This window comes from Agelaius phoeniceus, chromosome 5, assembly GCF_051311805.1.
Source record: "Agelaius phoeniceus isolate bAgePho1 chromosome 5, bAgePho1.hap1, whole genome shotgun sequence".
NCBI classification, from domain to species: Eukaryota; Metazoa; Chordata; class Aves; order Passeriformes; family Icteridae; genus Agelaius; species Agelaius phoeniceus.
This window is the reverse complement of record NC_135269.1, coordinates 299,870-444,048: the sequence shown is the minus strand read 5'-3', so window position 1 is coordinate 444,048 and position 144,179 is coordinate 299,870. Positions and strand designations below refer to the sequence as shown.

The window sequence follows — 144,179 nt, the reverse complement described above, 5'->3', positions numbered from 1 at the left end:
GGAACGAGAACAACTCACACAGGGGATGAGCACGGGGATGTGCCCTGGCTGCTCCAGCCCAAAGCTGCATCTCTCTGAAATGAGATCAACACTCCCAGCACTCCTCAGAGACTCTCAACCTGCCTGTTTGTGGGGTTTGTTTGTTCTGCTGACCTGGGTGAGATGGCTGAGGGTTTCGGGTGCTGTTGGTTCAGTTTGCAGATGTTAAATGGGGAGGGTCAGCTGTGATTTCTCTCAGGGATTTCAGAGAGGGTTTGCACAGTCCCACCCTCACATACAAACCCTGGAAGTGCTGGCAGAGCACCCAGTGTCAGTGCAAACCCCTCCTTTCCCCAGAACAGCACAGCATCTCCTGGGGCCCTGGCCCTGCAGCCCTTCCAGTGCCAAGAGCTGCCTGCCAGGGCTGGGATCCCTCCAGGAAAAGGCAAAGAGCACTCAAAACAGCCCTCACCACCTTCAGTTTCCATACACACCTACCCAAACCTCCCATGGACTGAAAACATACAGAAATGTGTACTGGCAAATCTTTTCCCCCCACTTCTGCAGCTTTGCAGAACTAAAATCTAAATACACTTTGAATCCATCCAATTAAAAGCTTTTTAAGTGTGTCAACATCTGTCCATACCTACAAGCCACACTGTACTCAAACATTTGTGTTTGTCTGTAACTTGCAATAAAAAGCATTAATAAAATAACAAGTGTACACAGATTATAGGCTGCATTTTGAAATGTTAGTAAACACAGTGCTTATATGTCAGACCATAATGTTTCCAGACAAGCTGTCGGTAGGAGCCAGCTTTACAAAAACTTTCTAATTGTTTCTTTATTTCTGTTCCTAACTTTCCATTATACATTCTTTTAAAAAAAAAAAAAAGTACACATTGCTCACACTGTGGCAGCCCCTTGGACAAAATATATTCAAATTTAAGGCTGATGTACCATATCTGGAAATGACAGTTCCACAAATAAGTAAAACCCAGAAAATTCCTTGTTCAGTTATGCTTTTGCAAAAAGCAAAAATATCAGGCAAGAACTTTTGCTTCTTCTGATTTTACACACATGAACTGAAATCTTGCCAAGATTTTAGAAAATGGGGATCTGTACACACCAAAGTTTTAGGGTATCATTTCTTTAATCAAGCATAGCAGTTGTGCACACATGCAGCTCCAGTGAAAGGACAGAACATACTTATCTCCCCGTGTTCAGCTACTGTAAAATCACTTTTTCTCCCCAAACTTTGAGCTAAATCAATTTATATAATCTGTGGATCTGTCCCTGCCTCTCCAACAGGGTGCTGCAAACTTTACCAAGCTTACATGTAAGATTTCTAGCACCTCCACTTTCTATTTTTGGTCAACAGTATCATACAAGCAACCTGATTCTTGTTTTCAAGCTAGTCTTTCAGTCCTTCCACGGCCAAACTCCTTCAGCACTTTGCTACCTGTTTAAATTGCTAAGGGGATTTGGTCTCACTTCAGATCTAGAAAAAGGGCAAAGGTTTGGAAATGTGCTTGTTTGCAATTTGTTGGTTTGGGTTATTTCCCTCTCAAAGGTAATTATGTGTGGTTGTCAGGTTTAACAAAGGACACTACACGAGAAAAAAACAAATTTTCCACAGCTTTGGCTCTACAGATAACGCTATCAAAAACATATAAATTTGAGTTTAAAATTAATTGCAACTATTATAACCATTTTGTAAGTTTTCAAGAAAACACAAGAGTTAGTAGTTAATTTTTAGAAAGGAAAATTACCTTGTCTTTACAATAACTATGTCCAGAGGGTGTGAAATATATTCTCATAGTGCCACATCTCCTATGCTGGGAAATCAAATAGTTTCAGGGGGAGGCAAAAGTGCTGCTCAGCAATCCTGGGGCAGCCCCAGCCATGTGTTATTCAAGAGGAGGCACCAGGCAAAGGCAGCCTGCATTACCTGCGCCCCTCCCTCTCTGCTCAGTGGAGTATTTTTAAAAAAAACAGCTCTAATAAATGCATTCCATAATTGTTGGAATTGCTGCTCCGCGATCTGTCATAGATGGTTTATGGACAACCATCAATTCATCCTGCTCATCACTCTAACAAGTTCAATGTACTGCTCAGAGCAAAGGATGACTATTTATTTAACAGCTTTTGGCAGGAAAATTTGTTGCGTGCCACAACTTTACAAAGAACATTAAAATCAATGACAATTTATAAACCAAAGACTTGGAATTGTGCTTTGGATTCCCATAATTCATCAGAATAAAGCTGTCAGATACCTTTTATTATAAATTAATAGCATGCTGTCTGGCAGCCTGGCAGCCGCAGCCGGTTTGCCAGGTTAGCAGTGACATCTTGTGGTGTTTTCACCCATTGCTGCTGCTTTCAGCTCCCTGGAAACGCTGGGTTATCTCCTCGTAGCACGGAGAGAGTGCAGAAAAGAAATGTATCTCACCGTGCACACATCAACATTAATAAGGTAATAACAAAAAAAATTATCTTGGCAAGTGTGCTACTACTAATGTAATCCTGAAATTTGGAATAGAGGAAGACATTTTTATATATTCCTTTTGCCAGTCATGTTGGATATTTATTGGTCTGACGTTACAGTTACTGACAAATTTACTCATCTCCTAATGCACACCTTGGTACCTTTATAATCAACATTTATTCAGTGTGAAGATGGGCTTTCATGTTATACTGGTTTGGGAAAATCACGTTTTAGAGGTCTGAGATCTAACCTTCCTAAACTCTTCCATTGTAAAGTATTCTTTTACCTTTTTCAGATGCTCCCACAAAACCCACACCTCTTAAATTCCTCTTTTCAGGATCCACTAAAATCATGTACAGAGGAGTAAAAAAGCACTATTGGATGCTGCAGGATGGAAGGTCTCTGTTGTTTCCATGTTCTGCAGGGCAGCTACTCTTGCTTTCATGCCAGTAAAAATGAAGGAGCAGTTCTTTATAAACTCCTGGTTTTCAATTATTTTTCTATTTCCTGTGACTACAAAATGATACCTGTAAATTTTAAAGGAACTGAGAGCAGACATTCCCACAGAGCAGAGCCAGCCACGGGAATATCCTCCCACTCCTGCTGGGAGCTGCTGCTCCTGGCCTCCCAGCCCACTTCTGGAAACAGCCAAGCCTCGCTGGCATGACAAGGCAGGGTGTTAGAGGAGCTGCTTCCCTAGCTGCACACTCTGATTCAAACCCACCTTGGATAAGCAGCAAACATCCTGCCTGACTTCAGGCACCTCAAGACAGGCATCTAGGCCCAGCTGCCTCTCCAGGATCTTCTGCTGGCAACAGGAATGGATACACATCTCCAAAAGCAGATTTATCTCACCTTCCTGAGATAAGGCACTGGCTGGAGGTGCTTATCTCTTTCCATTAACTACAGAGGGAATCCTGATGACTCCTTCAACTGGATGCTAGAAAGCTGAAGTTAAGTAAATCTTATCCATATATAGGGAGTTGTATGAAAAATAAAAGGTAAAAAGAGTGGGATTTCCAAGGGGCCTGAAATAGGCAGCTGCCTGACAGTCACTTGACTGCCAGCCCCCAAATTCACATTTAAATTCCAGCACAACACTTTTACAGCAGACTTACAATGACCTCTAAAAATATCAGCATTCTACTAACCAAAAACACCCCATCAAAGATTAAAACATAATGCATATTCCAGTATAGAGGCATATCCCAGTGTTCTTAGCAGGAATCTACACAAGATAAGAACTTTTAATATTTAAATCTCAGAGCACTTTGAAATATTGCCTGTTCCTGCAACTTTATAACAAATCTTATACAGGGATGTTCATTGTAAACCCCAGGTCTTTTAGCATCCAACAGGGCAAAGTTTTTTTGGGAGGGAATGGGGGGTGGGGGGGCTACTGGAAGGAAAAAAAGCCCAAACAATCCCCCCTCACATTCCACTGAGAGAATTTTACAATAGGAAGACACTAAATGCACTATGGAACTATGGATACCAATGTTTCAGGTTCAAAGGGCAAGAGAGGAAACGTGCATGCTCTCATCTGTAATACAGTGTTTTTGCACCAACACTGCTGATTTATGATTTTTCTCATACAGCATTCAGAAAATAGTCATAGAGATCCTAGAAGATTCCTTGCCTGGCAGAGGTATGGATTATAATTTCTGACATGGATTAAGATTTCTAGTGCACCCCTCGTGGTTACATTGCTCTCAAAGAGCATCCATCTGCTCTAACTTCCAAGGTTTGTTTACAGCTGCTCACACAGTGCTGGAAGTTATTCCCAAGAATGACAACCCCTCCTTGCCATGTTTTCATGAATTATTTTTACAATAGGCTCAAAACTTGAGCCCATACTCATCATAAGAACTTTTTTTTCCTCTCTGCTCCCTTAATTGATCCTTCACAATCCATCCTGTTTGCCACTCCAGCACCAGCACCTAAAAGCTGGGTTTGGCCTGGTGCCCAAGGTCACTCCCTGGCTGTCCCTGGGAACCTCTGCCACTGCTCTGGCAGGGCTCATGGGGAATAATCTGTGTTCAGAAGGCTTGGGAGCAGGTCCCTGCCTTTGCTGGGCTTTCTGAGTGAAAGTACAGGCTGTTTTAGGACAGTCCCAGCCCAATAACACAACACTAAAGTCATAAAGCAAGCTAATATAGATTAAAATGGGATGGAATGGCAATAGCCTGACACAGAGAGGTTCCAACACCGTGTCCTCAGTGTGCTCACAAGCCTGGGAAGGGCTGTCACGGCACATTTTAACAATTGATGTGGCATGGGTGGTGAAAGGCATTGCCCACATTCTCTGTTTGAGCCACCACGAGGCACAGAGCTCTGTCACACCCCACGTGCCATGCTGGAGGACAGGGAGCAGCCATCCCACAGACCACAGGGTCCAAGGGGCCACGTTCAGCAGCAGTGAAGGGTCAAGTGGAACATGCCAGGCCCCTTTGAGCTGTCCATGACCTCTGATTGCAGGCACACGAAGCCCAGGGTCCCTGCAGTGGCAGGAGGGATGGCACAGGAGGGAGCTGGGAGGGACTCAGTGCCATGGCCCCTTCCTGCCCTGGCAGTGCTCACCTACACACACCCAGCCCCTCTGGCCCACCACACTGCTGGGCAGCGTCCTCTTTTTAAACCACTTTCAGGACCCATGCATCAGGTCCAGCTGTCACTGGGGCTTGGCAGGTCAGCTGTGTTATATATTCAGAGATGGCACAAAGGGAATAACCTGGGATCAGCTGGAGCACAGCTGCAGAACCTGTTCTACACTCACTGCAGCTCGTGATACCTTTGGCTTCATTCTCCGCCTAGGATGATCTGGCTGTTTCCACACCCTAATTTCAGCCTGGGAGTTGGTCACACTTGTCCTAGAAAGCTTTAAATAGTTTATTTTCTCTGGCCTTGTGAACAATGCGTGCAGCCTCACAACTCACCTCTGGTTCACCACAGCTGGAGGCACCTCAGGCAGTCACATCAGCAAAGTCTCACATGCTGGGGCTGGTGTGGCACAGCACCCAGAGAGCAAAGCAAGGAGAAGCCAACACCTGGTTACTCTGCAGAAGGCACTGCCACAGGAGCTACAGAGACACAGCTGTGAAACCAGGGTGAGCAGGCAGAGCCCTGTGGTTTCTGCATCCATCACTCACAAGCCAGCAAGAAGAAATGTGGTCTGTGATGGGCAGGACTGCCGAACAACTGGCTCTTTGGGAGCTCCTGCAAATGCCACTGAGATTCCTAAATACCTGAAAAGAAGTGCCTGAAATTAAATGGAGAGTTTGCTACCACCATCAGTACTTAATGCAAGACTTAGGCAGTGACAAACTCTGTAAAGCAAATCAATTGTTGAAATTCAGGCAAACTAAGCAGAAAAAAAATATGTAAAGCCCATTCCCTAAAACCTGGTTTACATCCACTTTTGCTTCCAAGTCCCTGTGTATTAAGCAGGTCATAAAAGCATGCTGGGAAGTTGTTTGAATTCCTCTGGTGAGGAGTGCCAAAAGCTTTCTCCAAGCTCAGAACTAGAGCTAGTTAGAAAACAGGAAATGTTTTGCATAACATTTTTGCAAGCCAGGGAGCTGAACATTATCCATGATTAAGACAAACATGAAACAAGGGGGTTTTACCTATAAGACCAGAAAATGTTATGTACAGGACTTCACCTTTAGAGTCAGGCCAAGAAGAAAAAGCTCACTACTGGCTACACCTAGTTCCAGCTAAAATAATTTTTTTTTTTCATCTACTCCAGTCCTGTCCCGTGCTAATGGATTTTTTCCCTGGGTCCCCAAGCAGTCAGAATGCACAAGATTTGCTCTCTGTTGTCACCTAAAGAAAGCTGAAAGGGCAAAACTCCAGGGCTTGCTCTGCTGGTTGGCTCTGAGCAGCAGCTCTGCCATCTCCATTACTCCCCAGTTCCCCCCATTTCCTGATATAATTTCACATTACAAATCTGCTACGGAAGGAATAATGACATGGATAACACACCAAAGACTTTATTAAACTAAACACAGCATATGGTGCTCGTTTGCTGGCAACCAGTCACACCAAGGAAAGGCAGAAATCCCAGCCCCACAAGAGTCCTGTCAGCAGGCACTGTGACAAGGGAGTATTGCAAATACCTGGCTGGAAACAGCAGCCTCACTCAGCTCACAGCAGCCCCACCACTGCTCCAGAGCTGTTCTAAACACAGGGAGAAAAGCAGTGTTGGTGTGAAAGCAAAAATGGATCAACTTCAGCAAATAAAGCTACAAAGTGCTGAGGAGAGGCATCCAGTCAGGTTTTCAGCCTTGTAATTTGGAGTCCTCTTTGCACAACTGGCACAGAACTGTGCTGAGGTGCATCCTGAGCTAGCTGAAAATCTAGAACAGGTCCAAAATGCCTGCTCCCAAGACTCTCTGTGCTGAGAAATATTAGCAATCCAGTCTTAAAAAGGGCTTTTGGTTTGTACTGGAATCCTTTAGCTGGAGTCTGAAGGTGCAACATGCAAAACAAAAAGTGAGTGGGGAAAAAAATGCTATCAGCTGAAATTAACTACCCAACGGGCTAGGCTTAACTCTACAGGAAAAGGTCTGAGCACTGGCTATGTGAATAAGTGCTGAGTAAGTAAAAAACCAGGTCTCCAAATAACCTAGGTGTAAAATTATTTAAAAAACCATAGGGAAAAAATGCTTTTATCCTGCAGCAATGAAGTTCAGTGACAATATGCATTGGTTTTAAATGTAAGGAAAGTACAGAAGGTGATAAAACTTTGAGTGGTGCATGCTGTCTCTACACACTGAAATGTTTGTATAAATAAGTATACAAATCAGTATTCATAAGACCCTGAGCAGTTCATAAGTCTGAAGCCTTTCTACCAAATGTGAAGTCATGATAAAAACAATTAAACTGCCTAAGATGCAATAGTCCCTCAGCATGGAAACAGGAAAAAAGGCTCCAATTCACATGTTCAGAACCTGTGCTTGTCCTCTATACTTTGTGTTGCTTCTCATATTTTTTTTTTTAAATAATCACACTTGAGCACAGAGTGTGCTTTGAGCATAGTTTGCAGAAAGATGACAGGGATGGCCTTATCTTGTAAAGAAAAATAGGGGAAAAAAGGAAGAGCTAGCACATATTTATTACCATATGGGCTTGGGAGATATTAGTTACAAGACAAGAATTCAACCCTGTAAACAGAGAAAAATAACTGTGGCAAGAGGAGCTGAACTGCTTCAGTAAGGAACAAAAAAGAAATATTGCTGGTGCAAATTAGAATCATAAGTCCACAGTGAGATTTTACCAAAAGGTAAAATCTTTCTTTAGATAGAGAATGCAAATACTAAAACCCAAAGTGATGGAAGTTTCAGGCACAAGCAAATGTCTTTTTTTCTTGTTCCTGGATGCCTCTCACTGGGACAAGCCCACAGGGTAGGTAGGGGATGCTTTAGCTGGTAAATGGCTTTGGTGTTCTTTCACCTCTTAGATGCAAGTGTCCATTGGTCACAACAGTAAAGCAGGGAAAAATGCAGCCCATCCAAGGTATAATAAAGGAGGAAGAACACCTTCAGCAAAGAAGTTCAAATTTCCAATATCTAGATTTCAATGACTACAAATTGAGAAAAGTTAAAGTATTTAGCATTGTACAAGCTATATATTCAGACTTGGAACTGCAGCTATATTTGTCCCACAGAAAATATTGTCTGACAAGCACATAGAAAGGAGAAAAAAAGTAGACCAAAAAAACAGGCAAAATTCCCATTGACTTCACCTAGTCAAGACTAGGATTATAGTACATTTTGCTGCTCTCTGTTTCAGGAAGAATAATTTTTTAAAAAGACTTGTTCAACCCTACTGTTCTCCCTGGCCACAGTCACCCAGCCTCTGTGCTCCTCCTCAGTCCCATCCCTTTTCTGAGCCTGAGCTGCCCAGTCCTTCCCAGGCTGCTGCAGGAGGCACTCAGGAATCCAGGACACACCATGGAATTGTTTGTGGGCTCTGCCTTGCAAGAGTGAGGGAGCCAGACCAAACCAGAGACAGATCCCATGCAATATCCTCCTGCATTCAGTCAGGCAAAACCATTTTATTTTAACTAAAGAGCACAACAGCTCACACAGAATATGTATACACTAATTGAGGTTAGCTCTCCTAAGCTTTCCTGAGATGTATCTAAAAACACAACTTCAGCTTTTCAAGTTTTAAAGTGTTTAGATGTAACTGAAGGAGGCAAATCACATTCTGCACTCTTAAAATGTGGAGAAGATGCTTGATTATCTGCATAACTCTGGCATACTTTGCTGGAGCTATGAAAGGATAAATCTTTCCCTCTTTGAAGTCTTTTTTTTTTTTTTAATGGCATCTTAAAGATTTTGCATGTCCCTTCCTCCCCCTGCTTTGTAAAAGAATATAAGTATCCTAGGATTGCTGAGTTTAGAACATGTGAATTATAGAGATCTTTAAGTCTTCACAGCAGCTGTTTTTCAAGCACTGTTCTTAAATCATAAATGATAGAATAAAATGAAAAAAAACCAAACGAGGCTCTGGGAAGAAAGCATATTTGATCCTGCAAGACATTTCAGGAAAGCACTTAAGAATCCTCTTAATTAACAGGGATTATTGATTTCTGCAAAAGGAATGCCTAAACACTTAGCTGGGCTGGAAGCCTGGAGTTCTGTGATCATGACATCTCCCATTCCTGAATGTCCACATCTTGGAGGAAATGCTGCAACACTCTATCAGAGCACAGCACAGACAGGTTGGGGCTTTTAATCAGAAAAACTGAAATAGAACAGTTTTCAATTCCTCACACACAGGAACAGCAGCGTGGGCAGTGCCAGGGAATCCAGCCAGGCCCGGGCCAAGCACTGCTCATGCCCAGCTATTGAGCCCATCCCATTGTGGTGCCAGGGGGACAAGGGACACCAGGAGCTCCTTGTGCCTCCAGGCTCTTCTCTGGGGGGGGGGGCAGGGTCTGTGCAGCTTTCTGGGGCAGAAAGCCATCAGCACCTCCATCCCACCCCACCTCTGCAGGCCCTCAGGGCTTGTGCCCAGCTGAGAGTCCTGGGACACAAGGAGGGGCCTCCATGGGCTGCTGCTCTGCCCGTCACCAACACATGGGCTCAAGGAGCCTTTCCTGGTGTGCCTCCCTCCTGGGAACGTGGCCACCCCAGCCTGGGAACAAATGGGGGGCCATCCCGCCCTGGGAACAACCAAACAAACATGGCCACCCCAACCTGGGAACTCCAATAACTTGGAGAAGACTCCAAAGACATTTTTGCTCCTCTGCTACTGGGAAAAAGTAATTTGCAACTCTCTCAGAAGCTGTGAGTCCCAGCAGGTGCCTTGGGCACTGCAGCCTGGCCTCTGCAGTGGCCTCAGAGCACCCAAATCCTCACTGCACAGCCACAGCACCACCCCTGACACCGCCACTGGAGCTGCTCTTCCTCTCACCTCAAAGAGGTCACCACAAGGCAAAATTCTGGTCTTATTCACCTCCAAAAAATATTCTAAAGATTGACTCTCAGTTTACTCTTCTGGCCTAAAACAAGAGCCAGATCTTTAGCTCAAAATCGGTTCTTAGACATCAGTATGATGACTTGATAAAAAGCACCATTTTCACCATTGGAAACAATCGTGGGGCCATCCCCACCTGGGAACAAACATGGCCCATCCCAGCCTGAGCCTTCCCCCTGCCCTGCCCTGCCTCAGGCTCAGCCTTCTGATGCAGTGAGGAGCAAACACAAACATCTCACAGCAATCAGCTCTTCACCCAGGGGTGGCAGAGCACTGCAGAGCAGGGGAAGGGTGAGGGACAGAGAGAAAAGGGAGGGAGGGTACCCAGCCCGACCCCAATATGCAGCTGCAGAGCTGAGCACACCTGAGTGGCAGTACCTGAAGGGTGGAAGATGCTGGAGCTGGCAGTAAACTCCTGCTCCTTTGCCAGAAGGGTGCTGGAGACATCTTGCCCCCCTGCACAGCTACAGCAATAGGGGGAACCCACTCCAACCTACAGAAAAACCTCACTTCCCTCAATCATGTTTCTTCACCTGACACTTCTGCCTTAGGAATAAGACACTGTTTTTCTTATCAAATTGAAGGAAGAAGCTTATCTCCCATAAGAACACATTGAAAAGCCTGAATGCCCTGAATTTGCTCAAGAGAAAAAAATTCAAAGCATACAAATATGACCAAAAGCAATAGCAAGGGTAGTCTTGCAGCATCAAAGATTTATATCTCACTGTGTTGGACCTCAGCCTCCCTCCTTCCTGTTTTCCTGAGTGCCAAGATTTTAGCTTTAGCACTTCATTTCTAGCTTGTGAGGGAGGATATGTGGAATGGGCTTCACCCCCCTTACAACAAACACAGAAGGAAAGAAAGGTTTTTACTGCTTGCTTTTCCTTTGTCCCATAAATGCAGCATGGCATTTGTGTTGCTGCCACCAAGAACCCAGAGCCCAGGGCTCTGGGGTACCCTGGGGGACAGGGGCACAGGAACAGGGCACAGGGATGCTGGAGCCCACATTTAGCCTTTGTGCTCTCACATTCTGGGGTACCCTGAGGGGTTCCCTGGGGGACAGGAGCACAGGAACAGGGCACAGGGATCCTGGAGCCCACATTTAGCCTTTGTGCTCTCACATTCTGGGGTACCCTGAGGGACAGGGGCACAGGAACAGGGCACAGGGATCCTGGAGCCCACATTTAGCCTTTGTGCTCTCACATTCTGGGAGCCAGTACATCACAAACCAAAGCAGCTGGAGAAAGCGCTTCCTGGACCATGCCCAAGTGGAGCAGTTGCATGAAGGATTTCAGCAGCTTCCAAGGAAGAAATTCAAAGACATCAAGGCATGTGACAACCCTGGCAAACTGCTATAGTCTCCTTGGTGGAAAATTATGCTGAATATTGTTGGAAAAAGTGTCTCTTTCTCTTACCTACAGAAGATGAAACAATTTATACCATTGAGTTTAATCACACAATTCCCTCAAGAAGCCTACTTAAAATACCTCAAGTTATCCCATTTCTAGTAAAAAAAACCCTAATAATTTATTTTTATAAAACAATATCAAGAATCCTAGCACAAATTTAGTGCAAATGAGTGCAAACAGGCACAGCTCCCCACTGTAGTCAAGGTTACTAAACTGATGTGGAAATGCTCACTGGATAGAAAGCAAAAATATTTGCAGAAGCACACCCTGGAAACCCTACAGACAAACAGGATCAAATTCTTTTCAGCTGTACAGCTGGACAACAGATAAAATTCACTGACAGCAACGCAAGGGCTGTGATTTGCAGTGAGGTAACAAAGAACTTGGCTCCTGTATTTTTGTGGATAGCATTAAGAAAACAAGTTCTTTGGCTCGGTGATAAAAACAACAGAATCTTTAACAGGCATCATCCAAAGGAAGCTGGGAGCATCACTGAGTCAAGGAAGCCAGACCTTCTGCAGATGCACATTAAAAGTGGCCTCACTGGAGAGCATTAGCTGTGCTAATTTACAGCACTTGGAGGCTGAGTGGCCATCTCAGAAACGCTCCTGGGGAGGAAACACACTGGATTTATGAAGGAATTTTCATCTTCATGGTGGGGTAATAACTAATTCCTTCTGTTGCCTTTTCCAGCCCAGAAATGAAACTCAAGATAATTTCAGTATGGGAGGTAAAATGAAAGTGGACCTTCATTGAGGGCTTTCAGGGGCAGTTATGGAAAGATGCCCATAAAATCTCACCCACACAGGGTGAATACAGTTTTTATACATTTAGCAGGATGAGTGGGGATGGAATTCCCCCCAGTCAAGCCCCTTCTCTGGAGCCCCCTTGGCATGGCTGTACTTTGTCCATGAGAATCTCCAAGAGCAGCTCCCAGCCCTGGTAGCCAGGGACAACAAAGGGGCCTTGGAGCTCTGGAATTTGTTTGGTCTTTCTGCCTAGGGAAAGGGCATGGAAAATTACTGGGGAAATTAGCCACTAATTCAATAGGCCAAAGAGCAACAAATCTATGTGTGAAGAGCACAGGGAACACCTTAAAGAATAAAGGCTAAAACCAAAATGGCACCACTTCAGCCAATATCCCTAAGGTAACCAAACCCCTGGTTGCATTTCCAGTGTATCTCAGCTTCACACATGACAAGAAGTTGCTGCCAGCCCTGGCAAAAATTAAAATATATGAAAGCATGTATGAATGCACATTAATTCCTCCCTATTCACCAGAAGCAGTACTTCCTGGGATGCACATCCATCATCTGTCCTCCACTGAAACTACCTGCTCTTTCTTTCCTAGAGTTCCAAACCCAATGCCGTGTACCTGCCACACGGTGTTCTTACAGGAACTGTGTGTGGGACAGAAACACCACCACACCCAGAAATTATCAACAAGCTCTTAAAATGCAAATCCAAAAGCCCCTTTTGTATTACCTGCAGAGCAAACAAAACACAATTCAACCTTCAACTGTCCATAACCAAAAAATACAAATGTACTTTATTATTGTACAATGCTGGATTAATGGTCCAGTTAGGCAATAATATTCTACATGTGTCTCAGCTCCCAGTGATGCAACCATACAAACCCATTAAAAGGCTATTTCTATTGAGTAAGCAATCCCATAATTAGGCTGACTTCTCCAATTTCTGGGCACTTAAGAGGATGTTTTAATAACTTGGGGCTAAGACTGCACATATCTAGCCTGGCCATGTCCCCATGCCCAGAAAATCACCCTAACCAGCAGTACTGGGCTCTTTTCCTAAAGGTGCTCACACACTGTTTAGGTGCCCTAAGTAGCTCCTGAATAAACTCCAAGTGGCAGCAAGTTATCTGCTATATCTCTGCACAATCAGCTCCCTCCACCAGCAAGCTTCACACTGAGTTTTAAAGAAAACCCACAGGCAGAACCTGGCTACTCTCTTGTGGGGTTTTTGGTTTGGTTTTTTCTTTCCCACATCCAGAGAAAATTCTGTCAATAGGAAAGTTTGCAACAGCGTTGCTTGCTTTGATGCAAAAAGAATTCAAGGGGCTGAAGAGCTCAAATACCTTTACTTTGTGCTTGGAAGCTGTGAAGGGTTCTTTCAGAAAGTGCCACCAATGCCATGAGAACTATGAACCAGGTTTTACATTTGGGATGGCAGGAGGCCTTCTACCCCCTTTTAAGCAGATTTTGCTTTTGAAACATACCAGTCAGGTGGAGCATTGCAATATTTTGCCCCAGACTTTACAATGTCAGTTCAGAACTTACAAGTGTGAGTAATCAGCAGTGAACTTGCTGTTTTTAGAAGGGAGAAAATAAAAGTGAAGAGTGCTTCTCCTCTCACAGAAATAATGTGCACAAGTTCCCAAGAGCTCAGAATAACTTGGAGAAGACTCCAAAGACATTTTTCCTCATTTTTACTGGGAAAAAGGTAATTTGTAACTCTCTCAGAAGCTGTGAGTCCCAGCAGGTGCCTTGGGCACTGCAGCCTGGCCTCTGCAGGGACCTCAGTGCACCCAAATCCTCACTGCACAGCCACAGCACCACCCTGACACTGACACAAAATCTGCTTCTCCTCCCACCTCAAAGAGGTCACCACAAGGCAGAACCCCAGTTTTATTTACTTCCAAAAATTATTCTAAAGTTTGACTCTCAGTTTACTCTTCTGGCCTAAAACAAGAGCCAGATCTTTAGCTCAAAATTGGTTCTTAGACATCAGTATGATGACTTGATAAAAAGCACAATTTTCACAGAGAAAGAAGGAATACAATAAGCACATTATTTTAAGTATCTTATGCTGGATTACAGTTTATGGGTATGTCCATCACCTGGCAGCACAATTTTTTGTGGCTATGAAGGCCAGTTTGTTTGGAAGAGAAATTCAATATAATACATCCTTTTCTGAAAAACTGCGTGCCATAAGCATTATTTTGTAGTAGTTTATCCACTAAAGTAAGAATTTATGGCAGTTTAATTCCCTGAGTTAAAGGGGAGAGAAATGTAAATGATGCTGCAAAGGTAACTAGGCTACCAAGAAGCAGATGGCTTTAATTACCTATTTACAGGATTGTTTATACTGGGAATTTGAAAGAGACACACAGTTTAGAAACAATACCATTGTGGGAATACTCTGTACATTTTAATTAAGCTGGATTTTAAATGGGAATAAAATGAGATTATTGAATGCCACTGAAACTCAAAGTGAAACCCAAAAATCAGGAGTGCCTCGCACACAAGCATTGTGTGGTATCAGATGTGCACCAGGACGCACAAACCCGTGCCTGCCAGGACTCATTTCTGCTCCTGCTGCAGCAGCCCTGCCTCCAGGCCAGGCTGGGAGAGGCAGCACCAAGCACAGAGCCAGGCTCACCGGTGTTTCTGAGCTCAGCAGAGCTGGCTGAGGTTAATTTGAACCCTTGTGCAGGACCTCAGTGACCTGAGCCTCCTCTGGCAGCGCCAGAGCCCAAAGCACCTCCAGCCTGGGCAGGTGAGACCCGCTGGCCTGGCCCAGCCCTGATCTGGGGTGAAGGTGCCTGGAGCTCACGCCGGTGCTGGAGGAGAAGGTTCCACCCAGAAGGGTTCCTGGCCTCTCTCACCTGCCCCCAGACATTTTCCATCTCCCCTCAGGAGTGTGAGCCACCAACCGGACACAAAAGTAACTCAGCCAGAAGGAAAGGTTTTTCCAGAGGCAGCAGCAGCAGGAGCGGGCAGGAGCAGCCAGCCCTCCCTGCAGCAGCAGAAAGCAGAGCTGCTGGCATGAAACCCCAAAATCATATAAATATATTGCACAACAGCTGGAACATCAAGGCCCCCTAGGGCTGCCCAGGGTCTTGGTTAAAGGGTGCTTTCCTTCAGATCTCCTGTCCCACCCACTCCTCACCCAGTGCTTTCATGGTGCAAACGTGGGCACAGGCAACAAAACCAAAAACAGCCAAACCAAACAGCTTGAGGGTGCCCAACCTCTGCACATCCCCGGCACACCAAATCCCAGGGAAAAGCGTTCACTACAGCACTCCAACCCACCTCTCATACCTCGTAACACATCAGTCTAAAATTACTCTTTAAATTAAGCTGCTTAATCAATGCCAGGCATTACCAACAATCCAGGCCCACAATGAGCACTTTTTTATAATCAAGATCAAACACAAGGAGCATAAACACACTAATAATTTAAGTGCGCAAATTATGTCTGCACAGAAAATACACTTAAGGAAGGGCCCCTCAGCTTCAGTGACTCAGCACAAACACACCCCTGGGGCAAAGAATGATTACAGTACATTGTCTAAAATTCAAATGTATGGCAGAGGCTCTGAGGTGCTCCCAGGTCAGAACAAGAGAAGACATATTGAGAATTTTGCATCTGAGACAGAACAAGAGCAGCAGAAGCCCTACCTCTTCGCATTTCCTGGAAAAACTGAGAATACTCGTGACTCCACAGAGAAAAAGCTGAGCCAAGACATATTATTAGAGAGAGAAAAGGTCACCAGAAATCTCCCTGCCAGTTTTTGGTACAACAACATGCCCTCCACATATCCTGCCTGACACCGAGCAGTTCCCTCAGTCCCAGAACAGAGGTGCACCACCAGAAAGGGACGGCAATTGTTCTTTGGGACTGCACAAATCTGAACTGAAAAATTCCTCTCTTCAAGCTGCTGTTTGTTCTGGAGGGCATCGAGTTAAAATTCAGTTACTTCTGGCTGTGGTCTCAGCAGGATAAACCCACACCCAGCATCCATGAGATTTTCTGCCCTTCCAGACCCTCTGGGCACACCTGCATCTCTGTTAAAGCCCATGGCAATGGGACCAGAGCCAGTCCCTAAAGGGCACACTGAGTGAGGGTCCACTCCAGACCAGGCTGTCACAACAGCATGGACCAGAGATCACCTGCAAATTCCTCACAAACTGGGAGACTTTAATCTCACATGTAAGCAATCTAACAAAACTGAAAGGGAAAAATAAGTCTAGCAGGCATTTGAAGCTTAGACTGGTATTTTTTCCACTGCCAGTAAAAGTGATTATAGCAACAAGAGGATTGAATTATTTCCTTTGTCCTGTAAAGTCTGAATGATCCAACTTGCTCATACTGATATGAAGGAGTGCACAAGGTGCAAAGCCTCACACTGGGCCCATCCCACATTGTTAAAGCTCCATGGAACTCCAGAGCTGCAGCAGCCTGTGCCAGCTGGGGGCCCACTCCACATGCAAAGCTCCTGGCCAAGAGATGGAAGTGGCAGAATTTCCACCACATACAGCAGGGCTGGAGGCTGTCACTGACAGCCTCTGCTGTTTTTTATCAGTGACCAGTTTCCAAGGCTGATCTTTATCACACTTACAGGTTTCAGGTACAGGTTTACTGTCCCATTTTATTTATAAACATTGGCTTTCTACAATTTTTTTAATATTTTATTCCCCCTGCCAAAACCACTTTTTGGCATACTGACTGCAGCCTTCTGGACTATCCTAATCCCTGAGAAGACTGAGACACAGAACTAACTAAAATTGTCTAGTACAGCCAACACTGTGCTTAAAATAGTTTCCCATGCTTTTAATCTATTTTTACTGGCTAGGGCAGGATTTAATCCTTCAGTTACAGGGTTGTGCCTTAGATTTTATTTTTAAATGTGTTAGAAACTTTTAAATATCTGTTTTACTACATGTATTTTCTGATGAGTGTTAGATAACTTCAAACCAATATAAAATTAGGAGACACGAGTTAGTCCTCAGCAAGCAGAAATACCACAGAACTTGTCTTTTCCAGAAGGGTGCCTTACACTGAAAGCCTGATTATCTTCATGTCAGTGCATGGCTATCCCTGGGGGACATCCATGTTTGCAATGCATGGTCACCATGGTGGTCTATTCTTTTCTTTTTCCCCACAAACCAGTTGCCCACAGTGCCATTTGTATCCACCTCATGCTACTAGAAAAACCAAAATAATTGTAGTTATTTATATATATATATAAATATATATATAATTGCTCAGAAGTTTGCTCTGGTTTCTGTTCAGCTATGGCCATGGGTGAGAGCAAAGACCTGCAGGAATATCTCAGTGGCAGTGTAATCAATTTTAGGATTATCTGGAGGATGGAGCTATCAGAAGGTATTGACAGAGACAGAAGTTATGCCACTCAAGTGCCTTACTTGTATTTAAAAGTGCAGGCTCATTCTGTCTTTCTCAATCTTCAGAAACTGTTTTTGGTATTTTAGTTACCAAGCAGTAACAATTTGGAATAATTTTGTGAAGTTTGCAATTGAATTTTAGTGTTTAACATTTTTCCCCTTTCAAGGCAGACACAGGGTGAAACCCCGGCAGTCCTTGAGAGCAGGATCTCACGTTTTAAATGCAGTAACAGGACTGCACAGACACAAGGCTTGTAATGTCTGACCCAACACCCCTAAACCAGCCCCTGCACCCTGTGACTGGCACATCTCTGGTGGGTGGGAGTGTTTTGTACAGCAGGCCCTGCAGGAGAGAACCTGGACTTCAACTGCAGGAAACTGAGATAAGAATCTGGAGACTGCTCCAGGGCTTCCTACAGCCCTGCAGCAGCAAGGGGCCAACAGGAGGGGTCAGACCCACCAAGCAGCGTTATCCTATCCCACCTGCTCTACCCCACCCCTCCAGGGCTGGGCCCTTCCCACAGCCCCCACAAAGCACAGAAATTCAACTTTGCAGGCTGCAGAGAGCAAAAGGGCATTTCCTGAGGCACAGAGCACCCAATTGCTGGACAGAGCAAAGCCCTGGCCATCCTTCCTTCCCTGTGAAAGGCACCCAGCAGGCTCAGCTCCCTTCACTGGGAGGGTCAGGATGAGAAATTCTCTTCCATTTGGTGCCACGTCAGCCTGAGCCTTGCACTGAAGGGTCTCTGGTTAAATTTCTGCTGTACAGAGGGCAAGAGTAAAGTCTGAGTCTGCTTCTGAAGGCTGGAAAACCAGCCCTGATAACAAGAACCTTGGTCCCCTGCTCTTGGCTCAGGTTTAAGGTGTATACTGACATTTCACCTGCAGCAAGTGACAAGTTTGGCTATTCAGAGCCCTACACACATGAACAGCATTTGTTTGAGAGAGTTATCCTTAAATAACTTAGCTGTCAGTTCCTCCTCAAAGCTGGGCAGGTAATGCCAGCCTCTATCAGAAGTGCAAAAGTGGCTTAATTAATTTTTTATAAATTCATTTGAGATGTCAGAAGTACTACTTAAATATCAAAAGCTTAGTATGAGCTTCTTCCAGCCTATTAGAAGTGGAAAAGTAATTTGCTCCAGATTTGAGGAATCCTCTAGAAGTGATCCATGACTGAAATGATGAGACATCAGTGATATCTACACAACTAATAGGCAAGCAAACAAGCCTACAACTTCCATTAAATATTTATTAAGGTTTTATTAATTTACAAGTACATACTCATTAGGAAAACTCCTACATTTCTACCACTTGACAAGCAGTGCCTCTAGCATAACACTGTAACTGGGACCTGTGATCAAAGATAGCTGCCTCAAACATATTGGATCCTAATAATAAAGTTAACCATCAGAAACAATTCCAGTTATTGAAACAGACTTGTAAATTAGTCACTTGGATATCCAAAAGTCACTTACACGTAGCATATGCATGAGTCAAACATGCCCTTTTGCTGCAGCTCCTTCTCATGTAGAAAAAAGCAGGGCTGCTCTGCCAGGCAAGTTAAGCAGCTTTCTGCTTTATCACTGTGTGGACCCGACTGTAATCTGACATCTTTTTGGAATTAGAATTGTCTCTTACATCAAATTCTTTCCTGTGAAAAAATGTCTTTTTTCAAGGTCAAGGCATGGAGGGAGAGGTGTTTGCTCAATTTTAGGGACACTTGATTTTCTCCTCATGTGTTTTCCATTTTCTTTTTGTAATTGAAAGAGAGGAAAGAGGACTTCGAGAAAACTTTTTAAAAACGCAATTGCATAAAAATGCAGAGCACTTACTTTAATTATTAAAATGAGAATAATTTAATAATTTCCCAAAAACTAACAAGAATACTTGCTGTCTTATTTGCAGGGTCCAAAAGGGCCCAATGGCTGCTGGGTTACAGCTTAATCTGTGGGGCAGTTATAGCTAAATATTCTTGCAGGAAGCACTCAAAAATAGCTACTAGTTTCCATTTGTAGTAATGTAAATTTACCTGATTATGGAAAAGGAAAGCTACTCCCAGAACACAGATCAACTCCTAAAATACAGTTAATCACTCACTAAAAGCAAATAAAAAGCTGATGCTAACATTTGTGCGCCTTGGAAATGTAAAGCATTGCATACAACTAATGCCAAGTATAAACCTGACAATATTTGTTAGTTAAAAGTAAAATAATAACTTTTATTTTTCCTATGTTTCTTGGTGAATCTTCTTTCACTGTTTCAGGTTAACATGCTGCTTTGCTAAAAAAGATAGAATGTAGGTAAGGAAAAAAAAGCCTTAAAAATACATATAAAACATGGCCTCATGCAGGAGAACTTTCTTCACAGCAGACCAGTAATAGGGACACACTTGGCATATACACAAAGATGCATTTATTTTACTACCTCTAAAACACTGATGGTCCCAGACTAAAGCACCCACACAGCATCCTCCCTAGAAAATGAGGCTCTAATAGTTTTATTGGTAAACTGAATCTGAAACTGTGGCTTCCAGGCTCTCTCTCTTTCCCAGTCCTTAAAGTTCAGAAAAATAATCATGGTTTCTAAAATTAAGAAGATTTTTAAAGCAACTTTTCAAAAGCCAACCTCCCACACACAAAAAAAAAAAAAATTGAAAAAAGTGCTTGCTTCCTCATTGGTTTTAATAAACGCAACACCAAGTTTCTAACAACACACATTTTTAAACCATGTAACAATCAATACTGCAGAAGTGACTGGCAGCTCAGGTGCACTGACTTCAAGGTGCCCACATGGAGACATCCCCAGCAACTTGGCTGTAATCATGAGGAAGTATTTAATCATTTTTCCCATTGAAAATCTTGGCCCAGGCTTCTCCTGAGTGTCAGTGCAATAGAAGCTGTGCCCTGATTTCTGCCTGAGACAGGATGCCTTTCTCCCCCTGTGCAAGCAGGGACTCCATCTCCCTGCTGCTGGAGCACACCTTCATCTCCTTCCCCCCATAATTAAGGCTGACTTATCTCATGTGGGCCATTCACCTCTTATTTAACAGGAGCAGCCTGCTAAAAGAGCTGAGAGGTTTACAGGAAGGAAGCAGTTAAATGATAAAAATGTGAAATGTTATGCAGCAAGCTGTGTACAATTAACTGGAATTCAAATATACACCTTGTTCCAATCCAAGCCATTTATGAGATAAAAATAGTCTACTAGAAGAATGTCATGATTAATGAGGTGAGACTCCAGCTAATTACTGTTTCCTCCAGAAGTAATTAGGTTGGCATTGCTAATCAAGATGAATGAACACTCTGACCCGCTTTTTTAAATGTAAAACTATGAGCTGCAGCAGCAATAACATCATTTAGTTCAGGCAATGTAGTCTTTATTAGGCTTGTAGTTTGATTAAATTCTTTTGTTATACCAGGCTTTCCACACATGAACAGATGAATGCTGTGATGTTCAAAGAGTTTGTCACCCTTAATTAAAGGCTGAAAAGGCTTGTTCAATTCACGGGGCAGTACACAGGACAGCTCTAAATTGATAGCTTTTAAGTGGGGGATAACTGAGGGAGTCAGAGGGTTTCCCATCTGCAAGAGGATCCCTCCCTCCTCACACAGTTTCCTGTCATAGTAGCTGGAAAATCAGATATTTTTGTATTGATTCCATTAGCCAACTCTCATTTCATCCGAGCACCTTTTCATACACAGCTCCACTTTTACAGAGTGAATCCACTGTGAGTTCATTTACTGCTGTGTCTGACTGTGGCCCTTTTGTACCCAACCCCAGAGCAGCCTCATGTCCCACCATCCCCATCACAACTACACAATTTCACCTGGGAAGGAGGTTGGGAAAGTGACACCTGAATGATGTTATAGTGCAGTTAACACCTGGTACTTTCCCTTTTTTACCTCTTACTAGCAGATAAAGCACTCCCTTTTAACCCAGGTTTATCGCAGCCAAACATCAGGTCCAAATTTTCACCTAGGACTTTTAGTTTAAAGCATAAATGAGTGGGTAAGGAAGTGCCCCCTCAGCCTGGTGGACGTGTTTGCTGCTTGACCAAGCCATGGGCACAGGGAGGGACGGGGCTGGCGGCACAGGAGCCCTGGCATGTTCCAGCAGCAGGGGCAGGTCCCTCCCTCACCACACGGTAAATCACTGTAAATGTGGAGCACAAAGACCTACCTGAGCCCCCTGCCACGCACATTCCTCTGGGAACAGGCCATGGGATGAGCGGGTGCCAAGGCTTCCAGCCCAGCCTTGCCCCACGGCGCTGCAGCCCCTCAGCCCCAGCACACCGTGCCTCAGGTGAGGGCAGAGCTCCCACCCGGGCACCATTGCCCCCATGGAGCTGCAGCCCCTCAGCCCCAGCACACTGTGCCTCAGCTGAGGGCAGAGCTCCCACCCGGGCACCATTGCCCCCATGGCGCTGCAGCCCCTCAGTCCCAGCACACTGTGCCTCAGCTGAGGGCAGAGCTCCCACCCAGCCGCCATTGCCCCCATGGAGCTGCAGCCCCTCAGCCCCAGCAGACTGTGCCTCAGCTGAGGGCAGAGCTCCCACCCGGGCACCATTGCCCCCACGGCACTGCAGCCCCTCAGCCCCAGCAGACTGTGCCTCAGGTGAGGGCAGAGCTCCCACCCGGGCACCATTGCCCCCATAGCACTGCAGCCCCTCAGCCCTAGCACACTGTGCCTCAGCTGAGGGCAGAGCTCCCACCCAGCCGCCATTGCCCCCATGGAGCTGCAGCCCCTCAGCCCCAGCACACTGTGCCTCAGCTGAGGGCAGAGCTCCCACCCAGCCGCCATTGCCCCCATGGAGCTGCAGCCCCTCAGCCCCAGCGCACTGTGCCTCAGCTGAGGGCAGAGCTCCCACCCAGCCGCCATTGCCCCCATGGAGCTGCAGCCCCTCAGTCCTAGCACACTGTACCTCAGCTGAGGGCAGAGCTCCCACCCGGGCACCATTGCCCCCATGGAGCTGCAGCCCCTCAGCCCCAGCGCACTGTGCCTCAGGTGAGGGCAGAGCTCCCACCCGGGCACCATTGCCCCCATAGCACTGCAGCCCCTCAGCCCCAGCACACTGTGCCTCAGCTGAGGGCAGAGCTCCCACCCGGGCACCATTGCCCCCATGGAGCTGCAGCCCCTCAGTCCCAGCACACTGTGCCTCAGCTGAGGGCAGAGCTCCCACCCGGGCACCATTGCCCCCATAGCACTGCAGCCCCTCAGCCCCAGCGCACTGTGCCTCAGCTGAGGGCAGAGCTCCCACCCGGCCGCCATCGCCCTGCCTCAGGCCCGGCACACACGCAGCCGCCATCGCCCTGCCTCAGTGAGGCTTTGCTCATCCCTCAGCAGACACAAGAGCCACCCCCAGCAGGCAGCAGCTGCTCACAGCTCCCCACACCTTCAGCACGGGGCTTGTTGGACTGGGGTGGCCCCCACTAGCCACAGCACTATGGACGGACAGACAGAGAGCAGCTCTTTCAGGGAGCTTTGAGTCATTTTTGTTTTACTTAGAGAATCAGCTTGCTGGTTACAGGTTGTTGCAATGACAAACTCGCTAGGAAAGCAGAAAGAGACACATCCACCATTCCTCCAGAGCGCCATTTCCCCTCCCTGCAGCGCCCCTTCATGGCTGTGGGCAGGATAGTGCACAGTCACCCTCTGCCTCCTTTCAGTGCTTGAACAAGAAAGTATACGGTGTAGAAAGTTACTTTAAAATACAAAACCAATGAAAGACAGTTCCTATACCTGCACACTTTGTTTCTCAGGCAGGCTGAGCTCACAAATGACAGAGTCACTTATGTTGGAAAGGCCTCTAAGGTCACCAACCAACCTTTAACCCAGCACCACCACACCACAATCCTAAGTGCCACATCCAAATACCTTCTAAAAACTCCCCTGGACAGCTGGTTTCAGTGATTTACCAAAATTTCAGTGTAGAAGTTTTTTCTTGTGTCCAATCTAAAACTCCCCTGGTGCAATTTGAGGCCATTATCTCTCATCACTTCCACCTGTTACTTGGCAGAAGAGACTGATTTCCTTCCCATGCTCTCCTTTTTATAGCATCATTTCAAGGAGTTGAAGAGAATCATAAGGGCCCCTTCTGAGGCACCTTTTCTCCAGACTAAATTCAAATTCTCCTCCTAAAACCCATGCTCCAGATCTGTCCCCATCTCTGGACATGCTCCAGTACCTTGATGCCTTCCTTGCAAGTGAGGCACCCAAACTAAACACAGGATTCAAGGTGCAGCTGTGTCACAGCAAATGGCACAGCACATGTCATAGTTGAGACAGCCACCATACTCAGAATATCCCCACACGATTTCTGAAAGCTTCACCCCAAACACAGGAACACCAAACCTCTTCAGAAAGCTTCAGGCATCTGCCCACAGAGTAACACCATTCCAACTCCAGAAAGCTTCACGCCAACCCCAGTAACACCATATTTCTTCAGAATACAATAACACCTTACCTCTTTAGAGGGCTTCAGTCATATGCACATGCAGAGTAACACCTTTCTACTCCAACAGGCTGCAGGATCTGCCCTCCTTGTCCCTCAGCCCAGCCTTTTGTGCCCTCCTGCTGCTGCCGCTGCAGTGCCCCTGTATGCCCTGTGCCCTCCATGGCTCGTTCCTGCTAATGCTGCTCACCTGTGCTGCACAGCTGGGGCCAATTGGGGATGGTTGGGCACAGCCCCAGCCCAGTCTCCACCGACTGGGTGCACCTGTGCTCTGGTTTCCTCCCAGCCCAGGGACAGTGTGAGGGGCCAGGCTTCAGGCACTGTGCTGACCCCAGTAAGCAAGGCTGAGTGTTTCTTCATTAACACAGTCGGTTCATGTGTTCCTGGCTATCGGTTACACAGGTACATGGTTATCTTACACTAGGTATCATGTACACAGCTTATCAATTGCCTGTGCAGCCCCTCAAAGCGAAGCATGTCACTTCTGAGCTGCTACATGCTACTGAAGCCACTCTAGTGATTTACTGATGGAAGTTTCCCAAGCTGCTCATTCACTCTTACTGTCACATCCCCTTAATTCCTGATTGAGAGCATTGGTTAACTGACTCCAATTTAAACAGGTGACCCCATAAAGCAAGAGATTTCTACATCTCCTTTCCCTGGTCATAGCTGTGCCACAAAGATATTTCCCTTTCTCTCCACACATTTATTTCCATGCATTCCTGCTGGGTGTGTTCCAGGGCTCTCCAAAAGGTCCTGTTGCACAGAGCATGGGCAGCATCTCTTCTGCTGCTTCAGTGAAATCATTTCCATCTCCCAGCCTGCTGCTGCCATAGTGCAGGCATGGCATCAGTGCTTTCCTTGGGCTCCTTCAGATGCATCACTCTGGGCTGCTTCTTTCCCTGAGAAAGTGTAGTGTATAGGAACTGTTGGATATTCTTTGGCTCTTCCCTTCCCTATATGCCCTCTAAATATGTCACAGTGAGGTGTGGTGTCCCCTCAAAGATCTGCCAGGAAACAAACCTGGATAGACAGGGGATGTAGAGGATGAACTCTCATTTTGTGAGATCTGATTGGTTGCTTTTTTTTTTAAGTAATTTTTTATTAGTAGAACTACAAACATCTTTGCTGCCAAAGACTGATCTCTACCCTAGCTGTGCAAGCAAAATTATTCTTAGTTCCCCCCCTTTTTTTTTTCCTGATAATAAGACCCAAGGGTAGCCTAAGAAATACTGAGAGAATTAAAATTTTGGATGGCTAAATGAAAACTTCAAGCAGAAAAAGGCAAATGAAGTAAGAAGAATGAATAAGCCCATGAGGTCACTGCTGGTGTTCGTGTCAGGGGCAGGGACCTTGCAGTCATGCACATGGCAGCTGTCCCCCAGCATGCAGAAAGGAGGGTGGAGCCCACATCCCACATCCCAGTGAGCTCATCTCCGTGCTGATCCTACGCTCCCCAGACTCTGGAGCACAACTGCTGCTGTTTGAGCAGGAGCTGAGCTCAGCCCTGCCGGCCAAGGGGCCGAGAGGGTCAGGAATTTCCAGGCTGCTCCTCAGGCCAGTCCGCCCCCACCAGCTGATGATGTTTGTAAGTCCCTGTACCCTCTCTGCTTGAAGAGAATCTGGATCCACCTACTCTGCACTTCCTGAGCTGCTGATGCACCACAGAGCTGCACTTGGCCAGCCTGGGGATCTGTCCCACAAACACTGGTGCATGCACCAGTAAAATCTGGTTTGCACAGGTTAGGTGTCTGTGGGTGCCTAAACCACAGGGCAAATAAAGAGATCAGTCACATTTCTCAGATCCAAAGTGTATTAACCTGAAATGCAGAAATATTTATGGAGTATTCAGGGAGGCTCCCAGTTCCCTCCCCTACTACCAGCCAGAGCATCACATACAATGTTTAACTCGTGTTTAACATGCACTGCCCTCAGTCTGGTGTGGACAGCAGATAGCAGAGGGAGCTGGTTTTCTCACCTGCACAAGCAGCTGGAAGAGCTTGTCCCCATGCACAAGTGAGGAAGAGCAGCTTTTTAATATCAGCAGCAGAGCTGGGTGTACAAAAGTGGGCACAAGGACCATGTAGTTCCCTCTTCCCATGTCGTTTTCGGGCTGGCTCTTTTGAACGGGAGGAGGTAGAGCTGGATTTTTGGTGGGTTTTTTTGCTCCTTCCAGCAGTTTTCCAGCCTTCAGAGCTTGTCAGGTTTGTAAAAAGAACAGCTGGGATCTGAACAAAATTGTTTTTGTGCTTTTTCAGAGCCCCCTGCTCTTTGTGCTGCTGCAGTGATGGGTGAGAGAACATGGGCACACAACTGGGCTTGTCTGCTGTAGCTTTCCTTCAGCTAATTCAGGTTCTTCAAGTCTTGATGTGAGTTTTTTCTCCCTGAAAGAGTAAAATTGAAAAAGTCACTGATGATTTGTTCTTTGGCTCTATTTTGGTGCCAATGCATCATTTAGCACTACAGCAACCATCAATACCCATTCAGGCACTATCACAAAGCTTTTCCCTAACATTCACTGTGTCATTTAGAAAGTGATAAAAATCCCAGTTAGAGCAGTATATTCTTTTGTGGTCCCCTAGTTCCAGCAACCTTTTAAGGTACTGGACAAAATTAGCAACAAATTACTTTATGAATACCGAGTCCTTTTGTTGCAGTGTTCTGAGAGTTTGCAATACTGTCAGATTTGAATTAAATATAACAAAAATTAAGCTACTTTGTGTGGCTGCTTGCTTAGACAGTGAGGTAATTATATATAATAAGGAGATCTGATTAACAATCACTCCTAGTCATGGCAACCTCACACCATTATTGTGCTCAACATGAAGACAGATTGTTATATTGTTTTGGAATGTGGGAAACCAGCAATAGCAGCAGCACACCATCAACTTAATACATAGAGTAGGATTTTTAACATTGCCAGCTGCAGTGAATTAATTGTTACCAATATTTTATTTTTTCGGGGAGTATGGTTTTGCACATGGGTTAAAGAACTGTAAGGTGCTCAGTAGCTTGTACACTGTTCCTTCAGCAAAAATACCATAATGTCCAAGCTTTTGTAGCCCAAAATAAAAACAACTCTATGGGTGCTGGTTTTTTCTTGTTTTGAAAGGAGACCACAGCACAAAATAGTCATTGTCCTATCACAAGGAGATGTGATGGCAGTCGTAACAACAAACATCCTGGCAGAGACATCTTCAGCACTGAGCCCAGCCCCAGCAGCTCCCCAGTGCCTTCCCTTGAGCCACCGTGCCGAGGGCTAAGATAACTGGAGTATATGCTGTGAATTTGCAGTGCCAGTGATTTTTCCATTTGGGCAGCCTAACAGAAGCAGGGAATTCAGACACAATATTGCCTTCACACATGGCTCCAGGGCTCCTGTTCCCTCTGCCCGAGCAGCCCTGAGGGCACACACCCTGTTCACCCTGAAGGAGGGAAAGGGGAATTTTATTAATAATGCATTTTTCCCTGTGGTGGTAAAGTGTCTTGTCCAGGGTTAGAATAAGCAGCTCTATTTTGGGACTCTCCTTCACAGGCATGTGGCATTTTAAACTCAGGGAAGCAGCTGGAAAAGAAAATGTCACATTCAGTTCTGTTCAGGACTGAGTTTTGAATCTTGGCTAAGCTTAACCAGCCAATCAAGGGATGTAAGTCAGCTTGGTGATTTGTGCCTCTGAAAAGGAACAGCTCCAGCCTATCCACACAGCAAACAAACAGCCCTGCTTTTCCAGGGGGACCAGGCACAGAGCTGGGAACCTCTTCTCAGCAGAGCAGGAGGGGAGCTGGGAGGCAGGCAGCACCAGGAAGAGCTCGTTGGTACCGAGGGGATTTGGGAAACATTGGAGGCACATTCAAAGCTGAGAGTGCACCCAGAGCAGAAACCTCTGACAGGCAGCAGCGGCCAAGCTGAGCTCCCAAACACCCCAGAGCAGCCCCCACGCTGGGACTGCCACCAGCCAGCACAGCCACTTGGCATGGGCAGCACCTCACACACACACCCAAAGGTCCATCTGGGGGAGAGTTACTGCCCGAGGGGGGGATAAGGCAGCCAGGAAAAGCACATGGCCACCAAGAGAAGCAAGAGCTGCATGCTCTTGGACAGGGAGTCAGTGGCTATCAGCAGGAAAGGGTTTGGTGTCACGGTGCACAGCCCCGCTGGGACAGTGGGCCCCTGCTCCAGGGAGGCTGGAAAGGCAAATGAGGCACAGACAGCCATGGGACAAGCATGGCAGAGAGGACAGGAAGGACAATCACTGTGCTTGTGTTTGTTACCCCTGAAAATGACCCAGCATTTATAGAAATAACGCAGCAACAGCTGGATCCCTGTTCAGGGCAACATTTGTGTGGCACCCTGGGAATCTCCAGCCTGGAGGAGAGGGAACCTGATCTTCCATGGGCTGGGGGCTGCAGTGAAGGGCAGGAGGGGGAGATTTGTGGCTCCTTCTCAGTATCTAAGACCTAAGGACACAAAATGAATTATCTTGCAACAGAACTGGAATGAGCGGAGGAAGCACTTTTCCATGTGGCACATAATTAAGCTCAAACACAGATAATTCTGGAAGCCAAAAGTATAATATGGTTGAAAATGTAGTTTGACAAATCCATGGAGGAAAATCTATTACGGGCTCTGCAACACAAAGCCACAAGTCTCCAGCTCAGAAATCCCTGAGCAATGGGGAGGGGAAAGTTTTGTGTCACATTAGACCCCTTCCTGCACTCCTTTTTTGATTTTCATAGGAAGCAGAAGATGCTGTCTGGTCTGGCACACTGCTGCCATCCCGGTGTTCCCAAATTAGCTGCCCAGCCTGGAGTGTCCCCAGACCCAGCTGGGTGGCTGGCTGTACCCTGCAGGGTCTGTTGGGAAAACTTCCTGTCTGCACCCACTCTCCCCCTGGGTAGGGTGTGCCCTGTGTCTTTTATAGCTCAGCCATACAGAGATTCTTCTACTCCATCAGGAAGATTACATTATAGAGTGGAATAAAATACTAGTTTGAAAAGCTTGATCAGGGTCACATCCTAAATTAAGTAGAAGGAAGATTCCTGTCCAAATCCTGCAGACGGCTGGGGGTGGCAACCAGTCTGCCTCAGGTTTCAGTCCTATTTTCTCCTAGAGCACATTGAACTCATCATCTCACTGAACAAGCTTTAGCAGTGAGCAACTGCAAATAAGCTAAATCCAGAGAAGTCTGCATAGATTGGAGGCAAAATGCAGCGTTCTTCTCCAGGGAGCAGAGCTGTCCACGAAAAAATGTAGAAGTAATCTAGTCCTTCTCAAAAACAAACAAGGAAACATAAAATCCTCCTCTTTTCTTTGATCATAGTGATCTTTATATAATCACCTTTGGGTGCAAAGCTGGCATGGAAAACTCCAGTCCAAATGGTGAAAGTTTGAGAAAGTTAGAGACATGAAACAAGGAAGATATAGATGGAACCAGGTTTTAACCACCTCAGGCACATGCAATCAGTCTTCTCATTGCAGGCTGTGAAATCCATTGACTGAGGAGACAGCACAGTGAGGCCAAGCTGGAAAACCCCTGTTCCTGTGCACAGCACCTAGGGTATGCAAGGGCACCCTGTCTGCCACAGGCTGCTGTGCCCACCCTGCTCTTCATCACCTTCACAGTTACAGGGTCTTACATACAGGTGTGATCAACATTTCAGATGGACTGGACTGAAAATGAGCAACTTTTCACAAGGGCGGGCAGTGATAGGACATGGGGAAGAGTTTTAAACAAAAAGAGGAGAGATTTAGGTTAGATGTGAGGAAGAAATTCCTCAGAGTGTAGGGAGGTACTCAAAGAGTTTACCCAGACAAGTTGTGGATGCCTCATCCCTGGGAGTGTTCAGGGCCAGGCTGGATGGAGCCATGAGGACCTGGTTTAGTGGGAGGTGTTCCTGCCCAGGGCAGGGGGCTGGAATGAGGTGACCTTAAAGGTCTCAGCCAACCCAACCATTCTGTGATTCTATGATTTGTATCTGTGTCCATCTGAAAACATCAATTCTGCTCCTGCACTCCCCAGAGACCTTAGGGGGCACCTGGCAGACTCCTGTTTAGAGTTAATTCTGTATTACTGTTTCACACATTTTTGCTGCTCTTGGACAGGTTCAGCAGCCCTGAAGGCAGCAAAGCTCTGTTTCTGAAAATCCAGCTGACAGATAGCTGTGCCTCCACAGGCTGCCTGCTGGGCCCTCTCTGATGCAGCACTGAACAGAACCCTGCTGTAAAAGCCTTGCTGCTCAACAGCATTCTCCTGATAAACTTCTCCTGAATAAAAGAAGAAAACTGCTCATACCTGGTCATGTTACAGTGAGGATAAAGCACAAACTGAGCAATAGAGAGGTTCATATGTTTAATGCTTCCAGGTGTTATGTAGTCTTCCTGCTTGCACTTCTCTGCTTCTGTTTCTTCAGTATCTCTTGCTACATGACTGCTGCTTTTGTTTGGGTTGAATGTTTTCCTAATTGTCTTTCACTCCTTGCTTTCTTTGAATTTGTTAGGTATTGCTCTGGGACACAAAGTGAGCAGGAAATCTTGTGAGGCATCTTTCTATCTAGGTCTGTGAAATGCAGTTTGAAAAGCAGAGGCTGTGTCCTCATTAGATGGAGGAACCAGAGAAATTGTGCTGTGCATTTATAAACTGCACAGTTTGTCACTAAGCCCATGTACTCTGCTACCAGCACTGAATATGCTGCCTTAAACACCAAAACCCAGCCCCTGTCTCTGAATCTGTCAGCACCTGAATCCAAATCCCATCATTTCTCCTGTTCTTATCAGTGTTCTTTACTGTCTGAGTGCTGCAAGCAAAGCATCTTCCTTATGCACCACTGGCATTAAAGGTCCTTGAAGAAAAGTTGGGTTCTCCATCAAAAATGTGATTTATCAAATTTGCATGGGGGATATAAATAAAGTTTAGAAAAATTCTCTTCCTGAAGCAAAAGAGCATCCAGGTCAGTCATTGCTACTGTTGCTCTGCAGGGCTAATGACAGAAAATGCAGTAATTTTTTGTCACTTGGAACATGACTCAGAATAAGAGACAGATGATCTACAGATTAGGAGTTGCTAATTTAATTAAGGAGCCACTTAATGAGTTAAAATGGTACTTTAGATCTAAGTATCTAAGCCTGCAGAAATTTTAGGAACACTGTAAGCTTTTGTATTTCAGAAGCAGCTTGGGTTAAGATTATTTTTCCTTCAGAGGTGACATCTCAGCTTTGCAGATGGAGAGAGGACTTGGAGTTCTAGAGAGATTAGTCACTGCCAGTAACATCACCACTATACAATAAAGAAAGTGTATTTTGGGGTATAATGGTACTGCTACACAGGGAGAGCAGTTCCACAGCTGAGCTAAAAGTTTGTTATTTTTAATGAAAAATGTTGACAACAGTAGGCAATGAAATTTTTTTTTCTTAAATTTTCTTTTGTCCAAAATTCCAAACCATAAAGGTTTGGATGTGAACAAGCTGAAATACTGAAGCTGAAAATAGCACACACAATGTTTTAGCCAAATATTTCACCAGGCAGGATACTTAGTGGCTATTATTAAAGAGTTTTAGAGTTTAACTGTACTTTGGAAATAAAATTTTTCTTTTAAAAAAAAAAACCAAACACTTGCTAAAAAAAATATTTTTGTTGAGAAAACCAAAACAGTAACAGATTTCAGTCTTGGTGGATGATACAGGATTGAAAACAGACATTTTCCCTAGGAATGTCCATCTCATCAAATTTTCCACTTTGACCAAGCTGTTGTTTTTCTACACACAAGGTGGGGGAGGAGTTTCATGACCATTTTTCTCTTACCTCTGCTGTAATTTCTTACTTTCCATATTATTCCCACCTTTACTTGGCTTGCAGAGCTGCTGGCTGCCCCCACCCTATCAGGTTAAGGCACTTGCTGGGAATCACAGGATCACAGGACAGTTTGTGCTGGAAAGGACCTCAAAGATCATCCTGTTCCAAACCCCTGCCATGGCAGGGACACCTCCCACTGTCCCAGGCTGCTCAGAGCCCATCCAGCCTGGCACTGGACATTTCCAGGGATGCAGGGGCAGCCACAGCTGCTCTGGGCACCCTGTGCCAGGGCCTGCCACCCTCACAGGGAGGAATTTCATCCCAACATCCCAACATCCCAACCCCCCACTCTGTCAGTGTGAAGCCATTCCTGCTGTCCTTCACTGCAGGCCCTTGTGAATAGCCCCTCTCCCCTTGTGGGCTCTCTCTGGGCACTGCAAGAGCACCAAGGTGACCCAAAGCTCCTCCTGCCCAGGTGAACAATCCCAGCTGTGCCAGCCTTTCCTCCCAGCAGAGCTGCTCCAGCCCTGGCATCGTCCTGGCGCCTGCTCTGGGCTCTGCAGCAGCTCCAGCTGCTCCTGTGCTGGCCCAGCCCTGCAGGTGAGAGCTCACCCGAGGGCAGCAGAGGGGCAGAACCCCAGGCTCGGCCCAGCACGGGGTTTGGGCTCCCAGGGCACAGCCAGGGCACCTCCCACCCTGCAGCATGAGAGCCCCTTCTCCAGCCTGCCTCAACCACCAGAAGGCTTCCCTGGGGCTCGTTTGTCACTTGCTGGCTTTAAAGCAGCTCTCTTGCACCACAGCTTGGCACAAGTGTTTCCTTCACACATTCATCAGGGAGCAGATGCCTTCAGCTCCTCTGCGGTGTAAAATCTTCAGTCAGCTCCCAGCCCCACTTGGTCATGTACAAAGCCACCCACTGCAAGGGGCAGGTTCTAGGCTGCCCCTTGTCCCCCCAGTGTGCTTTTCCAGGTTCTTGTGGGGCAGGAAAGCTGAAGAAGAACAGGGCAAGCCCCAGCTCTGGCCTCTGCCCCTCTCTCCTGCTCAGATCCAAGCAGCAGCACTCTGGGACCTTCTCCTCTTGAACCACAACCCTTCAAGATGAACAGCTGCAAGAACACAACTCTAATTGCTAAAAATTAAGGAAAAAGAACGACCAAAGCTTTAAAATCTATATTATTCCAATTATGAAGAGACAAAATGAGCCCGCTTTAGTTGGTGGATAAATGTTATTATTGTAACTAAACCACTGTTATTACTTATCATTTGCAGAGTGGGTGTTAAACAGACCAAGATTGCAAACTTACCTTGTGGAAAATTCAGGGCTGTGGAGAGGAGCTGAAAAGGTTTCCAAATCAGAGCAAAATCTTGTGACTTCAAAATTCAGTAATGGATTAAAATTTGCTTTCAATTTAATTTAGAACAGTGAACATATTTCCAATAATTCATTTGGATAGTGTTTATCCATCTCATTTAAGCATCTCTTATAATGTGTTAGCTGGTGTATTTAATATGAAACATGTTAAAGATAATTTATTATAGAAAGAAATGAAATGAAAACATGATAAAGTCAAAACAATTTTATCTTATATCAAAAAAATGTTTTGATATTATTAAAATAAATCAAGAAAGTAAAAATGAAATGTTTTGACTTTTCCTTGTTAAAAATATTTGTCAAAATTGACACGTTCTTGCAAAACATTTGGACTTTGACAAACAGAATTCTTTTTACAGAAGAATTGTTTTGCTGAGCTCTAATTAAAAACTGGCTAACTCACAGATCTCAAAAAATAGGTGTCAGTGGTGAATTATTACTGGGAGTCAAGTATATGATGAAAGGGAATAGTTCATCGGCCAGTGCCACTGAATATTCTGACCTGAGATCCTGAAATAAATACCAAAACACTTGTGAAAGGTTTCTGGGTGCTGAGGAGTGCAGCAGAGGGACCAGGGCCATCACAGGGTGGTGGGATCTCTTTGGGAGACCTGTGACTCAAACTCAGCTGTTCCAAGCCAGGAGAATCCAGAGCCTGCCCCACAAACATCCCTGCCGTGTCAGGACAGGACCAAGGGGTTTTAGTGGATAAATAACTGAGCAGGCAAGGAAAGCAGAAACAAGCAAGGTACTGAGAGAGCCCAGTGCAGGGAGGTGGAGTCCTGCTCTGACACCAACAACTCCAACTGGGAGAGTGGAAAAATCACTGAGGAAAGCATAAGTCACTCAGAGCCCTCTGTTATTTTGCCCATCAAAGACTGAAAAGTGATGAGGGAAAATGAGGATGAAAGGTTACTGGGGGCTCTTTAGGGACAGAGTTTGAAAAAGGAGTCTAAAGCAGACAAGTGCAGAGGAAAAATGAAGCAAATTCTTTTACTGGTGACAGTAGAAACATGGTAATTATCAACATGATAAGCTCATCCTTTCAGGATGTCTTCAAATCAAAACTCTACTGAAGGCACAAGTTACTTTGGTTCAGCCCAGGAGAAGAAGGGGAAAATTATCTAACCTGAGTCACAGAAAAGAACAGAATAAGTGTTTTTTAAATATCCACTACATTTATAATCTATGGGAGTCTACACACCAATTATTTGAACATGGTGAGTAATCTGAAGATAGCCAAGATTTTTTAACTGAATCAAATTATGCCAAAAATCAGGAATTTATTATCAACGCTGTCAACGGTTGTTGAAAGTGGATGATTGGATTAAAAACACTGTCCTGGACATGGTTTCACAAAATTCTTTCTAATTAAAAACTTTGGTACTAAATCTAATGAGAGTGAGCTTTTAACCTCTGTTTTAGGAATAGAAAAAGAGAGCAGATCTAGAATGACTGCCCTGGTGGCAGGGAGACACAGATGCAAGAGGGATACCTGCTTTCCTTCCTGCTTCAGAGCTTCCCTGGTGCCTCCTCCGCTGCCCAAGGCCTCAGGATATTTTCAGCAAACAGAACATTTCTGTAGAAACATTTCACTCTCAGCAAGCACCATTTCATCAGGAGAGAAATTAAAACTTGATCAGTATAATATCAGTGTTTAATTCCTGCTCGTGCTACAAAACTAACTGTGCAGAACTGGGTTTGCCATTCATATTTCTATTATGTTCTTCTCTACATGCAAAATGGGAATCTGAGCTTCTTCTACCTTTATATCCATGGCTGGAAGAGTTTCTCTCTCCCTGTGTGTGTATACTTACACACAAAGTAAGAAGCACATCAGCTCATTTGTAACATGGATGATGCTTGTCCTCCTTCTGCTCTATTTAAAAAATACAGCCAACAGCTAGGAAGTGCAAGTCAGAGATTTTATCTGCCATCCATTACTTGAATATTATATATTTCAATAAAATATGGAATTATTTGAAGAAATGAATTTATTGCACGCCATGTGTTTCTTTGCAGAACAATGTGGCAGTGGGATAACATTTTGCAATTTCAGATCGTTTCCCATGGCAAGGAAATTACATTTGCCAGCCAGCTGGTTTCTGTAACTGCATTTAATGTACACATGGTGGGTCCTGGTTAGAGTGGGAGACAAACCCTGCTCACTCTGGTTAACAGCAAGCACCTGGGGAAAGGTTCAGCTGAGAGTGAGGCACAAACCAGCACCTGGAACCAGAGCTGGCATCTGCTTGTCACCTCTTCAGTATCTCCTCCCCTCATCTTGGCTGCTCCCTTTCATGCCATGTCCCTCTTTTTAAACCCTCTACTGTCTCCTAGGTCAGTGCACCTTTCCATTAATCCCTTTTTTCCACTACCTGTCCCATAAATCTTCCCTTGCCTTTCTCCTCTTCCCATCAGGGAGGCACATTCTCCTTTCTGATCCCTGCAAATGAAGATCCCCTATTTCAATATATGAATATCCCTTGATACTATTGTTAATACTGTTATCTGTGATAAATTAGGAAATGACTTGGCACCCAGTGCTCTAGTTTAGTTGACAAAGTGGTGGTTGGTCAAGGTTTGGTCTTTTCCAGCCTCAGTGATTCTGTGGTTCCATAATTTTACTCTTCCCCCTATACCTGAGCTCTACCTCAGACAACTCCTGTTTTAACCACAAATACTAGCACTCACAAGGGTCAAGATCACAGTAAAACATTTTGTTGGTCTAGTTTCTTCTTTCCCTGCATAAGATACAGAAAATAGCTTTTCTTAGTGCAGAATTACTAGACACAATTTCATTAGTTTTCTTTGGTTAACCTGTTTCTGAAATCTTACTTCTAATCAGCAACCTGCAGTGAGAGACTGCACCTTTTGGGTCAGACACAGAGTCACAGAACCATGAAGGTGGGAAAAGACCCCCAAGACCATGGAGCTCCCTTTTGGCTGAGCTCCTCTTCTCAATAAACCACAAGTGCCTCATGGAGTCACTGCTAGAGCCCTTCCAGGAATGGTGACTCCAGCACTTCCCTTGCCATTGCTGGACAACCTCTGGTGCAGAAACTCTTCCTGTGTCCAAATGAATCTGCCCTGGCTCACTGGGGCCATTGGCTCCTCTCCTGTGGCTGCCTGGGAGGAGCTGAGAGTCCCAGGACACACACCAAGGAAAAGCTTTGGTTTCCTCTACAGCTCTACCAGTCTGGCACCTGCACAGCAGCTGAACTTGCAGAGGTGGGTGAATTAAGTCAGCTCCCTTTCATGCAAAGAAGCATCGAGGAGCTGGAGAGAGTTTGGTGCAGATAAAACACTGCCACTTGCTGATTACCAGAATTGCTAAATCTGGACAGGTGTGCTGGGGAGCCAGGAGCCCATTGCTCCTCCTGCAGCCTCTCAACACAACCTGTTGCACAGTCCAGAAGAGTTAAGACCAGCCAGTAGACCCCTAGACATAATTTTTCCAAACTTAGTTTCAAGTTTTACCTTCAAAGCTTCACTGAATTCTGTGCTAGGAGCCAGGGGAGCCCAGTGGATCCACGTGCAGAGGTTGGATCAACACTGCAGCTCAGAGCAACTTCAGAGCTCTCACAGTGTCACCAGAGCCCAGAGAGAAGTGCAGCAGCAGCTGCTCACAAGCTCAAGCTTCAGCACAACTTTCGGAGAGTAGCTTAAGCATTTAAAAGGTCAAATAGAAGTTTTGTGTGTCTGCCTCTCTCCACAGTCTTTTCTTGTTACTTCACTGATAAAATCTGGGGAGGACATGCTGCTGTTGTTATAGTGCAACAGTATTGGCAAAGCCCCACTTTAGAAAAGTGTAGGTTGTAGCATGCATGACTAATGATTAATGATGCTCATTAAAAAATGAAGTTCTGATGAAATTCATTAATGCTTGGCTTGAGTCTTGCTAACAGTTATGCAACATTAAGAGCAAGGCAATTACAGATCTTGGCTGCAACTCATTGAGAGATAAAAGAATACCCTTTTTCCTGTTTAACTCAATGTATGACATGCTGCACTACAGAAAAGAGCTGTCTTGAAAAAGCTTCTCCAACAATGAGACACAGCCTGCAGCTCCATTGCCACCTGCGGGTAAGTGCTGGAGTCTGTCATCCTGCTTTATTTCCCACAGCACTGGGGGATAAAGGATCCACAGAAAAGAAGGAGGAGAAGTAAAAGCCACACTTCTAACTGGCCCTGGGGATGAGAAGTAAAAGCCATGCTTCTAACTGGCCCTGGGGATGTGCTGAGGCTGAGGATGAGCAGCAGGCCTCGGCCAGAGCTGCCTTACAGATGCACCCTGGGCAATACGTGGCTGACACCATCAGTATTATTTAGCTAAAAATCCATGACTGAGAGGCTGGAGCTCTCTGCTTAACACCAAACCCACTGCTTTAGAGACTTGCACGTAACCCCGTGCAGTTATCTGCAAGAAACACAGCATTTCAAGGATCTTTCCCAACTGACACGAGCAGAGACTTGGCTGTAGGGTATTTTATGGGGTATTTTATGGGAAACCCTCCCAGCCAAGGCAGGGCCCTGGCCGAGCCCTGGTCCCTGTGTTGTGAAGTGTGCCATCAGCTCCAGGAGTTTCTGTGATAAAATACAATCCAGCCACTTGGACTTGCTGATTGTGCCTATAAACGCTGGGCCCATTTTGGAGTGAGTTTGGAGACCTCTCCTGTGGGTGGAAGCCCTGGATGCAGAGCTTACTTCCAGCATCATGGCTCAGCCTATAAAATAGTCCCCCAGAGGTAAAACAGCACTTATGAGGCATAAATTGAACTCCAGTGCAGCCCTAATTTTGCATGCTTTCCTCCTTTTCCTTGGTGGCAGTGATCCCTCCTGACAGCCACGATCCATCCAATTCCTGTCTCCCACTAAATCTCAGCAGACAATGACCAAGCCTGTTGAACATGCAAAACTGTTAACAGTTCACTTGGTGCAAGGCAAATTCTGGCTCAAGATATTTATTTTTAGCTGCATTGTCAATCCCATGGAGAGGCATGCAATGGGCACCTGCCAAAACCCTTTAAGAACTCTTGGCTATTCTGTAGCAAGAGTTCCCAAACCTGGGGAAAGCAAAATCATCACAAAATATACCAACAGTGCCATTAGAAACCAGCTTTATTGTTGCACTTTGAAATTATTTACACAATATAAATCTCTTTGAAAGGTACATTACTTCATTTAATCAGTGGTAGAAGGCCTTAGAATAGTTTCCATCACATTTAGCTCAAAAGAAATACAGTTCACTCCAATGAATAGATGATGCACCTAAACACCACAACACACAAGAGGCAGGGGGACTCTTTGGGGGGATGACAGTGCTAGAGGATGACAAAGGCTCTTTTACAAATTGAGCTCAGTTTACTCACAGGACACGAGTGGACTTGTGTTTAAAAGAACACTGAAAACTCCGCAGTAACAAAGAAAATGACACAAAATGGAAAATATTCCTCATATGCTGTGGCCCTGTGTCTGCAAGCGCTCAGAGGGTTTCAGTGGAGAGGCTCAAACCAAGGGCTCCAACTTGAAGCCACACCTCAAAGATTGGGAACATCCTCCGTGCTCAGACCATCCAAAGCATTGTGCACAAACAGCAGCATTAACTACCACACTGTGATACAAAATGGTATAGGGAAACTTGCTACAAAATAAAACAACTCTTTCACACATTGAAGGCTGGACACATTTTCTGATAACACTTAGGAATTACTACTACCAAAAATTTAGAAACACATACTTTTTCTCCAGTTCATGCTGTATTTTTTCCATTTTAGACGATATTTTTACATTTCTCTTCCAGGGTCTCTTTCATCTTGCATTTTGTAAGGGTCTCTATGTGGGGGAAAAAACCCAAAACCACTAAATAGAGGAAAAACAATTGCAACGCCACAAAAATAGGCTGGTGCAGCACCTGAAGTTATGTCAGCATTTAGCATCAAAGTTTGCTTGCTAGATTTCAAGTAACTTGTTTTCCTTTCCTTTTGATTTCTATGAAGTTTCCCTCTGTGTCATCTCTCAGTAAGACATTGGGGAAGTCCATGAACTAAATTCCACAGTGCAGGGAACTGTGAGAGCAGCTTGACAACTTCAGAGGGCTGCAGAAACAGAGTGTGAAACCTTGAACCAAAACTTTGGTCATCTGGTCAAGTCTGGCCATCTAAGGTCCCAGTGGTCTTCAGGGCCATGCCAGTCAGTTTTCTGACATTTCCCAACAGTAATAAAACCCTTTATGACAGAATTCTGTGCAGAGCACCATCCACACTATCAAATACACAGCAAAGCCCAAACCACAATGTATTGCAAACTAAACAGCTACAAAGGTGCTTCCTTTTGTATAAATGATTTTTTGAACAGTCTCTTCCCTCTCTCCACAGGTTGACTGGTTTCCTAGTTACATAATCTCTACAGATCAGACCAACTGTAAAAGTCACTTAAAAACATTTTAAAATCAAACAATGCCTTATCCAGTGTCTCAGCACTTCACTTGGATGGAGCACCTCCTATAGAACCAGCCTGTGCAAACATTTCACACATTTGCCTTCCCACTGGGGGTCTCTAAGCCACAAAGTCTGGTTTGATCCATCACATTCCATCTGGAGTGGTGTGATTCCTCACTGTGGAGAGCCCTTTCCTAAAGATCCTGTGCCTGGTTAACAGAACACCTACCCTGCACAGGCTCAAAGCAGGGCTTGGTTTTTCCTGTCTTTCACAGCTATTGAAAACAATCAGCTTGCCACTCACAGTCATAAAGAGGGAGGAGAAATCATCTGCAAGACTGCTCCACATCAGCCTCGCATTCCCTTCAGGTCTGAAAACACTTTCTGCTCCACTGCCATGATTACAGCCTGCTGCGCCGGGAAGATGACAGCAGACAGTTGCCAAGTGCAGGAGTTCAGCAATCTTAACACACAACAAATAACAGAAAACCATGAAAACAAGGAGCACACAAGCACCTGAAACAGACACTGAGACATGCTCAACCTGCTCTGCTAACCAGAACAGGGACTGCCCCAAACAAGAGATCACAGCGTCACTGCGGTTTGGAACAAAGCTTTATTTCATCAAAAGTTACCCAATGTTAAGATTTCTTTTGGTATGAGTAACAAAAGAGTATTTGAAATCTTCTGTTACCTACCAAAGGCTTTAGAAAAATCTGAGCTTCATTCTGAAACAAACTTTACCCTTTATAATTTGCTCTTGTCCTTAAACCATGAGAGTAAACAAGCATATTCAATACCTTGCTACAGCAAAAACTTGAGATTCCAAGTGAGTGATTTCCTTTTACTTACATTTATCAAGCCCATCCCTCCTCTTGACTAGCACTTCTTGGATAAACTCACTTCCCAGGACCTTTGTAACCTCAAGTGTCACCACAGGTAAGGCTGAGAGGTTCTACAAACTGCATCAAGGTCAATTTGTCAGATGGAGAGCAAGATTTGCAAACCAGAATTCTCCAGCTGAGGTATTCAACACACCAGTGAGAAGAAGAAACTAAGAGCTTGAAGGACACCATGGAGCTCATAACAGACAATGAAAGGCAACAGTGATGAAACACAGTCAGGGAAAAAATTAACCTTTGTTATGTCTGTGTTTCCAAGGTTAAAGGCCTCTTCAGAAAGGGACTTCTTACACAAAAAAAAATTCTGATGAGGTCAGAGGTCATGCACTGACAAAGCAGAATGTAATTTTAGTCCAAAAGGAAATAGTGATAAGCCAAGTATGGAAAGGAAGATTTTAGACTCATGTTTATGCTAAAAGAAGTAGGACTGTGGGCACAAGGAGGAGGGGGAAGGAATCACACACAGGGAAAATATCTCAGCTATAAGTTTTAAATACTCTATAGTTCTAATGTTGAGGTAAATTAATTCACAGAACTCTGAGTGATTTGGGCATTCAGCATTAGCATTTACAAGTCAGCAACTAATCCTATTAGGAGGTTACATCCACCAGAAGCATTTGAGGGACTCTATCACAGCTACCTCAATCAACGTCCCCATGGGAGCACACACCTCAGGAGTGCTTCAATCCAACACCCTTAGTTTAGAAGTCAACAGCATTCAAGAATGAATAGGAAATGTTTGGAAGTTTAAAGAAACAATTTAAACAGCTTTCCCTGTCCCACTGGTACTGCAGACACCTCTGACACATGGTTTGCCCTATTATTAGAACAGATTTTCTCTTAATCTAAGTACTGAATAGATCTCTTCATTCCCAAGAGCAAGATTTCAAAAAAGCTAATGGGGGGGGGGGAAAAGACACTGGGTGTCCAAGGCTATAAATGGATATCTTAACATGAAAGTATTATGCTGCATTATAAATCAATCTAACAAAAGAAGTCCGCACACAGAGTTAAGATTTCTTCTTTACAACAAGATTTCTACAAAATAGGAGAGAATACAATGCAATACACAAGTCCATAAATGCAAGATAGAGTACAATTCACACTAATTTACAAATGGTTATTTACACTGTTGTATATACAAGTACAGTCAGACCTGGTCAATGCAAACTTCACATCCTTTTAAAAAGCAAATCAACAAGTGGCAATGAAGGTATTTAAAATTATGTGACAGGAGACTAGTGACCGTTCAGAAAGCTTTAGTGCTTGAGTGACCTAAGAAATTAGGTCTGGATCAGCCAGATCTGACTGCAGAAATGAGAAGGAAAAAAAATCACACTATTCTGCTTTACAAAAGCAACCAGGCCACTACAGTCTATTGACTTGATGCTATTTCTGCAAGAATGCCCAGATTAATGATCCTCTTTATATTTACAATATAGCTTTAACTACAGCAAGAATTATTAATTTTGGCATTCATGCCCTTAGCTTAAAAAAGGCAACAGAGTATCTTCTTGGCAAGTCACAGTCAAAACTACTACAGGATGTTTCTAGAGCTCAGTCATTTTTTTGTCCTCCTTCCAGTATCTTCATGTTGCTATTACAGAGACCAAGATAAATTAAGTGAAACAAGTACATGTTTTCTAGTACCTAACTTACATTCAGAATGTCCTGTATTCACAGTTTCAAGCTACCTTACCAACTGCAATGCAAATTACTACTTCCAACTGAATGCATCTGCAGATACCTCCAGGAAACGAGGATATCCGAATGCTACTGGCTCAAAGGGACGTGGAACAAGGCTCAAGGCAACTGGCATTGCATTTTGGGAGATGCTTTACAGTATTTCCTCAGAGATGATCACAAATGGATTTAACCTGCACTCCTCTGGAGAGAAAGCTGATGCAGAGCAGTGCTGAAGTGAATTCCAAGGTGCAAACTTAAAGCCTTGACCAGTACTGCAAAGTCCACCACTGTAACCTGTGACAGTCCTTGTGCTCCTTCCAAGCGGCTCAGGAAAAGCTGGGACTGTTTGCTACCTGCTTCAAAGTGCCTTCACAGGATTCCCTCCACAGGGATGAGACTGAGCTGCACTCAGGAAAAGCTTTGGTTCTGCGGAAGCAAACTTCCACTCCTGCAGTTATTGCTACTTGAGCTGTACAAACAAAACACTACTGACAAAAATTACAGTAACTCCAAACCTAAGTAGTACTGGTACCTGAAAAGGGAATGTGTTTTGCCAGCCATTGGGAAAACTAGGATCTGTCAGCTGTTGGATTTCCCAAGACCAAATGAACTTCACAGCCTTCTCTCAAAATACTTCATAAATACAAAGCAACACTGTCAGAAATAAAGCCATTGCTTGGTAGAAAATAGTAACAAAGAGTTCAAAAATCTTTAGCAATCTTAGTTCCAAGGACATCTTGCTGAACTTAAAGGAAATACAAGACAGCAGGGTATTATTCATCAAATGTCAGTAAAGTCCATAGGGAGAAAGTACAGAATATTAAGGACTTCAGTGCCTTCATGAGCTCTAGCAACATCCTTGATAACTGCTACAAAGTAAATTATAAATGTCTATTTAAGCCATTTGTTTCAAATCAAAGAGAGTTTGTCCAGTATAGTAGCCTCCAGCTAATGAAAACGGTTACCTCATTTCAAGTTACAAAAAAACTCCCAGCTCTCCAATTTGTATAAAGATTTTTAAGGTTTTGACTGAATAAAAATAAAATGAAAACATTCACAGATTAATATAAACAAGAGGAAAAACAAATCCTAAATGGTGCTTTTGTAAAACAACAGAATACCATTGGAAATGGTCTTTATTGGTGAAGATTTTTCATTCACATGAGTTTTCTTTGTCCTGAATCACTCCAAGCTTTTGTAAAGCACACGTGTATGTAGGTGTGTACATGCTATACACACATGCACACACTGCCATGTGCCATAAAGCAATTTTGAATAAATATCTTTGCTGGAGTCTGTACAACAGACTCCCCAGCTAAGTTTGTGTTTGCATGTGCTCGTGCACACACACAGACTTTGTACACGTGGGCACTTATGTGACCAAAGTGCAAAGTTTTTCAGAGTATCATCAGAGTCTGCCTAGCCCCAAACCACATTGCTGGGCTTGAGCTTTCTGCTGTGGGTTCCTTCCCATCTCCTGCCCCCCAGCCCCACCCTCCCTTTCACAGGTAAAGCCTCTTTTCCACACAAACTTATGCATTGTTCCATTAGGTAAACATTTTCATTTAACATTTTGTAATCCAGACCATTCTTGGTATAATAGCTTTAAGAAATAAAATGTGTGAGATGATCAAAGCCTCACTGCCAAAGTCATACACTTTCCCATAATGTCCTTCACACTGGAGGCTTTCAGAAGCAATTTGCTGACAGAAAAGAAAAAAGAACCACCAGACATACCAGAATTTGCACAACTACAGGGCCAGGCAGTTAAGACTTAAGAGTCCAAGGTGAGAAGGGGACAAAGCAGAAAGTTGTCATCGATACAGGAGCTGTGAGCCTGTGTCTTGCTCCCAGTGCCACAGGAGCTCTGCTCTCCTATCTCGGGTCCAACAGTCCGTTCTGCCACTGGAGCACAACAGATACAGACAGCAGAGTTCAAATCCAGGATCAAGTTGCAAAAAGGAGGAGAGATTTGGAACAGTGGTGCTTTGATTCTAAGAGTACATGTAATAAAACAGCAGCTTTCCCAGAAGTTGGGCATGGCAGGCTGTCCGCCCAACACCAGCGGTCGGGACAAGATCCTCAGAGAATCTTGTGGCCACAGAACTTCAACATTTCTGCAGCCCAATCCAGGCCAAAAAAAAAATAATCAAGGTGTTATTTATCATTTCAACAAGCTGCTTGATTCTTGTGCAAAAGAAAAGTACCATTTATGGAAAGCTACCTTTAAAAAAGGGGGGGAAAATAAAAGATCATTCCAACCCTTCTCCCTAGCTACACCACACTAGAGATCTCACAAGTCTATCTCACTCCTTTTGCTTACAGGCCTCTAAAAGAACAATTGTCTCTGACATGTCTTCTTCAGCATAAGTGAATGCAACTTCAATAAAGTAAGTTGTTACACAAATCCTTTGGAACAACTTCACTGTCTGCACCCAACTTTAACACAAACTGATGAAAGCAGCAACGGAATCATGTTAAACGTATAATAAATAATTCACATACAACATATGTTAACTTACAAAGAAGGATTAAATTGCCATTTCTACAACTTTTTATAGATTTAGCAAGTTTCTAATCCGTTTTGTATCAACAGCAGTACGTATGTTCTTCATAATAAATTTAACATTGAAGGACTGTCTAGAGGCATTATTTATAAAGCAAGAACCACCAAGTGAGCATTACAGCACTTCAACAAATGTTTAGCTTTTTTCCAGTATCTGTTCTCAGAAAAGATTCAGGGGTTGTCTATCCACTTGGTAAGAGTCCTCCTCTTCGTTACTCAGGAAGAGTTAACGCCATGACCTCCAGTTTCATTTTGAAATACTGGTTAAACCGAACAATTGCATACCTGGGCAAAGGGAGAGAGACATTCCTGGTTAGGAACAGCTAACTCTTCACATGACAATAGCCATACCAAGGAGGACCAGTCAAAATTCCACTGACCCCAGCACCCTGCCTCCAAAATTGACTCTTAGCAGCTGCCAAAGGAAGAAACCAGGAACAGAGCAATATCATAGAACTTCTTCTCTACCACCCCCCAATCCCAGCTTGCAAAAGAGATGCAGCTCCAGGATTACCAAGGGTAGAGGTTTAGTGTCTGACTGTTTTTAAAGGAGTGTCCCTCAGGTGCAGTGCCACAGGAATTTTGGATCCCAATGAAAAAACAGAATCTCCAGAGCTCACAAGTGTTTGGGTTATCCCGGTGTTCTCACGCCCTCCGGCGGTCACTGCCCGGTGCTGCAGCCACCCGGGAGCCCACATGGGCCTTCCCCACAAAAATGACATTACACAGCCCGAAAATCCCTCAAACCCGGGACCTCCTGCCAGGTAAAATGATGGATCCTATCACCTTACTCGGTCCCCAATGGAGACGTTAATTCCTCTGCTTGTTGCCATGAAAGACCATTTTAAAAAGGCCACAGACACAGATAGCCACCTGAAACAGACCTTAACTTCCAGGATCAATATTCCATGCAGTAGGTAATCAAGCTCTTTTGCACTATATCCTTGACCCTCACTGTTGCAAATGTAGGTCTGGCCCCTGACTGATAGCACACCTTACTGACCACCTTAGCTTCCATGCCTCTGTCTCCCCAGCAAAAAACACTTGATGCCCAAAAGCATTATGTTCCTTGCCTTGAAAGCCATGTGTTTTAGCCCAGGGACACACAATTTAGAGAACTCTCAGCAACAAAAAGCACTGACAGACAGCTTTTACTGCCTTCTTCTCCCTAACAAATGAAGAGTTTTAGTGTATGATCAGAGAGGTCAGGTGTGTAGCTCAGATCTCAGTGTCTGATAGCTGGGGTGTTGGACTAAATGGCCCCACAAGTCCCTTCCACCCTTCAGTACCCCGTGATTGTACATGGCAAGCACACTTACCCTAGAAAATCAAAATCAATGGTGGAATATTTGGCTTGAATTAGAGCCCACAATCCCCAAAAGAAGTGTGAAGCCTGAAAGAAAAAGACAATAGCAGCAAAAATTAACCTTATCTTAAATCTAACATGTGAACATATTCTCACAGAGACAAAACTTCATCTATAAGAGAACACTCAAACCCAATCTTTTTGTAAAGTCATTTGATCTCTCTTTACCAAAGAGATTTATAAGCAGTATTACAGAATAAATTACTCACAAGCAGACAAGGAAATCCATTGGAGTATAACTTCCTCCTCGTGTTGAAAGCAGCAACTGATTGCTGCTTTTCAAGAGAAACAATGTTCCATTTACAAACTATGTCATCTATTAAGCAGATTGTTGTATGACTATATACACTATGTTAAAAAAACCCACAGAAATGTAACCACCACCTCTACTGCTGTAAATTTCTATTACTCCACATGTATTGAACTCCAGTGCAAACAGGAAACTCCTTTTGAATTTTCAATTTCACCCTTAGGCCTGTATAATTACACTCACTTTCTCTGCTGGCTTGGACAGAGAGATGTAATGCTTTAAGAAAAGCTCTACTTCATCAGCATTTACACAAATTTCTCATCTGGTCCAGGCTTACTTGCATTAGGAGCCCAGACAAGTAGCCTGGAGGCCTCTACTCACTTTGAGATTGAAATGGATCATACTAATGATATGATGTTAACACACCTCAAAATGAACACGTGATGGCCATAAGCTTGACAGTGGCCTCTGGAAGACACTTCTGGACAGACCCTGAACCTCAGTAGATGACTGCTTATACTAACTGCCTAAATGGCTTCCTGAAGCTTGCATGGAACCCTTGACCAGGAATTCAGTAGACATCCACGGACACAGCTGAAAACCCCTCAAAACAGCAACTGATCTGTGCCCACGTGAATCCTGTGCCTCTGGTTCAGATAACTTGGCCAGAGAGCTGCAGTTCATCACCCTGCATCAACATCCATGAACTGGCTGTCAAGTTTTCCCTTCCCAAAGCCCCCACATGACCTGACACAGGAGCCACAGGGTGTCCACCACAGGTAATCTACAGGCAAGTCCTGACCTGCTCTCTAAACACGTCTCCATCCTCTTAAACATCACCATGGCCACTGTTTGGAACTGACAAAAAACTGCTATTTATTCTCAAACAGACCTGCAGCCTGCTAAACTGCAGCTCCAAGTACCCTAAATGAATGGGCTAGCTGAATTGGACAGTAACAACTAACATTTTAAAAGAATAGCAGCACACAAGCCCTTGTTTGTAAAGCTTGTTTAATAACCAGCTTCCTGTTAACTCTATGTCCTCACTGCAGCCAGTAGCTTTTGCCAGAAAACCCAGGGTATTGCAGTAACAGAGGAGTGCTTGAATTAGTAGGAAAGAGGACTAAAATTAAAATAAAAATAACTACAAATGTTATTCTCAGAAGAAAAAACATACAAGCACTTTGGCTGTAACATTTCATGTCACATCATCTAGGCAAAACAAGATCAGCAAGAGATTCTAGAGTGACCTACTTATCTGCAAAAGACAAAATAAATTAAATCCATATATTCTAGTTTAACAGAGTGTTATCCTCTTATTTTAAAAAGGCTTTTAAAGCTTGTATGTCTTCATGAAGCACTACCTTGTTCTTCTGTCTTCTTACCACTACAAGAAAAAGCTCAACACAGATCCACAATAAGCTGCGGCCAACTTAGACTTGCCAGGCCAACAGAAACCCTCCCTCAAAGTTCATCTCCTCATTTTCTGAATGTGCAGTGCCTCCTTCATCAGGAATATCCTACAGAGAATATTTAATAGGCAACAGAGAAGCAAGTTTCCATAGAACAGCAAAGTTTTATTTCTCATGGAAGTTTTCTTTACATGTCACTACACTCAAATTCAAGAAAATAGCAACTACATTTGTCCAAAGAGTATCAGGTTTCTCTGCATCATTTAAAATATTCTAATCAAGTGTTTGTTACTCACCAGTGCAAACTGATTGACTTGGACATACAGAACTTCAACTTCTTTTTCACTGACTTCTGTGCCAAATCCTTTATATTCTTTGTAGGCCTCAAGGTAAGATCTCAGCCATTGCTCCTGTAATTTTCTGTTGGGATAAAGGCTGTAGTCTACCTCATTTACTCCTAGGAAAAAGACAAGAACACTATCAGAACCTTATGCTGCACAAAAAGACCATGAGAAAGCCTTTAGTACTACCACTAGTAGTCCCTTTCTGTGCCCCTTCCCACCCCAACACACAGGCACAGACTGGTGTGAACAAATACCACGTTTTTACTTTAACCTCACCTTAAATTACATGCTGCCAAGAATGTCGCACATACAAATCAGAGTGTTCCACACTACAAATTTATGTTTTCAGCCAGATGGAGTCTGCCTGTATGCTGGGATTCAACACCATGGGCTTTGAGAAAAAGCTTAAGAAAAGGTATTTGCTTTATGAAACAAAAAGCCTCACAAATAGATCAAATATGACATGTTCTGTAGGAAAAGAGACTTGTATGCCACAGCATCCCAAGCCAAATCCGCAGATGCATCCCCAGTTATCTCTGAGCCCACGTCTGAAATGAGTGTGCCTCTCTCCTCCACAGGGCACTGGAAGAATTAGGAGCCCATAACTCATTTTTATCCCATTTTTCCTCCTATACTGGAGGTGCTTACTCACAGGCTATAGGGAGCCTGCCCGGAGCCCCAGGCCTGGATCACAGTTCACTGTCACTGTCACTCACAGTGAATTCAGGAATCCTCATTAATTTAACTTGCTTTCCAAATCTTTAAATTACCAACTATACAACTCAAATCACCAAGTACACACTCTGATTTCTTCTTCTTTTTTTTTTTTTTTTTTAAAGTTATCTAAACTGAACATTGTGAAGCAATTGGTAGATTAAGGCTCTTCATTTCACCCATCTGCTCTGATCATTATGTAGGTTTTCCCTACTGCCCATGCTCTGAAATAGTACAGCACACACGTGAGGTCATTTCTCCTTTATGGAGTAAGGGGAATGGGCACTTGCTGTAAAAAATTTGAGCTAGTTAATAAATTAATCTAAAAACACCATATTCCTAAAACCCCACCTTTTCCCTATGACATAGTCTGAGCCTTTACTTCTTGTTTTGGGACAGGCCAAGTACTTGGTGCAGAGGTTGAAAACCACCACCAAACACAGAATCCTGCCTTTTGGCACCGTGGAATCCCCCAGGATGCTGTCACCACAGTATTTCAGGACAGTGGGCTGTCTCTGCTGTGCCACCTCACAGGAGGAGAGGGTGAAAGCTGTGTGTTCTGAGCTTATCTAACTATCAGAACTTAGGACACGATGTTTCCAGCTCTGGCCTAGAAGACCTGCAAAGGAAGGGCACAACTGGTCTGCAAAATGAGGCAGCAACACATCCTGAGCTGACAGCTGTAAGCATGTAACCAGATACACAAACAAAAACAAGAATGAGTTTGCTGGGGTTTTTAGTAAAACCAGTCAACTCTCACCTCAGAAACCCAATTCTCACCTGCAAATTCATTGAAGTGATTTCCAATGTCATAAGCCAGGTAGTTGTACCCAGAGTACTCATAATCTATGAACTGCACATCCCCTGTGTGAGAGACAACAGCAGCAACATTAAAGTCCACATCAAATCAAGCACCAGCCCTGATCCTCTGGTGTCCCTAGAAGATTTCTGGGGAAAACAAACCACAAACCCATTTGTACCAAGTTGTGTGCACTCAGACATTTCAGGGTAAGGCTGTGACTTGTACAATATGAGATATTGAAGGGTAAATATTCATTCAGCAAAGCTCTTATGTTTAGAGCTTACCATTCTCTCTGCTTCAGGTCTGAGTAGGAGAATTTCAATTTTAAGTTCTACCACATGAGGGCCTCCCTTACTCTCAAAATGAGAAGTACAGCAGCACATTCTTTCTTTAATCTTTATGTAGAAATAGCAGATCAGCTTCTCCCTGACTAAAAAGTAACAGTCCTGTTTATTTATCACACAAATCTGCAGCCACAGTGGACCAGCACATTGCAACACGCTGATACTTCCTGTTTCCTTTACCACTCTTACAGAGCAAGATTACTCCAAACTGTTGCTTTTTTTAGGCTGGATTCAACCAGCCTCAAGAAACCATCAGACCAAGGTGGCCAAAGCTGCCAAACTATGTAGCATTGTGCAAAGAAGGGCTGATCAAGCAGCAAACACAGCCCCAAATGTTTCCAAACTGTGTTCACCTGCACTGAAGCTGGGGAAAATGCATTGAAGCTGCTCAAGAGTGTCCACAGCACACAGAACACTCAAAATGTAAATGGGATTGATCAGGTAAAACTAGAGCTCTTGTATCCTAAGGAAAACCAGCAAAAATACTAAAAAAACAGGAAATTAAGCAATGGGTTAACAGAAGATCTGTTTGCACTAGAACATTAAAAAGTAAAACCTTAAATTTCTCACTGCTATACTGAAATAAGTAATTTTCACCATTGCACCCTTATCCCTCCCTATACTCTTTTTTTTTTTATCACTACCTGCATTCTTTAATATTACCAAAAATATTCATTCTATTACAATGAAAACTCTTTTAACATGACTTAAAACTCTAGGCTAAAAAGAAAATCAAGAACAATGTTGAAATTAAGTACATTATGTATGTATTTCCTAGACTAAGGATTTTAAATGCCTTACACTGCCTCCTTAAGATTTAGGAATATTGTACACCTCAAGTAAAATAGTTTCACCAATGTCCTGACCAAGTCAGCACAGAAAAAGTTTGTTAGAAGTGTTCTTTGCTATGCAGTTCATCTTTGCCATTCTTGAACTCTTAATACAATTATGTTTTCCAGATGGACAAATCTTTTTGTCTAAGCACTTGAAATGGAAATTAAACAGCTGCACCTGTGCTCTGCCTGACTGGCAGGGTCCCAGCCTTGCCCTTGCCACTGGCTCCCTGCGCTGCTTTTCACAGCACACACGCCTCTAAAGCCAGTTAAAATCCCAGCCCTGGCTGATGTCCTGCTACACAAGTCATCTCCTGACCCCCTTCTGCCCCCAGACATTTAATATCACTTGTATTGAGAGGTTTGTTATCTTCCTTCCTCACCTAAAGTCCAAACACGGCAGGTGGAAGTCTGCTAGTAAAATATGGACATAAATACTTTAAATGTTTCATTAGCAGATTTCACCTAGAACATCCCTAGATGCCACCATGAAATTTTAATTACATTTAAACAACTTACTTCCAGATATAAAGAATATTACACAGAAGCAGAAATTGAAGCTAACAAGATATGGGTGGGGCTGTTACCAGGCGCTGTCCTCACAAAGCAGGAACAAGGACATACCCAGCCCTTGGGTAGCAGATGGAGAAAACCTGGCAAACTCCCATTTGATAACACAAAAGTTCAAAGCAAAAAAATGCTTTGCATTTACACTGATCCATTTCAGACTCATACTACTGTGCAACTCAACCTTTTAAATTAGCTTTTGCACAACTGCTCAAAATAAATATGCACAGTTCTTTCTGTAGAACTGAAAGCAAAAACTCTGACGTTTGCTGCTTCAAAAATGTGCAGCATAGATGTGCTTATACATATAAGTATACACACATACATCTGCCCTGCTTTAGGAAAAGCAGAAGAAAGTCTGCAGTCACTGTTTAAATTTATTAAAATAAATGTATTTTAAGATTTACTGCAGTTCATATGAGAAAGGCACTTCTAAAAGCCCTGGCTGACGTTACTGGCTTAGCAGGTAGCTGTTGTTTCAAGGTTTCCAAAAGATACACAAACTGTACATCCCATCAATATTCCTGAGAGCAAGAGACACTGGTCTAAGTGTATTTGTGCTTTACTGAAATGAGAAAATTTGAAAACAAGCTCTCTGGAGAAGCTATGGCTATTGACAGAAATAGACATGTCAGGAGTGGGGAATATTTCAAGCTGAAACATATTTCTTTTTTCCAGGCATTTCCTAGGGCAGACAACATGCAACACACCCCACAGAAGGCACAGGAAGATGCAGAATTCACTATATTCCATGTCCCAGAAATGCACTTTTACACAGATCAAGTAGCAACCAAGAAAGCATCTGCTGGATCTCCTGAGGGATCTGACAGGTAGGACACCTCTCCTGCCAGCTGCTTTTCCTTTCCAATGGTTTCCCAGGGAAAGCACCTCCCCTGCCAAGTCCTGGCTGCAGCTACCAGAGCTGAGGGATGGACCCTGAGTTCTGTCCCATCCTGCTCACTGAGCCCCTGGAAAACAGCCTCAAAGTCAAGGATCTGTGCTAGGAACACACTTGGAAATTCACAAACAGCTCACCCACCCAAAGGATAATTTTAGCTATAAATACCCAAAAGAGCTCAGCAAAACAAACAGGTTTTTAGATCAAAAGCAGAAGCCTCCATCTTCAGAAGCACTGAGCACCCACACACTCCTACCAAGGATCATAGAAAACATTGGGTAGGCAGAGGGAATAAACAGAACAAAACTATCCATCTACCTACACAAAACTCCCTGCCAGCTGATTTTCATATATGCAAAAAGAGCACACACACAAACAGAAACAACCTCTGATGCTGGATCTTGAACAGCAAGTATTTGAATACTCTTAAAATATCAGGTATTTTTGGAAATTCCCAGGTCACGCTGGGAAAAAAAAAACAACACAACCACAAAAACCAGACAAATTTAGGAGCATCAGAACACAAGGTCTATAAATAAGCAGCACCAAGCTTCAAGCGTATTTTGAATATTCTTGATGTGAAAACTGCAATAAAAATGTGAAGTGCTGAACTATATCCTTCAAGGGGTAGATGACAGTGATAATTATAAGTTATGTAAAGTACCACTTGCAGATTTCCATATCCTGAGTGACTGAGAATGGACATTAGCAAAACAGCAAGAGGCAGAGTTCTCTCAGCCACAGCAGGAACAAATTCAAATCAGATGAGTGAGACTCCATTAAATGAAGTTAACACTCAACATGCTCTTCCAGGCTCATAAATAAGGACAGGAGACTGACTTTGCTTAGAAGCAGTATGTGGCATGACTGTGATTTTTCTTCCAACTCTGAAAACTTGATGGGAATTTAATGCAGAGGACAAGTCTAAGGCAAAGCTCAGGAACAAGCCAAAATTATTCATACTGCATTGGACACAAGTCCTAGTACATCCTGATAGTCTGTAGCTTAAACACATCCCCACACATCCCTCCAACCAGTAAATGTGCAAATTAAGCATTCAAAAACAAAATTATAAATACAGTATTACTAAAACAAATAAATGATGTTTTCTTTGTGACAGCTTCTGAAAAGCCAGACAATACTACCAGTTTTGCACAGATTTTAGTGAGGAATAAAGAAAAAATAAAGTAGTTAATCTAGAAAATCCATTTTCTCTTCTTTTCAGTTTAGGGTCACCAAGGTCTTTTGGACACACAGAGGCTTTTCTAGATGGAAGAGTGAATTTAGTCAGAGTATTGCATTCACCAAAAATGTTAACTACCTTCAGACAATTGGATGCCATGCCTAGTGGAGCTCATCTTTTAAAAGATTACATTTTGTGCTCTTGCACAATTTTCTTTTATACCAAGAAAAGCTTTTGCTCTGCCAAACACAATTCCAGTTATACATGTTCCTTTACAGTTAAAGCTGAGCTTCCTGCTGATGCTCTGTAAAAAGTGTGCTATAAAAAACAGCTTCCAAATGACAACCATGCTTTCTACAGATGGCATTGAGGATTGGTTACTATGAAAATGGTCCCTGCTGTACCCAGACTGCACAAGTTTCACAACACAGTACACATACAGTGTTCAAACATAAGTTTAATAACATATTTACTTCACATCTCCAAGTGTTTCCCCCAGCTGTTTACAGCTTGCTTGAAGCCTAAGTACTTTCCAAACCTCCCTCTCCCCACCCAGTCTCCAAACTCTAAACACTCACACACTTGTTACTGCAGGATTGCCCACAAGGGATGCACTGCTGGCATTGTTTTTCCCCCTTTCTGCTTACAAAAAGAAAAGCACACAGCATTTGTTTTTCCAATTAGGAGCTTCAAGCCTATCGACCACAACAGGGAAGTTTTGAAAGGGATTCCTCAGATCTTTTTCTTTGTGTTGCTTGCATCTGCTATGAAAAGTGACTACAGAAATTACTTTTATCTCAGTGGGTCTGCTCTGGAATGCTAAAAGCCAAGGCAATTTCAGCACTAAAAAAAGCCACATGGTAAAAAGAGATTTCGTTTTGGTACTACAGTATCACAACTCCAAGTGTGTAAGACCACAAGTCTGGTCTTATGCACACCTTTCATGCTTCCCCACCTTTCTCTTTTTAAGAAGAGCTATAGTCCATCATTGAAGCTCAGTGAAACCTCTCAAGCTTGGTACTGAATTCACAGAATTTAAAGTTTATGTTACTAGCATTGTTAGTGTGCATACACACATACAGGCATATATAAATTACAGCAATTCCCTTCAAAGGTAGCAATACTCAGAGGGAAACTTGGACACAAACCACCAAAAGAGTTTATTCCCTCAGTTCACATGGTGATGCAGAAATGTGTTAGCACATACAGCCAGTTTTCATACTGGAACCAGCACCAGCTTGGTTTTGTTCTTGTTCTTTAGGAGTTAAGGCACATAACTTACATACCAACAGTCCTACTCAACTGGCACAAAAATATGCAGCTACTAGAAGGAATGTGTCATCCTTGTTTCAAGAGAAAGCCTTGTAATCTGATTAGTCACATTCAGCTGAGCTCAGGTATTTGAAATGGGAGGAAAATGGTGTATTTTTACTGCACAGTGGCCATTTTAGTGTCACAAGTTTGCCTTGCTTGGTTTAATTCCTGATTGATTCACTCAGTAACCAAGCCCCAAACTACTAAAATCAATTAGCTGTGGGTTTATATGGAAGCTTTAACAGATCTCAATAACTTGAACTATGAGTTAAATGTATAGTAATAGAAACAAAACTCTAATTCATTTTTCCCAAGATGTGTGCTGCCTACAATTGTTTAAACAAAGCATTTACAAAAGAAATCCTTCAAGATGTCTGTGTACCTCATGCAGAAAATAAATGGAGCTACTGAATGCAGTAATTAATATCACTAAGACACTTCATTATGAAAGGGTATTCCCCACAATCACAAACCAGAACAAAATGTTGCAGGAGACAATTTTCATGTTATTTTCTATACTTGCACGATCTTTTCTTCCTAAAAGCTTTATACACCCAGAACAGAATTAGCCTTCAGTTACATACTTTGAAGCCCAGGCATACAAGCAAGCTGGGGATTAACAAATTCACGAGGTCATTAAAGAAAAGCACGGAACACTGATTTTCTTCCCCTATACAGTAGCATGCAGAGGAGAATTAGCTAATGAAGCACAGGTATCACTGCCATTACACTGGGTCTCCAAAGCTCACACTGAGTTCACCCAAAAAGTGAGTAAAACACCCCCACTGCTGCAGCACAGCAATTACAGCTCAGACAAAGCCCCTCACTACTCACACCTACCTCTTTTCTTGTTGTAAATAATATTCTTACACAACAGGTCGTTGTGGCAGAGCACCACTGGTGAGCCTAAATTTGACAGTCTCTCCTTCATCCAGGCCATCTCTTCCTGAAGAACTTGAGGACTCGGAATGTCCCTTAGGAACCTTTCCAGGTGTAAGGAAACAGAGTTAACAGTTAGGACTCTGCTCCAAAGCAAGCATTTGTAATGAAGCACTTTTCTCTACATTCTTCCTGCCAATAATTCAACAGACCCTCTCCCCAATCAGGGCATTCTTTCCCAAGGCACAACAGTGGTCAAATTATGACAATTGTTTTTCTCTGTCCTCCCCAGAAAACAATTTCTGGGGATTATCTGTGCTGTAAACACAAAAGCAATCCAAGAATCAGGAGCAGAACATGAATACACTCCCACACATTTTAAAGGTGCAAAGATTAAAAGAAAGAATTACTGCATGAATTTCATTCACTTTTTGTTCCCATTCCAGTACCTCCTCCAAGAAAAACACACAGCAGTATTAGGTACCACATGTATCTATACAGAGGAAATCAGCACTGAGTTTGAGTCTAGTCACAGATTACACTTCAATGGCCATTTTGTCCTCTGCATTTTCAGCTACCTATTCACCTTCTCTTCGTTTCTTAAGAATTTGATGTTGTAAAAGAAAAAACACTTTGCTAGAGCATTCTTTAATTGCAATGCAGCAAGTCCATGATTTCAAAGTCACATGAAGAATATTTTTAAGCTGGAGTCTGCCTTCTGAGCGACACAAAGTCTGATGATATTGTACAAACACAAACTGCAGCAGAAGGAATGTGAAGTCTGGAAAGAACATGATGAAATACCCACCTTTTATTTACTTCCTCATCTGCAAATTCTGTGGGTATGAGAGAGAAGTATTTCCCCATTTTCAGCCACAAATTGGATTTAGGGATCCATCCATTGTGTGCATGAATAGTATGGATTTTAGCAAGCTGTCTAGCAATGAGTCTAAAAAAAATTAAAATTAAATTAGTTTTATATTTGACTGAAAAATTCTAAAAAATACAGCTCAGGAATTCAAAGAGGGTTTAAACAAGAGGAGCACAGCCATAGGGCAGCACATTTCAAGACTCAAAGTTCATTAGGATCACTACCTGTGTGTAGGGAAGGGGGAAGGATTGGAGTTCAGTTACAGCACACAAACTTCACCTGCATTTACAGTCTACTCTTGCTTATTTTTTCCAAGTGTTGATTTAAATTAGCTGCTATTTTTAGGCAAATACATTTCAGCACACACATGAAAAACTAAAATCTTACAACATCAGCACTTTCTGCTCACTGCTAACAGTTTAAAAAAATCATTTCTTAGTGGAACTTTCTGGTATCTATTCACAAAAGGAATGTCTTGGAAACAGCTGGAAATACTTTAACCAAGTTGAGCCCCCATTCAATGACCTCTGCAATGGTAAGATGTGCAAGTGTCAAGCACAATATCCAGACCTTTAATGAGTACAGTGCTCTGTGGAGGCAGTGGGGATCGCTGTTCAGCACTGAAATACCAGAACTGAGGCAGTGTGAACACCAGCTTAGCACAGGCTCACAGAAATACACCTTTTCTGCTCAAACCCCAGAAGTCCCTCAGGCCAGGCACAACTTCCTACACACACAATGAAATGAGACCTCAGAGAGTTTCAGAGCTCACCTGAAGATGTCAGGGTTGCAGACGTGCTCCGGGTCCAGGGCCTCTCCCTGCATGAACTCGTAGCACAGGCCGTTGTTGAAGGTGCAGTAGAGCTGCGGGGCGCAGCCGTGGGCCTGCAGCACGCGGAAGCTCTTCACCTCCTCGTCCCTGTCCACCAGCAGCTCCGTCCTGTTCCCGTAGATCCGGACCAGCACCACGTCGTCCCTCGTGTCCCCCACGTAGCAGCCAATCAGCTTATTGGTGATGCCATCAGTGAACAGCTGCAAAGCACACACAGCACAGTGGGCAACCCAATCTGCATCCCCAGCAAGGAAGGGAACGCTGAGTTATTGGGGATCCCACCATGAGCAACCCCAATCTGCATCGCCAGCAAGGACAAAGGGAACGCTGAGTTATTGGGGATCCCACCATGAGCAACCCCAATCTGCATCGCCAGCAAGGACAATGGGAACGCTGAGTTATCGGGGATCCCACCATGAGCAACCCAATCTGCATCCTCAGCAAGGAAGGGAACACTGAGTTATTGGGGATCCCACCATGAGCAACCCAATCTGCATCCTCAGCAAGGAAGGGAACACTGAGTTATTGGGGATCCCATCATGAGCAACCCAAATCTGCATCCCCAGCAAGGACAATGGGAACGCTGAGTTATTGGGGATCCCACCATGAGCAACCCAAATCTGCATCCCCAGCAAGGACAATGGGAACGCTGAGTTATTGGGGATCCCACCATGAGCAACCCAATCTGCATCCCCAGCAAGGAAGGGAACGCTGAGTTATTGGGGATCCCACCATGAGCAACCCAATCTGCATCCCCAGCAAGGACAATGGGAACGCTGAGTTATCCCTTAGCTCCCCAAACACACATGTTTACTAGACTGAGCACTAGGAAATAAAATCTTAAAGACAGAGGAGTATCATGAAGAAAACACTCGAATGTAAATGTGGGGTTTTTTTGTATTTGCAGTCATGTCTCTTCTTCCACTTTGTGCACTCAAAACCCTAATTCTTAATTCAACCCTTCTACAAAACATCCTCACAGTAAAACAAGCAAGCAGCAAAAAGCAGCTTCAAGTTGGATAATAAACATTTTTTAATTCTTAATAGCAATGAGGTCAGAAAGCCAGCTGAAGAAACCTATTTATCAGCATCAGAATACTAAGTGTTCAATGACAACAGTTTGATTTCCTTATTTACTCATGTCCAGTCGTGCACCCTCTGATATGACTCAAGCCCCAAGGCAGGCCCAGGACAAAAACACTGACAAATGCAGTGATCTGTTGTGTGTCAGGTATCACTCTAAGCCATAGTATCCAGTGAAAAAGTGCTTCTGCTAAAAACACACAGCAACAACAGCAAACACACCTGCAGGCATCATCATTCTTTAGAACCTTGACAGTTTGGGTGGGGTTCTGTTATGGGCTGGGGGGAGGGAGGTGCCTTTTAACATAAACCCGGAATTGATTTATTTAAAAAGTATCAAGTTCACTTTGCAGAAGTGATTTTTCTTGAGTTGTTCAAGTCAAAAAATCTCTTGTCTGCCATACTTAGATGAAAGCTTCCAAAATCTACTTTAAAGAAAAAAAGGTACTATGAAAAAAGGTACCATGAAAAGCTCTAAGGTAATCAGAAATAGTGATACTACCAAAAAATATGCTCATAGAGCTGGTGCAAGAAACAGTAAGAATTTGAGTTGTTATGTAGTTGAACAGAAACTGCTGGGCACATTACATCTTCTGTCATAGGTCTATTATCCCCTTAAAACAAGTTTCATTAGCACTAATAAAGAGAAATCTGCAACAAGGAAATTGGACTCCCTCAACTGTTAATTTAGGAACTCTACTGATTAGCATCTATTTGTAACATGCTGCTACAAATAATTATTTACACCCAGGAGCACTTTAGCTCTTGCTTCTGAAAAAGGCAGAAGGGTTCACTTACTTTTCTAATAACAGAATTCAAAGCAGACAATTTCCATATTCCATCATAAGAAAACATCTAGTGTTTGCCACCACCAGTAAAAGAACATAATAGTCACTTTACTCTTTTATTCAGAACGCCTTTACCATTTAAAGGATCAGCTTAAAGGCCTTGCCCAAAACATAACCTGGAACGAAGCAGAGCAACACAGGAGTTCTACAGCCAAAGTGTCAGCTGAGCATGAAAAGCAGAGAACAGACTCTGATCATGTGGATAAGATCATCAGCAAAGTTTCAAGGCCACATGGAAGAGGATGGAAGAATCTACAGGATGCAATGAAAGTAGAGAATTCTGGGAATAAAATAAAAAAAAAATACCGAGAGAACAGAGGTTTAGAAGGCAATGCAACACATAAAAAACCTCCAGCAGCAAGGTTCTGACACGGCTGTAATCCACAAAAAGTTAATTACTGTGATATGTGCTTATCACAGCTCAATACATACTTTCACATGAGCTGATACAAAGGCAAAACTAAACTCAGAAGCACTTCTGGAAATTATATTTATATACTGCCCACGATCAGATCTAGCCTGAATCCAAGGCTTTCTAGAGAAAAAGAAACTCTTTGATGAAATGGACTCAAGGTGAGAAAGCTACAAATAAGCCTAAGCTACTCAAGTGTCAGAGAGCAGCACATGGTACAAGCAAGACATGAAGCACCTTTGAGACAGCTTACCCTAAAAGCACTGTTACAAGGTTATGAGATTCCTGGAAAGGGCACATGATGCATCTGCCTCCATCTAATAAGCAGGTGTTCCATGAAAAGCTTCTTTCTAATCCCTTTGTTCCAAGCGTTCAGAAGAATGAAAACGAAATTGCAATCACATGTAGCAAGAACAAATAGACAGAAATAAAAGTGTCATGGGGCAAAGTAGAAAGTACTTATGACTCAGAAGGGCTGACTTTTCCCTTCTAGACTGAGTTATGACATCCACAGGAGGAGGAACTCAGGAAACAGTACTGCAGTGCCATAAAAACACAACAGTGATGTGAAACTGAAGCACAAACCAGCAGGAATTCCCCAGATTCTGCTGCTGAACCCCAGACTTACTTTAAGATCTCCAGAAAGGAACAGACTCCAAAACATGATTCTTTAATGCTCACAAACCTTCAACTGGGTATTTTAAATCCAAATTGATCTTTTTTCTGGAAAAGTATAGTCTACACAGGCACATCCACAGGTATACAGGTCAAGAACTGAGCTCCTTGGAACAAGGCTAGTTATTTCTGTCTGTAGCTATTGTAGCTGCCTTCCTGTAGCTATCCACAAAAGAAGGACAAAGTACAGCTGCAGGAAAATGCCTTGGGTAAATGCCCACATAACCAGCCTCATTCAGAGGTCTCCAGGCTCTGGAGCCACATGCTCCAGGTCATTTCACTCAGCAGGTGAAAGTGGCTGTCTGCAGGATTTAGGGGGTCAGATGATGAGGAGCGACATCATTTGGTGTTAAAAACGCCAAAAAAGCAGGAAGGGAGCAAGGGTGCACACTGCTGTGTGCCAAGTTCAGCCAGAGGCTGAGCTCCTGGGGCCTGTGCAGGACAGCAGGACGGACACAGCCGTGCTGGCAGCAGATGGAGCTGCTGGAACCTTCCCAGGGCTCTCCTGGCCTACAAACCACGCACGCTTCGGCCTCACCGTGTGGGGGTTTCTCTTGGGCTGAGGGCTGCTCTGGACTGGAATGCATGACAAGATGTCAAAGGCTTTGGGGTTGGGTTTTTTTTGTTTGTTTGTTTTTTGGGTTTTTTTTTTAATGCCAGGGAAAAAAAAATAACGAGTTACTTATTTCTCACCTTGTTTCTGAAGAATATTCTTCTACCTGAAAACAGTCAGCATCAGGTAACTAGTTAACACTTTGAAAGTGATGAATTGGCTTTACAAATTTTGTGATACTGACTAAAACAGCTACAGATTTTTAAATAACCATAATAGTTGGGAAAAAGCTAATAGGAAAAGAGCCTAATACTTTATTCTAAATCAAAGGATGGATTTGCTGCTCCTCCCCCAGAAGATTTTGAGGTGAAATGCCTGGGGGCTGGGGAGGGAGGGGCAGAGGGACAGGAACTGAACTGTCTTGGACTGTTCCTTTCCAATGCTGGAAGCCTGTAGCATAAATTACCTCCCTTGCCATGCACTCCTCCAAGCTGTGCCTAAACAAACATTGATTCCCTGTAATCACAGCCTCAGTCACACTAAGCACCCTCTACCATGCACAGCTGAATTTCATCAGGCACATCACTCACACGAAACGCCACTACAGTGTCTGCCCCACACAGACACCACACAAACCTTTAGAAACAGGGATTGAGATTATCAGGCTTCATCAGAAGCTGAAACAGACTGGAGAAACCAACCCAGCCTCCAAGGACATCCAACCCTGCTGCCATTTCCCCTTGACTGTGGCGCTGCCTTCAAGGCACACCTCAAATTACAGCTTTTCCACAAAACATCAGTAATGCAGCCCAGGCTGCAGCTCTGACTTCTCTCATTCTTCTCCTCACTCATCACTTCTCCATTTGGAGCCATCAGCACTTCTCTGTGGATTCAGGCCTTCCTCTTTATGTGGCAAGTGCTTTCTCAACTGCTCAAGCGGGTGATGTGCCAAAACCAGCTGAGCAATAAACATCTCACTTGAAAAATGTTAACAGCACTGAGATACAAAATAAAGTTAGTTTATTTACTTTGTTTCCCAGACGCTAACATTTTCAATTATTTCAATGCTTTTAAACCCACGCTCAGTCTGTTTAAATAAACTAACAAATATTCCAACAAGTTCAGAACTCTGAACCAAATGACAGTTTGTTATAAAAAGATATCAAGATCAACACAAGCAAATAAATTCAATCAGCAGACAGAGAAGACTGCCTGAAGAAAAGCTAGAGTGCAAGTCGGGATGAAAAATCAAAGCAAAAAAGACAAAAGCTAAGCTGGTAAACATAGAAGCAGGTGGGTGGTTGTTTCACTGGCAAAAGTACAATTTTTTGTAAGCCTTGGGTCCATCCCATTCACATTTCATAGCTGCAGGAACAAATCTTTGCAAATTATAAAGTGTTGCAGTAGCAAAATCATGCCAAGTGCTGGTAAGTGCAAAGACATGTAAATCCAGGAGAAAAAAAAAAAAAACAACCAAAAAAACCCACAGTACCAAAAAACAAGGAACGCCCAAATATTTCAGAGAATTAAAAAAAGCAAATTAATCCAACTTATTTGGAGGTGATAGCTGCTTGCAGGATTTGCATGGGGAGGTTATGGAGTGTCTTTATGAAAAATTTAATCCCCTTTGCAAAACAAATTCTTTCCACCTCTCCTCAGGTTGCATCCAGGACAGGAGCACTGTTTGCCAGCCTAACATTTTCATTATTTTAGATCTTTGAATGATTCCTCAACAAATTTTTTCCCACCTATACCGTTCTGGTCTACCCAAATAATGGTATAAATTAACACTATTGGTATTAAGCCTTTTCACCAATAAGAAACAGGCAGCCTTTATTCTCAATACTAAATATTATTTCAGAATGGTAAGAAATTCTGACACAGTGCAGGTTTTCCCTGCACTGTAACATTACACTGCAGAGGAGAAATTGTGCATTATCCTACTGAACCCTCCTTTGCCACCAGACTTACGAGAGGCAGACAGTCATGGGATAAAAGAATCCTGGATCAGCACTGCTGAAGGGGTAACTAATTCTCCCACACTGTAAGCCAACACCCATCTTCCCTGAACCTCCACCAAAGGGAAAAAACAAGGAATTTGTAAGGTGGGAAAAAAAATCCAACCTGTGAGCACATTTTTGCGTAGGAAGGGTAATACAACCTCTTTTAAAAAGTAAGCAGTAAAGACAATTAAGTTTTTATATTTCATTAAGAATCACGCAGAATATAAAAAGTGGAATGCCCACTGTCAAAATTCAGGCAAGTTTACAAAACTCAGAAGGCCTGTTTTGAGCCAGAAGAGCATTTTTAAATGAAAATTAAAAACCCTGTTTCTGATGTTCACAACAGCCAGTTTCTGAATTTAACAAGCAGTGAGTTTCTCAGCAGAAGTTTGGGGGAGACCTCCAAAGATTACTTCCAACCCAAACTGCTCAACATTGCAATTGCTAAAAAACACAGAGAAAGCAAACCTCAGCGTTCAGGAGTTGGGAAATCAAGCATCCAACTCCATGCAGTTCCTGGGACATTTTCAGCTGACAAGTGCACAGCATACACGAAGATGAGTGTTCAGGCAGAAAAATTCTGTTTCTCCCTAGCAATGTGGGGTAACTTGAACATTTGTACTGGCCTGTAGGGACAAAATTCACCTATAACTTCATACAAAGGAGATACATTACAGTGTAGCTGCTTCTGTTTCAAAAAGTAACAGGTGATGCTTCTGATGTTATAGCCTTGCTGATAAATAATGCAATAAAAATCAATACCTTCAGTGCTTACTTTCATCCTCCATCCTACATTTGTGTTTGATGCTATGGTGCAAAAAAAATTCAAATGCTAAAATATATTCCTGATATCAGGTACTTATAAATCTTAGGGAAAGCAAGGATTAAGCATTAACCTATCCTAACTACAGTTTCAAAGTTGTTTAGCTGACTAAACAAGTTAACACACAACAGTAAATTTTTGCAAGAGAAGTTAATTAACTTTTTCAAATCAAACTCTGGACTCTTCAACTGCTTACTAAGTGTTCTGACCCAAGAATTACTAAGAGCAAAGGTAGCAAATGGCAGAGTTCAGCTGAAGAAGCAGCAGTAGTTCATTAAACCCATCACTGTGCTATCATCAAACCCATTCTTCGTCCACTCTGCTGTTTCAGATTAGTCAGGGATATTTTCCTGACAGGAGTGCCACCCTCATCTCCCTCCCGAACACACCCATCTGGAGGGAGGGCTCCGGGGCACCCTGCTGCTGCTCACTGCCAGAGAGCCCACACCCGTCTGTGCCCTGCAGGTGCCCCGTGGATGTGCTCCGGCTGCTGCTGGAGCCGGCTCCAAAGCACGGCACTGCTGCTCCTGCTCGCCCACTGCGGCAGCCAGAGAGTTAAAAACAACAGGCCAGGGCTGAGGGCTTCGTGAATAGAGCCTCTTCCGCTGTTCCAAAGGAAAACGCCGAGCTGAGAGGCTGTGCTCCTACAGTAACTAAACTCAAGACATCTTCTAGGCAGAAACCTCTAACCACAGACAGTGATCTCCTACTTCACTTCCATGTGACCAGACAACAGAGACTCTGTTCCACACCAATAGTACTGGTGGTTTTTATCCTGTTAATTGTTTCTTGCAAAGGGAGCAGCAAAAGGAAGTAACTTTTTTTTTTCTTAAAGCTACTACCCCTTTACCAAAAGGATAGTCATCCCTGCTTAACAAAATAATGTTCTGGTTTCATTTTTCAACAAACCTGAATGAAAGACAATTTTTTTTGCTGAGAACTGCAGTCATCAGAGAACCAAAAAAATAAAACTATTCATAACTTTATGTAGCCCTCCAAGGAGCAGCAAGTTGGATTATGCTTATGGACCTCTTCCAACTCAAGATATTCTACCAACTTTAACAACCTCATTAGTTTTACATGTTGTAAAAAGCTATTTTCATCTCACCTTGAGATGTTGGGATTGTGCATAACTTATGGCCACTATCTGAAACAATTACTTAGGAAAAGCTCACTAGCTTTATTTTCATGCTAACTGAACTGTCATGTGTCAAGTTCCATTTTTCTTTCAAGACACCAGAAAATTTCAAATTATATGCCATTACCTCAAGGTGCTCAGCTTTCCTACACAAATTACTTCAGCAGCTCTCCAAAGAGGAACTTCATTGAGATGAGACACCTCCACGTAATAACAACTGCTGAATAACGCAGCTGAGCATATAATAAAGCGCTCAACCAACCACGGGCTGAACCGCTATTTCCGCCAGGCAAACTGGCCGGAGTTTTTGAGTCCAGGGGCCATGTTCAGTATATTCTAGAAGCACAAAAGCAGCCAATCCTCCGGCAGATGACTCGTCATAAGTCCCAGTGCCTGCTCACCTAGAGAGCAGCAGAGACAGCAGCGGTACTTCTGCCAGGAGCAGCGAGCGCGGGCCTCAGCGGGGCCCGAACCCCATGCCGGATGCGAGCACAAGACAGATATTTACTGTGGTCTTTATTGCAGGAAGCACCCGACAGGGCCGCACCGCCCGTGGGAGCGCCCCGGGCGGCGGAGGGCCCCGCTGGGCCGGCCCGTGCCCCGCTGTGCCCCGGCTCGCCCAGCCGGCACAGGCACGGCCGCTCCCGCGCCCTCCCTCGGCCCGGCCCCGGAGCGCTCCCCGCCGCCGGCGCGGGCAGCCGAGCTCCGCCGGGCAGGGCACGGCAGGAGGAGGACGGAAGGAGGGAGGGATGGAAGGAAGGAAGGAAGGAAGGAAGGAAGGAAGGAAGGAAGGAAGGAGGCAGCCAGGGATGCTGCGCGCCGCCCCGCCCCGCCGCCGGGCCGCCCAGCAAATGGGGCTCCGCGCAGGGGGCTGCGGCGGCGAGCGGGGGAAGGAGGGAGGGAGAGAGGGGAGGAAACAAGGCGGCAGCTCCCCCGCACAATGGCCGCCCGCCCTCGCCCCTGCCTCGCCTGCCGCTCCCCGCCCTGCCGGCCCGGGCTGCCGCAGCCCCGCGCCAAGCGGCCCGCGGACCCCCGTACCTGCAGCGTCACCTCCTCGGGTCTCCAGTGCGGGCGCAGCCGGCGCAGCAGCTGCAGGGCGCCCTGGCGGTAGCCGGGCCCCTCCCGCTCGCTGACCGTGATGTCCAGCTTGGGCACCTCCGGCGAGCCGGGCGGGACGTGGATGTAGTTGGACATGACAGCGGGCAGGACGCGGCGCGACACGGGGACACGAGAGTAGGAGGCCCTCGCTGGTGCTCCCTTCGCGGCGGAGCCGGCAACTGACGGGGAAATTTCCACTTGGGCTCCCGATAAAGCGGCTCCTCCTCCCCGGCTGCGGCGCGGAGCAGCCTGGGAGAGCGGGCGGAGCCGGAGCCCCGCCCGCCCCTCCAGGGTCCCGCCCGGTCCGTCAGGTGCCCGCCCGCCCCCTCCAGGGTCCCGCTGTCCCCTCAGGCACCCTGCCCGGAAGGGGATTTAGCGAATGTGTCCGGGACAGCGGCCGTGAAGGAATGCGGGCAGCTCCCGGCTGACCCTCGCCGGCTGGAGTTACCTGCTGCGGTTCATTTTTTTGTCTTTAATTTGGCCCCGGCTTTGGGAAGCCCTCACCGCGCCTTCCCTCAGGGCGCGCACCTGCTCAGCAGCGCCTTGATCCGCTCCTCCTACACGGCTACTTTCTTTCATTTTTTTCCCCCTCACTTATTTTATGCTGGAAATCTTGTTGCCTTGAAGTTATTTAAGGCGGGAAAAAAAAAAAAAGAAAAAAAAAAAAAAAAAAAAAAAAAAAAAAAAAAAAAAAGCTCAGACTGCATCACAGGTTGTGTGGTAGGAAAAAAAGGAGAAGGAAAAAAATCCCATCTTTTTCAAACATATTTTAATGCTCCCCCTAATAGTCCTACAAGTACCTGCCTCCTTTCACATTCTGTGATTTTCCCACAGAGGAAGCACCGACCAAGAAGTTCTTCTGTAAGTACAACTGAATGGAGTTGGACAAAGACACAAGAACTATGTTAGAGTAATGGTCAGGCTCTGAAGAGCCCTGAAGAGCTGTTGCTCTGAAACAGACCCAGGTCAGCGCATCTTTAATCTTGGTATTCTTTTCCATCTACACTTTGATTCAGACCAGGTATTTAAAATCTTCAGAGTCAGGAATCTGTCTAGGAGAGCTCAATAAATAAATTTTCCTTATGCTGTATTTTAAATTAAAATGTAATGTTTATGGATTTATGTTATTAGTGTAAGTATGTTATCCTACATTAACAGGATTTTTCTATCAAGCATTGAAGGGGAAAGAATATCAGGGTCTGAATCAAATTTCAAATTCTATAAAATTTCACCCATTTTATCCACTAGGCTGTTTCACTGTTTCTTCTTTGAAAGTAAGGATATTCTGAAATTTCAATGCTTTGAAAAATAGCTTTCTTTTAACACATTCACCTTCATACACTCGTCAGCCCTATAAGTCAATATTGCCATAAAGGCATGAGATCACTCTACCAGATCAAACATGTGATTCATAGTGGCCTCTGCTTCTGCTTAGGCAGTTTGGTAGATGATAAACCAAGATTTATTTGTAGATTAAGTCCAAAGAGGTATTTTGTTGAAATAAAAAGGTTGAATGCTCCAGTTTCCCCATGTTAATTTCAACAAGAACTGGTCTAAACAGAGATTCCATCTTGCTAATGCTGAGAATAATAAATACACCCACCAGAAGGTTTCAGTTGTTAACTCTGAGAAGCCTTGTGAATTTACCCAAGTCTGCTTAGATTTCCATAAGTTGTTTGTGAGTGTATTTTTAACAGAAAAGGGGGAAGCTGGAGCAGTTCTGGTGCTTAGACTGTTCAGGAACAATGAGAGCTGAACTTCTGTATGCCAACTATTTACAAAGGATGTGAGAGAACCTTGAACACTTAGGCAGCAGCACTCTCATCTTTCTGGTCATCCTTTTGGCTTGTCCTCATAGTGCATTGGGAATTCTTAATTCCTGGGGTTTTATTAAAAAAAAATCCTATTTTTCCTAATTCCTGTTATTTTAATCAATAAAAGTTACAGTTAGCTACTCACCTGGTTTTCTTCCCTTTTAACCTTTTGTTTCCCACGAATATTTGCTGTGTCCAGGTCAAACCCCAAAGAAATGTGTTTTCTCTTAATGCTTGGTCTGTTTGCAGGTACACCACACCAAACCAAACTCATTCCAAGGCTGGTCAGAGATGCTCACTACAAGGAACTGGAGAAAACAGGATGTTTTGCTTCTCTCCCAGGCCTGTGCTCTACCAGTCTGACCTGCTTATCCTCCTTGTTCTGCCATTCTCCTTGCCTTTTCTGCTATTCAGCAACCAGGTTGTGCCATTTAATTTATTCCTACACTTTTCACCTTGCCTTTATCTCAGTGCTGGACGTTTTTAAAGGCTTAAAAAAAAAAAAAGAAAAGGCATAGAGAGCAACATCAGGATCAGAACCAGTTTTAACTTCCCAGGTGCAGTTCCCCTGGCTGCTTTCCAGAGCCAGTAATTCAGTAATTGCTTCAGGACTCATTGCATAAAAGTGACCAGAAATAGGACCCCTTCTAGCCATAAGTAATTTTAACAGCATTTTGCATAGTAGTGTTTCAAAATGCTTTATGTTGTCCTAATCCCACAAGCAAAAATCTGAGCCCTCAGAAGGTTTAAATGTGCCATTAGACCAGACAGTGGGCTTGGACATAATTTTCTGACTTCCAGTCCTGCCCTTTGATCACAGGATTTCTTCAGTGCATTCAAGCATATCATTTCTGTTCATTGTCCCACATGCATTACATGTGTCAGGATGAATCACATCTCTGTGCTGACATGGTATAAAACTGTAAGTCAGTTCTTACAGATTTATTTATTTATTGTATTTTAGAAGTGCCTGGTGGCCTAGCATCCATCCAGCAGCATCCAGCAGCATCCTAGCAACAACTCTTGACACACAAAGTTGATCGTTCTGTCATGTTTATTGTATTGGTTTCCAGCTGAGCTGCTCAGGGTTTCACAGGGAACTCCCAGAAGTTTCTGGAGGAAGCCTGGACATCTGTGAATGGCCTTGTTCCCTCCAGGGCCTCTCCAGGTGCATTCCCTGTGTGCTGTCCCTGCTCATGAGCTGTGTGTGAGCAGTGCCCCAGTCACACCCTGCTGGAAACCTCAGCCGCCTAAAGGAGCCCCTAGACCAGGCCTGCTCATGCACCTCAAGCCCAGTGAGAGACAAACCCGATAAAACCTGCCCAGCTCACTAGGAACTAAATCAAAACAAGCAGCTTAGAAAGGAGTTCTGCACTTTCTCCATTTTCTCCATGCTGTATGTTTGTTTAGGGCTATTTATAAAACAATATAGCCACTGAGTTAAAAGAAAGAAAAAAAAAATCTTCATTCTAGTTACACTACTCAAAAAAATACCTGTACCAATAAATAGGATTAAACAAGGCAACACAAAGTCATAATTAAGGCCAGTGCATGTATTCATTTTAACAGATTAAGCTGGATTTGGAAAGCAGTTACAAGCTGACTGATCCTTGACTAACTTGAACTCTACATGTGTCCAATGATTTACTCTATCCTGGTGTTTTTCTCAAGGGCAACAAGTACACATCTTGCATAAGTACCCAAAAGAGTCTACTTCAGCAGATTTAAAATCTCTTGCATTCAAGAATAAATTCTCCTGCAACAATACAGGAGGAGGAGTTGAATGGCTTTTGTACTTTCTAGAAATTTATGCTTTTCTAACATTTTATTGACTAATCAAACATCCTCCTACAATGGAAAATTATAAACATCAGCAATTTAAAACAGTCTGTGAAAAGGACAATATCAACTATGCATTTAAATGTCATGCAAGCTGTAAAAGAAGCCTAGAATACTTTTTTGTCTTTCTAAGGTACTACCAGAATGTCATTGTGTATTCTCTAGTGAAATCTGTAATCAATTTTACAGTATAAAGGGGGGCAGAGAGGAGATGGCTGAACTAAATTAAAACAATTAAAAACTGTGTAGGGAATTATCTTGAGGGACTGAGAGCATGGTTATCACACATAAATGACTGCCACTTTACATTCAGCCTGAGTCAGGGAGAAAGGAGAGAGAACCTCATGGGCTGGGAGCTGGCAGAGGGGCAGGTCTCGGCTGCTGGTGACCAGAGTGCAGCTGCAAGCCTGTGGCTTGGTGTCCCCAAGGGCCAGCCCTGTCCAGCCCACTCCCCTGGGACCTGCCTGGTGGCCAGCAGCAGCAGCAGCACCTCTGCTGGTGATACCAAGCTGCCAGGAGGAGCTGCCTGTCTGCCAACCCTGGACAGCTGGGCACAGCAGAGCTCCTCAGGGGCAAAGCTCCACCATCCCTGCTGGACCAAAGGCTGTCAGGAGCCAGCACTGCATCCCTGTGCCCAAAAAGGCCGGTGGATCCTGGGGTGCATTGAGAAGAGCAGTGCCAGCAGGCCAAGGGGGCTCCTCCTCCTTTCCTCAGCCCTGGGGAGGCCATCTCTGGGGGGCTGTGACCAGCCCAGGGCTCCCCAGGACAAGAAAGGCTGGAAATGCTTGAGACAGCCCAGTGAAGGGATCTGGAGCTCCCAAAAAAGGCTGGGAGAGCTGGGTCTGGTCAGCCTGGAGAAGGGATGGCTCAGGGGGGGCCTCACCAACACCTCTCAAGGGCAGAACGTGCTGGTGCTCTGTGACAGGAACAGGGGCAGGGGCACAAGCAAAGACTGGAAATCTGCCTGAAGGAAAGGGAAAACTGTACTTGGAAGGTGACAGGGCACTGGACAGGCTGCCCAGAGAGGCCATGGGGTGTCCTTACCTGGAGATACTCAAAACTCACCTGGACTTGATCTTGTGCAACCTTCTCCAGGGGAGGAGAGAGGCTGGATCAGAGGATCTCCAGAGGTGCCTTCCAACCCCAACCATTTTGTGATTCTGTGAAAGGCAAAGAAAGGTGCCAAAGAGGGGAGATGAGAGACAGAAGGGAATGAGCAGGAAATTGTTGCAATTCTGTGTTAATAAGAGAAGAAATTGCTAAACTGGTTTATGTGTGTTCCTCACAAAACCACCATTCCCACCAGCTTTCTTAGTAGTTTCAAGAAGTCAAGGACTGAAAACCCAGAAATTATGCAGGTGTTGCACTGCATTCTTGTGCTTATGACCAGCTCCTTTCCATTAAGTTGACAGATGACCAGGGGGACTCTGGCCAGCAGCACAACATCCTTTCCATAAGCATTCCAGCTTGTGTGCTGAGGCCCTTGTGTCCAGCAGAGTCCAAGCTGGATGCTCTTTTGGTGCCCCTGTGTGCACCTTCTCTCTAGGTCTTGCTCCCAGCTTTGTGCAAAGCCCATTTCCTACAGAATTAAGGTTAATGTGGCCAGATTTTGTGTCTGCCCTGCATTAACGATTCAAGAAGGAGCAACTTTAGAGTTTCACTAGGTCAAATACCAAGGATAGTCTTAAATCCTGTAATTGGGAGTTACTGAACAGGTGGAGCCTACAATCTGTAGGTCATCATCTCAGGCTGCTTTTGAAAGCCCTACAGATTATTATTATTGTTTCCAGGATTATTTCATTATTCACCTTAGAGATTTTATTTACCTCAAGGCATTGGTTCTCAGGGGGCTGGCAAAAGAAGTATCGTGGGCACAAGAGAAGAACAGCTCAGAACAGCCTGATATTTAATCATAGGTTGTAAATATCTTTTACAGACTTGTCTGTTTGCAACTGTCGCTAAGCATAGAAAATTACTAAATTAGTCAGCTTCATTTATATTTTTCTTAAGGGAGATCTTGGAACATTAGTTTCATTACATTTCAGGTTTAAGGATAATAAAGCTATGTATTCCTCTTGGAAAAGTAAAACAATATTATGATAGAAATAAAATGTAACGAAATTATTGCAACTATACCAAAGGTGAAGGGCCAAACTTTGCCCAGTTCTCTATGTTCCCTTCCACAGGGCTCCAGAGCTCTACAGCCACAGGAAGCACAGAGGACTGCTGGGTGGGAGAATTGCTTCCCTGGCTCCTGCAGCTTGGACAGCAGCATGAAGCAATCAGGAGGGTAATCAAGGAGAAAGGTATACAAGAATTGCCACAAGAACATTGTGTCTTACTAGGAGTTCCCAGTGCTAGTGAAATTCAGAGTGTACGTTTTCTCAAAACATCGTGAAAGAGAGCTGAAGTCTCACTGCAGTGGAAGCAAACACAGAATCTTTACTGGCTTCCCTAGATTCTGCTTCTTGTTCCTCTTCCCTTAAAATACTTTGGATTGAGTAGCAGATCCAGCTCTGCAGTCTGCACTTGAAGATGTGGCACACTAGCAAGGTTTGTGGTTTAGTGAATGCACCGAGCTTTTAACATGTGAAAAGCAAGGAATATTCATTCCGGCTCCCCCCAGGCACCAGAGGTGTGGAGCCTGCCTCTGATTCTTTCTGGCTCGCTGGAATTTTGCATTTCTGTGTCAGCTGGGCCTCCCTGCCCGCACTCCTTGAAGGCTGAGCACACCCAGAGCACAGAAACCCTTGTGCAAGCAGCTGCAGCATTTTGGTTCTATGGGATCCATATGTCTATGGCTTCGGTGTCATTCTGATTGTTCCATTTTTATCTAGATCTGAAGTTTCTAAGTGAGGAGAATTTTTGTTTGGAAGATACAGATTTCCCTGGTATTTGTTACAATTGGCTGTATTTCGAGTATGTCAGGCGCTTAGTCAGCTGTTCCTGCAACTGAGACTTGTTTTTCTTCTTTTTATCCCTTTCATGCAGTGGAAAAAGTTTCCTGCTGCTCTCCCTACTGATATTTGATATCCTATCTCCAACTGATGCACATATTTAACTTTTAAAGAACAGCATGTTAGCTAGCTCTGCTAAATAAGACTCTTTCTGGTTTTGTATTGTTTCGTTTTCTTTTGTTGTTTTGTGTTTTTTGGTTTTCACTAAAAGATTATTTTGGAGGTATTATTTCTCAGAGGAATGACATTTTCTAATCCAGCTCCCTCTTCTTAGCAATAATAATTTTTAAAAATCAGCTGCTCATGCTTTGTAGCAATGTATTTATTTAATCTTCAGCATTAAAGGAATGCTTACAGGGAGCAAAGCAGCCAGTCAGCAGCTCTCTTGAATGTCTGCTACAAGTCATTATAATGCAAAAAAGTAGGGAACTTGAGAGATTTGTTTTAGTTTCTCTAGAAGTGTTTTACATTCTAACAGCATTCCTGATAATCATCTTTCCTCCTCTTTTTCTTTTTTCTTTTTCTTTTTTTTTTAACAGGAAATAATCTTTCTGGCCCCCACCAGCAACTGCTTACAGTGGAAAGCAACAGTGGGAAGCCATTTATTAATGTAGTTATTGATGATGTTAGGAGAAAGGCTAAAAGCTGTCCACTGATATTTTTATGATGTCTCTGGGACAAGAGGCTTCCAAACCATTCAGTGAACACTGACCTCCCTGCTTACTTGGACAAGTATTTTTTCCCCACTGTCTTTGGGCACAGGAAGCTCCAAGTGGTAGAAGCCCACAGGTACACAAAAGCAGGAGTACTGAAGGAATGTGAGAAGGGTAGATTCTGAATGTTAGAGGACTGATGCTGTCCTCTGATGGATTCATTGCCCAGGTTTATGTGTTTATATAAAACCTGCAATGCTGTTCACAGACCCTCAGTGGTGGACCAGTGGAATTGGTGAGAGAGCAGCTCTGGGACAATCACTTCCAGTTCAATAAATCTTTGTCTTCCTTTGCTTTGCTAAGTTGCATAAAGTCATTGGTTCAAGGTCAATTTCTGTGAGCTTCTTAAAGTGCCCCCAAACCAGCTCTGACATAGGCTCAATCAGATCTTTCTTACAGGGCAGCACCACAGTGTGATGAAGTGATGAAGGAAGTAGAACAAACCCAAATATCTGAACCTTCAGAATCTACTTTAAAAAAAAAAACAAACAAACAAAAAAAAAAAAAAAAGGCAAACAAAAAAAATCACCTTTAAAATCCCCTTGACAAATTTCAGGTCATGGCTTATTGGTGGTTCACTTTGTGCCAGTCAGGGTTTCACATTTCCTCCACCAAGAAGGAAAACCTTTCCACCACCAAAGCTGATGCCAAAACCCAAACCTCTGGCCAAAGCTATTTTCCCTACAATAGCGTCTCCCTTGCTTACTCTTTTGTAAAGCAAACTCCTTTACTGCTTCCAGAAATATTCTGGGCATCTGCTCCTCTCTGGTGTATTTTATTTTGCCCTTTTTATCTTTGTGGTGTTTTTCAGCATTCTTTCCTCAGTTAGCTGTTCACATTTGATCCTCATAATTCCCTGGATGTTTTCATTAAAAACAAAAAACAAAAAAACAAACAAAAAAAAGAAGAAATAACAAAAAAAGAAAAGAAAAAAGTGAAAAAAAAATCTTCTCTTGGATAGAAAAGATCACAAATAAGAGGTTTTACTTGGTCAAAAGAGCATTGAAAAATCTGAATTTTCTATGGGAAGGGTCACAGTAGAACACAAATACAAGACAAAGCACTTTTGATGCAGCTGCTGAAGCTATAATCAAGATCAGAAAAAGGTTAGAAAATGAAATGTATTTAGTACAAGGTTTGGGGTTTTTGAATACTTGATTGGGAAACACCACCTCAATGGGGCAGGGGGGATGGCAGAAAAGCTGCATGGTAGAGAGCCTTAGGCTTGAGGCTCAGGAAGCAGCAGAAACAGGCACAGCAGCAGCCAGGGAGGAGCACTTGCCATGGCTGTGACCCTCTTCTCCAAAAGCCCAAAGGTAATGCCAGTTTTACACAAGGAAAAGCTGTTCCATGGGAGCACAGGGTGAGGGAAAGCAGTGCAGGCATTTTAAAAACAAGATAAGCTGTTTCCACAGGTATAGTCTATGGAAACCTTTTCCAAAAACCAGTCATTACTTCTATGGCCCTTATCAGCAAAACATGGAATTCATGCAATAAAATCTATGTGAAATGAAATTAGAACAAATTGAAGAAAGGCATTTTTTTTAGCTGAGATAGGCATATAGAAAATAGTGCTTCAGGCACTTTAGGTAAATTTTGTGGCTGAATAATTTTAGAGCTGATGGTTATACATGCAGTTATTGCACATACCAAGTTTAGGATAATTAAGATAAGGGTGATTAAATGTCATTCTCATATAGTATAAATTAAATTGTCAAAAGTCAGGAGGTAGTATTTTCTTCCAAACTTTTTTATTGCACACTGTATATTTTTAGGGAATATTAAAATATGTTCACCTGTTTCTGGAAGCCTCTGCTTCTTGGATACAGCTGGTAATAGCAGAGTGGGTCACTGATATCATCTGGCATTCGGTTACTTTTGGTGTCTGTGGTGCAAGCACACCTCTGCAGGAATTTGCAGGGACACCCATGAGTTGCACTGTGGATATATTCTAAAGAATGCTAAAGTATCCATGTAGCCATCTTCAGCACATTTGAAATTTCCTGGTTTGGTGTTGTGTAAGCACTGGAAGCTTGTCTCCATTGAGTATTCAGAACAAGTGCTGCTGAGCATTGGCGTGGAGATCTGAGGGAAGCAGAGTGCTGCCACCAGGCCTTTCTGCTGCCTTAATGAGCTGCCAGCCCCGCAGAGGGAGAGTTCCCTGTGCTTCCCGTGCCCAGGCACGGCTGGCACCAGCTGGTGCTGCGTGTGTACAGCTCACACAGAGCAGGTGCTCGTCCTGTACCTCCATGTCTGCAATTGCGCTGTGACTGGGCTCTGCTCTGCTTTACGGACCTGTCTGCCCCACTGGTGTGGGACACTTGTCAAGCAGGCACAGGGAGTCCCAGGGTGCACTGGAAAAGGTGCTCACAGCAGGGACTACCTGCAAATTCAGAGGAAAAGAAGCAGGGGGGCTGTAGCACAAACACTGCCGAGACCTCACACCAAGTCCACTTCGGGCCTCACACATGAAAAAACAAACCAGAAAAAGAAAACAAGTATGGATAAAGGAGAGCAGCATACTGAAATAAATGGAGATCCCCCATCCTCCTGGAAGAGAAGCTTGGCTTGTTCCACCAGGACCAGCAGAGTTGTGTGGACAGAACCATTCATCACAATGCACAGATGTGTCCTGAAGGCAAAATGTGCATTTGGGCTATAAAACAACATTAGCGTGCAAAAAATAAACCAGGCATAAACTGATATGGAGTATTGCTGGAAATTTCTAATTGTGCACAGAGGTCCTAAAGCAGACTTCAAATATCAACAGTGGGGACAAGAAATGTCTCAATTAAACCATAACAACAACAGCAACAACAACCCACCACAAAAACACACACACAAAACCCCCCAAAAACAAAACAAAAAACCCCAAAACTCCAATCAAACAACAAGCCCAATTAAATCACAAGAATCCTAATCACTCTGTCCTCTTTGAGACTGAGTCAAAAATAGCAGGCTTCTTCATGCTGGGTAGTGTAACGTCTGTAAGGAATACCAGACATTCCCAGGAACGCTAGAGCTGTACTTTAAATTCAGCATCCCAGTATCTTCAGTTGTTGCAATTTGGAATGAGGAGAGCTATGCAGAGGAGCATAACCCAGCATGCAGCCAGCCCACCGCCAGCCAAGGGTTTTGATACTTCTGTGCATCTGACCATCTGCTTGTAACAGAATTATCCTTTTTCCAGATTACTTTTTAGCTGCACCAATTTCAACAACCTGATTTTGCTCATCACAATATACATACTGCCAGTTAACAAGGCTGTGAGTGAGGATTGCATTTTAGTACACCACAAAGTCATTTTCAGTGGCTGTGTGAAAAAGGCACGTCTGCCACCATGAATAGAAAATGGAACTGACACAAAGCTGGTTTAGGAGGGGAAGGAGCCACTCAGAATCACAGAGAGATGTGAAACACAACTTCTCCAACAGCCTGCTCTGAGAGCACAGCCTCAGCTAGAGGCTGGGAAGGATCAGAGCTGCAAAACCTGCATCTGAAAGGCTGAGCTGCTGCTTCTCTGCTGCAAGCAGATAACAAAAAGTGTCCATGGAAACCATTTTTATGCTGCTTATCTAACAATCCCTGAGCAAAAAACCTTGGAAGATGTGAATTGCAGAGGACAGGCAAGGATCTAAATGGCAGGGGGGTCATCATCCTTCACACACCTCTCTGCTGGTTGCCCACCCTGGTGGCATCACTGCCAAAAGCATTCTGTACATGGCAGGTATTCAAGAAAAACTCTTCAAATGTTATCTGAGACAGTTTGTGCTTTTTTAAACTTGAAGATCTGTGCTATCAAGCTGTTTCCCCACACAGGCAAACAAAAACGAGGTTAAAATAATATTAGGTCTGTCTTAATTTCAAAACAATCCTCCACAATTAAGTGAAGGCTGATGAAGTGATTAATCTATTGATTTGAGGCACTGAAACTTAACACGGTGCTTTGAGATAATCTCTGGCATAAATGGAAAATCACTGGAAAGGAAAGGCACAGATAAAATAGGAAGCTCCACGTACTAGCAGTTAATTTGTTGGATTTAGAATTAGGCCTCCACAGACCACAGCTCTGCTTTGTAACGAATTCTTGGAATGGTTGTCCTTTGCAAACTGATTATATGCATTTCTTCACTCACAGCAGTAAGATCAGGAGCCCAGTAAGTTTCATACTACTGAAAAGTCATCTGTGAAATATCTCAAGACTGGGAGTGTAAAATTATGACACAAACGTAGTGAACGTGTTCAAAAATGAGGATGGATGTACTGGAATATTTTTATTCCTCCTTGCCTTTTTCAGACTGCTAAAATTAGCAAAGGATGGTCTGTTCTTAGTCCTGATATTAATAACAGCAAGATAGTGGAGATCTTTCTTACTCCAAGAGCCTGAAATGTGGGATACAGCTCTTACAGAATGGCAGCCCTATACCTGTGTACATGAAAACTCTCATGTAGCTACTGTAGAGAGGAGGCTTTTTATTACTTCTTAAAATACAATAGTGTGTCTCCTTATTTTGGTTTAGTATTAGTTTAATTTTAATTTTGGTAGAGTTTTCCCAGCTGCTAGGTGCTTCGGTGCTAGGAAGATGCACAATCATTTTGCAGAGTTCTGTACAATTAAGCAATTTATTTAGCAAGTATTTCTCAAGCCATGCTGTTCATAATCATCTTGGCTAAGCAAATCAAAGCAGCATCTCCCTCAGCTGCTATCAAGAAATAATTCCAAGGTGATGATCATAATTCTTCCGTACATAAAAGCAGAGAAAGGCAGCACAGGCCTGACAAATGAGAATTTTTGTGCTTTGAAGGCAGTCTGAAGACCCTGTCCTTGCATTTCAAAAGCCCCATAAATTTCTGTTAACAGGGTCAAATGCAGCACTGGAGACAGCTCTGCCTGGAGTGAATTAAGACAGTACAAAAGAGCAAGCACCAATGAGAGGTTTCTCCTTTAGCCAGCTTGTACTGCACAGCAGCTTTTACTTGAGAATTAGGATGGCAAATAGAGTTTGTTCAAATGGCTAATAATCAAGAAAGTGAACTGGATAATTCCTGTTGGATAATAAGGAATGATCCTTCTATCTTCTTCCCACTGTACATAACTCACTTACATGAATCCACAGAGCTATATAAATTAAGAGTTTTTAAAAGGTTTGTGGGGTTGTCCTGCTGCTCTTGAACTTTTCTGCTTTGTCTGTGAACGGACAGTTCCTTCTGACCTCAGGTGGGAATGCATTCAGGAATGAAGATAGGTCCAAAGTGATTCTTTGCTTTGTTAGAATTATTCCTCCTGTTCCATTAACCCATCAGCCATGGATAAGGACTCAGAATTCAGATCCTGAGCCTCTCCAGTCTCCTTTGGCTTGGCACAACACAAACCCCTCTGTATCATGTTGTGACAACAAACAGGTATCACTGTGCAAACACAAGCTTGAATTCCACTTTTGTAAGAAGCTGGATGTGAAGCATGGCATGTGAGGCTTCTAAAACCAGAACTCAGTGGTTTGCTTTGTTAATGAGTTTTATTTTTGATATATTTGATACTTGAACATTTAATAACTCACATCACCATGTCCGTTTCAAATGCAACACATGAAGCAAAAGCATCACATGGTTATTAAGAGCTGCACTCACTCCATGCTTTAGAATATGATTATAATCCAATTTAATGTCTTTAATGCACCAGAGAATAACTTGCATATCTTGTGAAGTATTTTGAAGACTATCCTAAGGACAGTTTATGCAGTTACCACAGTTAAAATAATTTCCTTGGCAGCACAGAGTGACCTGAGGAGCAGCACTTCTGCGCTCCTCTTGCCTGTGCCACATCTGCTGATGAGACAGGGACAGTGGCTTTGATAAGCATTACAATGTTTCAAAAGTGCAGGATCATCACCTTTGATTGTGACAGAAATTTCAATATATAAATACAGGCATTCATTAATATGCCCATGGTTTGGTGTGGGACCTGAATAAATGATCTATTGATTACATTTAGGCAGGAAAAAGGAAAATACCTACATAACATAACATTACATAATGAAATGTAACATAACCAGCAAATATAACTTTTAATAACGGTGGAAGTGTAATACATATTACTGGCACAATTAAATATCTCCTTTGTCTCGACTCTTAAAAGCAAAAAAGGCAGAAATTCTGAAAGTACCACTGAAGGACTATTTATTTTTTTTAAGGCTATAAATACTGCTGCTGACAACTGCATGTAATTAAATTATTTACTAGGTGTTGCCTAATTAACTAGGACACTGTCCATGGAAGGACTCTGGGTGGCTATTATTATTCTGGTGTAACTCAAGATCTGCGTGGAGCACGTGCACATGGTTCTCAGTCTCTGGGAACTGATACCCCAGTTATGCCATTGCCACTCAGAACAAGCACCAAGGCATAAGCAATCTCATTTCCCTCACAGAACTGTGAGAAAGAGAAATGAGATCAAATTACTGCCTGACAACATGGCATCAGATCCAGTTGCTTGATTCTCCTGTAGGCAATTGCATTCATTCCTGGGTTAGTGAATATTTATTTTATCCAACTTCTTTCAAGGCTAGATGGAAATCGAGACCCTCAGACAGCAATAGTACAATGAAACAGAGTTATAATTATTATGATTTGAATGCCTCTATTTTTACAAACTGCTTGATATGGACCAACCCCCACACTGCTGGAGTCCACAGAAGATTGACATGAGTAGACTGCTGGAAAGGTGTCACATTCAGAAGAATACAAAGTGCTGAGATCTCATTTCCAAAGGAAATAATTTCCTTTGATATACAGGAAACAAGTGTACATAAAAAAACCCCAGAAATATAATTTTAGGACTATGACATATGGGTTTTATTTTTACCCTCTTGAATGTAAGCCTTGAGAATAATTCTTGGCTTCTTTTTTCCTTAAAGGACAACTATGTTTTATTTAATCCACTAGATCTTCATGGGAATATTACTGTGAATATTGCTGGAATTAGAGTTCATTGGATAAGCTTTTTTCATACATATTATGGGGTATTGAAAAGACACATAGGTGTGGAACTAGGTCATTTAGTGGTAGAATTGGCAGTGGGAGGGCAATGGTAATTGAGAGTCACCATGAAGCACACATTTCATGTTTGGATTGGTGCTGCTCAGGCTCCCCTGCTTCCATCACCACACTGTTACATCAGAGATCCTTGTGGTGGCAGGATTTTGTTCCAGTGACTGGTAGCAGACATTCCTATTCCTCTGCCCTTGTTTCTAACCAGTCCAACTCCAGAGAGCTCCTCCCGTGTAAATCAGAGCCCCTGCTCATAATAAACCCCATCTCCTCACGGCAGGGAGGCATTTCCACCTTGCTGCCTTTCCTCACGAGGATTTCACACTAATGGCAGGGGCTGGGGCTGCAGGCTCAGCCAGACACTCACAGGGAATTACAAACAGAAATGACTGGGACTCTGCCCCTGTCCCAGGATTTGCCCACCCAAATCCTTGCAGTGGACACACAGCACAGCACAGACAGAGCAGAGGGAAGTTTGGGGTTTTTCCTGGCATGCAGAGGTTCTTTACTAAGGATCCATGACTCTGGATACAGAACCCCTATGAGCATCATTAAAAATATTTTTATATGGGTGTCCATCAGATTTAAGCTGGATTGATTTGAAACGTGTGGTTAGTTTTACAGAGAAATACAGGGATTTTTCCAGAAACCAAAATCTGACCCTGCAATTTCCTGTGCTGATGGTAGCTGAAAGATTCCTCTTTCAAAGAGTACTTATGGCAGTAACTGCAGTAGAAACAGGGCCAGTATCTTCTGTGGGCCAGAGGTAAAAAGGATTTTTTCTGTGTTTCAACAAACTAAAACCCCTCCAAGAAGTTTTTCATTCGTTTCTGTTGAAATCAACTAAAGGCAATATAACCCAAGAGCACTTTTCCCTGTGGAGAAGAGAGCCCACCACACCCCAGGTCCTGCTGTAACCTGAGGAAAAGCCAGACCACCACCTTCTGATCTGCATCCTGAAGGGTGGTAAACCAATGTAACTGAAACCTGCCCTGATGGGGTGGGTCAGCAGACTGAAGTTACCTTCAGAGATAAGGAAAACCTTATCTCTGAAGTGTCCATTTCCAAACTAAGGGTTCAACAGGCATATCTATCTCAAACTCCCTCTCTTAAAACAGGAAGGGACCATGGATCGTTACCTTCAAGTCGCAAAATCACCCACAAAAAACTCTGCTGTTTTTCTGACACTCACTGTTCCACACAAGATGCCTTTAATGCTGTAATTAGCAATATTCTTGTTGTTTAGTTGAGTTACAGTGCCATTCAATACATAACAACACCTGCTCAAGTGAGACAATGCTGCTCTTTAAGCACAGAGCAGCTGAAACAGGACTTCCATTGCCACGACTCACTAAAACAGCATCGCTTCCAGGCAGAAGGGAAAAGCCTCAGCAAGAAACAATCCAGATACTGAAATGCAAAGTCAAGTATCACATCTCATTTTTTCCTTATTATGAAAAAACACCTTTCAGTATTTCCTGTGGAGTTCTGAGCATGTACACACTATTGCTTTAGTTTCCAGTATATCCATTATGTTTGCCTAGAACCGATGGAGTTTAATGCTGCTTTGGAAGCCTCAAGTAATTTATAAATTCTAGGGGTCTGAGTATACTTTCAGCAGTCCCTGATACCTTTCACAAGTCCCTGCTGGCCCTAGAGAACTGGAATGCCATTGGTAGGAAAGGTGAGAGCTAACATGCTAATTTATGGAAAGCCAGTCTCATTCTGCTAGTATAGAAAATCCTCAGCCCCGAGGAAGGTCTAATACACCAAGCAGGTTTCTCGCTGCATTAAATCAAATCTAATTCATCTTTCCAAGCGCCTGAAAACCAGATTGGAACTGGCTCTCCAAAATCGGTGTTTTCTGATTTCCATCCTTTGACTAATAGAATCTTCCACTGAAAAAGCTGGATCCTCAGAAACCTTTTGAGAAAGATTCTGCTGCCTCTCGCCTTCTGCCCGGAGAGCGCGGCCCGCCGCTCCGAGGGTCCCGCTGCAGCCATCCCGTCCGTCCATCTGTCCATCCCATCCGTCCGTCCGTCCCTGCGGGCGCAGCCGGGGCACAGCGCCGCCTGGCGGCGCGGGGCAGCAGCGCAGCCGAGCCCGCAGCGCCCCTGGCGGCGGCGGCCGGAGCTGCAGCCGAGCCGGGCCGAGCCGGGCTTCTCTGCCCTGCTACACTGCACACAGCGGCAAAAAACTGCCCGGCCTCTCCCCAGGGCTGCGCCCCAAAGGCCCCGAATTTAAAGTTACAGTAATTCCGAGGGAAGGGAGTCACATCCTGCATTGCCGCCTCGCTTGGCAGACACCTGTCTTTGAAACCAAGACACCTACGCTAGGGGTAGTCTCAATTAGGTTGAACAAAACCTCCAAGACTGAGTCAAACCCTGGACCCATCACCACCTTGTCGATTAGACTAAAGTGCTGAGTGCCACATGCAGTCACCACCTGTGACTGTGTTCTCAGGAGTCCGAAGGTAAAAGAAGAAACAAAGATCTGACTCCATGTTTCAGAAGGCTTGATTTACTATTTTATGATATATATTACATTAAAACTATACTAAAAGAATTAAAAAAAAAAATTTCATCAGAAAGCTAGTTAAGAATAAAAAAAATAATAATAATAACAACAAAAACTTGTGGCTCAGAGTCCAAGCCAGCTGATTGTGATTAGCCATTACTTAGAAACAACTACTTGAGACTAATCACAAATCTACCTGTTGCATTCCACAGCTGCAAATAATCATTATTTACATTTTGTTCCTGAAGCCTCTCAGCCTCTCAGGAAGAAAAGATTTTTCATAAAATGTGACATCACCTGTGACGTCACCTCAAGCACCTGCAGGGACAGGGACTCCATCCCTTCCCTGGGCAACCCATTCCAATGTTTGACGACCCTTTTCATGAAGAAATGCCCAACCTGAACCTCCCCTGGCACAGCCTGAGGCCGTTTCCCCTTGTCCTGTCCCTGTTCCCTGGATCAGAGCCCGGCCCCTCCTGTCTGTCCCTCCTGCCAGGAGCTGTGCAGAGCGACAGGGTCCCTCTGAGCCTCCTTTTCCCCAGTTAAACCCCCCCAGCTCCCTCAGCTGCTCCTCACAGAACTGTACAGCAGCCCCTTCCCCACCTGTTTCCTTCCCTGGACACAGTATGGATTGCTCCAAACAAGCCCCAGTGACAGAGTGCTGTGTTGGTGGGACTCACTGCAGGCAGCCAAAGAGCCCCACCCTTCATTCCCCACACCACACGCTGCAAATCAGTCATATGATTTGTTTGGTGTATCACACTCCAGCCCATAGCATTATTTAGTCTTTTTGTAAGATTAGAAAGAAGGGGAAATAATCCCAGCAGATTTGGCTCAATACCTGAGGAGCGCTTAAGCAGAGCACAAGGGCCCCTTTCTGCTCCCGCTGCTGAGCAGCCCAGCGGCACAGCCACCGCCCCGAGGGCTCTCACAGCGCCCCGAGGGCTCTCACAGCGCCCCCAGGACCACCCTGCCCCAGTCCTGGCTCCCCTGCTCTGCACCAAGCTCCCGCAGTGCCAGTGCCCGAACAAAGGGCTTTTTCAGGCATCACAAAGTTACAGCCTGGCTGCAGGAACCGAACCAAATCCTCCTATTTCGGGTAACCAAACTCCATCTAATCTACCCGTAATCCTGCAAATACTGTAAATGTTTGTGTTTCCATTAAGAAAACAAAGCAATCCCACGGGCGGGGGGGGGGTCGGGGTGCTGTTTTTAAAGCCTTTACAGGAGACTCCCACTGAGTGTCTGGGGATGCACGCCTGCTCCCGGCTCCCTTTGAACGGGAACTCATGGGAGCAGCTCCTTCCCGGGGCCGTCAGAGCTTCCCGGGGCTGCTGCAGCGGGCACAAGGCGGGGAGCGGCATGGGGGATTCAGGATGCGGGTTTCAGGGTGCGGGTTGGGGAGTGCAGGGTGTAGGATAGGGCACGCAGGGTGCGGGTTTCGGGGTGCGGGATAGGGCACGCAGGGTGCGGGTTTCGGGGTGCAGGATAGGGCACGCAGGGTGCGGGTTTCGGGGTGCAGGATAGGGCACGCAGGGCGCGGGTTTCGGGCTGTAGGAGAGGGCACGCAGGGTGCGCGTTTCGGGGTACGGTCCCGTCCCGTCCCGTCCGCTCCCATACCGCCATCGATAGCTCGGCACTCAGCCCACGTGCCCATCAAGTAGCCGGAGCTCGGCTGTAACCGGCAGCGCCCCGAGGCCGCGGGCGCCATCTTGGAGCCGGGCAGGGCGGACCCGCGGGCTTAATAAGGCCGGGTTTAGGGGCTGGACCTGCCGAGGGACAGCCTCAAATACCGGCACCGGGGGGGTGGGGGATCCTCTAGAGACCGGCTCTGCGGGGAAGGAGTGGGGAATGCTGCTGGGGTACAAGTTGAACATGGTATGGTCGCGTGTCCTTAGCTGGGGGCGCCGGTGGTGTCTGGGGCGCTCCGGAGCGTGGCCGGCAGGTGAGGGGAGCCGTCCTGCTCCTCATCCCCAGCCGGGCCACACCTGCAGGGCTCCCCAGTACAGCAGGGATAAGGAGCTGCTGGAAGGGGTCACAGGAACGATGAGGGCTCTGGCGCATCACTAAGGAGAAAGGACTGGGAGCTGGGCCTGTTTATTCTGGAGAAGACTGAGAGGGGATATCTCAAGTGTGTGCCAAGAGGATTGGGCCAGACTTGTTAGGCGTACTAGTGGCAGAATAAGGAGCAACGGCCATAAAGTGAAGCACAAGGAGTTCAGCATTGGCCATGAGGTGAAGCACATGGAGTTTAATCTCAACATGAGCCATCATTTCCTTACACTGAAGGTGGCAGAGCCCTGGAACAGCTGCCCAGGGACGGGCTAGATCTCCCTCTTCGCACCGCAGGAAACCCCCTGAGCCCGTTTCCCTGTCCCCTGCTCTGGGTGGCCGTGCTCTGGCAGGGGGCTTGCCCTGGGCGCTCCTCCGAGCTCCCCTCCCAGCCCGGGCAATCCCCGGTTCCGGGGCTCCGCTCCCGCCGGCCGGCTGGGGCGGCCCCCGCGCATGCGCAGCGGCGCCCGGCGCTCCATGGCACAGGCGCGGTGGCGCTGCCGCTGCGGCCGCGGGAGGAGGAGGAGGCGGCGGCGAGGGGGGGCACGGCAGGAGGAAGATGCCGGGGAAGCTGAAGGTCAAGATCGTGGCGGGGCGCCATTTGCCGGTGATGGACCGCGCCAGCGACCTGACCGACGCCTTCGTGGAGGTTGGTGGCGGGGCGGCGGGCCGGGCCCGCGCGGGGAGGCACCTGCCGGGCCCGAACGGCGCTCCGGGAAGCGCAGCGGGGCTGTGGGGCACGGGTAGGAGCCGCTCCGGGAAGGGGGATCAGCCATCGGAATGGGCTGCCCGGGGTAGGAGCCGCTCCGCGAAGGGGGATCAGCCCTCGGGACGCGCTGGTAGGGGCAGGTGCTGCTCCGGGAAGGGGGATCAGCCATCGGGACGGGCGGGCAGGGGCCGCTCCGGGAAGGGGGATCAGCCATCGGGACGGGCTGCCCGGGGCAGGGGCAGGAGCCGTCCCTGGAGGTGCCCGGGTCTCGGTGCCGGTGGTGGTCGGTCACAGCTTGGGCTCGGTGATCCCACAGGGCATTTCCAACCTAACCGGGTCTTTGATCAGACAGAGGTGTTGCAAGGAGGGTGGCGAAGTAGTAAAATAATCTTTAAAGTGGTTGTATTGCTGAGTATATGACTGGGTGTACAGGCTTTGCTTTCCTTTTAAAACATTTGAAATACTAAAATGTTTTCAAAGGGGCTTTTTGTCAACAAGTACTTAATATTGTTTGCGTGTTTAAATCACTTTATTGCACCCGGAGTATCCAGCTTCAACCTTCTTTGCAGTCTCGTAGTTTGCAGCAATGTGTAGGGTCCTTCCAGGAAGGGATTGTAAAATAAGCTGAAGTGCAAAGTAACTGGAACCATTGGAGGCCCGGGTTGGATGGGGCTCCGAGCAGTGTGCTCCAATGGGTGACATCCCTACCCATGGCAGGGGGTTTGAGTGAGATGGACTTCAGGGTCCCTTCCAATCCAAGCCTTTTTATGATTTCTGTTACATGATCCTTATGTTTTTTGATTCGTTTTTTCCAATATGAATGACTTAGAACATTTCAGAAGCATTCTGTAGGTTTGGGACTCATACTCTGAGAAAAATCGGAGCTATGTAAAAATGGTGTGCTCTGGAAATGTGTGTCTTGAACCCCAAATACTCATTGAGGTGTACCATTTGTAGTTGAAGTTGGCACAGTACTAGAATTAAATAGGAAGACAGAATGCCTTTCTAGACCTGTATACACTGGGAAATATGATACTATCAATATAAAAATAAATTTGGGGTATGTAAGTCCTGATTTAATTTGGTGCTTAAAAATTTGGTTGATGTTAGACTCTAAGGACAATGCTTAATGGGAGAGTAGGCTGGTGGTCAAGTGAGGATGTATTCCAGCCTTTCAGTGGAGCAGAAATAGTACAGAGCTTTATTTTATTAAATAGAACATAGTGTTTCACTGTTTTGTCAGCTGTTTCACTGGTCAGCTTTTAATTTTTAAAAGCTTCTCTTGCAGGCTGCCTGTTAATCTAGTCTGAAATTGCCACAACTCTGGTGCTTGCTACTAGGAGACAGGGAAAACAGGACTAGGAAATGCAGCTCACCGAGTTTCATTTGGCCTGGTTTTACTCTGTGTCAGGAGAAACAGCTCCTCTCTTCTGTGGGTCTTGTTCCCAGCCCTACTGTCAGGGCAGCAAAGTAGATTGTTGAAATTCATATAGTAAAATACTAGCACAGCAGAAAAGGAAAATAACCATTTTCATCAAGACCAGCTTGCTTAGCTGGGTTGCCATGCTGGTTCATGGGTGCCTTGGCACAGATAAGGGTATAGGAATACCCAGGTGGGGGCCTTGCTTTCAAGATTGTTAATTAGGAACAGTATGGAGTAACTTCCCTTTCCCTGCATGGAGTAGGCAGTGCAGCAGGTGAGATTTATTGCAAAGTAAGTTGAGATTTAAAGTGTTGTTTTGTTTTTCTGGGTGAGGTTGCTGAAAAACTACAATGTGTTTTTCCTTAAGTAAAATGAAATGCAGATGTTAAGGTTCTAGTTGTTTACTAACCTTAAATTTCCTTGTTAAATTTTGCAATATAAACTTAGAACTCGAAAAGAGAATGAGAAGAGACTTCAGAGCTCTTACTTGGCTCAGGTTATGCAAAACTTGGACTCCACTAGCATGAGCACAATGATCCTTGTCCCAGCTCAGAATGTTTTGTTAAGATTTCTTCCATAAATGTGCTTTTAACTTTGCACAGTGGGCAGCAGTGTGGTTTTTTATTTTCTCTACCAGCTTCAATGACCTAGCTGGAGCAGGGGGAAATTCAGTTACAACTGCCTGGGGCTCTAAGGGAACTGATTTACTCCCGAGATAAGGCCTTAAAATAGGCTGGGTGGAGCTCAGGATGCTGGATCCTGGCAGCTTCTGGAGCCAGAACTGGTATTTAATTGGCAGTGCCCTTGCAGCAGTGCTACCATCACTTGATTGTACCTCAGCCAATGCAGGATCTCTTCAGAGCTGGGAGATGCACCTGTGCACAGTAATCACTGTGTTACTGAGGTGTGCCAGGCGGTCACTTAACACTGTCCTGAGCAAAATCACCACAGTGCTCACATCCAGGCCTAAATTGCCTTTCCAAAATGCATTTGGCCTTTTAAAAGGTAAAAGCTGTCAAAACCTCTAACTCCAGCACTTCTTTTCCATCTGCCTAGTCACTGTTTTCCTTAGGAGTCTTGAATAAATTTAAAACTGTAAATTTGGGTATTTGTAAGTACCTGGTATGAGGTGTCATGCTTCTTTGAGAAGCAGCATTCGGAGAACTGCAGGTGTTTGGAAATGGTTTGCAGTGAAGGCTGCAGAGAAATAAAGGCTCTTCCGTGTGCTGTGTGGCTTCCTGATGTATGGAGCATCACAGAAATTCAGTTTCACCTTAAAAAAGGAAAGAAGAAGCGCCCACCAAACCCAAATGGGCTTAGCCTGAAATAGATGCCTGTGGAGACCATATGGGTACTGCTGAAATGAGTTATTATGTGGTTGAAGGTGAAATAAGAGATGAAAGCATGGAAAATATTCAGTTTTTAGTAGTCCTCTCTCTGTATGTATCAAATCCAGTTTGTCTTTATTTTATCAATTGTCTGTGAAGCTGATTGAGAAATCCTAGAGAGAAGAGTAATAAGCTATCAATGTTTAGAATATTTTTCCTTGTAGAAGGCAAGGAGAGTATGTAAAGTGACTTTGAATAGCCAATATAAGTTATATTTCTGACTCTCAAATGTTTGAGGAGGAAAAGGAACCATTTTAGTAGTGTGACAGGATGAAAGAGATTGATTGGAAATGTCATTGACATGTGGATACTGATATATATATATAAATTGAATTGAAAAGCCACTCAGTGAAAAGAAAATTATTTGTTGAAATATGTATTTGAAATTATTTGCATATGTCAATTAAATGAGTTTCAAAATCTTTTTGTTAATACTTGTAATTGCTAATTGAATGTTTTTGGTTTTAGGTGAAATTTGGAAATACAACATTTAAGACAGATGTGTATCCCAAATCACTTAATCCTCAATGGAATTCTGAGTGGTTCAAATTTGAAGTAAGTATTTTTAAGAGTTGGCCTGTAAGTGTATAGGCACTCTGGTTCAGCTGCCTTAATGAAATAATTGCATTTCCAGCAGAGAGTGAGCACTGAAGTGTATTTGTGTTTACATGCACAAAGCCTTTCCAGCAAAGCCAGCTCCAGGCAGACCCTGTTTGCCAAGGGCGTCTCCTTGGCTTTTTAGGAGTGCTTGAGAAGATAAAAGCTTGCCAGGTTGGATCCAATTGAATGCTGTTCTGTTAGAAGAGAGAGTGCTGCAGTGAAGGTGGGCAAGGGCAGCAGGGGAAAGGCTTTTTCAGTACACTTATCAGGACATGTATGTGTAAATAAAGTGTTCCTGTGGGCTTTTCTTAATTTTGAGCAAGGGAAGTTAATTGGTATTTGAAGTCTTACATTTGGTGGCAAGGATAATGCAGAGGAGAAAACGGAAAATTGCTCTGTGAAGATTACAAAGCAAAGAGCTTGGACAACAATTGCTGGACACTTTCTCCTCTCGTTTCCTTATGTAATAATGAGGGCACGCAGCATTTTCCTGTAATTGCTTGTTGCTTTCCAGGATCTAATTTGTTGGTGTCCTTTGACATTATGCCCTGAACGAGTGTTTACATGTTTCTTTCATTTTTTTACTACTTAAAAAATGAGGATTATGTTTAGAATCAATTAATTATTGCAATACTTGAATGTGTAGTTCTGGTTCATTTACTGTGCACTAAGGCAATATTGCAATTCTGCAAACACTTAGATGAGTCATCCCATTGCAGCTAGCAAACTTCATTCTTGGTTTGTGAATTGAACACAAAAATTTGTTAAATGGCTGTCTTTGTCCTAAAAGAAAATAGTCATTATCTGTAGATGGATTATTGCATTTGTTTAGGAAATTGCATGTGTAGAAGTACTAAACTCTTACTGCAGGCTGTGTAAAATACCTGCTTTTAAGCCACTGGCCAGTGATGGGAACACCATACACTTCAGAGCATAATAGTCCTCTGAGGTATTTCATCTTAAATTTTCTTTCTTTCTTTCTTTCCTTTCTTCCTTATTTTGTCTATTTATTTATTTGTCTATCAGTATGTATTGTGGAGATAGGTGGGACAGTGTTTTAAGTGCAACTTAAAATACTGTGGAATTTTAAAATGCATATTCTCTGTAATTGTGCTTTTGTGTTCCTCTGCCAGTGATCGGTCAGTTTCCAGGATCTCACCAGTCTCTGAGGGATAAAACCAAAATGAGTGGGAATGTTGTTTAGCCTCAGGAATGTAATGTAACCTCAGGAAGTGACATTACAGATCTATCCGTGTCACTGTTCATTACTAACTCTCTTCTCCTCTGCATTTGTTTTTCAGCAGTGTTTCCCTGCACATTTTTAAGTACTCAGGTTTTTGTTAATATTTGTGTTGCAGGTGGATGATGAGGAGCTGCAGGATGAGCCCCTGCAGATCACGGTTCTTGACCACGACACGTACAGTGCCAACGATGCCATTGGCAAGGTGTACATAGACATCGACCCTCTGCTCTACAGTGAGGCAGCCACTGTTATTTCAGGGTGGTTTCCAATTTATGATACCATTCATGGTGAGCTTTGCTGATTTCAAACAGGCTTCTCTGGAACCTAATCTGCTTCGTACAATCTCATAAGATGTATTCAGAAATTTGTAATAACTTTAGCTTTGGAGTTGGAAAACCACTTTCCTGGCTTTTTTCCCCCCTTATTTTCTGACATGAGAAAATTTCTGGCAGGGGAGTAAAGACTAGTGCTTGGCAGAATGCCTTCCACAGGACTTGTGACAAGTGGGAAAACATCCTCACTAGTTACTGCAAATTTCTGATTAAAAAAAAAGACTCAGACGTATTTGTCTAATTACCATGTGTTTCCTAAACAAATGTAATTTTGCTGGGGTTACTTGAAGTGTGCCTTCCTGGGATTTGGGATAAACGTCACTTGAGATGAAGGGACAAGGATGTGAGATAGATAGCATCAACAGGATGAAATCCCTTTTCCCTGCATTAAGTGCTCTCAGTACTAGGTGGATTTCATCAGAATGTCTTGAAGGTATGAGAAAACAGAGGCAGTGATATTTTTGCTTTTGATTTGGATGGAACAGCTTTTGTCTCAGAGAGCCAATGTCAGTTTAGAGCAATTAACTTGCTGCTTGGATGCCTTTGTGCAGGACATCTCTGTGGCTGCCATTGTCCCCCTCCTTCATTATTCAGAGTGAATTCAATGACCTAATGATGTTCAAAGCTAATTATAAGTCATTGTTGGGAAATAATTAATGGTGTTCACCAGATGCTCATCATAACTGATGCACTGTATTTTTTGCATTTAAACCAGTTATAGCGAGCAGAAATATTAAGAAATATTGCAAAAACACTGTTTTTTTAAATTACCTTTTTATCCTATGCACATTCTCCTATCACGCATTCTCTTCTGGAGCTAAATTATGCAAACACTTGTTTCAGGATGTGTACAGCTGGTAGATTAGAGAGAGTTTGAATTCTCTATATTTTTCCAGATATGTTGGTATTTCATAGGTTTTTTCTGTGTAAGTAAAATTGGAATTCTTTTGTTTTCATGCTCATAGCAGTAGATTCCAATTATTGTGATTCTTGGCAAACATTAATTGAGCTTCCTTAAAAAAAGAATAAATACAATGTTCATAAGTTTGTATTAATTTTTTTCTTTCACCTCAACATGATTGTTTGTGAAAATGTATAGCCCTGAGGCATTTTCTGTTACAATAACTGAAGGCTTCTTCCTGTTGGCATTTTGGAAGGGAGATGCAGCTGATTTTATTGCAGTAATGTCTGAGCTGAACAACAAATCCAGTGCTGCTGTTTCAGTGTCATGTGCTGGTTGATAAAGGCTTCTGAAGACATGAGAGATCAGACTCATCAAGAAGTTTAGTCCTCAATATGTCAGAACCTATGATGTGTGAAATGATTTTGTTACTGGGTGGGGAAAAGAAGGAAAAGCTCAGAACAGGGAAGTAGAGAAGTCAAAAAGGAATGGTTCTGTGTTGGAAAATAATCCATTTCTAGTAAGGTTTAATCATAGTTGAAAATTAACCTTTGTCTAAAAGGACTATAATACCTTATTTTTATTTATTTCTTGTCACAGTTGAAGTATTTTGCAAACACTTCCTTTGTCACTTTGTGGTTCTAGAAAGAACCATAAATATTTGTCCTTGGGCTGAACTTCAGAGAGGAGCTTTACTGCAGTTGTGGAGTTGTTTCAGGCAGGAAACTGAGCAGAGAGAGCACCCTGCAGCAGAGGCCACTGCAGCACCAAGAGGCTGATGGCTTCTCTTTCCCCAGTCCCATCTTTCTTATAAAGTTCTGTTTGCTCCAGACAGGCATTTGAGGAGTGTTGCTTTCATTGTGCCACAGGCTTGGCAGAACTAGAAACTTCCTCTGAGCCAGTGTCTCTGCAGCAGACCTGAGAGGCAAGGCTATGGCTTCCTGCTCCTCTGGCATTAATTATTAATAACAGGAAATAATTTATAGGTCTAGTTTTGTATTGGTGCTGTCATATTGTTATAACTTCTGGTATTTCATGGTTTTTATTGACAGGTATACGTGGGGAGATCAACGTGGTGGTGAAAGTAGATCTCTTCAACGATTTAAACAGATTTAGGCAGTCATCCTGTGGCGTCAAATTTTTTTGCAGTAAGTAGAGGAAAAAAGTTTATTTGAACAAAAACTTTTGCCCTCCTTTTCCTTCTTTGCCTCTTCTGTCTCCCTTCTCATGGCAGAGAAGGGAGCTCATTGCATAAACCTAGTGGAGATAACATTTACACAAATTGCTTTTCTTTTTTAACACATTGTTACTGTTCACATTTCAAAACAATGTAAGTAACTGATGGGGTTTTTTAATGCCCAGAAGTTGCATTTCAGTGCCTCTGCATGCACATGTGGTGTTATTTTGGGTCCATATCCTTTGAAAGAGGCCCAAAGTGAAAAGGTTTCATTAAGGCACGTGCTGTAACTGGTACACTGGACAGTTACCTTAGCGGGGTGTGTCCATGTTGTCACAGAAAACGGTCTGGATGAAATCATTGTGGTGTGCAATGGATGTTTGTGTTGCTGCCCTTGGCTGGGAGGCCTGTCTCTCACCCCTTTGCTGTGTGTCTGCACCAGCCACGTCCATCCCCAAGTGCTACCGGGCTGTGGTGATCCACGGCTTCGTGGAGGAGCTGGTGGTGAACGAGGACCCCGAGTACCAGTGGATCGACCGCATCCGGACCCCGCGTGCCTCCAACGAGGCCCGCCAGAGGCTCATCTCGCTCATGTCAGGTACTGCACTGCCCCAGGGCACAGGCACTGCCCCCAGGGCACACAGGTGATGTTCTCCATGTGCCTTATTACCGAGGCAATCCAGCCACACAGAACCGTTCCTTTATTATGTCCTCCTAAAAAAGCATCTGTGGCCAACCAGCTCCCTACAGTCACAGCCTTTCAGTCCTTGTGTGCAGTTAATAGGAGTGGGACTGTTTGGTTTGCAGTAGAGGGGCAAAAAGTAGGAAATGAGATGAAGTATGCTCAAATAAATTGGTACATGAAGAAATTATAGATGCTTGTTCATATAGATTTTTAAGATGTTGCATTGTTTTGAAGTACTATATATGCTATATATAGTATACGGTACTATATATTATGTGCTATATATTATTTTTATATAATATATATTATTATATTATGTATTATTAATGTATTGAAGTATTAAATATGAAGTATTTAGAAACTTAGGTGAGTTCAACAGCACATCTTGACCTCTCTCTGAATAAGTAGAAAAAAGGAAAAAAAACCTACTGGAAAGAAAGACTAGTGGGAAAAACCTCTGAAATGATATGCTGTTTTGGCAGTCAGAATGGATTTGGAGAGAAAAGCAAAAAGCTGTGAGATTGGTATCACACGGTGTTGTAGGAGACAGAAGTTGTGGCTGGCTCCTAGGCCCAGCTATGTAGGATTGGGTTTATCACCTGTTCTGCTGACTTGGTTGGCACTCCAAAAGCTGAGTCAAAGACCACGAAAGAGAATAGAAGTGCAACTCTCACTGCAACTCTGAGCTCTTTACCTTTTGTTTTGTAGGTGAATTACAAAGGAAGATTGGCTTGAAGGTGCTGGAAATGAGAGGAAATGCTGTTGTTGGTTATTTGCAGTGTTTTGATTTGGAAGGAGAGTCTGGACTCGTAGTGAGAGCCATAGGAACAGCCTGCACGTTGGATAAATTAAGTAACACATCAGCATTTTTACCTGCATGTAACTCCCCATCCAAAGAAATGAAGGAGTAAGTATGAATTAGTAGCTTGTAGGGAAACAAGTTTCACCTCTCTTCCTTTGATACTCATTCAGTTTTTCATAACCAGTGTGAATTCTTTTTTCCCCAGAATTTGTTTTTCTTTTGTAGTTTTATTTGTCTGCAATAAGTTTTCTATTCCACAATTCTGAAATGTTTTAGGTTGGATGAGTTGTTATTTCAGTAGAAGCTGGAGTGGTAGTTCTCACTTAAGATGACTTTCTTTGTATTTATGTAGCAATAGTACTACATATGCTTGGCTTGTGATCCACCAGTTTAACTCTAATTAGTTCTGCTCTGATGCTGTGTTTGTGCAATGAACATTTTTGTGAGGACCTCTCACAAATATACTTTTGGTTCAAGCTTAAATGTTTGTAAGTGTATAAGAGAAGATAAATTTTGAATTCTGATTGTTCTGTCAGTGATTTAGACAATGACCCCAAAGAGGTCTCATCTTTTGTGTGCTTTGCTTTTTACTGTTGTAAAACAAGGACTATGGCAAAACAGGTAGACAGTGAATTTGCAGAGAAGTCTTTTTATGATGAGAATTAGAATTTTGTGATTTTTGTCATATGTACTGCAGCACCAAACAGTTTGAATGTTGTGATATGCGTACAAATTAATAGAAATATACTTGCAGTCTTCTTTCAACTGTTTTTTGCATGGATAAATTAGTTATTTTCTGTTTGGTAGAGCAATACAGGAAGGAAAAAACTGCACCAAGAAGTGTATTGCATATCCTGTATTTCTAGATGTATTAATTGAAGTAGCCATTTTCATTAACTTGAGCTGTTCTGTCACTGCAAGAGAGATGAGGCATTTTGGTTGTGCAGACATCAATTGCTCTGCAAAATTTTGCAAAATATGAGCTGACTTTTAAAAATTACTGGTTTCTATTTCACAGCATAGCTTGTTTAACTTGTCTTGATTTTAAAAAATTGCCTTGATAAGAACTTCAGAATGCAGGGCAGCATAGAGCAACGGCATGGTGTTTAAAAACATAAAAGGTAGACCTAGTAATTATCAACTTAAAAAGCACCCATGAATAAACCAGTGGCTTTCACTCTGCAGCAAAATGTGGAAATTCCACCTCCCAAATTATCCATGTTCAACTCTGTGATGGATATTGTCTCAGTTCAAAAAATGGGAATGTTTCTCTAAGGCAGTAAAATCAACTGATTTGATTCTTCTTATTCTTGGCTTTACTAACTTGATGGCCTGTTGCCAGAAATCAATGATGCAGTCAGAAGCAAGTGCTTAAGCTGTTCCTTTCCCTCCTTTTATTTCATCTGGACTCTTGCATGCTAGGAATTGCAATTCTTAGAGTCTGCTTAGAGTAAGAGATCTCCTCTATCTGAACTTCCCTGAAGTCATTGGTAACATAACTCTGCAACCTGTTTGTATGTATTGTTTTCTTTTCTCCCGCCCTGGCTGCAAACTCTCTCAGGTCTCCGCTGGTTCACGCGCCCAGCCATGGATGCCGCTCGACCCACAACAGCCCAATTCACACTGCTACTGGCTCACGGCTCACTCAGAACTTCTCTGTGTCTGTTCCCACTCTCATCTACACTGGTACGAGTCTGCTGACCCTCGCAGCTGGGCAGAGGCAGCCGCAGGCACAGTGCCCCCGCAGGGCAGGCAGGCAGGCAGGGTAGGCAGGTACCGCCCTCTCTCCTCCCCCGTTTCCTCAGGGACACGCCTGCTGTTCCCAGGGTGCTGCAGCTCCAGCAAATGCAGGATAGGTCTTGGACATGCCTCGCAGTCTCTTCCACAAAGCCACGCTCTTCACTGTCACATGCTCTTGCTTCCTGTGAAATTAACTAGAACAATAAGGTGATGTAACTGGGAAACGGTGATTTGAGCTCCTAATTGCTTTCAAACATAATTCACATACAGTAGGTTTTGAAATGGTTCTAGGAAGGGTCTGTGCCATTTGTGGAAGAGATGGTTTTAGAGAGCAGGTAAGTCAAGCTGTGCATAAATAAACTGTTTGTCAATAGAGTTGTTCCCATAAAGATTCTCCTCTTTGCTCTGTTTTTAGCTGTGGCATGCTGCTGATGCTATAGGATAAGGAAACATATCTCTTTTTTTTTTTTACCTTAAAATGCATATGTGTATATACATAAGTGTATAAATATGTATAAACACAGCTATAATTTGAAATCATTTTTTCTTTATTAAACTAACTCAAAGCATTGTGTATTTGACCAGATTTTTAAGCCATAAACTTTTCAATTTTTTTATTTTGCATATCTATATATAATTTTTTGTCACATCTCATGCCTTTCATTTGGCTTAATTGTTTCATTGTAGATGACGAGCATCTGTGTGTAGGATGCTGAGAGGGTAAAACAGCATTTCTTTGCCTCTGGCCTCATTCCCAGCCTCGCTCCTAAGGAATAGCTGCTGGCCCTGCCCCAGTCCCATCCTGGTGTTTGGATCATGCTGCTGTCAGCCAGGTCCTTTGGCACAGGATTACTGAATATGTTTCCACCTTCTTCTGGCAGGATTCCTTTCAATGAAGATCCCAATCCCAATACATATTCATCAGGACCCTCCACCCCTCTGAAAAACCAAACCTATTCCTTTTCACCTTCCAAGTCCTACAGTCGACAGTCCTCTTCTTCTGACACAGATTTGAGTTTGACACCCAAAACTGGTAAGGCACTTCCACCCACTTTTTGTTTTTGTTTCTCTTTTTATATTTTCATTCAACCCCTTTTGCTTTTTGGCATTTAAGTTATCAAAATGATGTGAAAATTGGAGACCTCACACAGCACACCTCAAGCTCTAAAGGGTTTCTGCAGGGTCCAAATTTCAATCCTGCCTGCATTTCCACTGTCCTGGATAACGTGAAAATTGCTTTTGTAACACAACTGTGTTGTGTTGAAGTCAAAACATCTCAGAGCATTAAGGGAGTCCTAAGTAATTGCCTTTTCCTTATTTCCTCCATTTCATATCACAGATCATAGGAGTGTATTTCTCACCACAATATGTTAAGGATGGTGTTACTAAAACCATGTAGCCTTCAAGCCTATTGTGTTGGGCCCTAAGTTTACTGCATACATTTATCTAATTTTGAACTCCCTTTTGCAAATTCAAAACTAGAAATGTAGCAGCCATTGTCTTTTCTCTTGGTATATGGAAATAGCTTTACGTAGACAGTATACACTTTCAAGGTAGCTTAAATTACATTAGAAGTAGTCCAGCCATCTTCAAAAAGCATTTTTCTTTTTCCATTGCTTTATCATAATTTTTTCAATTTGTTTTTTTTTTCCTCCCTCCTTATTTTTTAGTCTGTGGTTAGAATCATGTCAGTAATAATGTCAGCAAAACTCAAAGAATTACTGTATGTTTATTTTTCATTATATGACCAATGCTGTGAATTTTGCTACCATGGGGCAAAGTATTTTGTAGAATTGTATATAGAAGTGTGGTTAGTTTTTAAATGATGTTTTAAATTGTGGTGTTTGAAGCCCAGAACATCCTTGGCTCTATATAATGAGACAGATTTTAAGCATTTTAAGGTAGTTGATTCAGCTTTACTTGATAGCACTCCTTTCAAGAATTTTTCCTAGCAGGTAAATTGAATATTACGTTCAAATGGAGTTGTATTAAATATTTCATGCAGTTTATTCCCTAGATGTGTTAAAAATTTTCCTAATTAGCAAGCTGTCTTTCTTAGTGCTGTCTTCTGTCCTATTTCTAAAACAAACAAGCAAAAACAAGCACACTTTAGTTTTTGTCCTTTTTAAAGGATGTCTGTCCTCTGGGTAACCTATGGTGGTCACTCATTTAGAGGACCTACAGGTAGAACTGGATGCTCATTTCTTGGGAGCACCCCAAATTCAGGTGTTTGGCTTACTGAATATTTGAAAACCTGTTTCTTTTGATCAGATTTTCCATGGTAGAGATAATGTTGTGTAAAGGATTTAAATGTCACATAGGTGGTCATCTTTCTAGATGTAAGAGTTGTGAGTTTAGGCACGTGCAACTCACTGTGAATGAGTGAAGGTTTTAAAGCAGCAGCCTTATGTATTTCCTGGCAATGTTAGGTGGGTGATAAATCCTGTTGGTTTTAGTCAGTTCCTTCAGAACTGAAACAGATTGTCATTGGTGCCTCATGTTTGGAGGGATTTTTCAAGTATGTAAAGATGTTTTTAGCTGTCTTTCTAGTATTAAAGCAACCTGTGGGCATAGTTTTGCTTATTAGCACTCTCTTTTTGGCAGCTTCTAACTCTGCTACTGAAACTTGTCTGGAGAGGATTTTCTAGTTACATTTAAACATGCTCTATCTTGCTATGACAAACTCAATTTTGAATCTTAGACTAAAAGGACATCACCTCATGAGCAATCTGTTTTACCCAAAATTTGATAATATGCAGAAGACACTTCCATAACATACTAAATTCAGTATGTTGCTTTTAACAATTACTGTATATGTTTAGACCTCTGTTTTCATTTCCCAAGGCTGTTACCAAGTTCAGGTATCTCAGTGTGTAAGTTGGTGATGTCAGTAGTTAAATAAAGTTAAAGAAATGCAAATTTCTCATGTGACACATCTGATGTTACCAGGTTCGAGATACCCATTACTCGGGTTGGCTGATGTGAAAAATAAGTATTTTCTGCTATTTCTGCAGTACATTATATTCTCCTTTATTTCTCAGTCAGGTAGTTAGTGTGCTGACATATCTGAGATGGACATTAACCTGGAGAAATGGTGCAGGTACCACAATTTCCAGGATGAGTAACAAAACACTGGAGGCTGGAACCTGGATCTGCTTAAGCATCTAATTTTCAATAGCTCCAAATACAGAGAATATTGCCTTGATGTCTTCTGTGAAATGCAACTGTGCTTGTGTTAGCCATTCTGGTCTATAAATACATTTGCTGAATTTGGGTTAGAAATTAGAATTCTGGGAGTAGGGATATATTTTATGCCACTGAAAATGAACAGAATCAGGCTGACAAAAAGCATGATATTTTTTAATCAGATAATACATTCTGATGTGCCATAGCATATGTTTGGAGGAAATGGGTAAGGTGGGAACTCCTTTACTTGATGGGAACTTAGAATTCTACAAGATTTATTACTCTAGAAAATCATAAAATGAATCCATGGCCACTTTGGAAAGAACCTTTTCTACCAAGATAATGCAAGTAATCAGATTAAGTGTGTGCAAAGACTCTGTTGTTTGGGTTTTACTCCATACTATTTGCTATCAAATTTTGATTGGCATTTAAAATGTTTAATTACCATGTCTCTAAAAAATTCATTTCAAAATAAAGTTGATCAAGTAATGATTTTTAAGGACACGCTTCTCATGTACGTTGTGGAGCTGTATTGTCATTCCATTTCTATGTGTGTCAAGAAATATTTGCAGTAAGTGTTGATTCATTTAGAGAAAACAGAAATGCTTCATTTTGATTTCTTTTGTCCGTTTCTTTAGTCATCTTCTGAATCTACATCTTTGTCTCTATTACTTTCCTCCACAGCACCTTCCCCACAGGGACCTAGGATTTTCCTGTTTCCCAGCTCCCCTTCACTCTCTTGTGATTCCCCACATCTTAAAAAGTCCTGTCTCCTCCTCTCGGGGTCTAGCATTAAACCTCTACACTCTAGCCATGTCAGCCCAGTTGTTCTGAGGAAAAGTGTTTCTTTCACTGAAGAGCTGCTTCTGGCTGCTTCTGGTAGGATCTGTCTATTATGGCCTTTTAAACAAACTTTGAAGGAAATGTTGCTATTTGATTAACACACAGCTGCTTCTGTAACCCTGGGTTTGCTCAGTTAGCCTCTGAAAGCTGCTGGCTACATGACTATGTATTCCATCTCTCACCTCTGCCCCAGAAGCTTGAAACACCTTCAGAACTTCCTAGAGGATTTGAAACAATGTCATTTATGCTGCCGAATTACTTCTTTACCCTTGAAAATTAGCCTTTGCTGATTGGATTGAAATAATTTGCTTTATTTCTAATCCCACACATTGTCCTCACTTTGTTGCTCCTGCATTTTGCATGGAGCAGCTGCTCATTGCACTTGCTCATGAATTCATTCATAATTTGCTGAAATAATGGTTGTCAGATGCTACCAGCTCTGCTTTTTAATTTAACCTTTTAAACAAAGCCCATGCTTTTTATTTTTACTGCCCACTTTTTCATTTCACTGACATGGATTATTTTTAGAGATTTCAATTAAATAATTGTTGGTATTATTGACTTTGCTTTTTTTGTAGAAACTCTTTTGGTTAGTTTGTATTTTTTGAGTTTGTTTCATGTGTAGAATTTATGCTATGTTTGTCTGTATTTAGTCTTGTATAGTCCCTGACAGTGATGTTTAGAATCAATGCTAAATAGTACAAGCAATTTAATCTTGTTTAATGGGACTATACAGATACTAATAGTTTTGTTTCCTTATCCAAGAACAGCTAAAAATACTCATTGAAAATTATAGTGGTTTTATATCTAATTACATGGTAATGGTAGCTTAGTAACTCTTGAAAATGAATGAATGAATGAAGTTAGGAGTGAATTTATATATACATTATTAAGTCTGGTATTACTTCTAGATCTCCCAGTCTTAGGTAAAACAAATAACTGCACTTGGATATATATTTTCACTCTTTTTCATCCTTACCAGATTCTTGATCAGAAGGAAAAGGAAACTAGCAAGGAATTATTATGTTGAATCAGTTAGAAATTCTGGAAAAGAAAATCTTGGCTTCATTTCTAACTGTTTGCACTGTGCTGTTTGTATTTCATCCTGCTCCTGACACCTTTCTGTTCTTTATGCACTGCTTTCCTCTGCTGCTTAGGGGCTTCTTTTTGCTTTGTCCTGTTAGCCCTGATGGCTTTAGACTTAAGGAATAGCAAGGAGGATGCGTTTTGGGCATGACCTATTACCAAGAAAGTCTGAGTCACTGGCACTGTGTTTGCTTTAGGAAAAGTGCACCTTGGCATGTGTTTGCAGTGCTGTGTGAGCACAGAGCCCCCAGGTCACTGTCAGACACATAACCTGCAGCTCAGCACGCTCTGTGAAGGGACATGGCCCTGCAAGTGATGCCCCAGCAAGGGTGCTAGTGCACAATCAGGTGTCAGTGCAGCTGCCAGCTTGCTGTGCACAAACCCCCTGTGCTAGGGAGAGGGTTGGAGGTGAAACTCTGAAAGAAGAAAAGAGAATTGCCATGTTATGCAAAATTGGAGTTTATCTCATGTTCATAATCTGCAGGTTATGTGTGTGCCAATATAGTAATCAAATAAGTGTAGTTTTAAATGCTGAGCAGTAGTAGCCCCTAGCTTATTTGAGTGAATCAGATGAGTATTTCATAGTGTAAAATAATTCATAATTTTTCCAGAGTTTATGTTCAAATCAAAGGATATGCATTGCATTTGTACTTTCTTCTTGCTCCTAATCATGCATTATGTAACTGCTGCTATAATTGTGTACAGTCTTCTGCTTGTAGTTAGGAAAGGTGGTTTTAGTTACCTGAAACTCTCTGAAAACCAGATTTTTATTACTTCTATTAAATAAAAATATTATATTAGTGAGAGATACACAACTGTAGAGTAGTCTGACAGAGAGACTCTTTTTGATAAGGGCAGATAATATGGTTTTATAAAAACTTAATGTGAAAATTAGATCTCTATTTAAATAAAAAAAATTCTATATTGTAGGAAAGAATTTTAAACCCACATCTTTAAGTTTTTATATTTTAAAATTGATTTTAATTCAGGTTGACAGCAGGAAAAAATCTTAGATGGGGGGGTTTGTTCAAATACTTATAAAATCACTGCTAGTTGTGTGAGAAGGAAAACCTAGAACAACCCTCAAACCAAAATTAAATTTTTGATGCCTTTTTTTTTTCTTAGAAATTAAAATTATGGGGAAATTTTGCCTGTTTTCAATGACTCATTTTTATCTATTTTGAACTCACTCTTTGATTACAAATTATAATATATGTTTCTTTGAATGTCATTTGTACTGATATTCTTCAGGAATGGGCAGTGGGAGTGCTGGAAAAGAAGGGGGGCCGTTTAAAACTCTTTTAAGACAACAGACTCAGTCAGCTCTGGAACAAAGGGTAAGGCATTTTATACTTCCATTTCTGGTTTACTGAAGTGAAAATTTATCTTGTTCTAAGTTAATGTTTGCTTTTACTTTGTTTGAAAAAATGTTAGTTTTGGTGTGAACTTAGTACAAATGTTGACTGTTTAGTAGCCCTTTTATACACAAATTATTTAAATATGAATATATTACTAAAGCCCTGGGAGAAGTGGAGCAATTAAGTATGCACAGCACTCAAGTAATTCCAGTGGTATTAAGAAGTTATGGGAGAAATTACCATTGTGTGGTCTCTGAAAGGTACTGATGCATGTTAAGTTTAACACTTGAGTAAAGACATGATGATAAGGTTTTCACAGAAGCCAAATTCAGGAACATTGGCTGGCAGGGCTTTAAACAAGCTGAAAATCCCGTTTGGGTTTGGGAAAAGTTTCAGGTTTTGGGAATGGAGTTGTTACCTTGTGCTCTAGTCAATGGAGTAGAAGGTAGCCTTTAATTGGGAACTTGAAACTGAACTACTTGCCAAGCAGTAAAAGGCATTTATACATTTAAACTTTTCCTCTATTGCACTAAAAATGCCATCTGTCATTAAACTGAACAGACTATATGATGAAAATAGTGGTTTTAATAAATTGTTTACATTTGGAATGAGTAATTGCAACTTTTTTTTATAAACTATACACTGCTTTGATCAAAATGTTGATAATGAGATGTATTGAGGGAAGAAATGGGAGTATATTCGTACTAGAAATAAATGTATTGCACCCAAGTGTGGTTGTGTTCACAGGGGTCTCAGGATGAGGGAAGAGATGAGAATGTTGACTCCATGTTTCAGAAGGCTTGATTTATTATTTTTTGATATATATTGTATTAAAACTGTACTAAAAGAACAGAAGACAGGATTTCATCAGAAGACTGGCTAAGAATAGAAAAAGGAATGATGATAAAGGCTTGTGACTGAGACAGTCTGGACAGCTGGGCTGTGATTGGCCATTAATCAGAAACAACCCCATGAGCCCAATCCCAGATGCACCTGTTGCATTCCACAGCAGCAGATAACCATTGGTTACATTTTGTTCCTGAGGCCTCTCAGGAGGAAAGATCCTCAGGGAAGGGTTTTCCATAAAACACGTCAGTGACACCGAAGCTGGTGCCGCGGGCCGTGCGCGTTGGCTGGGAGCAGAGGCGCTGCAGGTGCGGGGTGTGACGGGGGCTTGCACACACAGGAGCCTGCCTGCAGCGAGTGCTGACTCTGCTCTCCTCTCTTGTGTTCCCGTGGCTAAGGGAGGATCGCCCCGCAGGTTCTGTGCCAGGCGGGTACGTGGCAGCAAACGGGACCCCTCAGCCCCCTCCCTGCTCCTGGGGCTTCCAAAGCACCACCTCACAGACGGGCGTTCGGGAGCCTTCCCAGAGCTCTTTGTGATCTTGTTCATGCGGAGTTTTTCACATTTGTTGGTTTTAAGAGCATTTCTTAGATCGGTGTATTTTGCATGTTGATACATTTCAGTTAATGTTTTAGTTCAGGTATGAATACAAATCCGTGGCTTTTTGCTTTTAATTTTTTATTTGGCTGAAGGGAATGCATTAAAACAAGCCTTTTGTCTGTTTACCTTTGATTTTTGCTAGCATTTAGACTTTCCATGGCTGATCTTTTTATTTCCTTAGGAAGCTTTTTAAAGACAATTAAAAAAGTAAGATAAGAGCCCTTAATGTATTTTTAGAGCCTGAATTATTTGCACATTATTTTGATAAGGTCTTTGTATTGGCTAGTAGAAAAAAGATCCTGTAAAATGGGACGGAGACATGTTGAATCTGTTATTGATGGCAACTATGGTGTAACAGCAAAGCATGTGGACAGTTAATTGATAAAAATATGTTCATTCTGTCTTCTGAAAATTTCATATTGGATGTGGTTTTGCTGTGGTGTTACCTCTTTTGGTTACCTTGAAGCTGAGTTAACTGGAATGAATAACATCTATAAGTTATTTTGTCTGTTTTAGTACTACACACATAAACAGTGCACTCTACTTGTCTGGGTTGCTTAGGATAGCAAGTATTTAGGAAAACAAAGAAGAAATTCAGTATATATAATGCAGTTTCACATGTATTAGATATATCATAAAATCCCAGAATACTTTGAGTTTGCGGGACCTTAATGATGATCTTATTCCAGCCACCCTGCCTTGGGCAGGGACACATTCTGTGAGACCAGGTTGCTCAAATAGTTCTTTTGAGTCTTAGATTATTGGGGTATATGGTAATGCTGAGGTACCTGAAAATCAGCTCATTTAGTTGCATGTCTCAACAGCTTTGTTTTAACCAAATGTGGTTTTGGTATATTACTTAAATAACCCTAACTGCAAACTGAACAGAGTTAGTTAGAAGGGTCATATTCCTCAATTTCTTCCCTGAAAATGAACCTGTAGAAAATACAGCAGTGGAAAACTCAGGTACATGTTACCTTGTACATAAATAACTGTTAAAAATTCCCTGGACATCTGTAGATAGCAAGAGTAACTGTAGCACTGCTGTCTCTCTGTATATTTTTAACTAAAAAAAAAATACATGCTGCATTTCCATCAGTAGGAAAATTTGATGTTATCTTACTCCTCAAACATTAGCCTATATTTTTGTAGAAATGACCAAAAGCTGCTCTCAGTGGTATTTCATGTCTCACTTCCACAAATTCTGGACAAATTCTGGTTTCTTCCTGTTTTTACGTTCTGCAAGTGCTTGAGTGATCTCTTCTGCTGCCTTTTCAAAAGGGGGATCTGGTGGCCTTCATCTCTGAAGGGCACTGCAGGAAATGTGTTTTCTGGGAGATTTGCTTGGCTGAAATCCTGACTTGAACATCTTTCCATCTTTTCTTTCCAGTGACTTCTTACCCACCCATCCCCTCAGTTCAGGTGAAGAAAAGCTGTGAGGTTGTTTGGCCACCTTGGGGGGTGGCACAGTAATTTTGAACTCTTACAGTTTGCAACATGTAATTGAGGCTGGAACTTGTATTTAAGTAAGATAATAATAGCATTTTAAAAACCTCTAAATTAAATAAAAAAAGGAAAAAAAAGTCTTCATATGAAGTGACAGAGTTCCATCTGTGTCAGAATGAGTGAGAGATTGTTAACAGAGTTCTGTCAGAATGGTTCAGTGAGTCTGCTACCCAGATTTGTCTGTGGCTCCAGTTACCTGAGAAACACCTTCTTTTATCAGGTGTCATAATACAGGCTTGGGAGTATTGATACATGCACTGAGATAGAACCAAGATGTTGTTTGCAGTTTGGCCTGGTTTCTAGTGTAGGGAATCAGGCAAACTGCAAGTGTGAGCATGTTAAAATTACTTGCAGTACAAAGTCTTATGGAAAGGAACAGAAAATGGAAAAACTTCTGAATTTCCATTTAGATGAAAAAACAATGGATTTGCTCAAGCTTTAGAGCATGGAGTATTGTTTCCTTTGCCCACTCCATACTGCTTCAGCCTGGTGTAAATGTGTGTATACAGAGAATGAAAGTGTAGTAAAGGATTAATGGAATTTCATAAAGGTGGCACATTCAGAAAACTCCTTTATTCATTTCTGCAGTCCTGGGAAAGCAAGTAATTTGAGTATTTTGGCTATTCTGGTAACTTGCAAGGCACTTTGCAATCTGTTAGAACCTTCTGGGGGAATCTTCACTGCATCCCTCTCTAGAATCCATCTCAGCTCCTGGAGACCCATTGGTCAAGCAGGTTTGCAGAGTCCTGGGGTGAAATCTGCCTACTTCTTCATTGCATCATACGGCAGAACTGCAGGGTTTGGCTTTTGGGATTGTTCTTCTTTTTCTTCTGGTTATTGATACTATGGTCACTGATTTAAAGGTTTGCCTCCTAATTTTGAAAGTTTAAGCCAAATGAAAATCCAGAAAACTTGAAGTTTGTAGGAGCTTTTAAAAGTTCTAAGAGTTTCTATTAGAAGGGTGGCAAGAATCCTGAAGTATTAATTCTTAAACCTATGTTGGGCTCTTGTTTAAGCTAATTTTTCATGCCATGTATTGCTGGAAGAGCCTGATCCTCGCTGAATCTGCAGCATGTGTGCTGTTCAGGTAGAAGCTTGGTTGAACTGTACTCTTTCCAAGTATGTGAGAAAGGAATCTATCCTCTACTTTCTCTCATATAAAAATACGGTGTTTATTTGTTCCATTTAATCAGTTACTATTATACAAAACATGATTGCATGATTTTTCTTTTTCTTTGCTTTCTGCATTTAGAATTGCTGAACACGAATTATTGCCTTTCCCCCATAAGTGTGCTATTATGGATATATCAGACATATCACAGAACGTCTCTGGAGCAATTAAAATCTGGGTTTGGGCTCAGTTTTTTGAATATGACTTTTATTTCATCAAATGAGTCTTGAAAAATTGCCATTATTACTTACTTTGCCCTTTTTATGAATTAAAAGCTGGAGTAGTTACTGAAAGTTAAGTCTTTATTTTACTTATTAACTGGAAGCGAATTGTTTTAGTTTAAGAATTTACAGTTGTGTTTCAAGACCTGAGCTTTATTTTAAAAGATGTATATTTACTTGTTATATTTAGAGTTTACTAGCAGAGCAGTCCTTTGATATTTTTAGGTATGTTTTCCTGTAATCAGACCGTCCTCATTCTTGCAGGATTACAGTTTGTTCCACCCTGTGCTTCAGAATCAAATTACAGTCAGTTGTAATGAGAACACCTAAAAATGGAGAAAAATTTTATTTTTTTATCAGCTAATGAAAGAATTCTGGTGTTTAGCAGCCATGGTAAAAGTGGATCAATAGAGATTTTATTAATCTAAAAATATGTAAAGTTTTGGTTGTTTATCACTGTTGTGCTGAGAAACAACTCTGTGGGGGAAAAGTACTGAGTGTGTGGAACCTGTGCTTTCCTGGCCCTGGGGCTGTGGGCACGCGTGGCTCTGGGGGTGCCTCTGCCCAGGGCGCCGCAGTGCTGGCATCCAGGGCAGCGAGAGCTCGGTGCATGTCGCTGCCCCGCCGAGGCCCTGCTCAGCTCTGCACTAATGCTGCTTCTTGTGCCCACAGGAATTCCCCTTCTTCACCCTGACCACCTTCCCACCCGGCTTCCTGCTCCATGTCGGGGGCGTCGTCAGCGCGCGCTCCGTGAAGCTCCTGGATCGCATCCACAACCCCGGTACGTCCGCACGGGAATGCGGGAACGCAGCACGGGAGCGCAGGAACACCTGCCTGGCACAGCCTGCCTCCCTGCCCGGTGGCACCTTGGGGAGGGACAGATCTGTTCCAGCTGGGCATTGCAGAGAGCCATTGAGGCTCGGGAAATGAGTTACTCAAAGGTTGTGGTTTTGGTGAGAAACCTTTCAGCAAATTAAGCTAGTAATAACAACAATGCTTGGAATCAGTAACTCTGCACTGAAAGCTAGCTTTGAATTATTGAGGGATTAATTAATTTTTTGCTGCTTTTTGTGATTAAAACTCTATGCAAGTTTTTCCATTCAAACAAAAATGCGATTAAATGCTTGATCTTAACTATGAATCTTTTCCCATTTTCAGCTCCTTGAAATCTTTAAGGACTAATGGCTACAACTCACAACGTGGTTTTTCACCTTTACAGTTTTGTTTCTGTTCTTAAAAGCCTTTACTGAACAGTACTTCAAGATTTTTATGTATTCTTTTCCTGGGATCCCCAGCACAGGAACTCATGGGGTTTGCATGTCCTAGTTCTAATGTTAGAACTGAGTGACTTTTGGCTCTCAAGACTTGGTTGGTTTAGTTACTGAGTCTAGATGAGGAATGCTTTGCAAAAAGCTGGAGTCGACAGTGCACTTAAAAATGCAGAGGAGAGGAAAAATAGCACCTGCAGTGGTTTTGCATGCACTAGTCAGGAGTAATAAAAAGAAGTTTATGCAAATACATCCTTAAAAACAAGTACAAAAAACCTAATCTTTTCCTTTTCTTCCTATGGCCCAAGGCAAGCAATTCTCCAGGCAGGTAGATCAGATTGTTGCTGATCTAAAGATTCAGGAAGCTGGCAACATGTAATTAAATCCAAGACTTAATTTGAATTAGATCCTCCTTGTTTAAGGGATGTTTTTCAAGTGTATTAGTACACAATGTTGCTCTTTTGTTTTCCTATTCTAAGATCTATTTACGCAGTGGAGATTAAAAGAAATGTCAGAATATAATTAATACGTGAGTCTTTCTTTGCCACAAAGTTATTTTATGATTTTGTGCTTTCAACAGATTTCTGATACCGGTCTCTTATGTGTAAAATTTACTGTGCGATAGATACAGACAGAATATTAAAAAAAATCAATTTTGCTCAGAAGTTTTAAAAACTGATTTCTTGTATTATGCACTCCTTCCTTTTTACCAGCTGATTGGAAGCAGTATAAGCCATAAGGCAAGAAGAGATGTGTGTTTGCAGAGCTGCAGTGTTTCTGTGAGACTTGCACATTGCTCCTGACAAGTGAATGTAAAATGCATGATCCTTGGAACTCACATTGCAAAACAGCAGGAACAAAAGGGGAATGAAGGCACGTGGCTGTGGGAGGGAAGGTGGAGGAGTAGGAAAAAATTCTGATATAGTTATGATTGTGAAGCATTTGAGTCAAATAAGTCTGTAAAATATTAAAGGAAGCAAACAAACTGGCAAAATAATGAATCAGGAGAAGGTGGGAGAGGAGAGAACATTTGCAGGTGGATTAAGAGCTTGCCAGTAGGACCAAACTGCAGATACTATCCACGTTGGTCACTAGTGCCAGACTGCTCTAGCATGCTCCTTTTTCCCTTTCTATTTCAGCCTCTGATTAACTCTGCTGTCTGTGTCTTTCCAGTTCCTGTGGAGTGGTGTTGTCAATTGTGTTCTTGTTGGTAGTTTTTTCACTATTCTGCTGCTATAACTGATCTACTAATTTGCTGTTTTGAACTCAGCCTTTGTCGGAATTATGGGTAACACAAGATCATACAAACTGCTAGACTGGAATAGTTTCAATTCAGGTATTTTATTAGTCATTCAGTACTACATATGCTGACAGAAATTATGGCAGCTCAGTGAAGTTATTAGAAATGCTCTAGGATGTTTAGGTTAATGCCTCAAATTTAAATCTATTTAATCATCAAATGCCTAAATGTCATGTTTTCATGCTGTTAAAGACTTTCTTTAAAATTGCAAAATATTGTTTTAGTATAAAATAGTATTGCTAAGAATAATTTAATATCCATCTGGAAAGCTGAATGTTCAGATGTTTATTTAATAGTCACGTTCAGCTCAGCATCCATGAAGGAAGTAATTTAGGATAAGAGAATGGATCCTTCCTTGCACAGTTGGGATCATGTCAGGTGTGATTTTTTTTTTTTTTTTTTTTTTGGTTTGGGGTTTTTTTGTGTAATGAGTTTTTGGGTGTTTATTTTGGCCTATTGGTTTGATTTGGGGGGACTCTTGGTTAGTTTTGTTGTTTTGCATGGGCTTGCACTTTCTTAAACAAAGGCTTTCCTTCTGTTAATTTCAGGACATCAATGAATGTTTGTTCTTAATACTAGCTCTAAAATAATAGTTGTATTATAGATAATAATAGATCTAAAAAATATCCAGGAAAAATAGAGGACAGAGGACTATCAGTTTAAAGAGAAGGGTAGTATGTAGCCCAGGATTTGTTGGTTCATAAATCTTGTATTGTAGAATGCAGCCCGTTACAGGACCCTAAACATAATTATTTGAACTTTTTAATCACTTCATTACCCAGCTCGAAAAAAGCCCCATTATCCTTCATTTTTATGCAGTTTTAGTAATCACAGTGTGTAACTTCCTTATACAGCTGTAGAAGGAATGGATGAGTTGGTGCAGTCTAGATGCAGTGGAGGTTTCTCTCTGTCATGTTTTCCCTGTGGGAAGATGGCATGGTGTGGCAGAGGGGCAGGAATAACTTCCTGCACAGAACATCCAAGCCAGTAGACTTGTCAGACTGTGGCATTTATAAAGCTGGCACCATAAAAAGGTACAGAGCTGACCTCTGAGGGCTTGCTTCCCCCACACACTTTCCTTCTTGGTAATTCACTCTTGCCATGCAGCTCTGTATCATGCTCTAAAATTCAGTTTAAACATGCAGTTATCTAAAACCAGGTATTTTTCATTCTGCAAATTGTTCAAAAGTAGGGAGAGCTTAAAACTATTGGCTCATTTTAATTGTTCTTTTTACAGTAAGCATCCTTTAAAATTATGATTGAGCTTTTCTGATTTTGTTTTTTTTTGCTTGTTCTAAAGTGATAATCTTTTAAAATTAACTTTCAGTATATAAAAGAATATTGTCAAATTCTCAGGTCTGTGACTGGTATGGCATAGTCTGATCCAAGGTGTTAAAAATATGTTGAAATTTTTGTGTATTGTGTGCAACCTTGAAAAGTTGGAATTCATTGTTGCTTCTTCCAGATTGTTTAGTGGGATGTTTTTATTGAAAGAATTTTGTTAGAATAATGGACTAAATGAATTTATGTACTGACACTAAACTTGCCTTGAGCTAGGCTAGAAAGTGATCCACAGTGTAAGATTAGAAGCCAAGCGCAAGTCAGGAATTCAGTTCTTGGCAGAATATCCAGAAGTGTTGTCTGAATTTTTTAGAGGTCACAGGAAAATGAATGTGCATTTCTATGGATATAAAGCATTTACACCGGAGGTGTTGGTTGGAGTAGAGAGGTGTAAAGCAAGGAGTAGCTGTGGAGTGATCCCTGCTGAGAGCTGGCAGTGTTTGTGTAGCCCTGGTGTCAGGAGCTGAGCAGGTTGGCCCTGCTGCTTTGGGATGAGCAGGTTGCACTCCTGTTCCTGCAGGGCCAGGTGTGCTGCTGGACAGAGAATGCTGTCACAGCCACAAGAGGGATAACATTATTTTCCTTTTGGAAAACACTCAGGCTTCGTTTCAGCCTGCTTAGTAACTGTGTACTGCAGAAGGATACTTCTTTTTTTTTTTTTTTTAATTTGTCTTGCCAATGATTTAATTGTATGTAAGATACAGCTGGAGCATCCAGTGGTAGGGGAATGTCAGAGATTTGAAGGTGCTTGGAAATCAAACATGGAAGTAAAGACTATTTCATGAATGGAAAAGAAGCTGCTTAAATATCTGGGAATTGCATATAGTTCAATGAAGAATTGTTTAAATGTTTGTAAAATACAAAAAGGTGGATTTGAAGATGAATTTGCAAAATGAAAGTAGGGAGTTGAGCAAAAATTCATAGAAAAGAGGGCACATAATAAATACAGTGGAAGATAGACGGCCCCAGAGACTCTGGGAAAGAATCAACTCTCAGGATAAAAAGATGCAAGGAATCCTCGAGGCAGGAGGCTGGCTCTTTGTTAAAGGATGGCACTGAGGTTAAACACAGAGCACAAAGGAAGGCAGTGCAAGAACTTGCTGAATAGAGGCTGCTTTTCCGTGTGGCTGTTCATAGCACCAGCATATTGTTTCCCACACAATGAAATTTTACACTCCTCATTCAGGAAGCTGCTCCAGCAGTGCATCTTCAGCTCTAGTAGTCTGAAGTATGGGAAGAAAAAAGATTGTTAAAACCTTCCTAAGCATCTCCTGAGCTCCCTGTGTGATATCCAGTCTCACTGTTGGAGTGTGAAATTCTCCAGAGTTAGTTTTGCATATGAGGAAACACACGAGGAAAGCTTGGCTATGTTTTGTTTCTGTAACTGTTTTTCTTCCACAGAGATACAGAGAATGTGCAAATGACATTTCCAGCTGCTTTCTGGGGTGCAGGTGTGGCCCAGTTGTGGGAGCACAGCGGGAAATGTCAGAATGTGCCTGTGTGTGTCTGGTGTGGTTATCCTTCAGACCAAGTAGTAAAAGCCCCAGCATGTTAAGGTTGACCTCTTGCCTTTTCTTGGAGAATTTCCAGGTTGGCTTCTTGCCCGTCAGTGTGTTTTGAATGGAAATGGGAGGTTAGAGCAGTTGTCAGAGGCTTTTCCTGAAAAGAGTGAGGGGTGTGATGTTCTCCAATAATAATTGACTGCAGTTTTCCGCAGCCTTTCCAGAGGAGTGAATGTTCCCAAGTCATTTCTATGGTTAATGTGAATGGTGCTTGAATGTTATTTCTGGAAGCAGATACACCCTTATGTTAATGAAATCATTTTCATTGGGACTGTGCTTTTTTTTTTTTTGAGAATTCTAAGTAGGTACTTGTGTAACTGAAGAAAGGGTGGTCACCGAGCACAGAACAGTATTCACATGTTCTGTTAGAGATTCAGAAATAAACTTGGCATTTCAAATCCTTGTTTAGAATTCTTTGCCTACCTAAGTAATGCTATTTCATACTGCTTTAAAACTCTCCCTAAATTCTGGCTAATGGTGTGAAAGCCAATAGAACCTTTTTTTTTTTTTTGCACGAGTGCTCCAAAAAAGCCATTGCTTATTGCACAACTACACTTTGGTTTTGAATTGGTAGTACATGAGAGAGAAACCTTGGTCTGGCAAAAATTACATTTTTGCACATAACTTGTCCTAATTTCAAAATGCAGGGCTTGACTAAAACGATTGGTTTCATAAAATTTCCTTCATGGATTGCATTGAGTTTTTTCAGCCTTCTGGTATTTGCTTCTGTGGTTGCAAACACACAGTTGTAGAACTATCTGCCTGGCTCAAAATGTGTTATTGTTAGAAGAGAACCAGAATGATTCTGGTTGAGCCAGCACCTTCCTTACTGCTACATAATTACAGCTAAACGTGGCCTTGTAAAATGTCTGCTGGGGTTTTGTAGGAGGACACACAGGCAGAGAGCACAAGTTCTACAGCAATAACTGATAAATGTCAATGGATAATAAATATGAGGCACAAGATATTTTCTTTTTAAGTCTCCTTGCATCCAGAAGTTCAAAGAGGCTTCTCTGCCTAGTTTGTCTTAAAACAGATGAAACAGTTGTGAGTGCACAGAAATAATGAATGCAGAGTTTCTGCATGCCTGAGGAGTGCAGACAAGGAATAGGAAACTCAGAGACTGTGTCATTGCATAGCAGCTGATGCCATCCCCTCCTGCAGCAATAAAGAGATAAAATGGGGTTTAGAAAGCCCTGTCTTGTTACAGCACAGAGTCCCCAGCTCTGGGTAACAGCCCCTGGTTGTAGTCATTTGAAGCTTTTCTTTGAAGATTGCTCATGTTTTAAAATAGGTTGTACTGATTGTGCCAAGGTGACAAAGCAACAGAGACACAGAATAGAATAAATAGTTTCTTTATTACCTGCTGAGTCACCATTCTAGGATGAGTGACTGAAATAATCACTAAAAGCTGGAGTAACAAAGGCACATATTTATGCAAATTTATTTCCTATATTTCATGTTTTCTAATTTCTGGGCAGTATTTTTGAGCTTTTATAATCCTAAGTATGATGCAATTTAAACCTTAATTTTAAAGTATTTTAATTTTTAATATATGTTTGTTTAATTTTTAATATATTCTGAATATATTTTTTTCTTCAAATGCCCTATATTTTGACATTATATTTTTCATTTTATTTAAGTTGTATCACATGGTGGTTTCTTTTCTTTTAGGTCTGCACTAAATTATTACTGCTGCTTTCACATTATTACAAGATTTCTTTTCTTTAGATGATACATTTTTCAGCTTGTGCTCTTCCTATCAGACTTCCATCTACAATTAAAAGTTACAGCCACTGTTGTGGCTGTATTAAGCCATAAGTGGAACAACCCTTCTGCTTCTCCATCTTGGAGTATATTTTGGATTAATGCTATCACTCCCCAACAGTGAGCTGCCACAGAAAGGAATGACAAATGGAATTTTGTGTCTGGTTTCTCTTGGAGTCTTGGTGCTCATGTAGGGATGTGGCCTGACTGACCCAGTAGAAAACTGCCCTGCATGTGGAGGGGTTTGTGTTTAACCAGCCAGCCCAGGTCTCATCCTGTAAATGCAGTTGTAATCTGAGTGTTCTTAAAATTGTCTCCTGAGTAATTGAGGAATTCCTTCCTTTCAAGCCCTGCTTTTCTCACTCAGCAGTGTGGGTTTGAGAGGTGAGGTGTGTGCTGCTCTGACTCCATCTGGCAGAGGAGCCCTGGCTATCAGGAGCATTTTGCAGGCTGGAGGTTTTATGTGGAGTTTACTTGTAAGAGCAAGTGCCTGCTCCCTTTGGGTGTGGTTACACTATTTCCTGCTAGTTTAGTGTATTCTAGTTTTCCTTTGATGTATCCCTACAATCTACTTCTTTTGCTTGCTATAACAAAGTTTTCATTTGTACATCTTTTAGTCTTAAAGATGAATATGGGGAGTAGTATTTCTAAACAAGGATGGAGTGGCTTGGAAACTGCTTTGAAAGTTTTAGGTTAATCTGCTGTAGATATAATTATTTGCTACCTGAATTTTGTGGCAATCTTTACAGACCAGAGGATTTGTGTTTCAGTACAGTTATTTAGTTGTTAAATGTTTTACAAAATTGATAATGTCAATGTTAATGGGATAACCAGAAAGGATTAAATAAAACTTCAAGGTCCAGAGAAGGTTCCTTATAAACCTAACAAAGGTGTCTGTTAAAAGGTGTCTGTCTGGGTTGTTAAAAAACCCAACCAGCCAAAGCTACAGAAAAATACCACACATCTTTCTGATAAGCTGTTAGTAGGTTTTTAATTAAGATGATGTAAAAATCAGGGAATATTGAATGTGTGGATAATGGCTTTGCCTAGTGAAAGATTCAGAGATTGAGTTTGAAAGAATATTCACCTCCATTGCCATTTTTGAAACAACAGAACAATGACTCATTTATAGATGGTGAAAATTTTCCTCAGATTGTTGTCCTCCTCCTGTGAGAGTATTGTGTTATACATGTAAATATTTCCTAAATGAAACAATGTAAAATTGGTTGAAATGAATCAGACAGTCCCTACTTTGGAGAAATTTCCTCAGGCTGTCTAAGGATTCAGCTTTAAGGATATAGCAGCTCTTGGGTATGAACAGTGTCATCAAGAGGCCATTCTTCTTAATCTGTCTTCAGTTTCAAAAATCTATATGGACCAGCAAAATGCTGCTTCTGGCTAAATCTTGAAAGAACCTGTGCAAGTGAACCTCTAGCAGATAACTTGGGAAAATTTATGAATCAGAAAGTGGTAGTGTCTAGGTGAAAGATATATAGAGGATATTGTCCCCTGGATAGGGCAGCTCAAGCTTGTATTCTAAGGGAGATGGGTGACTTGATGGTGGATAGAGTTAGCTCAAAGAACATTCCAGGCACAGAAGTGCTGGTTGTAAAACTGCTGAATGAAATCTGTTTGGAAAGTTGCAGTTGGAGGAGGCTTGAGTAGGCACGATTTTTATAGAACACTGTACTTTTGACAGCATTGTTTCTCAAGTCCTCAACCATAGAAACAGTGTGTTTTGCTTCCACTTGGTTATAAATGTCCTGCCAATTTGGAAACATTAATGCAGTAAGTTTAGTGTTCAGCCTTTGGTTTCCCACAAAGGGGACATAATTAGCAGTGGAATTTCCTGCAAACCTTTCTGCTTCAAGTTGTAGAGAACCCTTGGTCCAAAGGACTGGGTACATTTGCTAGAAAAGCTTGTGACTGAGTGCTCTGTATGCTTGCCTTCTTGCTTCCACCTAGAATCCAGGGCCATTACTTTCTGTAACCATTTCAGTGAGCTGCCATAGTTTTCAGTCTGTACTGTCACCTGATCCAAGCATGCGCCAAAGTACCCACCGTTTCTGGCTCCTGTCTGCTGAATCTGCTTTGCAAACCCTCGGCTCTTGAGCTTTTGCCTCAGCCAAACAACCAACAGGCACTCCATGGAGTGTGCTGGACACATGCCATCCTGCTTCCCTAACTCCTCTGATTGTTTATCGGAATCCTTAGCTTTACTAAACTTGTAACTGCTCCGACAGCATCCCCATGTGAAATTGTGTGGCTCATGTGTCAAAAAAGGCTGCTTGTGAAAATATTTGTCAGAAGAATATGAATGCTACACATTGCACTGCATTCAGTGTTTCGTATCAACCTATTATTGCGATGTCATGGTGTTTGATTTTAATTGTAGACAATTATTTTGTGTTTTAATACGCAAAGGTAAGTTATGTAAACTGAATGTACAGTATTTATATATAAAGATAAGAATTATTTTTTGGCCTCTTTCTGGAAGAAAAAATAGTCAAATATCTTAAGCAGAGGTCACAGTCTTCTTTACAACAATTGTTTCTGCATGACTCTTATAGAAATATTCGTTCTTGTACGATAAGAAATTGTTGGATTCTTTGAAAGATATTGGGACTGATCCTGTTAACACTAAAGACAATGCTTCTTACCTCTCAAAAGAATGAAAATGATCCATTATATTTCTGTAGTTAATAGTTTTGTTAGTGAGGATATTGAACAGATTCTTAGAATAAAGGGTTAAATGTTGTTTTAGCAAGACACAGTGTTGAGCAACTTCACAGCAGTCTGTTTGCCATAATGGTAAGGTGTCCTTGTAGATGTTAGGTAAGAAAATTAAGTCTCTTAAGTTCAATAATTTAAACTATAGTTTTTTGTGGAGGAAAGCTAAATGTTTGCATAGAATTTGGGACCCGTCACTATTTCTACCTTTTATGTTCACTTTAAGGATCCCTGTTTCCTTTCAACATCTCATTCCATTTCAGTTTTCACTGTGGCTACATTCCTTTTCAATGTCATTCTTGTCTTTATCACTCTTTCCTTTATTTCACAGCACTTGGTGTTCATCCTCAGTCACTTCACCTGTTGTTACTCTCAAGTCCTCATCATGACTTCACATTTTGTTGCACTTTGACTTTGAATGCCACTGGTGATAAGTAGAAGCAGTTTGTACCAGATGGAACCAAAAGGTGTAAAAAGTCATAGTTTTGAAAATTGGCACTTTTTTGTCTAGAAAAAAGGGCATTTCTTCTTTGCAGGTGTTTTTCTGTGAAGTACAAGAATTTGTGTGTCTGTATAGGCAGTGTTTATAGCCAGCTGCCTGTGACCCTGTCTCATTGAGCAGGTGTTTTTCTGCATGGTCAGAGAACCACTTTTGCTGCTACTTACGCTTTTCATGTATAAGGAGAAACACATTGCTTATCAAAACAATCTCTGGCCCATGGCTGGAGGGGAGAGGAGGAACTGCTGCCAAGATCCATGTCCATGTCACCAAAAAGAGTTAAAAAGAGCTTTGACACAGAATGTGCTTGTGCTCTCACATCCTCCATGCACTCTGAATTTGTCAGATGTTGTGGCCTGGCCTTACAATCCCTTTCCAGAGATCATCCCTTGGTTCAGCCAGCCCTGCTGCTGTTCCCTGCTGGCATCAGAGCAGCCTCTGTCCAGAGGGGTACCTGCAGAGAGAAGGCATCTCCCATTTTCTGCACCACAGGTGGTCCTGATAGCTGAGCTGGGGAGCTCCAGCCCTGTGTGTGCTGGATTATTTCTGTAGGAATCCCAGGAATTCCAAAGCTGGGAAGAGCAGGTGCTCCAGGAATCTGAGTCAGGATTGTTGAGTATCATCTTAAGCATTTATTGGCCCAGTCCCTGAGAGGATTTAAACAGTTTTTTCACCCTGAGAGTGAAGTGCAGCCCCTCAGGAGTCTGCCAGTAGTGCGCTGAAACCTGCTAAAGTGACCTTGGATTGCGGAACATGATTGATGCAGTTCATGGAAATCCCTTGCTTTGTGTCCTGACGTGTATATTTTTTTGTTCCTTGCAGAGAACATTCCTAAGAACTCTCACTGTAAGGTTTTTTCTGTTCAGTGTTTGTTTCTTAAAGCAAAGGCTGAATAAACTTTAGTCTGAGCTCCCAGGCTGCTGCTGGTCAGTGTAATGCTGTGAGTTACACAAGCAATGCCATCCAAAGTTAGGTATAATTGAATATACGGACCTCTGCTCTTCCTTGGAATTAGAAAATGATCAATAGTTCAGTTTAGAAAAATTAGAGCCCAGTTCTAAATGCAAAGTTGAGGTAAAGTCATGAATGAATACATCTTGCTTTACAATATTTCTGTTTCAATAACTTTTAAATTGTGTATATCTGCATCTTGCATTTTTGTTTGTCATGTTGTCAGAGAAGCAAGTGTATGATAATGTGGTTATCATACACTGTGTTGGTAAATATTCCTGGTAGTACAAAATTGGTTCCAAATAAATTCCAGGTTTTGACTTTGATATTTAAATTATGATTCAGCAAGGAGAACTCAGTAGCCAGAAGTTTGTATCTGTGCCAAGCTCAGTTAATTTCAGAGAAATTCCATAAGAATCTCTCTACTCAGAACCCTTGGCAGTGATTGTTACTGGTTTTCCCTTTTTGTATCAACAATTAACACAGTTGCTAACTACATTCATTGCAGCAGGTAAGTTTTGAGAGAAGAAACAGCTGACAAATTCTAGTTGTAAATTCAGTATTTGTTGGCTCCATGTGTAAAGAGCTTGTAAGACAAGAGCTTTAGTTGTGGGAATTAATTGCTGAGCAGTTAAAAAATTAATGGACTGCATGAACTTACTCTAGCAGCACACTCTTGTATTTTTGTATCTTGTAGTTTTCAAGAAAAGCAGGCAGGGTATATTTAACATGTAACCTTGGGGACAATAAAGGTAATTCAAATCCATTCATGGGCATGGAGGGAAGGTGCAGTTTCCAGGATACTGACTCAAAAAGCACTGACAGCAAGCATCCTGTATTTCTTCACCTTGTAAATGTAGAAGTAGTTTCAAATCCTTATGGCTTCTCACAGCTAGAAGTGCCACAGAACTGTCTGCTTGATTAATGGTACAGCTTGGAACAAATATTTTCAAAGTCTGGTTAACAGAGAGAACTGCTTCCAGTAGGAAAACTTATTGAGGTTATTTCAGAGATAGCAAGTGCACAGCAATGTAAAATATAAGTTCACTACTAGAAATACTGTTTCATTACTGTTAGTTTTTCAGCATTACAGAGTATCTGATGTTACACACTGCTCTGGTGTTGTTGGAAGCTGAGGGTTGGGACTGAAAACAGGCAGAGACTGGAAGAGCACCTGCAGTATTTTAGTGTTACCTGTCATATGGACAAGAAGAATGCAGTGGTCTGTGAGAGTCTGCTCACCTGGGGGAGAAACAAGATAATGAGTGAAAAAGTCCTGTTAGTGTGTCCTTGAAGTGGATAAATAGGAAGGAAAGAAAGTGTCCACATTGAAAGCACGTGCATATGAAAACCTCAGCTTTTCAGGTTAATTGCATGAAGCTTTTTGTCAGCCTGGTCCAGAATAGTGAACTGATTTATACTTTGTCTTTCAGATGAACCAGAGACACGAGATGCCTGGTGGGCAGAAATCAGACAAGAAATAAAATCCCATGCCAAGGCATTGGGTTGTCATGCTGTAGTGGGCTACAGTGAATCAACCAGCATTTGGTAAATCATGATGATGATTTGATTTTCAAAATGCCACAGAAAACGTATTTCATCATCAGTGGATTAAAAATTAACTATTCCAGTACAGATGTTGGTACTGTCTATTCTATAATTACTTCACAGAGTTTAAATGAGATTATGAAGTTTCAGTATTAGGCATTTTTGTATCTGTTTAGATCTGGGTTTTAAGTTTTTTCTAATGAATGTTACAATTTTTTTATTTTAAACTGAAGCTTACAATTCGTTTTGTAGTAACAATTTATCCATTAAGCTTTCTAAACCTAATCTACCAAAATTATTAAGACTGTTCCTAAAAGTATATGTATTGAAGTTTCATTATTGGATAACAACTGGCAGACCAGAACTTAACTGGAAAATTTCACATTTCAGGCCCAAAAAAAGCTTGTCCTGGAGCCAGGTTTGGCTGCTGATATTAAACAGAAAATTACTCTGGTTCACTATTTTAAATTGCATTTGGGAAGTAGCAAGCAAATTCAAACATCTGAATTTATTTTCTTTCAAGTTGATTTTGCCTAAATATTTTAAGGTAAAAGCACTAAAAATTTGCTTTTTTAAGGAGAGAAGTTGGAAAAGTTTTGGTTTACCATATTTTCCTCAATTACTCCATCACTGAGGGATGAACACACCAAAATGAAGCATTTATTCCTTTGCTTGTCAGTCTCCTGGTAAAAAGCATGAGTAGTTTGTATTCTTTTTCCTACCCTAACTATGGGGAAAGAATGTTGAGAGCACAGACAGGCAGTCAGGTATTGGGTTATTTGATGCTTGCATTTCTCTATAAGGAATTTAATGTGGTAGTGTTTGATTATTGATAAAATATTTATTGGAATTCCTATGCTGTATTGCCAGTTCAGCTTTATTCCATGCTCAAAGCACAAGCCTGTGTAAGTGCTGGTCTGCCAGACATATTATGTATGAAAAGTTATTTTGGAAAGAGAAACAACAAAAAAAAACCCAAGTGTATCATTCTAGAAAATATGGGAAAGATTTTCTCTATTTTTTTTCCATATAGTACTTTCTACTGAATGCTAGAGGTTTGTTTTTTATTTAACAACTTGAGAATTATTAAAGCTCTGTGGTTGTTCTGAGAGCTTGAACTCTGCTAAATCCTAAGTATGGTTGTTTACTTTACATGCAAAATGTACCATTTTTGTAATTCTTCCTAGTAAAACTTTACTGTTTTGCCACTTCTTATCCTTCATGAAGCACTCTTGTCAGTGTTGTGAAAATTGAAAGTTCATTTTGAAAATTGGATGTTAATTAAGATGCTGGGGCTCTCAACTTCTCTTTTACTTTGGTAAAAAATTATGCCTTGGTTATTTTTTAACGTTTACTTGTTTTGCTGTAGTTCTTTGCACTGTTAAGCACAGAACTGAAAACCACATTTAAACCTGGTTAGCCTTTCTGTCGCCATATCATTTGTAACATGAGGCAAAGCTCTGTAGTCTTTCTGTGCAATCCTCCTTGGCCTTGTACTTAGGCAATGCTTATGGTTTAAACGCCAGAAGAGGATTGTGAGTTCTAATGGTAAAATTGCACAAGTGCACAGAACTAATGGTGATGTTGAGCCTCACTGAGACTTGCAGTAGCCTTTGAATCTGATGATTTGCTATAAAAGCACCAGCAAGCAGTAGGAATTCACTGTGTTGTTGTTCTTTTCTCTTATAGTGAAGAGGTCTGTATTTTGTCCGCATCTGGCACAGCAGCTGTACTGAACCCTAGGTTCCTTCAGGATGGCACCATGGAAGGCTGTTTGGAACAAAGGTTGTCATGGCAGCCTGGCTTCTTTTCCATAGGGTCAGAGAAGGGAGAGGTTGATTTTTTTCCTCAGAGCCAAGATAGTTCTTCTCTATTAGGGTAGGTTACAGTGTTACAGTGCAGGATGCGGGACCAACCACTTTACTGCTTTTCACTAACAACAACCACCACAGGAGTAATGGAGCTCTGCACCCAATTAGATACTCTGTTTTTATTTCTAACAGTCTCAATAAGGTAACACGTTTGACTACTAACACAGACCATAACTCGGGTTTTTCCTTCGCTGCTCTTCAGGTCTCTTTTCTCTATTTTGTATTGCACCATAAAAAATGACAGATGTTTGATAACTTAGATGAGCCAAAAGTGGCTGTGTCTGTAATGTGTGTATATCTGCTCCATTAAATACTATTAATGTGTGGGAGGTAAAGCAGCTTGGTTATTAAACAAATATGATGCCAGGTTTTTCCAAAATAGGTATGTGTTTGTTGAAGTTGATGAACAAAATCATGAAACTGAAGGCCAAGCATGAAGTTTCCCTTTGTCTCTGCTCTTGCAAATTGAATTTGAAGAATGAGCATTGCCACGAAGTTATTTTTGGGGGAAAAAGAGTTTAATTAATGCTTATTGGTAATTTATTATGTATTCATCAGGATAGTCATCAAATATTTCAAGGGATAATTATAATTGTAAACAAGGCTATTGATTACACTTTAGCACTTGCATTGCTTTTTCCATAATAAACCAGTCAACATGGTTTGTTTAGAATTTATTATTCTTTTACTTTGTTAGCAGAAGACCATTGTCTTCTGGTATAGACAGTTTTAAAAACTGTAGCCAGAACTGAAATACTTGGTTTTGTAGTCACTATATGATGGAGAGAAAGAAATATCATGTTTGTAATATAAAGAAAATACCACTTTTTCAAAACCTGTATTTTGGTGCTACTAAGAGTCGTGGCATGGATTAGAAGTGCCAGAGGGAGGTAAAACAGGTAAACAGACAAAGCTCATGCTCAAGGCTAGATCTGTTTGCCAAAGTCTTATAATAACTAATGTTCCAAATCTGACAGACTTGCTTAAGCACCTCTGCAAAATCCCTGAGAAGAATTGTTGATGTGAAGCAGAATCCATTGGCAGGGATGCAGCTGGCCTGTGCTTTCCCTGTTCATATTTTTATAGTGCTCATTCCTGGGTATTCCTCATGGGGGGGAGAGACTGTGTTATAAGGAAATAATTCATTTTACCTTATTGTGCTGCTTCTCAGAAGGATGATTGGTTTGTTGTTTGTATTCTGCTCTTATGGGGTTTTGGGCACAATAAGAAAAAGAGAATTTTTGGTGTGTTTGGTACAGCAAATTCTGTGTGCAAGTGTTGTATCATGGATTATATTTGGAAGTTACACTGCTTCAAGCCAGTTCAGTGATGTTACAGGTTTTTATGAATTGTTGGTCACTGAATGTCCTTTTTCTCAATCCCTACATAAGAAGTTTCAATGCAAGTTTTATTGATTGCATTTTAGCAAGCAGTGTGCAGCCTTTCCTTCTTGTGGTTGGTGTACTGTAATACTTGTCACACTGGTGTAATGGAGCAGAGTTCAGTTGTGGTGGATGATTTGAGTGGGTCTCTGTAGGTGTTTATTCACATGTGCACTTTCTGAGCATGGTTAACAAGATGCAGATGTTTTAAGCTTTCTCTCCATAATGTATTTTTAGGATTGAAGAAGCTTCACCACCAGGTTGTGGATTTTGCCATATCCCATATGATGAATTGAACATGCCCTTTCCTGCTCACCTCACTTACTGTTACAACTGCAGGAAGCAAAAAGTTCCTGATGTCCTTTTCACCACAATTGACCTTCCTGTAGAGGCAATAGTTGTTGGGAAGGGATGTCTTATTCAAGCCAGGTATCTGTCTAAATACTTCCTTAGTCTAGTAAAGTTTTGGAGACCTCTGAAAGAATTCCTGTTGCTAAAATCCAACGTGTCATCAAACCTTATAGAACATACAATTGTCATGTGTTCTTAAATAACATTTCTCTCTGAAAGTATCACTGCCCTGGTGTGAATTTCAGCTTATAGGCCTAAACCCAAAGAGGGGAAGATGACTAACATATAGTCACAGATGGGATTGCTATGATCTGCTTTGTTACTTTCAGATCAATATAACTAATGCTTTAGCTGTGAGGGCACTTGGGTTTGGTTTGGTTTTGGGATTTTTTTCTTCCTTCCAATGTGTGTCTTGAATAACTGTATTAATAGGAATCTTAAAAGTTCTACCACTAGAAATTACAGTAGTAATTTTCTGTACTTGTGCCTGAAATGTTTGAGGCTTGCAGCAAGAGAAGCAGATGTTTGCATGGGAGCTCTTACTAGAAGAAAAGCTGAAAATAGAAATTTTCAGATGGCACTGTCTCAAGGAGTTCTTGTAAAGAGCTGGCATGTTATTGTACTGCTGCAGCAATCAGAGGAATTGGGAAGAAGCTGCCCTAGGTTATGCAGTGAGGAGGGAATTGCAGATGGTCCAGGCATTGGGAAGAAGCTGCACTAGGTTATCCAGTGAGGAGGGAATTGCAGATGGTCCAGGCATTGGGAAGAAGCTGCACTAGGTTATCCAGTGAGGAAGGAATTGCAGATGGTCCAGGCATTGGGAAGAAGCTCCCCTAGGCTCTCCAGTGAGGAGGAATTGCAGATGGTCCAGGAACTGGAAAGAAGCTCCCCTAGGCTCTCCAGTGAGGAGGAATTGCAGATGGTCCAGGCATTGGGAAGAAGCTGCCCTAGGCTCTCCAGTGAGGAGGAATTGCAGATTGTCCAGGCATTGGGAAGAAGCTCCCCTAGGCTATCCAGTGAGGAGGGAATTGCAGATGGTCCAGGCATTGGGAAGAAGCTGCCCTAGGCTCTCCAGTGAGGAGGAATTGCAGATGGTCCAGGCATTGGGAAGAAGCTGCCCTAGGCTCTCCAGTGAGGAGGAATTGCAGATTGTCCAGGCATTGGGAAGAAGCTCCCCTAGGCTCTCCAGTGAGGAGGAATTGCAGATGGTCCAGGCATTGGGAAGAAGCTCCCCTAGGCTATCCAGTGAGGAGGAATTGCAGATGGTCCAGGCATTGGGAAGAAGCTCCCCTAGGCTCTCCAGTGAGGAGGGAATTGCAGATGGTCCAGGCATTGGGAAGAAGCTCCCCTAGGCTATCCAGTGAGGAGGAATTGCAGATGGTCCAGGCATTGGGAAGAAGCTCCCCTAGGCTCTCCAGTGAGGAGGGAATTGCAGATGGTCCAGGCATTGGGAAGAAGCTCCCCTAGGCTATCCAGTGAGGAGGAATTGCAGATGGTCCAGGCATTGGGAAGAAGCTCTCCTAGGTTATCCAGTGAGGAGGGAATTGCAGTGGCCCCTCTGAGCCTCCCCAGGTCCGTCAGAGCTCTGTCTGTGCTCTCCTGTTCCAGGCTGTGCCGGCTGAAGAAGAAAGCTCAGGCTGAGGCGAATGCCACCTCCATCAGCAACCTCCTGCCCTTCATGGAGTATGAAGTGCACACACAGCTGATGAACAAACTCAAGCTGAGGGGAATGAATGCCCTCTTTGGGCTGAGAATTCAGATCACTGTGGGGGAGAACATGCTGATGGGCTTGGCAGTAAGTACCGCTGGGATCCTGGGGCGGATCTGCTCTCTTACAGTATTTTTTCAGGAAGACATGCAAGTGTTGTGGGATTCAGAGTAATCAGACATGTTAAAATGTCATTTTAAGAGCAAGTGTCTTAATTATTGTAAAATCAGGGCAGACTTGTCTTTCATAAGCAGCAGAAGAAGATTGGAATAGCTTGAAAATGGTAAAAGACAAGATGATTAAAAAGGGGATGAGAGGAAAAGAAACGTCAAACAGTTAATTGGAACAAATTGTAGAAAAATGATGGTATTCCTTAAAGGTCCTGTCAAAGAGATCCCTGTTCTTCAAATTGAATTTGCAGTTCCATGACAAATAAAGGTCAGTTAAGCCTGTCAGGAAATCTTTTGGTTATTTGGCAACAAGGGGAAGTTCTGTTACCTCTTCTTTGATGGAACTGAAGAAATAAATTATAGATTTGAGAAAGTCAAGAGAGGTTCATTAACAATATTTTCTAACCCCATTCTTTCCTGCTAGATTAGAATAGTGAATATGCTGCTTCTTCCTGCATTAGGGCATGCTTGGGTAATTCTGGCTGCCATCTTCTTTTGTCTTTCATGATCTGTTTCCTGAAAATAGAAATAGGGTTGTCACAACCTCATTCATGCTGTAAATGGTTTGGCCAAATTTTAGATCTTCAAAAACTCGAAAAAACTGTTTGCTTATGCAAAACAGACTGGGACAGAGGCTTTAATTTTTAGTTTGTTTGGAATTTTCAGGCAAGTTTCAGAGTTCCACCATGAAAAATGGAAAAGAGGGAGTTTTCTAAAAGAATAGTGAAGTTTTTTCATAAGTGAGCAGAAGAGAAAGATCCATTTGTTTATTTACAAGAGATGCTGCTGTAATTTGCATGTTACAATGCTGTTCTAGCACAAGCATTACAGGAAGCTTTATATGAAAATATTAGGAATTCATGCTCATATACTTGTCTTTTTCTTTGTGACTTTGTGAAAGTCTGCAACAGGTGTGTATTTAGCAGCTCTGCCAACACCTGGAGGTATTCAGATTGCTGGCAAGACTCCAAATGATGGCACCTATGAGCAGCACATATCCCATATGCAAAAGAAAATAAATGATACAATAGCAAAGAACAAGGAGCTTTATGAGATTAATCCTCCAGTAAGTAAATCTTTGATTCTTAAAAAATAAAGCATGCTGATTCAAATATATGCACTGTATATCCATTTTTTCTTACTGAGTCATTTGGAACAGAAGTTTATTTACAAATAGAGATACAGACTTGTTTCACTGGATTTTGGAGAGCTGCTGGGATTTTCAGATCCCTTTGCCACATAGCCAAATCACTGTGGTATTATTTAGATGTATTTCTCAGTAGAATGATTTTCAGAATGATCTGATTCTTAGAATTGTTATTTTAACAACTTGTAGAGAGTTGAATTTTTTTTAAGCTGGGCAGAACATCTGTTAATTTTTACATTCTTTTTAGGAGTTACCTGAAGAAATTATTGGGTCTCCCATTCCAGAGCCAAGACAACGTTCCAGGCTATTGAGATCTCAGTCAGAAAGCTCTGATGAAGTTACAGAGCTTGACCTTTCACATGGGAAGAAGGATGCTTTTGTCTTGGAGGTGATAAACATTTGCACTACTCATGTTCCTACTTTTCTTCTCCTGAAATATATATTTAAAAATTTTTTCTTACTCATCTCCAAGAACAGTTCCTAGCTTGTGTATGGATTTCTCCCTTTTGTATCAATAGAATAAGTGAAGTACTACATTTTGCTTTGTCTCTCTTTTCCTGACTCTATTTGCTTAAAGCACAGCTCTGTCTACAGACTATTTGCAGAAAGATTGCCCTGCTGTTCATGAATATGTAGCAGTCTCTAGATTAATAATTAGGAGCTGTTAAGAAATGTTCTTCTGCTTGCTTCAAGCAGCAGATCAGACTAATCAAAAACTCAAGATCTATTTTCACAAACACCGAGGTTCTGTGTTGCCACACTTTATATCTAGCAGATAAAAAGATTGTATTTTCTTCCTGCTTCCAAGCTCTTACTGTTGTAGATGAACATTCAGAATTATTAGTTTCCAGAATGGGATGCATTCAAAGCATTCAAAAAACTGCATGTGCCAAGAGAGCACATAAAAGATTTTCTGAATTTCAGCTATTGCTTTTCATAATTTAAGAATTCACAACTTGTGACAATACCTTCCAGTTCTTTCTACAGCTGCAACCAGAAAGAGCAACACCTGCAGATAAATAAAGGGTGTAGATTTCTGTCACCTCTCTCTTCACTGAATTCAAAGACACAATTGAACATTGTCTGTTTTGAAGTCTTGAATACTCCAGCAAGTGTTTACAAAGGGCTGGAGTTCAGTCATCCTGTAGATACAGACAGTACAAATGCCTGTCACTGACTAAAATCCCCTTCCAAATACAGCCTGAAATTGCAGCTTGAGGTGCATCTAAGGCTTTGTTCATCTTCACAAATCACCATCCTCATGGAAAATAATCTGGAAGAAAGGTGGTGGATAGGAAGAATGAGGGAGCACTATAACAGGAGTTTGTTTGAGAACAGGAGTATGAGAGGAGAGTGAAAAATAACAGGTTGGGAGAGTTTGGGATAATAAATTTAGATTGGTTGGTGCTTTTGCAAAAAGGGTCGAATACCTTTGTAAAAAACCAGGATTTTTGCAAGGCATTTATAGAAAAAATTACTTTTTATCTGTGGAGTTATTTACTACTGTCTTATTTGAGAAATTTGGTTTATGATTAATTGGATATCAGAAACAATATCCCAGAAGATTTAGTTGAACTCCTGACCAAGCTTTGAAGAGTGAAATCATTGTTCACTGGAGCTATATAAGAAAAAGTAGTAAAAATTTCATTGTGATGAGGATGTGCTGAAAGAGGCTGAGATGCAGTTATGAGAGCTAAAGATACCTGGGTTGGTTTTGTATAGTTTTTGAGTTGTTTTTTGAAGGAAAGAAAAAGACAACCCCTTTTACATGGAGTTGGGAGAAGGAGACCCATTACTTGACAGAAAACCCTTCAATACTGAAGCTAAATCATAAACCATTTCTAAAACACTTGATAAGGAAATGTTGGCAGTTACTGGTAAATGTGGATCTCTTGCAGGTCAGTAAGACAGGATGAATGTAAAGGCACACCAGAATATTTACAGCAGGCAGCAGGGCTCTCAGTCTGATCTGAAATAGGAGTGTTAAAGGTTGAATGGAATGCAGGTTGTTTGATTTCTTTTGGAAGCTTCCTACTGGCACAGCAACGTGATTTTCTCAATTATTCCCTTTTTGCAGATTGATGACACAGATGCAATGGAAGATGTGCATTCTTTACTGACAGATGTTCCACCACCTTCTGGTATAGTTACAACCATATTTTTCTCATTTATGCTGTAGGCTGTAAAATGACAAAATTTGACTAGTTTTATTAAAAATTACTTTAAAACTTCCAAGACAACTGACAATATTGCTGTTTCTGCAGATTTTTAGACTGAATTACAGATTTCAGGGTAATGAAAGTAGAATGGAGAACTAATGGCCTGGTATCAGTTGTCTTTATGCTATTTATTGTTGTATAGATATGTCATACCTTTCCCAGCAGAACTGCTGGATCTGGATAAGAGGCAAATGTAGGTGTCCATTATTGGAAATGGCTCTGGACATTTGATTTGTCCTTTTTTCCTCTTGTCATTGTGAATTTCCCGGTGTTTCTTCTGAGAAAGTCTTGGTTTCCTTCCTAATAACTGATACCAGTGTTAATCCTGTCAAGCTCAGAACTGCCCTTGTATTATCTATTACTATCACCCAGGCTTTTATTCCTCACTGATTATCCACTTCTGCTGCAGTTGATTTTACTGCCCTAAATTAAGGCCATCAGCCATCATCTTGTTTTATCCTCTTCTGCATGTAAGCCATGAATGTGTTTGAAGCACAAAATCCAAAATTACAGATGTGTTCACGGTGTGCATGAAGCATTTTTGTCCCTCTTTTCCTAGTCTTCCATTTGCACTTCATTTGGTAGTGCTTCACTGTTAGTTGGTGAGGGACTGGGGGTGCTTCAGCTGCTCTGGCTGGGCAGTGACACCCACACCCCTACACTGAGGAGAGCAGCAGGAGCAGTCACCCCAGCACCTCATCACTCGGAGGTTAAAGAGAGTTCTCTGGTAGTGGAGTAAGTTGGTGCTTCAGTGTCAATGAGCTCTTTGATCTTTGGCCTCTTCTGTGCTTTATAGGAATCCTTCTTTTTCACTTGCCTTTTGTTCAGTATCTCCTTCAGACACTTGTTCAAGACAAACAAACAGGGCACTGGTTTTCTGCTGTTGTGGAAAGCTCTGCTACACTGCTGTAAAAAGAAAAGCATGGTTTCTGCTCTCATGTTATTGTTTCTGCATATCCTTTCTAAATCTTATTTGATTCTTCAACAGAATTCTTGCTTTTGATGTTCTGGAAGACAGTCCATTAATATTTATACCCTCTGCAAGCTGCCATACAATTTCTTTTCTAGCTCATTTTGTGTTTTTACATAGGCCCTACCAGACTGGGCTCTTTTCTGCCTATTTAACTCTATCTTCAGGATTTCAGAATCACTGACTTGCTGTTAATAACTTCTTTTACTCTGCTGTTTAGTCATTATAATTCTGTTTTTTCATTTGCAATCAGTCACTACTGTAGTTCCTTTACAGCCTTTACTGTGCTCTCCATTAAAGGTTGGCTTTTTAGCTTTTCATATCACACCTTTTTTAAAAATTTCCTCGTTTGTGCATAGTTTATCTAATAGAAATAGGTGGAGCAGTTGTGGATTTGGGGTGTTGGCTCCTCCTACAAGAATTCTGTATTTGTTTTTTGAATGTTGATCTCATTTCTGGTCTAATACTCAATATTCAAAACCACAGGAGGGAAAATACTTGCAAAGCCTTGTCACATATGTTTCCTTTACGAGTATTTTTATATCCCAGTGTATAAAATAGATTTTTTTCACAAATATTTTCTTCACAGGATTCTACAGTTGCAACACAGAAATTATGCCTGGTATAAATAACTGGACACCGGAAATTCAAGTAAGGTTATTCAAAATTGAAACTTTTGCTAAATTGTGTTGAAATGTGCTGTAGTAATTTAAATATATATTTTTGAAAGCTAAATGCAAAGGACACCCTTGTGACAGAAATAAAAGTAGTATTTTGGTAAGAACAATAAGGTATGAGAACCTGGGCTTTTGTCTGTTTGTTTTTTTTTTTAACGCTGTCATGTAACAACCTAATACAGAAATATGAAAGTAATTACAGTAAATTTGAACTTCAAGGGTTTGGCTTTGTGAAAGGTTTGGCTAGGTTTGAAGCCCCTTAAAGGGTGCAGGTTGACTGTGTTGCTTAGCTAACTTATTTTGTTACTTATTGAACATAAATATTAACATATTTTACATTATTTTCCTTCTTTATGAATTTGAGTTTAAGACAGTGGATGAAATATATTTGCATATGTTGGCAAAAAATCCCCATGTTTGTTTCTAATTCAGATGTTCACAGCAGTTAGAGTGTCCAGATTAAGCAACATTAACCCAACAAATCAAACACTCAATAAGAACTTTAATGATCTCTGTGAGAATCTGCTGAAGGTAAGAATCTTATTTCAAATACTTTTTTATGTGTTCAAATGGGGGCCAGGGAAAATTCAGCTGTGCTGAAATTAACATGTGCCTCATCATTTTGAAAATAGACTGCAGTGTCTGTAATTAGCTGTGTAAAGATAGGTTCAGCCTGTTTTAGTATATTAGGGAATTAATTCCAGAGCTTGTGGAACCTGGAGGAGTCCTTTGACTAGCAGGATACTCAAGAAATAGAATCAGCTCCACAGGAAATTGCATTCTGTCCTGACTTCACAAATTTAATTCTTCTGCAAGAAAAAATTAATATCATGAGATGACTTCTGCTATGAAGAGAGTTTTGATCCCTAATTTCTCTGACATAAACCAAACCACCCTTTTCCCTGAGTAACACGGAATGATCTCCTGTCTCCACCAGAGTTTGTATTTCAAGCTGCGCTCCATGGTCCCCTGCTGCCTTTGCCACGTCAACTTCACCGTGGCTCTGCCAGAGGATGAGCTGGTTCAGGTGAGGGAATTGCTGCCTCCAGGCACAGCCCTAGGTGCTGCTTGCTGCTCAGGGTAACCTGGGCTAGGATTTCATTTACTGCTATGGCTGCTGAATTCTTCCGTGGCTTTTCCCTGGTGTGTTTCTATGCAGAGAACTGCTTGTTTGCAAAATTATTTTTCAGATTGCACAAGAGATGAACTTACCTAATATGCCAAGTATTTCTGATTTGCAGATTGCAGTCACAGCTGTTGCCATTACATATGACAAAAACCAAGCACTACAAGCCAACAAAGCACCTACAGAAAAATCACAGCAAAGAGGTAAATATTGTGAGGCATCTTTCCTTTTTTATCCCCAGTGCCTAATGAGTCTGGATTTTAATTTCAGTTACACTCACAGACCACAGAATATTCTGAGTTGAAAGGGACCCACAAGGATCATCAAGTTCAAATATACATATTTTTCAGAGAGGGTCTTTCAACACATGGAGGTTTTTTAGAGCTCATGTACTTGACCTCCAGCAGGATGACTTATCAAGTATACATATTTAATAATCCACAAATTTATGGTACTTCTGTCTATGATACTAATTTGATTAAAATGTTGGTTTAACAGATGATGGCATTTCTGTTGTATTTTGGAACATGTGTAAATCATCATCATCATCAGGGAATACTTGTTCTTATAAGTATAAATTTTGTCTGTACTTGAAGGACGTGGAAAATAAAGTATTTGTAATACTTTTAAAAACCCCAACCTTCTGCAAACCCTTAGGCAGGTCAGTAATAGTTCTGGAGTTCAGTGAAGCACATGGAGGGGATGGAATAGACTGCTGTGGTCTGCATAGGGCACCTTGCTAGTGAAGCACCAGCTGATGCTAGAAATGCAAGTGTGCAGTCTGCAGGGGGGATTCAGACAGAGCTCTGAGCACACTCAGCTTTCAGACTGGAATTAGATAGTAGAACAGAGCCACATGTTTCTAAAACATTAGTTATAGCTGATATATATACTGAATTCTTCAGTACAGTGAAGTGTTTCCTTGCATGTGAAATAAGGGCTAACTTTTATTATAATCGCTGACAAAGATCCAACTGCAGAATCAAAATAAAAATGCATCAATGGCCTTCATTTTTCTCCTAAAAACCTCAAATCCTCTTCAGTGGAACACCAGCTCTGTTCAGTGTTGCAGCTGGATTTGTTTCTGCAGAACTGCATCACTTTATGCACATGCTGAAAATAGCTGTTCAAGTCAGACCTGACTGAACTGACTTTGCTTGTAATTACTGGCAAATCTTATTTTGGGGGTAATTATCAGTTGGCCATGTTTTCTTTGTTGAAGCATCTACAGACAATGAAGAACAGCTGCAATTTCCCTTGGAACTTTCCTCTGATCCCCTTTCTTCTCAGCCATTCTCTCCAGCTAAAGGTGAGTTAAGGGGAAGAATATACAGCTGTTGTTTTTTATGGATTTTGGGTTCTGCTCTTTCATAGTTGCAGAGGCTTTAAAATATCTGTATTTCACAGGCTTTAAATGTGTTTTGCTGCCTAAGCATAAAGGGTGTATTTACTCCTGTTGTGAAATTTTTTGAGAGTCACAGAAGATGGCTTGGCTGATCATTCTGTCTATATTTCCTGTCTTTGCATTTAGAATATTGAGGATGCTGCAAGCCACTGGGTGTTGGGTGTCATCTGACATAACTATCAATTAGATAATAATTAGCCTTGTCCCATGCTGTAAATGGCCTTCCATATAAAGTACCTCCGTGTTTTCTCAGCCTCACAGAATTAATCTCATTGTTTTCATGATGGGAAATACTTTATCTGCCAGATACTGATTGCATGCAAATTTCCTTTAAGTGAAAGGAGACTAACCTTGTATAGTAAATAATCTGTACAGTGCTGCACACTGTAGCTGTTAAACAGCTGCTTTATTTTACCTGAGATAGAGCTGCATTTCAAGAATGGCTGTCACAGTTCTATGACTGCTTTAAAAATTCAGTTCATTGAAATCAGCTGTCTTTAATTCCTTCTCCCTTGTTGGATTATCTACCAAAATGGTTACTGAGAGGAAATTAAATATCTGGGAATTACTGTAAATGTTTGAGCTCCCTTTTGCCTGTTACTTCTTTTGTATAAAGAAGGGTGCCTTCCACACTTACTTGTAGTTTCAGAGGCCAGATTAATTTCAGCAAAAAGATTTTTATTGTTTGGGGTTTTTTTAATGCTTAACTTTTAATTTGCTACATTTTTTATTTTCGAAAAGAGAAGCTACCCAGGGATTTCTGTTGGTGTCTGTAGCCATTGCTGGGCTGGGCTGTGTGTGCTGGGCACTGACCAGAGGAGGGCAGCCTGTTCCCATGGACCCCTTTTCCTCTGTTCTCCACATCCCATATCGTGCTGCAGGCAGGGCAGTTCAGCCTGAAAACTGTTCCATCTGTCATTCCTTCACAACCTCGTTGTAGTTACATTTGCTTAAAAGATTATTTGATATATTTTTACTTTTCTGTAGGATTGTTGTTTTAAATATCCTGATTTACAGTCTTACACAGTAGTGACCTTTGATGAGTAAACATATTAAAATTGCAAGGTAGATTTAGTAAAGTGAATTATTTACACTAACTCTGTTATCAAAGTACACAGGTTACTATACAGAGGGTGGGGTTTTTTCATACTTGACTCAAAAATCTTTTTAAGGGTCACAGAATTGTGGAGTAGTTTGGGTTGGAAGGGACCTTAAATCCCATCCCAATCCAGCCCTGCCATGGCAGGGACACCTCCCACTGTCCCAGGTGCTCCAGCCCCAGTGTCCAGCCTGGCCTTGGGCACTGCCAGGGATCCAGGGGCAGCCCCAGCTGCTCTGGGCACCTGTGCCAGGGCCTGCCACCCTCACAGCCAGGAATTTCATCCAAATATCCCATCCCAACCCACTCTCTGTCAGTGTGAAGCCATTCCCCCTGTCCTTCACTCCAGACCCTTGGAAATAGCCCCTCCCATCTTTCTTGGAAGCTGTTTTCCTGTAACTCTGCTGAATCGATGATCTGAACGCAATTAATTTTGTTTTGTTAGAAGCCCTGGAGGGTGCAAGTTCCCACACAGGTATTCCTGCTGCTCAGAGAGGTGAGTTTCCTTAATTTAGCCATCTGCCAGAACAGAATGAGCATTCCTGGGATATTGGTATACTCTTTTTGGATGTGTCTTACTCCAGGAAGTGTTTACTACTTAACTGAGAGTGCATGCTCTGGTGTGGCTTAATGAGATCCTAATATTTTGATGTGATTTTTCATTATGAAGTTAGATTTGTAATAATGACAGCCTCTCTGTCAGGTACATTGATGTAACTTGATGTGACAGACAATGAGTCCCTGCTCAGAGAGCTGTTTTGCCTGTGTTAATTTGAAGTTAGCATGTGTTCCTCCCGTTTCTTCAGGATAATGAAGAAACGGTGTTTGCAACCCCTCCCTTTTTTTAAAGATGTGCAAACACCCCTGCAACTAATAGCAAAAGTCATAGCAGAAACAACTCTTACTTCTCATTGTAATGATGGTGGGAGGGGTGTTGGAGGGAGGATGTTGGGGCAAGGAAGACTGTTCTGTAAGGAAGACTCGTTTGTTTTAAAAACAGAGGTGTTGTTTCAGTTTGTGACTCTTACCCTCATCACCAAAGGTTTTTCTTTTTTCACTCTGTAGCAGGTTAGTTATTGATAAAGACATATGGGAAATTTAAATCCTGATCAGCAGCTCTTTGTAAGGGAAAAAAAGCAAAGAAAATTAAAAAAGGCTTAAATAAAGTTTAAAAAGCCATAACTTACAGCCTAAATTGAGATGATAAAAAAACCTAATCTAGCCTAAGTCCTTAATCTCTGTATTTGCATGTTTTTTCAGTGCTGAAGTCCCACTCAGGCAGTTGGTTCAGAGCTGGGACACCACCAGAAATGGGTACTCTGGTTTGGACAAGTCCAAGCCTAGCCTGTAACTTTTGCTCTTAGCCAGACCTGCACACGGATGGTTGTTCTCTCTCAGACAGGGAGCATTGCCTCCTCAAAAAGGAGCACTGGGATGAGCAAGAGACATCATCCATATATTTTTTTTCTGTTTTTTTTTTCTTTTGTTTTTCTGTCTGTGTTTCCAGCAACGTCAGTTGATTACAGTTCCTTTGCAGACAGATGCAACAGCTGGATAGAGCTCATTAAACTGAAAGCTCAGACCATAAGGCGCGGATCAATTAAGACAAGTAGGCGGCTGTTTCTACCACGTTCTGATAATCTGAGACATATCTCTGATTTCCCAGTGGTGACTTAGTGGAGTGCCCTGCCCAGCAGGAGCATTGCAGATCACGTGTGAGGGTGAAAACTGCTGGCATTGTCCTGTAACCTCACGTAGGGTTGATAAACTGTAGCATAAAAAGCAAAATAAAGTCTTGCTGTAATTAGTTCTCCATTCATGTGTACGCCTACTAATTGTATAACATCCACTGCATGGATGTAGGTGTATGTATGATCTTGGAAAATTGGGGGTGAGAAACAGGAAGCAATCACCAAGGGGACAGTCAAGGCAATGGTCACTAAATTAGCAAGTGGTGAGTTGGTTTTCAGTAGTTCTTTGGCCACAGGTCTGACTATCTTGCTTAAATTAGCAGAGATTAATACCTGTTTTAATGGAAAATGCTGCACTGGGGAAACACAACAACTTTCACACTTCCTATAATTTGTTCTTCCAGCAGAATACATGTTTGAAAATGTTGGCACTTTTTCCTTTACCTTCACATTATAACTGATGGTTGTGTGTGCAGCTGCTCGCCTCAATGTTTTCCTTTCGCAGGAATGCCACTCTTTCAATAAATGCCATTCCAGCTTCTTGTCTCCTTTTGCATGCTTTGCATGATGATTTCCTTTCTCACGTATGTGGCTGAGCATCACAGGCAGCTGAATGTTGTCACCAAGCTATTTGGAAAACCATAAAGAGGAGTTTTTGTGTTTTGAGGAACGCTGGTGGATCTTGATAGTTATTTTCTGCTGTTTTTTCCCATTTTTCAGCTACTTCCCTTGAAAAAGCAAGTCCATTGGCTGAGGGGTACCTGAGGCACCGTTCTGTCCCGTCGGGCACCAATTCCACTGTCTCAGTTGTTAAGATGACTCCTCTTTCCTTCCTCCCTGGGGCGAAAATAACCAAGTACCTTGGGATAATCAACATGTTTTTTATTCGAGAAACCACTTCTTTGCGCGAGGTGAGCTGCGTGGCAGGGATGTCTTTTGTGCCAGGGAACAATTTCTGGTCATTTGCAAGAATCAGAGGTTGGAGTTGAGGTGTGGCACAGCCAGGGAGTAGAGTTGGTGTCACCTGGGGGAAGGTGCTGAGTGCAGAACCAATTCCTTTGTGCTGCTCTTGTCACAGAGCACATGAAGCCATTTTCTGTTTGGCACCGTTAGGAAGGGGTTAGTTAACAATTGCCACTGCTGTTGATTTGGATAGAACACTAAACCAGTGAGTTCTTAAACAGAACTCTGTGGAAAAAATGTGTCTTTGACCAGCAGTGGTAGAAGTTGGGATCATTTGAACCCAAATTAAATGCTAAAGAAAAAAAATAAGTCATCTGTTCTTCTCTCGTTTAGCAAGCTCAGTGAGGAAGGTTCACAGTGTATTTGGTTAATTCTTTGGTTAATATAACATTGCCCATATCATAGATAATGTTATGCTGATTTTTAACATTACATTCTGTACATTCTCTGTAACCAAACTTTGTGTCTTGAGCATCAAAAATTCCACCATGAGTCTGTGACCATGCAACCAGCTTAGAGGTGAGGTTCAAACCCTGAGCTCCATTCTGCATTGGGAAAACAGACAATCCTCTGATCATGTCAAAATGCAAGCCACGTTCCTTTTAATTTTCCTGTCCTTTTGGGAAGTAGCTGTATCTTTGCTTTTGGCCACAGAAGGAGAGTCTACCTCTTGCCTGGCTTGTCAGTGCTGAAGAGTTTGCTAGTTTTTCCTAATTACAAATTGCTGAAATTACAGAGCAGATGTTAATAAAAATGATCAGTCTTCCTGAAAATAGGCTGTGAACTCTCTAGAGAGACTTGGATCAGACAAATGTTTTGTTGAGATCTTGCAAGTTACTTTTAACCTCCCCTTTTAACTTGAGAAATCCATATGTGAAAAGGACAATCCATGTGTGAGAAATCCATGTGTGTTTTCAAAAGGATGTCAGAGCAGGAAAATGGTCACAGGACATTGCTGGACTAAGTGCAGATTCTGTAGGTACAAATTCCGTAGCTGAAGAGCTTTGGTACCTGTGACAGCAGATCCCAACAAGGATTCATTCCATCTTGTCCTGTCACCCCAGGCCCCTGTGAATGGTCTCTCTCCATCTGATTTGTGACTGTGACCCTTCAAACACAAATGGCTTTTAAGTTCTCCACACCATGTGGGATTCACTGGGCTTTTCAGCTGATAGATATGTAAGAGAAGTACTCAGCATCTTGTAGCCAGACCCAATGCCATAGGTGATGTGTCTTTTTTCCATTCTAGGAGGGTGGTGTCAGTGGGTTCCTGCACGCTTTCATTGCTGAAGTGTTTGCCATGGTGAGGGCCCACGTTGCAGCCTTGGGAGGGAATGCAGTTGTGTCATACATAATGAAGCAGTGTGTTTTCATGGAGAACCCAAACAAAAACCAGGTACTTTGGGGTGTGAAGTGACAAATGGTGTTGTGGTTACTATGATACAAATATGCATTTTATGTCTTAAAAAACCAGCAGTGCTGTAAAGCTAGAGCTGCACAACATTTCATGATATCTTGGATTATGTTTGAAGAATCCAAGAGTGTTCTTGTATTTACACAAAATTATGAGGATGTTTCATAAATATCCAGATAAATGAAAGAACCAAGCTTGCTAGAATAAGTAAATTGCAGGAGACAGTTGCACAGTAGTGCAGAACTTACTTGGTATTTCTGATGTTGCCGTGTAGGATTTCCATCCTAACTCCATGTAAAAGTACCTGGAGTTGCTGATGCAAAATGCTCCATTTTGTACATAAAGGGACAAACCTTGATTTGTGAAGACAATAGCAGAATATTTAGTAAATTAAGTATGTTCAAAACAGTAGGGAAAGCAGGTACAGATATGCAGGTATTTCACTGCGGTGGTCTCCAGGGATCCATCTGCGTGTTTGGTAGCACACAAGGGAGCATATAGGAAAGAAAGTGGCACGGGTTTCCTCAGCAGTAAATTGTAGTAATTTGTCCTTCTCCAGACAGGCCCCTGTTGGTTTTTCTGTGCAGCTGTAGTTGGCAGCTATGAGCAAGCAGAGAATCTGTGTTGGTGTGGTGACGGGGCACTGTCCTTTTGCAGGCCCAGTGTCTGATCAATGTCAGTGGGGACGCTGTCATCTTTGTCCGCGAGTCGGAGCTGGAGGTGCTGCCCGCGCCGCCTCCTGCGGCTGCGGCCCAGCCCGCGGGCTCTGCTGGGGACGTCACCACGTGAGGGCACAGCGCCTGCCCTGCTCTCTGCTCCTCAGAGGCTCACTGCACATGGGGCAGTCTTCAGGTGTGCATCTTCAAAGTCAGTGTCTCTCCATGGATTCACAGCCAAACTCCAGGACAATCACTCTTCTTTTGTTGTCGTGTGACTGAGGTAAGTCAGCAGGAGCTGGCAGCTGAGCCCTGGTTCTTCATTACTGTTCCTGGCCTCTGTGAAACCAGGCAGCAGCTGAAGCACTCACAGGACAGCATGCATTACAATAGCAGCCATCTCATGGAACTGTGGAAGGAAGGAAGGAAGGGAAAATTCTGTTCCATTTTTGAGCTGTTTGGGGGGACCATGCTAAGTTGTCATTCAGAACCATTTCTGAGTGTGAGTGTTGTCTGTCTGTCTGTCTCAGGTCAGGGTGGGAGGGAGGTGCCTGAGAAGTCTGGGTTGGAAAGCTTTGATGAAGAAGGGAGACATTTGTGTGCAGGCCAAGGAAACATGGGCTGGACTCTGAAATTCCTTTACATCATGGAGTGTGGAGAGAAAAAGCAGTACCAAAAAGTTCCAGTTTGAATTTTGCTCATTTGAAAGTATTTTTTCTTAATTTGTTGTTGTTTTTATATTTGGGAGCTGGGGGGTGTTGTTTCTTTAATTGTTTTTTAAAAGGTGCCAGACCACAATGCTGTGATCCTGGGCATCCCTGTGGTGGGACAAAATACTCCCTGACCACAACAAAGAGTTCCAGGGTGTGTCTGGTGCTAACACAAGATGTTCACTTCAGTATTGACAAAGCAGGCCTTTTTCTTATTTAAGACTTTGGGAAAGAATTGTCCTGAGGTTGATTTTTCTAAGGCAGGATCTGTTTCAAGGATGACATAAACAGTCCCCCAAAAATGAGTTGTGCAGAGGTTATCCTGCAGCCTCCTTCCTGTTTGAATGCCTGGCTAATTGGAGATTGATTTGTGTGTGTGACACTGGTTCCACTGGGGTCTTTTTGTTCTTTTCCAGTGCTGTGGCTGGGAAATAAGGGTACTGCAAAGACAGGAAATTTGTCATTTCCAGTAAAAGTCTGAAAGGTGATGATACTCTATTGTAAAAAAAAAAACCCAAAAAAACCCACAACAAAAAACCTTTGATTTGAAGATGCATTCTTGCTTAATTCTGACAACATTGTACATGGAACTTGAACAAAGATGTAAACTTGAATGTAAATATTCTGTTTAGAGTTGAAATTAAGCAATGGCATGATTATTTGTTAAAACTAATTATTTCATTGTAAATGCGCATGAAAATCATTCTTGCACAATAAATATCTTTATAAAATTCACTGTCTAAATGTATGTGCTTGAGGTAAGTGTGTTAGCTGGATGTACTAAAGGTGTCCCAACCCCATTCCTCTCAGAGGAATCTTTTCTGTACAGCATGTTACAGCCTGGGCTGAGAATTGTGTCCTGGGCTGCAAAGAGAGCCTACAGGAAAGGTGGAGAGAAACTATTCCCAAGGGCCTGGGGTGAAGGACAGGGGGAATGGCTTCACACTGACAGGGAGGGGGTTGGGAATGCGACATTGGGCAGGAATTCCTCCCTGGGAGGGTGGCAGGCCCTGGCACAGGTGCCCAGAGCAGCTGTGGCTGCCCCTGCATCCCTGGGAGGGTTTGAGTGAGGCTGGATGGAGCTGACAGCAGCCTGGGACAGGGGATGGGGTCCACTCCCAACATGCACCCAACAACCTCCTCGGTACCTCCCCTCTCCTCCCCACAGAGGAACTTCTAAAGCTGCTCCAACCCAACCCATGCTGTGATCCTGTAATTCTGATATGTTGGGCGTTAATTATCCTTTGTATTTGAAGTGTGTGAATTTGGCCCTTTCCAGAACACATCATGACACAGTTAAATCATCTTGCTAAATCCTGTAGCCCTTGCAGCCAAAGCTGCCATTAATTAATTTGCCTGTAAATAGCTGCAGTTCTTGATTGTTTTGCAAGGCAAATCTTGTTTCCCTTTGAAGCTAGTGGCAGAATGGGAGTAACTTCAAAAGGTCTTGGAGTGGCACAAAAAGTTGTGTGCAGCATGAGTATTCAGCATGAAATATCTGCAGTGGCACACTCTGTAGTAGCTGGTTTTGATTATTTCCCTTCTGAGGGGTGGTGGTTGCTTCTATGGAAGTATCAATGCCATCTTTTCATTTCCAGCTGTGTAAATGTCACAGCTTCCTCTAGTGGGTTTCTGTAGACACAGAGGAGCTTTCTTATCTAGAAATTTTAATTCTTCTCCAATTATTATTCCAGAAGTGACAGACACAGGTTTTAACATGCAGAGTCACAAAGTTGTCACTTGTACTTTGTTTTTCAGTTGTGCAACTGACAAAGGAAAAATCCCAATCTCCACCACATGGACATTGCTTTTTACAGTCACCTGTCCTACCAATAAACTGACATTATCTTAATAATGTAATTAGAGTGGCATCGAATTCAATGAAGCTGTTGTTGACTTCCTTGGAAGAAGGGTTTGTTATGATTTGTCTGAACTCATCATAGACTTTAGACTTTAAAAAATGCAAGCAGGCCCCTCTGAAATAAAAGGGGTCTGTGCCCCAGCAATTAAATCAGAGTCCAGACTAAATGGGAATGTGAAAATAGCCTGGACAGAAATCTGCTCAGATCCCAGCACAAGCAATAATTCCAATTTCACCTGGTTGCTTTTAACTGATATTCTGCAGTAAAACAGCTCCATTGTCTCATAGAACTGAATGGAGCACAAAGTCCAGAGTTTCTGCGATTACAAAGGTGTGTGGGACAAGCAGCTGATCTCTCAAGCTCCCTGGCTGTACTTTAGGGCCAAATCTGACAGGAAATGATGTGAGACTTCTCAAAGCAGTTGCCCAGGCCATGAGAAAGCCTGACACTGGAGCTGAGAGTGACTAATGGCTTGGGTGGGTTAAGCAGGGATCTGTTTGAAAACAAACAGCCGCTCTGGGGAGAGTCCAACAGTGCTCCATTAATTTCCTTGCAGCTCCTTCTGTTGCACAGCCAGCCGGCTCCAAATGCCTCCTGCACGGTGGGTGAGGGTGTGGATCCTGCCAGGGAGACCCCGGGCTGCCCTGGGAGCCCCAGGGAGGCTCTGGGGCAGAACTGAGAGCACAGTGCCAGCCTAGCGCAGGAAACAGCAGTGCAGAAACACAGCACCACAGGGACCTTCTGAGGGAGCAGGAGCTGCCTTCCTGTGGGGCTGGAACACACAAACACTCGGGTGCAGGTAAAAAGGACATTGCAGGTGCAAGTAAAAGGATATTGCAGCTGGGCAAATACAAAAGGTGTGTGGGTTTAGTGCCTTGTTTGGTTAGAAGTTTGTTCAGGATGAACAGCGGCACAGTTCTGCAAGAGCTTTGAGGAAATCAGAATAAATATTTTAGGAGAAAGGTAAAAGATGGTGCTTAAAAAGGAAAAGAGTTTGGGTGTTGTTCTTCCTTTATGCAGTCCTTGCCCATGGAGTACCACAGGGAGCAGTTTTTCCCTCTGTCTGCCCAGGTTCCATCTGGGACAGGGCTACCAGAGGGATGGGGCACTCTGGCTCTCAGCTGCTGGCTGGCCTTAAACCACAGCACTGTCTGATGATGCTGCTGGAGAGGGGAAAATGCACACTCCGATGACAACCACAGATATTTTTGGCTGGCTAGACACAGATTTAATTCATATGATTTGCTTGAATGGTATAATTATGATATTAATTTTCATCATGTTTCCTAAATACAAATGCAAGCACAGAAACAGAAAACTGAATTGGCAGCCAATGAAATGCAGTTAACACACAGGAAATATCTCAGACTAAAGTAATTTGCAGATTATGAGAATAGGTGGGAGTGAGGCAGCAAGAGCAAAGGAAAATATGATCTATGGAGATGACAAGAAATCAAATTAAATTTTACTTCTATGCATTTCACCAGCTATGCTTACTTTTCCCATAAGAAAATCCCATATTGTATTAGACCTGACTACCTTAATGACAGGGAATTCAAATATTTTTTGACTGTTCTCTGGCATCATGTCCAAAACAATTCTTCAGTTGCTAAAATGAGGGGACTGAAGGCACCTGAAGCTTCAGAACAGTCAGAACTAGTGAAAAAAATGCAGTCATGCAAAGAATAGAGGGATGTATGGCTGGAAACCAGGGCACAGAACTGGAGACACTGGGAATCAAACTGGTCGGACACAGAGGTAACACAGAAGCCAATGAAACAGTGAGTGGCTGATAATCATGGTAAATATGTTACTATTGGAATATTTAAACTTATGTTTGGGTTAATTTCTATGCTGTGAGAAAATGGAGTTAAGTGAATTAGGACACTGCTGTACAGTGCTCAAGTGCTCTTAACAATCAGGGGAAAGAAAATCTTAACAGACACACTGGAAATCAGCTTAACCTCTAAATGCTCCCCATTTTTTTTTCCACCTTGTGACAAATTCCCTGTGAAATCAGGTAATACACTTGGTTGAACTTGGTCTAAAAGATCCTTCTTTATTGGAAGGGATGATGGGTAGTTAGCTCTGAAATGTCTTGCTGAATTTCTCTAGGTTTAATATGATCTTCCTATCATCCTTCCTTCCTAGTTTTGTAATAGTGTTTTAGAGCTACTGAATCATTTGAGTTGTATTTAACCCCTCTGGAACTCTGACACCTTGAGGGCATTTCATGTTGAATAACCACAAAATGAATCACTGGAATGAGGCGTGGAATATTTTGAGCTGATCACCCAAAAATTTGGAGACACTATTTGGACACACACTGACTGAAAACCCAAGGGGATCTGCTCCTGCAATCTGTGTCATGCAGGAAAAAAAACCAGGTTTTGAATTAATGTAGGTGGCACCCAAGGCAGAGCAGCACAGGCTGTAGCTAAATCCTGGGGCTGAAATTTTGCCTGACTAGCCCTGATCCCTGCTCCAAACCCAGCAATCATAAATCCTCTGATCCCAGAGACAGAACACCCTCTGTTCCATCAGTTCTGGGCTGATGAAAAGCATCACTCGCAGAGTGACCGGGCTGTCCTTCCACATTCACCTCCTGCTCAGCCTCCATGAACAAACTTATCCTTGTGAAGCTGCAACCAGATGCCAGCAAAGCTCCCAGATTTCCAGCTGAGGAGTTATCTGCTTATTCAACATCTGCAGTTTGGAAAATCTGTGCAAGGAAAAGAAAAGCAAGGTGTTCGATGTTTGTAATCACGGTAAGGGCAGAACAGAGCACACTGTTTGTTCCAGTAATGCTCCCACAGCAGCAGAGTTTCTCTGTGCTCCAGGTCTCAGCTGTGGGAAGTATTTTGACAGCTCCATCCGCAGTGTGGAACCTCCACGTGGGCAGAGCTGTGTTTTCTTGTTGCTGCTGAGGAGAGCCTTCCCAGCTTGCCACAAATCCCAGGCATGTGAGCCCATGTTCCTGCTGGAACACCTCCTGACACTGTCACTCGCCTCCAGGGGAGGGAAGCTGATCCACGCTGGGGCTGGGCGCTGTCACCCTCTGGGAATGCTCCTC

At 42.6% G+C, this 144,179-nt stretch overlaps 2 protein-coding genes and 1 long non-coding RNA gene across 29 annotated transcripts; 2 read left to right on the top strand and 1 right to left on the bottom strand.

Annotated features, from left to right (window-relative positions):
* Positions 1–38,232: 38,232 nt before the first annotated feature.
* Positions 38,233–66,221, bottom strand: ETNK1 (ethanolamine kinase 1). Its single transcript, XM_054631090.2, has 8 exons — positions 65,906–66,221; positions 57,273–57,532; positions 56,438–56,578; positions 55,591–55,733; positions 49,590–49,673; positions 48,048–48,208; positions 46,043–46,116; positions 38,233–45,008 (listed from the first exon to the last, which is right to left on the bottom strand). Exons 1-8 carry the CDS (start codon positions 66,059–66,061, stop codon positions 44,936–44,938), a joined length of 1,092 nt encoding a protein of 363 aa, XP_054487065.1. The 5' UTR covers positions 66,062–66,221; the 3' UTR covers positions 38,233–44,935.
* A 388-nt stretch (positions 66,222–66,609) lies between these two features.
* LOC143694073 (uncharacterized) lies at positions 66,610–73,531 on the top strand. The gene is made up of 4 exons (XR_013182241.1): positions 66,610–66,826; positions 68,029–68,200; positions 71,805–71,924; positions 73,115–73,531. It is a non-coding gene; the product is annotated as an uncharacterized LOC143694073 (long non-coding RNA).
* An 11,866-nt stretch (positions 73,532–85,397) lies between these two features.
* C2CD5 (C2 calcium dependent domain containing 5) lies at positions 85,398–139,977 on the top strand. Of its 27 annotated transcripts, none has more exons than XM_077178051.1 (29): positions 85,398–85,553; positions 88,893–88,979; positions 90,383–90,554; positions 92,553–92,648; positions 93,120–93,275; positions 94,071–94,269; positions 95,726–95,929; positions 96,786–96,937; positions 99,775–99,969; positions 102,271–102,356; positions 107,392–107,500; positions 109,258–109,323; positions 119,571–119,685; positions 121,375–121,470; positions 123,176–123,367; positions 124,898–125,084; positions 126,069–126,233; positions 126,562–126,702; positions 128,392–128,455; positions 130,093–130,154; positions 130,613–130,711; positions 131,118–131,207; positions 131,422–131,509; positions 132,529–132,615; positions 134,256–134,306; positions 135,318–135,419; positions 136,222–136,412; positions 137,714–137,860; positions 138,536–139,977. In XM_077178051.1, exons 1-29 carry the CDS (start codon positions 85,464–85,466, stop codon positions 138,665–138,667), a joined length of 3,621 nt encoding a protein of 1,206 aa, XP_077034166.1. In that variant the 5' UTR covers positions 85,398–85,463; the 3' UTR covers positions 138,668–139,977. The 27 variants fall into 27 exon arrangements, with proteins under 27 accessions (XP_077034166.1, XP_077034163.1, XP_077034162.1 ...); XM_077178048.1 differs by having other exon boundaries at positions 121,375–121,503; XM_077178047.1 differs by having other exon boundaries at positions 121,375–121,563; positions 135,348–135,419.
* The last annotated feature ends 4,202 nt before the right edge of the window (positions 139,978–144,179 follow it).

Bases quoted from the DNA above. Each gene is read 5' to 3' on its own strand.
- ETNK1 (XM_054631090.2), bottom strand. From the start codon at position 66,061: ATGTCCAACTACATCCACGTCCCGCCCGGCTCGCCGGAGGTGCCCAAG. The intron at 57,533-65,905 runs GTACGGGGGTCC...TGTGCTTTGCAG, and splicing joins CCGAGGAGGTGACGCTGCAG to CTGTTCACTGATGGCATCAC. The intron at 45,009-46,042 runs GTAAGTGTGCTT...CCCTTTGCCCAG, and splicing joins ATTGATTTTGATTTTCTAGG to GTATGCAATTGTTCGGTTTA.
- C2CD5 (XM_077178046.1), top strand. From the start codon at position 85,464: ATGCCGGGGAAGCTGAAGGTCAAGATCGTGGCGGGGCGCCATTTGCCG. The intron at 88,980-90,382 runs GTAAGTATTTTT...TTTGTGTTGCAG, and splicing joins CTGAGTGGTTCAAATTTGAA to GTGGATGATGAGGAGCTGCA. The intron at 119,686-121,374 runs GTAAATCATGAT...TTTCTCTTATAG, and splicing joins AGTGAATCAACCAGCATTTG to TGAAGAGGTCTGTATTTTGT.